The 121,896-nt window shown below is 42.2% G+C and overlaps 2 protein-coding genes across 12 annotated transcripts; one reads left to right on the plus strand and one right to left on the minus strand.

The window, feature by feature from the left end:
- Nucleotides 1-22,239: 22,239 nt before the first annotated feature.
- Nucleotides 22,240-41,120, plus strand: SGO1 (shugoshin 1). 6 transcript variants are annotated; one of them, XM_048838551.2, is made up of 11 exons: nt 22,240-22,395; nt 23,990-24,072; nt 25,851-25,999; nt 26,083-26,279; nt 29,072-29,176; nt 30,849-30,916; nt 31,994-32,160; nt 34,838-35,689; nt 37,414-37,593; nt 39,958-40,144; nt 40,362-41,120. In XM_048838551.2, the coding sequence occupies exons 3-11, from the start codon at nt 25,858-25,860 to the stop codon at nt 40,501-40,503; spliced, it is 2,040 nt and encodes a 679-aa protein (XP_048694508.2). In that variant the 5' UTR covers nt 22,240-22,395; nt 23,990-24,072; nt 25,851-25,857; the 3' UTR covers nt 40,504-41,120. The 6 variants fall into 6 exon arrangements, with proteins under 6 accessions (XP_048694508.2, XP_048694512.2, XP_048694511.2 ...); XM_048838555.2 differs by having other exon boundaries at nt 22,243-22,447; nt 39,961-40,144; XM_048838554.2 differs by having other exon boundaries at nt 22,243-22,447; nt 34,841-35,689.
- A 9,329-nt stretch (nt 41,121-50,449) lies between these two features.
- On the minus strand, nt 50,450-119,862 carry KAT2B (lysine acetyltransferase 2B). Of its 6 annotated transcripts, none has more exons than XM_075125756.1 (18): nt 119,732-119,862; nt 107,882-108,008; nt 97,487-97,632; nt 96,802-96,891; nt 92,169-92,350; nt 90,547-90,738; nt 81,123-81,229; nt 79,348-79,473; nt 75,941-76,077; nt 73,468-73,676; nt 72,270-72,396; nt 68,195-68,305; nt 66,356-66,499; nt 61,407-61,521; nt 60,651-60,687; nt 60,317-60,380; nt 60,135-60,219; nt 50,450-52,828 (listed from the first exon to the last, which is right to left on the minus strand). In XM_075125756.1, the coding sequence occupies exons 3-18, from the start codon at nt 97,589-97,591 to the stop codon at nt 52,635-52,637; spliced, it is 2,025 nt and encodes a 674-aa protein (XP_074981857.1). In that variant the 5' UTR covers nt 97,592-97,632; nt 107,882-108,008; nt 119,732-119,862; the 3' UTR covers nt 50,450-52,634. The 6 variants fall into 6 exon arrangements, with proteins under 6 accessions (XP_074981857.1, XP_048694506.2, XP_074981854.1 ...); XM_048838549.2 differs by lacking the exon at nt 119,732-119,862 and adding an exon at nt 119,197-119,686; XM_075125754.1 differs by lacking the exon at nt 119,732-119,862 and adding an exon at nt 119,197-119,686 and having other exon boundaries at nt 52,639-52,828; nt 60,317-60,375.
- Nucleotides 119,863-121,896: the final 2,034 nt, after the last annotated feature.

Consider the following 121,896-nt stretch of genomic DNA (forward strand, 5'->3'; position numbering starts at 1 on the left):
GGGGCAGAGAGCTGCAGGGTACCCCTGCCACCTCTGGCGGCCCCCAGAGCTTCAAGCCGCCACAGGCGGCAGGATACCCCAAAGCTCGTGGCAGCCAGGAGCTGTGGGGGCCCCTGGACCTGCTGGTGGCAGGATAATCCCATAGCTCCCAGCCACCATGGGCGGCAGAGAACCCCCAGAGATTCCGGGAGTGGGGTGGACCCCTGGAGCTGCAGATGGCAGGGGTACCCCACAGCTCCCAGCTGTTGCAGGTGGCTCCTAGCCCCTGTGCAGCTGTCCCGCTTCAGGAGGTGTGGGGATCTGCAGATCCCCATTTTGTAGCACAAATTTTTAGTAAAAGTCACAAACAGGTCATGGCTTCCATGAATTTTTCTTTTTTGCCCATGACCTACCCGTGACTTTTACTAAAAATATCCGTGAAAAAATCTTAGCCTTAATTATAAATTATTCCTTATGCCTTCTCCCCTTTTCTTCTTGTTGGATGGAAGTCATTAAAAAGTATTTGCAATGAACCCCTATTGTGAACAAAGAAAGGGTCAGTCCCTGTCAATTTCTCCTGACTTTGAATAGTGATGATTGAGATCAGCTATTTGAAAGTCCATCTTCTGTGCTCCAGACTGTCTGGTGCTGAGTACAGCAATACAACCACAGCATGAAAGAAAAATGCCATTCCTCACTACATTAAAATCTGATTGATCCAAACATTCTGGGCTAGCAGCAAATTTGAATAGCCTAGTCTTTTTTTCCTCACCTGATATCTATATGCACAACAGATGGCTGTTATTAATTCTTATTCTTTTTCCTTCTTTATTTATATTACAGGGCTTGAAGCCCTGACTGAGACTGGGGCCCACTGTGCTATGTACTATAAACACATAATAACAGACAATGTTGCCTCTACTACAGTACATATGTATGACGTATCCATGTTTGGAGAGCAAAATAAAATTAAAGAATTCAGTTCTGCTTCTGGCTTCATCTGTATAAATCTGGAGTAATTCCAGTGATGCCAAAATGTATGTACAGGAGATACACGAGAGCAGAAAACTGTTGGGATGTGTTTTTCTGATCCAAGATTTCCTTGTGTGTATTTATGTTCAATAGTCTGCTCACAGATCCTAATGACAGATCGTGACTATGATATTCTGCTCTCTGTACAAAAGAGCTTGTTTTTATCAAGTAGAATATCATAGTCAAGATCTTCCATGCAGATCTGAGAATAGCCTTTTGCCCAATAGATACCATTATTCTACTAGAGTCTTTAGGCTATTTGTTAATCAGAAAAAAATGGGAGAGAATTAGAGCATAGCCAGCAACACACTGGTATTTTTGTAATCAAATATACTGTGCAATAGTTATTACAGAAATTAATATTAATAACACCTCAGCTATTCCCTTGCTGCAAGCTGTTTTAGAAACTGAGAACAGTGGGAATTCGTTTCAGAAGTGTAGGGTTTTTGCTCCTGGCTTTATGCTTAACTGCTGGGGTCTAGTCATTTAACAGATGGTTTTATGAAGTTTAAGATACATACTCAATGGAAAAATTAACAAGATTAAGGTGAAGCGCTGATATACATTTTATTGATTTATGGTTCCCCCTTCACTCGTTTTATCTATACAATATCAAGATTACAGAGTAAGAGTTGTATTATTTTAGTGCCATGAGATTAAGATAGTCTTCTGGGATTCTAAATCTTGTGTGTGATTAAACTAAATGATTTTTGTAGTAGATTAGTCCAATATATGTTAAAGTGTTAATAACAAATTGTACCTGTGGTAAAAGGGATAGCAGTATTTGACCCATATGATCATTGCATGTTTTCTTATCTGGAATTTCTTCCTTATATATCTGGATATTTATTAATCCTTTGTCTACTTATTCATATAAATTAACAAATAATTGAAAATATATCAGAGATTATATATACACATACAAAAAAAATACTGACACAAATTCTGTAGCTCTGATGATTTATTGCATATTAATTAGGGCTATCAAGCTATTAAAATAATTAATCGTGCTATTAAACAATAACAGAATACCATTTATTTAAATATTTTTTGATGTTTTCTACATTTTCAAATATATTGATTTCAATTACAACACAGAATAAAACGGTACAGTGCTCACTTTATTGATTACAAATATTTGCACTGTAAAAAACAAAAGGTATAGTATTGTTCAATTCACCTAATACAAGTACTGTAGTGCAATTTATATATATACACACACACACACACACACACACACACACTAATATATTTGAAAATGTAGAAAAACCATCCAAAAATATTTTATAAATTTCAATTGGTAGTCTATTATTTAACAGGGTGATTAAAACTATGATTAATCGTGATTAATTTTTTTAATCAAGGTTAATTTTTTTAGTTAATCTCATGAGTTAACTGCGATTTATCAACAGCCCTAATATTAATTACATTTGAATGAGACATATGTTGTCTTATGTCTCACTTAACTCATGTCTGTTTTAATCTTACTGTATATTTGTTGTTTTAGTTGTAAATATAACAAAGTGGTTCTTTTTTTTAAAGTAAATAAATATCAAAAAGCCCACTGGAAGGCAGCTACAAAATCCTTGGAAAACCAGAAAAAATGCACTACCAACAACTTATTCCAATTCACAGGTTGTTTGAGTTATTATTGCAATTTAAGGGTCCAGTCTGGCAAAGCCCCACACTATATGAGAAAAATAGTATATATGGGAATACAGATCTTATATATACACAACCTCCATTATTTCTTAAACTGGCTCTAGTTTGAGAGAGTTTAAAGTAACTTTTCTCTATCAAGCTGAACTTTCAAAGATAAGCTGCTTGATTTAGGCCTAATTCCTAAATATAAAGATTACTAAATTGTCTTGCTTGTGCAAAGAATGATGACATCTGGTCATAAAATGTTCAAATTTATCTTTCATCTTGTTAATGGATGAGTGGCTGGTTGCCTCTAGGTCTTTTCAAACAGTTAGTTATTTTTTATAGGATTTTTGTTAAACTTTCCATAATGGTGATATAACGTCATCACAAGACCTTTTCACCCAGATAAGGCCGTGCCAGCTTCCTCAAAAAAGTATCTTGTGCTTTTTATATTTTGAGAATCACAAATTTACAGTCTGTGGTGTGCAAACACCAAATATGTTTTTAATTGCTGGCTTAAGCGAGACCCTCCAAGTTGACACTAGCTAAGGATGTTCTGATTTGAACTGAATTGGACCTGCATGGCTCCACAGCAGGCCTCACACACAAGTTGTCTGAAGGCTTTGCAAGATGGAGTAAATGAAGTTTGCAAATCATAAGAATCAAGAGTAAGGCCAAGAAGCCTTGTCCTCTGAATCCATGAGCCATCTGACATTTCAGAACTCCATGGCTCATCATCTCAAAGAGAGGAAGTTACGACATAAATGAATAAGATATGCCAGCTTCGGCCCAGTCTCTCTCTGCACCCAAAGGAAGTTTGGATTGTACACAGGAGCCTTTCTTGGTTATAGACTGGAATAAGAGTTAAAGAATGCTTTGCTACATAAATTATATTTTCTACCATTCAAAATAGCCACGTACTCCCTCCAAAAAAAAAAAAAAATAAACATTTTGGTGAGTTTTTCCCACTGTATGCTAAATTTGGAAGGCATATAGCTGGAGGGATAGATACCTTTCTAAAGACTATACAAAACCAGATGGTGCCATCTGGCTTTGAGACCAGTACAACCAGACTTTGACAGCTCTGCGGGACTCTTCAATGACCCCTAGTTCCAACGTTACATGGGCTTCATGCCTCAGGGGCTCCCGCATGATTTTGGGGCACAGCTGTGAGTTCTCCTGGACAAGTTGACCAGGTTCTGTTTGGACACGGTGTTGCATGAAGTGAGTCCACCTCAAGTGAGACAAAAACACCATCAAGAAGGCTTTTATTAGCTTCTCACCTGGTCCCTCTGTTCCAGGCAAAGATGTTCTCTCATCTGTGTAGGGTTTGGGTCTGGTGAGATGGGCACTTGGGGTCCCAGCTGTGGCTCAGGGGGAGAAGGAGCAATACATAAGCTCTCCCACTCCTTCCATAGCTTCAGAATGTTATGATAGACCTGTGTTAGCTTCCTCTTGTTGGGCTGCCTGATTTAATACTTTTCTGGCCTAACTTGGCGGCCTACTTTGTATGGTCCTTGCCATTTAGTGAGTCGCTTAGAAGTACCTGATTGCCTGATTTGAATATGCCCATATGTGCCCCTTTGTTATAGGCTCATCCCTGGGTCTGTTGAGCACTGAGGAGGTTTTCTTTGGCAAAGGACTCAGGGTTTCGAGCCTCTCCTGGAGCTTCAGTGCATACACCCTATAACAGTCTTCATCTTAGAAGCTTGCTATTCCCACATCTCATGGATGAGGTCAAGAATTCCCTGGGGTTGTCTCTCATATAAAAGAGTTCAAATGGGGAGAATCCAGTTGTTGACTAGAGAACTTCTCGAACAGTAAATAACAGGAGAGCGATCATCTCATCCCAATGATGGGCATCCTCAGCAATAACAGTTTTTAACATCCTTTTCTGGGTCAGGTTGAATTATTCAACCAGACCATCCATTTGCAGATGACAAACACACACAGAGTTTTTATTTTTATAAAATCACACACCTCCTTCACTAACTGACATAAAGTTGGTGCCTTGATCAGTGAGGATCTCCTTAGTTACCCTTAATCCAGCAAAGACTTTTAGAAGTACCGCTGCAACATCTTTGTATTGGTGGTATGCCGTGGGATTGCCTCAGGATAATAGATGGCATAATCAACAATCACTAATATGTTTTTATACACAGCTACACTTTTATCTAAGGGCACAATGAGGTCCGTCCTGATTCTTTCAAACGAGATGCCTACTACAGTGAATGGGACCAGAGGGGCTTTTTGTCACTCCTTTAGGTCCTACTGTTAGCCTGAGAATGGGCTAATCACAAGTCCTCCGCCCCCATCTGCATCTGTTCAACGATGTTTAAATTAGTGATATAAAACTTAACAAATGGATAGGGTGAAAACAAATAGGATTTACTGTACAGACAGGTAAGCAGATAATATACTAAGCAAGGACCCCAACCAAAATGTGAACAACAATGAAACCAAAACAGCTCAGTTGTTAACATATATAATGTGGGCATAAAGCCCAGAGCCCCAAAACCCTTTTACATTGTGACGAGGTTGGGACTCACCACCGCAGCACCTCCCGCTGGCACAGCTGGGAATTAGCTTTGTCCTCTGTGGGGCGCCCTCTGCCAGTGGTGTCCCGTTCGTCGTCTGCTCCCCGGTTGGTATCCGGACCCACGTTGCTCCCTGTTCGGCGATGTCCGCTTCTGGTCACTGCCCTCCGACAGTGCCCCTTAGTCCGTCCTCACCCCCTTCCGGGGTGTGGGGGTTAACAGCAGTCTTTCCAGTTTGCTCCTGCTGAAGTGACCAACCATAAGCCCCAAAAGGTCTAGCCCCTCTGCTCAAGGGCCAGTTGCAGTCTATCATGGCCACTCTTCCACGGCCAGGTGCCGTACAAGAGGGAAGGGGGAGACCCAGGCCCACCCACTACTCTGGGTCCCGACAGAGTAGTGGGTGGGCCTAGTGGCAGCTTCTCCACCCTCCTTCTCTCTCCTCGTCTATCTGTCCTCCCTGGGTCACTTCCCCTCTGACCTCTTGCAACCTCTAGGTCCTTCTAGTCAGGGCCTGCAGTCTGACAGGTATCAGGCTGGAGCTCTCCTCTGCTCCCCCAAGCCTGCCCTGCGCTGCGCTGTCCGAGGTGCTGGTCTCCTTAGCTCAGGAGACAGACCTTTCCCTCTGAAGGTCTTGGAGCGACTCACTGCTTCTCTCCTGGGCAGCCTTTTTATAGGGCCTAGCCTGGCCCTGATTAGCCGCCCTCAGCTCGGCACTGACTGGCTCCCTCACAGGCCCTCTCTGATTGGCTGCTGTTCTGCACAGCCACTCTGGCCTGTTGTAGCCCAATCTTGCCCAGGGGTGGGGCACCGCCTCACCACATACATACACTAGGGAAAATGACCAGAACAATAAAGGACTATTACAATACCATATCTCGTAGAACGAGAAGACACACAGACGCCGAAGGGAAGGCAGAGCAGAACCACAGGACACGGTATCAGGAACACAGGACACTGGAACTTACACAGGTAAGTGACCGGTCTTTGTATCTTCTTTCTTCGATACTTGACATGCTGTCCTGAGTGTAGTATATGGATTGATGGAATTATTGATGTGTGCAAGTAGGAACAGTTAGGGAACCAGATGGAATAAGATGGAATACCACGAGTCTGGGTCTGCTCTGGGGCTAGCAGCTGTGCATGTGGAAAACTGACTGTCACTCTGACAGATGGCACTGAGGAATGGGTAAACGCCCCTTAAGTAATCTTCTGTTTCCAGGCAGATTACTGGTCACCTGACCCTCTCCTTTCCTGCTCTTTTTTGGGGAAAAGGTGCCAAATGCTCCATGAAGGAGGGTACTCAATATGGAGGCCAACAACAACCTAGTGAAAACAAAATGGCCAAAGAGGAGATAACATGGTAAAATAAAAATCTCCCTAACACTACAAGTTGGCATTCGGGGCAGGAGCTGATGAAGTCTTTAACTTCTTGGTGAAACCCAGGCCATAAAAAGCAATCCAGATTCCTGGCCAACCTCTTCTGGTGACTGAAGTGAGCTGCAGATGGGATAGCGTGAGCAGTACAAGAGACTTCATGTTTTCCCCTACAGTCAACTGCATGCATACACTGGAATAAAATTCAATACCTCTCTGAATACACTGTAGAAACACAGTCTCCCCAGTGGCCTCAGGGTTTGGGACCAAGTTGTCATGGACCAGGGTCTACCCACATCTGGAATGCACCAGGCCATCACCTCTGTTCTGTTTATCTGACCAAGGACTGTCACTTTAGCTGGGTTCGCTTATGGGTGTGGCTGTCTATTATCCACACCTGTCCATAACCACACTCCATGTAGGGGCGCTCATGATACCGATGATCTGGGCACCCACATGAAAAGAAACCCCCCACTGCTCGCTGAGGGGGTATCAGCCCTGAGCCTAATGTTTGAGGTAGTCCTTTCCTCTGTGGCTTGTCAGCTCCCACCCCCTGGCTTTCCTGTGGAGGAGCCTGCAGGAATCCCAGGGTCTTTTGTCTGGGCTGGGGCCTGAGATGCTGGGGTTTCTCAACAAGGGCCAGTCCAGTCCAGGTTCCGCAGCCTGCTGGGCCCCTTAGAGGGCTTGCGCTTCTGAGACCACATTGTCTGATTGCCATTTCCCCCAGTTTGGTTCTCCCTTGAGTCTAGGAGCCTCCTTGGCCTCAGGCAGTTGCTCATGTGATGCTGCCACTGTCATTTCAGCAACTAATTTTCCATCAGCCAGACAGCATCAGCTAGGGATTCTGGCCGGTGTTTAAGCACCCAATCCATATCCCCAGCAGAAGTATGTGGGCAAACTGCTCCACCATGATGAGCTCAGCCATCTTGACTCAAGTCCAAATCTCCAACTTTAACCAACTCCGGCAGAGGTCTCTTAATTTCTGGGTGACCAGGTGGTGCTGGGTTCCCCGGGGATATTTCTCCCAATGGAGAATTTATTGGAAGGCCTCCTTTGTGATGCCAAAGTAGTTGAGCATAGCAGCTTTCACTTGGGCATAGTCTTGAGCAGACTATGCATCCAGCCCTCAGTATATAGCCTGTGTTGGCCCCATCAGGTAAGAAGTCAACAGGATGGCCCAGTGGTCAGGTTCCATCGCCACTCAGTTAAACGTTACCAGGAAAGCCTCTGGGCTCATCTTTTGAGTTTCCTGGCACAGGCTGGGTCACCAGGCCAGGTCTACAGTCCCTGGAAGAGAAACCCTGAGCCTTCATCAGAGCCTTTACTGGTGTTCCTGTTGTTGTGCCCTAAATCCCAGACTAGTAGTTGCTGTTGGACAGTTATTTTCCCCATCAGTTGCTGCTGCTGGGCTGCCTATTGCTGCTGGTGGTCCTTAGTAATCTACTTAAGAAGACACTCTTGACTGTTCTACCTTCCCCTGCCTTCTCGAGGGGTGTGAAGGATGCCTGCATTCTCCACTAGTTGTGAAGGGGTTGACTCACAGCTGGCGCCTCCTTGTGGCTGGGCATCACACAGTAGCTCTCTCCCCTATTAAGCTCCTCCTCCAGCCTGTGCATGCCTTGTAGTTGTGGTGGAGAAGAGCTGCCTGAGCCAAGAGCAGCCCCTTAACTCCTTGTTGTCCAGTGTGGAGTTTATATACCCTATCATGCCCTACTCAAAAGCAACACTTATGAGATCAGAAGGAAAATTTTAAAATTCCATCTGACTTCTCAAATTTAATCACTTCTTTAGAAAGGAAAAATAATAAATGTGTTGACGAATAAGTACTTTACTTGGACTGGGCTTAGAATTCCTTTGGCAGTAGCACTATACTAAACTTAAATTGGAATTCCGCTGAGAAGTATTTAGAACGTTTACAGGCTCATGGTTACGGTTACTGGCATTATCTTTTCTCATCTTTTTTTTCTTTTCATTTATGTAATGGTTTTGGTTGCCTCTAGTATTGAGTTTAAGTTAGTGAGAAATGAAACTATTAATATAATTGTGCTGTATGATACACTGTGAGCTATCATGCCCCTTTAAAATCTAATAAAAAGACTTTAAAAAATGCAAACAACCAGAAAATGTGCTCTGAGAAAGGCTTGATACTGCAAAAACTCTCCTCATTACTTTCCAAAAACCTATTAGAAGAGAATATCTAACTGGTCATAAAGGTATCACTTTTTAAACTCCAAGGTAAACCTCATTAAATTTTTTAAAAAGGCTATTATTTTACAAATCATTTAGGCCTAATCCAACTCTCATTAAAGTCAGTCTTTCTATGGTTTTTAACAGAAGTGGGCTCAAGCTCAGGTGAGGGTGTATATCTATTAGTGTCCTACCAACTCTGATGATTTCAACAACTGTTTTTTCATGTTAGTGCATGTAGTAGCAAAAAACTAATCCAGGTCACTCCAGACACATAAGATAGCATCAGTCACCATAGAGAAAAATATAAAATTGCTGACAGCAAAGAGTTATTTGAGCTAGAAAGATTCACTGCTTAAGGATCAAATGTTATAAATAGCACAAAATAATATAGCAGATGTAGCCTATAACAACCTAAACATGTAGTAACAAAAAAATATAAATGTCTCAAGATGATGAGTGATGAAGAAATGTGCACAACTTAGTCATCGTTAAAAGGAATAAAAGATTATCAGAACATAGCATTTAGATGTTTAAAAACAAAGTGAGATCTAGAATAGCTCCTCATACTCTTTACAGTTATGTCAGAAATGATTTGGTGGATACCATCAAAAGCAAAGTAAGTAGAAAGAGACAAGAAATTATTATGCCTTTGCAGTATTCTCTGAAAAAACAGAAAGTCACTGGTAGTGAAGCAGTTGGTTAGGAATGAGAAAAGATTTCCTTTTCAATTGAAGCACAACTTCAATGCCAGACTATGTTTTTCTATGACAGACTAGTAATAGACAGAATTCAGGAAGAACCCCCTGTGACGAGTCCCTCCCAGAGTGCCGCCTTGAACTGAGGTACAGCTGAGCCCTCTGTCTCACCAATCTGGGTTCCCTCTTGCACTGTGACATTGTGACAAGCTGCAAATCTCTCCAAGCAAGCACCCACCACACCAACATCCCTAGGCAGGAACCACACCCAGCTGTGTTCATGAATGCTCTGGCCAGCCACTCATGAACCCACAATAGAGAAACTACAGCCAAAATACTCCCAGCACCCCAGCCTAACACCCCAAAGCTTTTCCGTCCTGTCCTAGTCAAAACCCCTACCGGTATGAATTTATTACCCAGTCTGCCACTTCTACTAAGGAAAGTGAATGTGCACCAACTCTTGTTCATGAGCTGAGATTTATCTCCTTTGCACTTCCAACAACACAGAGTGTTTTAGGTAAAATGTAAAATAGACTTATTAACTACAGAAAGGTAGCTTTTAAGTGATTGTAAGTGGTGGCAAACTTATCAAAGTAGATTACCTAGTAAATAAACAAAACTGCAAACTAAGCCTAAATTACTAGGAAGATTAGTTATGAATTAGTAATTTCTCACCCTGGCTGATGATACAAGCAGTCCACCAAGTTTCCATATACATTCTAGAAATCAGTTTAGTGTGGGACCAGCACTCCCACCCCTGCCCATCCAGTTCAGTCTTTTTCCTCCAGTACTTTCAGGTGTGTTGTTGTAGAGAGAGTGAGATATAGTCATGATGTCATTTCTCCCTTTTATATCTTCTTCCAACTTGCTGAAAAGCTCTTTTGCTGTGATCTGGGTCAAACAACATTGTGTGGTGCTGTCTCTAAGAGGTTTCTATTGTACACAGTTCCTGGGGTAATCCTTGTGCTTGAGTGAATTCCCTCAAAAAGCCATTAACATTGTTTGACCTTTTTATTGTTGTACCTGAAAGGCTGCTTGTGGGTGTTCTCAACCTCACAACATGTTTCAGTAGAACATACATAGCCAAACTCCATAACTTCACATACAACAATAGCACATACAGTTCAATGAGATATTAAAGTCTAGCAGATCAAGAATTTTAGAATGATACCTCACAAGGCATACTTTGTACAAAACATATTATAACTATATGACAGTGGTGAATATAGGGGTGCCAGGGGCTCACATCCCCATTACCTTCATTGCTGGAAACCATGAACTGCTGATTGACCAAAAGCAAAATATTTGTGTCAGCCCTAAGTGGCAGAGTTCTAGAGATTTTAATCTTTACAGGAAGAACTTGTGTGGTACCATTAGAAAAGACAAAATACATGCATTTGGGACACTGAGAGTAGAAAATTGTAAATAAAGGGCCAGAGTTCTGCTGTTTTGGCCTTGTGTGAATTCACAAATTGAAAAAGAAGCACTAATTAGCATGTCCAATTGGCTTACAGTATTGCATGTCAAACTCTAAAAAGCTCATGATCCTTCATAATATGCCATCTCACATCTGAGGTCATTTTCATATTAGATCATAAAATCTATATGCACAAAGTGAGCTAGTCAATTTTTTACTGAAATCAGTGGTGTTACAATAGCAACAACCTGTGTAAACAATAGGAGAATCAGGCCCACTATTTTGAAATGGAGAGACTAAGAACCACAAAAACTTCCATGTAATAGGTAAACAATAATGGGTAATTGTCATAAATATAAAGGGAAGGGTAAACCCCTTTGAAATCCCTCCTGGCCAGGGGAAAGCTCCTCTCATCTCTAAAGGGTTAAGAAGCTAAAGGTAACCTCACTGGCACCTGACCAAAATGACCAATGAGGAGACAAGATACTTTCAAAAGCTGGGAGGAGGGAGAGAAACAAAGGGTCTGTGTGTCTGTCTATATTCTGTCTTTGTCGGGGATAGACCAGGAATGGAGTCTTAGAACTTTTAGTAAGTAATCTAGTTAGGTACGTGTGAGATAATGATTTCTTTAAATGGCTGAGAAAAGAACTGTGCTGAATAGAATAACTATTTCTGTCTGTGTATCTTTTTTGTAACTTAAGGTTTTGCCTAGAGGGGTTCTCTATGTTTTTGAATCTAATTACCCCGTAAGGTATCTACCATCCTGATTTTACAGGGGGGATTTCTTTATTTCTATTTACTTCTATTTTTATTAAAAGTCTTCTTGTAAGAAAACTGAATGCTTTGTCATTGTTCTCAGATCCAAGGGTTTGGGTCTCTGGTCACCTATGCAAATTGGTGAGGCTTTTTATCCAACATTTCCCAGGAAAGGGGGGGTGCAAGTGTTGGGAGGATTGTTCATTGTTCTTAAGATCCAAGGGTCTGGGTCTGTAGTCACCTAGGCAAATTGGTGAGGCTTTTTACCAAACCTTGTCCAGGAAGTGGGGTGCAAGGTTTTGGGAAGTATTTTGGGGGGAAAGACGCGTCCAAACAGCTCTTCCCCAGTAACCAGTATTAGTTTGGTGGTGGTAGCGGCCAATCCAAGGACAAAGGGTGGAATATTTTGTACCTTGGGGAATTTTTGACCTAAGCTGGTAAAGATAAGCTTAGGAGGTTTTTCATGCAGGTCCCCACATCTGTACCCTAGAGTTCAGAGTGGAGAAGGCAGCAGTGTGCCCTTGTTGCCAAGAAGGCCAATAGCATTTTGGGATGTATAAGTAGGGGCATAGCGAGCAGATCGAGGGACGTGATCGTTCCCCTCTATTCGACATTGGTGAGACCTCATCTGGAGGACTGTGTCCAGTTTTGGGCCCCACACTTCAAGAAGGATGTGGATAAATTGGAGAGAGTCCAGCGAAGGGCAACAAAAATGATTAGGGGTCTAGAACACATGACTTATGAGGAGAGGCTGAGGGAGCTGGGATTGTTTAGTCTGCAGAAGAGAAGAATGAGGGGGGATTTGATAGCTGCTTTCAACTACCTGAAAGGGGGTTCCAAAGAGGATGGCTCTAGACTGTTCTCAATGATAGCAGATGACAGAACGAGGAGTAATGGTCTCAAGTTGCAGTGGGGGAGGTTTAGATTGGATTTTAGGAAAAACTTTTTCACTATGAGGGTGGTGAAACACTGGAATGCGTTACCTAGGGAGGTGGTAGAATCTCCTTCCTTAGAGGTTTTTAAGGTCAGGCTTGACAAAGCCCTGGCTGGGATGATTTAACTGGGAATTGGTCCTGCTTCGAGTAGGGGGTTGGATTAGATGACATTCTGGGGTCCCTTCCAACCCTGATATTCTATGATTCTATGAAGGAACCTTGACATGGTAGCATAGTGGTGGGATTAACCTGAAATCATTTTGAGATCCAGTTGAGATTTTTTGAACTAGAAATACAGATTTTAAAAAGGAATTTTTTTTTCCTTTAAGCTGCTGGAAAAGCAGCTTGTTTTCTCTCTGCTTTGGAGCCAGAGCTGAGACAAAAGGGGATTATCTTTGTGAATTGCAGGTTTTCTTTGCTTGGAGGCAGGGTACTTAACTCCTGCAGGAGTACTTGTGGCACCTTAGAGACTAACCAATTTATTTGAGCATGAGCTTTCGTGAGCTACAGCTCACTTCATCGGATGCATACCGTGGAAACTGCAGCAGACTTTATATACACACAGAGATCATGAAACAATACCTCTTCCCACCCCACTGTCCTGCTGGTAATAGCTTATCTAAAGTGATCATCAAGTTGGGCCATTTCCAGCACAAATCCAGGTTTTCTCACCCTCCACCCCCCCACACACACAAACTCACTCTCCTGCTGGTAATAGCCCATCCAAAGTGACAACTCTATACACAATCTGCATGATAATCAAGGTGGGCCATATCCTGCACAAATCCAGGTTCTCTCACCCCCCCACCCCCATACACACACAAACTCACTCTCCTGCTGGTAATAGCTCATCCAAAGTGACCACTCTCCCTACAATGTGCATGGTAATCAAGGTGGGCCATGTCCAGCACAAATCCAGGCTTTCTCACCCCCCGCCCTTTTCCCGGGGACACACACACACACACAAACTCACTCTCCTGCTGGCAATAGCTCATCCAAACTGACCACTCTCCAAGTTTAAATCCAAGTTTAACCAGAACGTCTGTGGGGGTGGGGGGGTAGGAAAAAACAAGGGGAAATAGGCTACCTTGCATAATGACTTAGCCACTCCCAGTCTCTATTTAAGCCTAAATTAATAGTATCCAATTTGCAAATGAATTCCAATTCAGCAGTTTCTCGCTGGAGTCTGGATTTGAAGTTTTTTTGTTTTAAGATAGCGACCTTCATGTCTGTGTGATTGCGTGACCAGAGAGATTGAAGTGTTCTCCGACTGGTTTATGAATGTTATAATTCTTGACATCTGATTTGTGTCCATTTATACTTTTATGTAGAGACTGTCCAGTTTGACCAATGTAAATGGCAGAGGGGCATTGCTGGCACATGATGGCATATATCACATTGGTGGATGTGCAGGTGAACGAGCCTCTGATAGTGTGGCTGATGTTATTAGGCCTTGTGATGGTATCCCCTGAATAGATATGTGGGCACAGTTGGCAACGGGCTTTGTTGCAAGGATAAGTTCCTGGGTTAGTGGTTCTGTTGTGTGGTATGTGGTTGTTGGTGAGTATTTGCTTCAGGTTGCGGGGCTATCAGAGGCTCGTTACGGCTGTTACTCTGAAACCTAACTCCTGCAGGGAAATTCACAGTCTTCCAACCCAGAGGTTTTGTTTTGTTTTTTTTCCCTAAAAGTAAATAGGGAGGTGGGGTGTTCTACCCATTTGCCTGGAGACAAAAGTGGCAGGGTTTTTTTTTTAGGATTTTGATTTTTTTGTTTTACAAGGAGCACAGGTTTGAAAAGGAAATTTTTTTTTCCGTTGGGCTGCTGGTAAGCAGGTTTCCAAGTAGTTGGAGGTTTTTTGCTTTGATTTGGGCCCAGAGCAGAGACAAGGGAATTGTCTTTTTCTGTAGGCTGACAATCACTATCAGAGAATAGGTATTCTATTCCAGCACAGCAAAATTTTACAGCCAAGTTTTGTTTATTTCTAAACCTTGGGTGTAAAGTTAGTTAAAACAGAGAGGTTAGAATGACAAAATCCATGGCTCGACACAAGCTGGAATTAGCCAGATTTCAGGCGGTGGAAAGACAAAGGGAACATGAAAGACAGATAGAACTCATGTGGCTGAAGAAGGAACAAGCGAGAGAGGCAGAACAACACCAAGCGGCTGCTCACAGGAGAGCTATGGAAGCAAGGGACAAAGAACTGGAGGAGAAGGAAAAAGAGAGGAAGTATGTGGAGGAGATGGAGAAGATAAAGGCTCAGCAGAATATCCCAACAAACCCTAGTAATCCTTCTCCAAGTACCACTTCCCATCCCAGAAAGTTCCCCACCTACAAGGCAGGTGATGATACTGAGGCCTTCTTAGAAAACTTCGAAAGGGCCTGCCTTGGGTACAACATCTCTACTGACCAATACATGGTAGAGCTGAGGCCGCAGCTCAGTGGACCCTTAGCTGAGGTGGCAGCTGAAATGCCTAAAGAACACATGAACAAGTATGAACTGTTTAAATCCAAGGCGAGAGTCAGAATGGGGATAACACCCGAGCAGTCTCGTCGGAGGTTCAGAGCCCTAACGTGGAAACCAGACATGTCATTTACCCGACATGCCTACCACATTGTGAAACATTGGGATGCCTGGATATCAGGAGCAAGTGTTGAATCTCCAGTAAATTTGCCCTTCCTAATGCAAATGGAACAATTTTTAGAGGGTGTTCCTGAGGAAATAGAAAGATACATCCTAGATGGGAAGCCCAAAACTGTAATCGAGGCAGGAGAGATTGGAGCCAGATGGGTGGAGGTGGCAGAGAAGAAGAAAACTGGTCGCAGTTGGAGCGGAGACCAGAAGGGACCACCCCAGACCACACCCTATTACCGGGGGCCGCCCAAGGCCCCACTTACCTCCCAAAGAAACTTCCAGACCCCTTATCGTCCCACCACCCCATTCTCCAGCAACCCACCTCGCCCCAGTGACCCGTCAGCTGGACGATGTTTTAAATGTAACGAGCTGGGGCATGTAAAGGCCAACTGCCCCAAGAACCCCAACAGATTACAGTTCATTGCACCGGAATCACACCAGAGGTCCGCAGGCCCAGATACCTCCCAGATACCCTTGGAGCGGAGGGAAACTGTGAGTGTGGGCGGGAAGAAGGTCACCGCATGGAGGGACACCGGAGCACAAGTGTCAGCTATCCATGCTTCCTTAGTGGACTCCAATTTAATCAACCCAGAGATCCAAGTGACGATTCAACCCTTCAAGTCCAACTCTTTCAATTTGCCTACAGCCCAGTTGCCTGTCCAGTACAAGGGCTGGTCAGGAACGTGGACTTTTGCAGTCTATGATGATTATCCCATCCCCATGCTGTTGGGGGAAGACTTGGCCAATCATGTGAAGCAGGCCAAGAGGGTGGGAACGGTCACCCACAGCCAGGCTAAACAAGCCGTGAGGCCTAGCTCTGTTCCGGAAACTTCTATCAGGACCCGGTCAGAGGTGATGGACCCGGACCCCAGGCCAATGTCTGCAACAGCAGTAGTGGATCCCGTCCCAGAGACCCAGATGGAACCAGTCCCAGAACCGGAACCAGCCAAACAACCAACACCAGACCCAGTGTCAGCACTGAATCCAGTACTTGCAACCTCAACACCAGAGGGCCCCACCGAACCTGAACTGGCAGCAGCCAATAACCCTACACAAGAGGCTCAGCTGGAGCCTGAATCCCAACATAGTGCACCAGCGGAGAGCGGTTCACAGTCAACAGAAACAGCTCCATCCCCTATATCGCTTCCAGAGGGACCAAGCCTAGGTCCACAATCCCATGAGGAACTGATGTCTCCAACATCAAGGGAACAGTTCCAGACCGAACAGGAAGCAGATGAAAGCCTCCAGAGAGGTTGGACAGCGGCACGGAGCAACCCACCGCCTCTCAGCTCTTCTAATCGATCCAGATTTGTTGTAGAAAGAGGACTTTTATACAAGGAAACTCTTTCTGGGGGACACCAGGAAGACTGGCATCCTCAGAGACAGTTGGTAGTTCCAACTAAATACCGGGCCAAGCTCTTGAGCTTAGCCCATGATCACCCTAGTGGCCATGCTGGGGTGAACAGGACCAAAGACCGTTTGGGGGGGTCATTCCACTGGGAGGGAATGGGCAAGGATGTTTCTACCTATGTCCAGTCTTGTGAGGTGTGCCAAAGAGTGGGAAAACCCCAAGACCAGGTCAAAGCCCCTCTCCAGCCACTCCCCATCATTGAAGTTCCATTTCAGCGAGTAGCTGTAGATATTCTGGGTCCTTTTCCGGAAAAGACAGCCAGAGGAAAGCAGTAAATACTGACTTTCATGGATTTTGCCACCTGATGGCCGGAAGCAGTAGCTCTAAGCAACACCAGGGCTAAAAGTGTGTGCCAGGCATTAGCAGACATTTTTGCCAGGGTAGGTTGGCCCTCCGACATCCTCACAGATGCAGGGACTAATTTCCTGGCAGGAACTATGAAAAACCTTTGGGAAGCTCATGGGGTAAATCACTTGGTTGCCACTCCTTACCACCATCAAACAAATGGCATGGTGGAGAAGTTTAATGGAACTTTGGGGGCCATGATACGTAAATTCGTAAATGAGCACTCCAATGATTGGGACCTAGTGTTGCAGCAGTTGCTCTTTGCCTACAGAGCTGTACCACATCCCAGTTTAGGGTTTTCCCCATTTGAACTTGTATATGGCCGTGAGGTTAAGGGGCCATTGCAGTTGGTGAAGCAGCAATGGGAGGGATTTACACCTTCTCCAGGAACTAACATTCTGGACTTTGTAACCAACCTACAAAACACCCTCCGAACCTCTTTAGCCCTTTCTAGAGAAAACTTACAGGATGCTCAAAAAGAGCAAAAAGCCTGGTATGATAAACATGCCAGAGAGCGTTCCTTCAAAGTAGGAGACCAAGTCATGGTCTTAAAGGCGCTCCAGGCACATAAAATGGAAGCATCGTGGGAAGGGCCATTCACGGTCCAGGAGCACCTGGGAGCTGTTAATTATCTCATAGCATTCCCCACCTCCAACCGAAAGCCTAAGGTGTACCATATTAATTCTCTAAAGCCCTTTTATTCCAGAGAATTAAAGGTTTGTCAGTTTACAGCCCAGGGAGGAGACGACACTGAGTGGCCTGAAGGTGTCTACTACAAAGGGAAATGTGCTGGTGGTGTGGAAGAGGTGAATCTCTCCATGACCCTTGGGCGTATGCAGCGACAGCAGATCCAGGAGCTGTGCACTAGCTACGCGCCAACGTTCTCAGCCACCCCAGGACTGACTGAACGGGCATACCACTCCATTGACACAGGTAATGCTCACCCAATTAGGGTTCAACCTTACCGGGTGTCTCCTCAAGCTAAAACTGCTATAGAACGGGAGATCCAGGATATGTTACAGATGGGTGTAATCCACCCCCTCTGAAAGTGCATGGGCATCTCCAGTGGTTCTAGTTCCCAAACCAGATGGGGAAATAGTTTTTTGCGTGGACTACCGTAAGCTAAATGCTGTAACTCACCCAGACAACTTTCCAATGCCACGAACAGATGAACTATTAGAGAAACTGGGACGGGCCCAGTTCATCTCTACCTTGGACTTAACCAAGGGGTACTGGCAGGTACCGCTAGATGAATCTACCAAGGAAAGGTCAGCCTTCACCACACATCTCGGGCTGTATGAATTTAATGTACTCCCTTTCGGGCTGCGAAATGCACCCGCCACTTTCCAAAGACTTGTAGATGGTCTCCTAGCGGGATTAGGAGAATATGCAGTCGCCTACCTTGACGATGTGGCCATATTTTCGGATTCCTGGGCAGACCACCTGGAACATCTACAAAAAGTCCTTGAGCACATAAGGGAGGCAGGACTAACTGTTAAGGCTAAGGAGTGTCAAATAGGCCTAAACAGAGTGACTTACCTTGGACACCAGGTGGGTCAAGGAACTATCAGCCCCCTACAGGCCAAAGTGGATGCTATCCAAAAGTGGCCTGTCCCAAAGTCAAAGAAACAGGTTCAATCCTTCTTAGGCTTGGCGGGTTATTACAGACGATTTGTACCGCACTACAGCCAAATCGCCGCCCCACTGACAGACCTAACCAAAAAGAAACAGCCAAATGCTGTTCAGTGGACCGAAAAGTGTCAGAAGGCCTTTAACAAGCTTAAAGCGACCCTCATGTCTGACCCTGTACTAAGGGCCCCAGACTTTGACAAACCGTTCCTAGTAATCACAGATGCGTCCGAGCGTGGTGTGGGAGCAGTTTTAATGCAGAAAGGACCTGATCAAGAATTCTACCCTGTAGTGTTTCTCAGCAAAAAACTGTCTGAGAGGGAAAGCAACTGGTCAGTCACTGAAAAAGAATGTTACGCCATTGTCTACGCTCTGGAAAAGCTACGCCCATATGTTTGGGGATGGCGTTTCCACCTGCAAACCGACCATGCTGCACTGAAGTGGCTTCACACCGTCAAAGAAACTAACAAAAAACTTCTTCGGTGGAGTTTAGCTCTCCAAGATTTTGATTTCGACATCCAACACACCTCAGGAGCTTCTAACAAAGTGGCTGATGCACTCTCCCGTGAAAGTTTCCCAGAATCAACTGGTTAAAATCATCCTTGAGATGTAGAAAATATTGTTAGTCTTTATGTACTTGGTAGTATATTTAGAGATGCATGTGTCTTATTAACTCTGTTTTTCCTAGAGCTCCAGGAAGAAATCCCAGCCAGTGTTTCACCCTAGCTGAGATTTGGGGGGCGTGTCATAAATATAAAGGGAAGGGTAAACCCCTTTGAAATCCCTCCTGGCCAGGGGAAAGCTCCTCTCACCTGTAAAGGGTTAAGAAGCTAAAGGTAACCTCGTTGGCACCTGACCAAAATGACCAATGAGGAGACAAGATACTTTCAAAAGCTGGGAGGAGGGAGAGAAACAAAGAGTCTGTGTGTCTGTCTATATTCTGTCTTTGTCGGGGATAGACCAGGAATGGAGTCTTAGAACTTTTAGTAAGTAATCTAGCTAGGTACGTGTTAGATTATGATTTCTTTAAATGGCTGAGAAAAGAACTGTGCTGAATAGAATAACTATTTCTGTCTGTGTATCTTTTTTGTAACTTAAGGTTTTGCCTAGAGGGGTTCTCTATGTTTTTGAATCTAATTACCCTGTAAGGTATCTACCATCCTGATTTTACAGGGGGGATTTCTTTATTTCTATTTACTTCTATTTTTATTAAAAGTCTTCTTGTAAGAAAACTGAATGCTTTGTCATTGTTCTCAGATCCAAGGGTTTGGGTCTCTGGTCACCTATGCAAATTGGTGAGGCTTTTTATCCAACATTTCCCAGGAAAGGGGGGGTGCAAGTGTTGGGAGGATTGTTCATTGTTCTTAAGATCCAAGGGTCTGGGTCTGTAGTCACCTAGGCAAATTGGTGAGGCTTTTTACCAAACCTTGTCCAGGAAGTGGGGTGCAAGGTTTTGGGAAGTATTTTGGGGGGAAAGACGCGTCCAAACAGCTCTTCCCCAGTAACCAGTATTAGTTTGGTGGTGGTAGCGGCCAATCCAAGGACAAAGGGTGGAATATTTTGTACCTTGGGGAATTTTTGACCTAAGCTGGTAAAGATAAGCTTAGGAGGTTTTTCATGCAGGTCCCCACATCTGTACCCTAGAGTTCAGAGTGGGGGAGGAACCTTGACAGTAATTCAACCTGAATATATGAGAAGCTGATATCCAACAATACACAATTCACAAAAATTCCAACAGTTTGAATATAGTGGTGATTTTCTGTCACACAATTTATAGTCCCTGTACCTACAATCAAATGGGCAAACAGAAAAACACAGTCATTGTAAAATACCTTCTAGAAAAAAATCAAGTGGAACAGACTCAGACTTCTCTTTGGTTGTGTGCAACAATATACTTATTACCAGGATGGGAATTACCTGCTCCATTACTGATGTGTTATCATTCATTTGTATTCCATTTTGCATTTAATAGATCAGAAGTTACCAGCCCTCTACAGCTCAAGAAACAGCTTAAAGCTAAACAAGTCAGCAAGCCCAGATCTCACAAAAGGATGTAATCAAAGACATTATCTCATTTTGCAGGAATGGACTGTGGAGTGTGATGAAAGTTAAATAACAATGATTATTTCTTCCATTAGTCTTCATAACTGAAAATCTACCCTTCAGCAGGGGCTGACCCACAAAATTTTTATTCTTCAGATATATTCACTGAGAACTGCCCTCTTTCAAAATGGGTCCTATCTCCCATTTTTTCTCAAAGGCACTACTGTTATAGGCTATCCTTAGAAAATATGGCCACTTCCTCCCACTGTTCCCAGTAGGCTGCCCTCAGAGAAGTAGGTGGCCTCCTATGAAGCAAGGAGCAGAGGAGTACTGTGACAAGCAGTATATTTGTATAAGTATATATAGGGGGGTGGTAGATGATTACTGCACACGGTCAAAGGGAAGCTGGAGGTTGTTGGTGTGTGTGTGTACAGCCACAGGATGGGGAATATGGAAGGGGGGACAGGTGCAAGTCAGAGGGGAAAGATAGCAGTGTGGTTTAAAAGGTAAAAGGCAAGAGTATGTGTGCAGGGCAGAGAGGAACTGGAGGGGATCTGAGTGGGCAGGACACGGATGCATACTGGTGTGTGTGCAGGGCAAAATTGAATTGGAGCGGATGTGTGAATGTGCAGACGGGACAGGAAGGATCTGGAGGGCACATCTGTTTACAGTAGGGCAGGGAGATCTGGAGCTGGGGTGTGTGTGTAAGACAGGGTACTGGTGTGTGTGAGCTTTCAGGGAAGATAGGATCAGGAGAGTGTCTGAATACATAGGGCAGGGCGGATCTGCTGGGGGTGTGTAGGGCATGGCTGGCTACTGATGTTGGTGGGTAGGAGTGCGGGTACAGTGCAGGGAGGACCTGGAGGGGTGTGGGGGAGGGCTGGAGGCTGGGCAGGGAAGGTCTAGAGGGGTGCAGGGTAGGGCAGAAAGGATCTGGAGAAGTGCAGGGCAGGGAGGGGTACCGGCAGGGCGTAGAGGATGTGGAAGGGTGCAGGACTGGGGGCAGGGCAGGTCTGGAGGGGCACAGGGTAGGACTGGGGGCAGGGCAGAGAGGGTCTGGAATGGGGCAGAGCTGAGGGGGCAGGGCAGGGTGGATTTGGAGAGGGGGTAGGGAGGACAGGGAGGGTCTGGTGGGGTGCAGGGTTGGTTACTGGGGAGACAGGGCAGGGCAGGGAGGATTTGGAGAGAGCGTAGGGCAGGACCGGGAGGGTCTGGTGGGGTGCAGGGTTGGGTACTGGGGAGACAGGGCAGGGCAGGGCGGATTTGGAGAGAGCGTAGGGCAGGACCAGGAGGGTCTGGCGGGCTGCAGGGCTGGGTACTGAGGGGGCGTGGCAGCACCGGGAGGGTCTGGAGGGGTGCGGGGCTTGGTACTGAGGGGGCAGGAGCTACAGTGAGCCATGTGCGGGCTAGGCTCTGTCAGTAGCTGTTGGTGCCAGGCCTGTGGCGCAGGAGCAGCCACCTTGAAGCGCCGGCCGCCCCCGCGTGGGACTCCACCGTATAACGTACGTAGCTGTGGCCGCGAGGCTCTTAGGAGCACCGAGGAGGCCGTACTCAACCAAGGGGCGGGGCAGCAACAGGTGACAGCAGCGGAGCAGAAGAACCCGGATGATAACAGCAACATTGGCACTTTCGCCACACCCATTTGCGCGATGACGTCACGCATAGCTTGTCGCGGGACGTCCAGCCAATGGGCGGAGGAAGCGGAGAATTTCGAACTAGGAAGATTCCGGAAGCGAGGAAGGAGACCAACGGTCTAAGCGCCGGAGTCCGTTAAGGTCAGATTCGGAGATAAACGAGAGCGCGCGAGTGAGCAAGAAGCGGCGGCCGGTATGCGGGGCAATGGCAGGGGGATGGGGCCCGATGCGGGAGGGGCGGCGGCCTGGGGTTTCGCTTCCTGTATCCCCACGGGTAGGCCGTAGCTCTAGCCTCTGCCCGGGCCGCGTAGGGCCCGTGGGGGAAGCGAGTTGGCGGGGCGTGTAAAACTCGGCCCGCCGCGGAGACGTAGCCCGGTCGTTGCAGCGCGTCCCGTCCCGGCTCGTGGCCCGCCCTCACGCCTGGCCCCGGGAGCGCGTGGGGAGTCGCGGCGCAGCGGGGACAGGCTGTGATGGGCGCTTGCGGCGTGCGCCGCTGCCCAGGGCCCTTGGTCTCTTCCACAGCTGCCTCGGTGCCCTGAGAAGGAAGGGGTCATGCGCGCCGAGCCCCTCTTAGATACACGGGGGCTGCTTCCTGGGGACTCCAGGCTCCCCTCTAGCTTTGGGGGTGGTTACCCGGCGCCGCGCACTGAACCCGGCTCTGACTAGCCCAGGTCTCCTCCGTCCACACAAATCAAGCTGGCCTGAGGTCTGAGCACTCTCCTGGGGCAGAGCCCGGGTGCCCCTGTGTGACTCCGGTCCAAGCCCTGCCGTTTTGAAGTGTGTGGTTGCAGGTCAAGCTGCAGACCGGAGTCAAAAGGTCTGTGTAATGCAGGATGGATGCATTAGCATGGTTGTGAGACCCAGGTCCAGAAATTGTGAAGCCAGGTGTACACTGCAATGTGGACACTCAAGTGTGGGTTTGGAAACACAAACTCTGAAAGCCTGTGTCCCACAGATGGGGTTTACCATGCATTGTAGCTATACCCTTTGGAGAAAATTAACCAAAGCTGGCAGCTCCTCTGGCCTCCTGGCCCACTGCAGGTTTCTCTCTCATGCGTAAAGAGGCACTGTCAGTGCTTTTTAATTGACTAATTTTTGAAAAAAATCAATTTTCTGATCATGCACTTTAACTAGTATGCCCTCATTTTTTAAATGGGAGACGGGAGGAAAACCTTTACTCTCATAAGACCACCACCAACTATGCTCAGCTTCACTGATCATAAGCACACATAAGAACCATATGCTGCTTTTTCAGTTTTACTCTACCACTCTCTTTTAGGGTACATCTACAAGAGGAAAAAAAAAAATCACTGCCACCACAACAAAAAAACAAATAAAAAAAATCCCTCCTGCCATAGCAGTGAGCCTAGAGCCCCGGTCTACAGGCTTGGGTTTGTACTCTGGTGCTAAAAATAGCAATGTTGTTGTTCCAGCTCTGGCCTCAGACCCATTCACTTTGCTGGGTTTCGGAGGCCAAGCAGGAATGTCTACACTGCTATTTTTAGTGCCATAGCCTGAGCCGAAGACTGTAGACCCAAGCTCTGAAACTGACAGCCAGTGGTTTTTTTTCAATATAGATGTACTCCTGGGGTACCCGTGAGGGGGGAGGGTCCCAGAGCTTAGGCTGAACGTTACACTGCAATGAAACAACCCCTTAGCCCAATGGTCTCCAAACTTTTTACATTGCATTCTTCCCTTACCTGTAATGTGATTTGTCTGTATCCCCCACCCCCAGGAGCTGCAGTCAGGAGCCAGGGCTGACAGCAGGGCTGCATCCTGAGGCTGGGGCCGGGAGCGAAGCTGCACTCGGGGCTGGAGGTGAGGTTGCGGCTGTGGCTGGGAGCAGGGCCTAAGCCCGGAGACAGAGGCTGGGGGTGAGGCTGGGAGCGGAACCATGGCCAGGAGCTGGGGGCAGAGCAGAGCTGGGTGGTACCTCCTCCCCACCCCCTGTGAGGGCTGGCCTGAGCCCCCCAGGCCACCTCCCTCCCCCCCAATGTTCCTCTGTGCCCCCATAGTTTGGAGACCACTGCCTTAGCCTGAGCCCCATGAACCTGAATTTAGCTGACCTGGACTAGCTGCAGATGTTTAACTGCAGCGTAGACATACCTTTAGAGCCCAGGAAAGAGCACTCATGAGTAGAGCTGGGCAAAGCGTTTTGGACAAATAATTTATTTGGTTAAATATGCTGTTTCAGTTGCCCCAATACTATCCATGACTTTGATACTAATAATTTGGACCCCTCAATTTTTTTTATTGGTGGGGGGGCAGGGTTAGACTCACAAGAGGAGTCTGGTACCATTCACAAAACAGCCAGAGGAGGAAATGCTGTCTCCTATCACTTTTAGCCCTATGGTTAGGAAAACTCATCCAGTATGTGGGAGACCATGTTTTGTTCCCCCCTCCCTGAAGCAGGAACATGAAAATGGGTCTCACAACTTTCAGGTGAGTGTTCTAACCACCAGGCTATCGTCATACTCTAACTCAATGGTTATTCAAGTCATCACTGCTGCCTCCTCCTCCATTGTGAATCTAGCCTTTTAAAAATGTCCAGAAACAAAATGTTTAGTTCAATCAGGAAGTGACTTTGTCAATTTTACCAACAAGATTGGAATTCTTCAATTTTGGTTCAACCCAATCTGATTTTTTTTCAACTTTTCTGACCTGTCCTCTCAGTTAGTTGAATAATCAGTTATTTGAAAAGCTGTACTCTTGAGCTCCCCCAGAGCAGTTCATGAATAATGTAATTAACCATCAACAAAACAGTAAAGTTGACTTTACACAATTGAGAAAATAAAAAAGGAAGTGTTATTTACTACTTCCCATAAGACAAGAACTAGGAGTCACCAAATGAAATTAATAGGCAGCAGGTTTAAAACAAACAAAAGGAAGTATTTTTTCACACAACACACTGTCAAGCCGTGGAAATCCTTGCCAGAGGATGTTGTGAAAGCCAGGACTATAACAGGGTTCCAAAAAAAAGAGCTAGATAAATTCATGGAGGATAGGACGATCAATGGCTATTAGCCAGGATGGGCAGGGATAGTGTCCCTAGCCTCTGTTTGCCAGAAGCTGGGAATGGCTGACAGGGGATGGATCGCTTGATGATTACCTGTTCTGTTCATTCCCTCTGGGGCACTGGCATTGGCCACTGTTGGAAGACAGGATACTGGGCTAGATGGATCTTGGGTCTGACCCAGTATGGCTGTTCTTATTGCTGTCAAATGCAAACAAACACACACAAACAAAAACAAAAAAAACCTCTCTCTATTACTCTCAGGCATTATTTGTAACAATAGTAGGCACAACATTTTCAGGTGGAAAGTTCCAGTTCAATCAAGCAACATAGTGAAGCTATAAGTCACTGTTTTTCAAGTATCTCCTAAAGTGTGTTAACTATATTTAGCTCTTAAAACGGTGCTAAATCTCACATCTTATAAATATAGCTGTGTCTGTGATGAGGAATCTATTATCTGAACTCATTTGTAAAACTGATTCAGCTAGACTGGATTTTTTCATAGTGCAGTCCTGTAAACGGCTGCTTGCAAGTACATATTCTGAAATATTTTAAGCAGTTCTTTGCACTTACATTTCCTTAGGTAGAAGATGGGTGGAGAAAAGTGCTTGAAAAGGCCCTTTAAGGACAGTCTGGAAGACATAAAAGAACGAATGAAAGAGAAAAGAAATCAAAAATGGGCAAAGTTGGGTAAAACAAACCAGGTCTTGCCTATAAAATGCAAAATAGCAAGTAAGATGCTTTACTATTTTGTTTCACAATTTTTCCATAAGCTTGGTTTTTATCATTTCTAAGTATTGTTTATTTTCTTACAGCCAACAGTTCTGTGCAACTGAAAAGCTTGCAAGCAAACAATCGAGCACTAGCTCTAGCTTTGCAAGAGGAAAAAGCCAAAACAAAAGAAGCCCAAGATATCATTCTGCATTTAAAGAAAGAGTATCAGTCTCTGAAGTTTCAGATATTTGTTTTACAAAGAAATCTTAACTCACAGCAAGCGAAAGAACCTGTTGAGGTATTTTCATTGCAATTACATCTTTCTATTCTAGTAAGAAATAGATTGAACTCTGAAAGGCTTTAATACTGCAAAGTTTTACGTACTGAATAGCCCCATTCAAGGCAATAGGCCTACTTAAAATGGATAGAGGCAAGCATATGCCTGAATCTTTACAAGATCGGTGTCAAAATCCCTGATAATAGACCAGTGTTTCCCAAACTTGGGATGCTGCTTGTTCAGGGAAAGCCCCTCCCTTGGCCTGCGCTGCTTCCCGCAGCCCCCATTGGCCTGCAGCAGCAAACCGTGGCCAGTGGGAGCCGTGATCGGCCTAACCTGTGGACACGGCAGGTAAACAAACCGACTCGGCCTGCCAGGGGCTTTTCCTGAACAAGCGGCGTCCCAAGTTTGGGAAACACTGTAATAGACAATAACAGTTTTAGGGCCTGATTCTGAGAGGTGTGCAGCAGCCACAATTTTAGTAGAAATCCATCCGAGATGAGGGGTGCTCAGCAACTCTCAAAATCAACTGTTTAATCCAACTCTTACTGGGGGGATTTTCAGTAGGGAAAGATTTACTAGTAAATGTTTAAACTGAACCTTTCCCTTCCTTTTTTTCATCATTCTTCCCAGCCTGAAAGTCCTACCTGGGTTAAAACTTAGTTTAGAATTTGCTGAAGTTCTGCATGGCGAAAATTTCTTGTACATATGTTTCACAAAACCTTTTTGTTGATGGAACCAGAAACAGTGCTTTCCAACATCATGAGCTGAATCAGTGATTAACTTAAACACTTTCTTTGGAAGATATACTTGCGTGATCAATGTACTTCAGTTTCAGTCAAACTTAAACAACAATCAGTACTTCAGTTTTAATTAGAAATGTTGAAAATAAATCATCTGTGCATAAAAATCAAATGCAACACCAAGAGCTGAATTGTGCCCACTGTGAAGGGCTCCTGTTAAAATCAGTTGGAACCACATTTATTTATTAGATGGAATCTGGCTCCAAAGTGTATACATCTGTGAAAGGATTTCAAAAACTAAGGTCAGGATTTTCAAAAATAGGTGGCTGAAATTAGGCTCCTAAATCCTTATTTAGGCACCTATATAAATGGCCTGACTTTTCAGAAGTGCTTAGCACCCTGCAACTCCAATTAAAGGTAACCCGTCCTTGTGATATATCTCTCTCATCTCTTTCCACACTTCGATATTTTGTTTATCACCACCCATTTATGGTTACTTGGCTACCTTTCAATCCATGAGCTTTTTACACATCTAACTCAGTTTGAATGAATTATCAAAAACTATTGTTAAGATTAAGATTTTTGTCTCAGTTATTGTTAGTAAAAGTCATGAACCGGTTGCGGGCAATCAACAAAAATTCATGGAAGCCCATGACCTGTCCATGACTTTTATAAAAATAACCTATGGGGGCTGATAGCTCCAGCCACAGCAGCTGGCGGCCATAGCAGGGGCTGAAATCGAAGAAGTCACGGAGGTGAATCTGTGACCTCCGTGACTAAATCGTCTCCTTAGCCATTGTTAGAAAACTTCTGACAAAACAGTTCAATTGGAAAACACTGATTCCTTGAACACAAAAGGTTTGCAGATGGTACAATTTCAGTGAACTTTCATCAAATCACAGGCAGAGTTCCAATGAAACCCAGCTTATCGGGATGCTGGTAGCCCTAGCTTCCAGGGTCTGTGGCAGTCCTGTCATGTGGACTGCCCCTGGGTTTCTAAAGGATCCACAGCTCCAGGTCAGCCTTGCCATGCAGACTGTCCAAGAGTCATGGACCTAACGGCTTCCAGGATCTATGGCTCCAAGGGAGCCCCACCAGAGTGGGCTGCCCCATGGACGGGAACCTCAAGTTTCTAGGGTCCAAAGCTTCAGCGCAGCGTGCCATGTCAGTATTTCAATGCTACCTGTGACAGAGCCTTGAAGTCCTGGGAATAGCTTCCAGGGTCCACAGCTCTGGGACTGCTGTGGCATGTGGACTGCTCTGACCAGGCAACCTCACCACTTCCAAATTCTCTAGCTTGCCCAGGAATCTGGAAACCCTGGACTTCATGGTAGGGCTGCCCCAGAGCAGCAGACTCTGGAAGATGTTGACTGAAACTGTTCTTGTTAGTTTTACCAGCAAGGTGAAAATGACAAGAATCATGTCAATTTAAGGCAGCAGGCCCTGGGTTCCAGGAACATACTCTGTTTTAGAACCACCATATGTACTGGTGTTTCTAAAATTATTTATTTTTTTAAATTTCTAGTTTGTGGAAATTTCAAAAAGAAAATTTTATTCCAAAGAAAACCAGAAAAAAACAATTAAAAATGTCCACATTTCTCCCAAACCAGAAATTCACTTTCAGCCAGCTATAATTGTTATAATGGTTTCAGGTATTTCCTAGCTATCTAAATATCTTTTACTTTTCTGTTTTTCCCCTCCCCTTTTAATACTATTCAACTTCATACATATTTATAAAGGTACTTACCTAAGCACCAGCATTAATAGAGCAAGTCAGGATATTTTTTTCCTCCTGTTAAAAAAATTTTGATTTTGGGTTTTCAGTGAAAATATGAAAACCCCAAATATTGTGAAACTAATTTTTTTTTTTGAATGAAAAAAATGTACTTTTCTTCTGCAAGCTGTAACTGATTCTTTTCTGTTTGGTTATTGTCTCTTTTCTTTGTATAGCATAGTACACATGGTGCACTTAAAAAAGAGAGAAGTAACCCAAGAGTACGAGAGAGTGTTTTACATTGCTTATTTTGAATAGAATTGGAGTAAAATTGTTTGCTCTTCTCCTTCCATTAGACCAGATCATTGATCTTGAGCAAGATTATTTCTAAAGTTGTTCAAAACCTACTCGATACAGCTGATCTTCTTGGTCCAGCTCAGGATTTGTGTTCCACTGATCTTGTAAGTCCAGCCTATATTTTTCTTAGATTTGCATGTATTTTTGTGCATTGTGGGTTTTTTTGGTTCTTGGATAGGTTTTTCAAAAGTGACTTAGCATAAGTCCCATTAGCTTTCAGTGGGACCTGTGTTCCTAAGTCACTTTTGGTGTTTACAAAATATCCCCCCCGCCCCCTCAATTATTAATTCAGCACCCACAGAATGTTAGATGTTTTTTAGACAGATAAGCTAGACAGTCATTGCCCTGCGGCGCTTACAGTGTAATTGTAGATATGAGGCAGAACTTATCATCTACAAACAAAATAATAATTCTTAACTCTTTATCAGCACTTTTCACCTGTAGATCTCAAAATCCTTTGCAAAAAGAAACAGTGCAGAGGATAAGGTGATAAGGAAGTACAGTAATTAAAGATATGCAATTACTTAAGACTGTTACTTGCATATTTAATACATATTCAGTGTATGTTTTTCTTCCTTTATCCCATTTTAAGAGATATTTTTGCCAAATACTTAAATCCTATTATCCAAGAGGATATGAACAGTTATTAAAAATGGATGGCAATCTGTTATGACTATTTTTTTACAAGTTTATAGAACTACTAACTATTACAATAACATAGCAGTCAAGATCTTATTCCCACATTTTCAGTTTGACTTTTCTAAAATTGGTATCTGGAGGGATACTACATATCCCTTTGGATTCTAGGTTTTTCTAAATCTTCATTCTCAGAAAATTGTCACTTATTAGGTAAATTTTAAACTTTCAGCTAAATTTTCCAAGTAAGATACAGCATGTATGCTATAAAACCTTGGTTTTATACGTGTACGCACAGGTATTTATCAGATTTCCAGTTTCAGAAAAAGTATGTAGGCACAGACTATATGCACGCTATTTTTTTCCCCCCTCCCGGGTGCCTGTCTCCAACTTTGAAAACTTGCCCACCTGAATTCACATTTTTTGACAGTTTGCTTTATTTTTTGTGACAAATTCTTCATCACTTTCCCTCCACAATCATCCTAAAGGCATGATCTGTTTAAAAAAATCTAGTGCCACATTTGGCCTATCATGTTTGCAGCTTTCCTGTTGTCCAAAAGCTGAAAGGAAAAGCATTGAAATCAGTCATCATTTATTCTAATTACTTGATTACTAAAATACCTTTTAATATTAAACTATTTGTTGTTTAAAAATATACATTTCTAGGCTGACAACTTGTATAACAAGCTTTAACAAAAGGGGTTTGTAAAAGATGGCACAGTATTAAACTGAATTTATAACCAAGAAGAAAATTCTGTCTTAAAAGAACACACACAATTTTTTCAGAATTAATTTTGATATTCTAGTATCTTTAAATCGTGTATCCTATTTTTTTAAGTTATTATAAAAAAAATTAAAGGCTTCTCTGTTTGAAGTCTGAGGTTTTTTTCAATAAGAGAGAAACAGTGAAACTAACTATCCACAAGAAGCTGTCAAATGTGAAAGCAAACAAACTGAAAATTCTATGCTCATTTTTATCAATTATAGTAATGTGTGTTACATGTAATATAGGTACAAAATTTTCAGGCAGAAATGTGATTTTTCAAGGTCATGGTGTCCCTTTAACTCCTAACTCTGCTAGAGTTTTGTAACAATCTATATATTACCCCTTCATCACAGTACAATTTGTTCCTTTTACAGAACAAGAGGATGTGTCCCTCAGTTCTTGAAGATGATGACTCCAGTATTTTAAGGCAAGCTGGTTCTCTGTAAGTGCAGCTTTTTTTTTTATTCATTAATTTTTGTCTTTATAAAGCCTACTATAGTAACTTAATCAGCATCCTTCTGTTTGCTCATGAAATAATGATGAGGGATAAGCAGTGATGTTTGACAAAATGTATCTATACATTGCCATTAATGTCTGTTTTGAAGCAAAATCTTGGTTTTGGGAGTCCTGTTTATATGTTTAGCCAATGAAAATGTCACTTTTTTGTGGTGGTGGGGAGTCTTTCGAGGATGCTTAGTGGTTTTTCTCTCCAAAAACTATCTGCCCCAAATTTTCCCATTCCCACCCCCAAAAATCCAGATCTGAGGAACACTACTCCTGGAACATCTAGAAGTGTTTGCTCTGCTCAACACTTAGCTCTTGGGAGAAGGACTACTGCTTCTAAATGTACTCAATATTTGTTGTCCCAGGACATGACATGAGCTCAGAAACCCTACCTGAATTCCTACATAGCAACATAGCGTACTACTGCTAGACCAGTTCATAATTACATCTTTATTATATTTCAACACATCTCCTTTCTCCTTCATCCACAAAAAGTTTCAATTTAAGAAATTGTTCAGTAGACATAGTAGTGTGCAAAGATGCAGCAGTCAGATTTTCAAGAGCAAGCTGAAATGTTTACAAAAAGACATTAGAATGAAGTTACCACAATCCTGTACATATCACCAAGTTAGCACTCAAACTCCAGTCACCTCTTCCAGAAGCATTTTCTAGAGATAAAGATAAATTTTGCCAGTGTTAGTCATTGTAAGAAACTCATCACTTTTATAAGTAGATAAATTTTCATATTGGTGGTAGAATACGATGGTAGAAATGGACTTAAAACTTTCAAGTTAAAGAATGTTTAATTTTACATTCAAAGACATACCTCCTTGATGATGATCTCAAATGAGAGGGTTGGTGTTTTGTACAGAATTGCTGTGGGAAATACTTTTTCAGATTATTACAAAATGTCTTTATAGTAGGAATTAAGGGGAGGAAGCTGCTATAATAATCAAATAAAATGAATTATCTTAAAATGTATGACTGATACATAAACTCTAACTCTTGTTCCTAGGGGACTTCCTACACATGTTCGTGTTGCAGATACTAGCATAGAAGGCGAAATGCTTGGAAGTGAAGTAGAGAATAATACTGATACAAACAATGCATCTTATTCTATGTCAGATTCCTGGCAGACCTTTAAAAATGCCACTTCCATTAAAAAAATGGCAACAAACACAGGTAACTAAACCTAGGTTTAAACTAGCGATGGTTCTTCCTCCTAAAATTGAAGTAGCAGATGAAAGTAACTTTCAAAACATAATTAAGGATTTTGAAAGTGATTCCTTAAACCAGCATCTTTCTTTTCCTGCTTCTGATTTTCTCTTGCAAAATTCTGACCCTTGAAACGAGTCAGATCATACAGCTGATGGGTACAGTTAAACTAGTATGCTGCTCAGGTCATATACAGTAACTCCTCGCTTAGCATTGTAGTTATGTTCCTAAAAATGCTACTTTAAGCAAAACGATGTTAAGTGAATCCAATTTCCCCATAAGAATTAATGTAAATGGGGGGTTAAGTTCCAGGGAAACTTTTTTCACCAGACAAAAGACATTATATACATATACAGTATAGATTTTAAACAATTTTAAATAAACAGTTTAATGCTGTACACAGCAATGATGATCATGAAGCTTAGTTGAGGTGGTAGAGTAAGAGGGTGGGATATTTCCCAGGGAATGCTCACTGCTAAATGATGAACTAGCACTCGGCTGAGCCCTCAAGGGTTAACACGTTGTTGTTAATGTAGCCTCACACTCTACAAGGCAGCATGGACTGAGGCAGGAGGGAGGAAACATAATAGACGCCCGGCAATGGCTGCGAACACTTCCCTGCAGAAACTGAACGTGGTGATGAACCCACTCTATCCCGCTGGAGTGCACTCCCTCTTCCAGACAGCGCAAGCACAGCTCCACAGGAGCTGACTTTCCAAAGTGCTGTGTGTGTGTGAGTGACAGAGATGCGTGTTGCCCCTTTAAGTATGCTGCCCTTTTAAGTAGATCAGCAAGTTCAGACACAGCAGCAACTTCCAGCAAGCTCCCTCCATCTTGAGCCCTGTTGTGTGTTTCTCCCTAACCCCTGCCCCCTATGGAGATGGGGTACAAGAGCAAGGGGAGGAGGACACCCTGACATCAGCACCCCTCTCCCACCCCTGCACAGCAAGCAGGAGGCTCCTGGGAGCCAGGTCCAAGGCAGAGGGCAGGAGCAGCACATAGTGGGGGAGGGACACCTGAACTGTGGCAATTGATAGCCTGCTGGGCGGGAGCACAGCCACACACCTACTTACAGGGAACTTAGGGGGGGCTAATGGGGGGGCTGGCAGCTCACCCTGGTTCCAAGCCCCCATGAGGACGGGCTGCTCTTCCAGAGAATCCTGCAAGCCATGGACAAAGCAAGCAGCCGAATGACTTATAAGGGAGCATTGCGCAACTTTAAACGAGCCTGTTCTCTAATAGATTAGCAACGAAACGACGTTAACCAGGATGACGTTAAGTGAGGAGTTACTTTATGTGGCAGGTTGGCAATTTTAAATAAAGTAAGATCATTAGTTTTCAGTTGTCTGATCAACATTTTAAAATTCCTGCAACTAGACAGTAAAAAGCAGCAAATCACCAAAGGATTTTTCAAATTACCTTTTAAAAAATTCCTTGAGGTGGTGACCATCCCAATTTACAGCGTATGCCTCCATGGGAGGGTCTCGCCATACATGTTGAAGTAAGGGTTATAACTCTTCTGTATGTACTCAAAGTAGAGCTTCCTCTCTTCCTCCATCATAAAAGCATATGTTAGATCTACATAAATGCAGCATACTTTCTGAGGGTAAGAAGGGAAGCAACTACTGATTTAAATATCTTCAATGTAGAATTCTGACTTCTAAAAGATATGCAAAACTCCCCAACCCTAAAGGTTTTTTTCCGTTTGTACGAGCAGTGATAGTGTTTTGGAATATGAAACAACCTAGCCCAGCAGTAGTGGTTATGTGTCCTTGGACCTCTAACTACGAACCATTGAACATTCCAGTCAGTTCGTGGTTGGCTTAATTAACCCTGCCCAATCATCAAACATTTGATTGAAAAATATTATACTCAAAGGGGGCACCAAGAAACTTAACATGCAGATATAGTACCACAGGGAAAAAAATGAAAGGCCACCAAATTCCGAGGTTCTGTGATAATTTTACAAGATGTTCTGAGAGAAGCAGAATAGCAGGTTAAGTATTTTTCCTTCTTTCACGAGTACATATATATTCTCATTTCTGGAGAGTGTGTAGTATGAGGGATGTCCTGATGTAAAAACCTAGTGATAACTAGTGAAAAGGGCCTCAAAATGAAGGTAAATGCCAGGAAAGGACAATTCTTTTAAACAAAGGGGGAGGGATCAGAAGGCAGCATCTCTTAAACAACTGGCCTGTTCTGAGACACTAACTCTCACTACCTACTGAATGATTTGAAAGACTAAACTAACTTGGCATACAGGCTAAGGGTTTTTTTTGTTAGCATATAAACATAACTGTTAAAATGCAAACATTAAAAAAAAACACCTGATCTGACAAACAGGCATGAGCTGCTGCAAAAGCCCTTAGGAGGCAAAGTATTGAGTGTAAGCTATTAGTATCTTCCAAGACAAAACTAATCTTTCCCCATATGCTTGGAAAAAACCTCAGTAAGTCCAAGTCCAGCTATGAATTACTTTTTTGAGGCTGCGTTCAAGGGATAACTTTGGTTGTCCTTGTGTCATGGTTCATACTTGCCTGTAAAAAATTCTAAGATTGTTCATCTTTGTTAAAAGCCTAAAATTGCCAACAAATTAAACACCTCCAATAACAATTAATTTGACATGTATTATCTTCTTCTTCAGAAGGACAAAGATCTGATTTTCATCTGGACAACCTAGAGGCCAACCTGGAAAATATTCCTTTAGATGAAGAGGATGGGCAAGTTGGTAATATCTTACCAAAAACTGTATCTACCAGGCGTCACTGTTCAAACAGGAAAATTCATGTGCATAATCTAGACAATTCAGAAAGGGCTTATTTGACCAAAGAATTTCGTAAACAGGATGAAACTAGACTTGAGGGAAGTCTAGAGAAAGGTAATATAGAAAATATAGAGCCAAATCTTTCTCAACTGAATGAAAAGAAGAAGCCAATGTTGGATCACGCAGATACATTGACTGAATTGAACTGCTCAGTTGCAGAACATAAACTTAAACAAATTCAACTTAAAAGCAGAGAAGACTCTCAAACAAGAAGAGAGAAAGTACAAAAAGGACAATTGGAAGGAAGTAAAAAGACTTCCAGAACAAGATCAAAAAGAGAGAGAAGCCAGGCAGAACAAACTTCCAAAGCGAAACTGGATTTATCAGTTGGCTCCAATAAAGCTTATGATTTTCAGTTTGAGGAGAATGTCCATATCACACCTTTCCGACAAAACAAGATGAATGATTGTGATCATGACATGGATGAAAGAGAGGATACATCTGAACTGAAAACACAGAGCAGTGAAGCAAGTGATTCAGAAGAGAATTCTGATGACAGCCTGTATGTGCCTTACAGGAGTAAATCAAAATACAGGAAGAGTTCACAGTGCAAAAGTGATGGAAGTCCAGTCCATATGAGACCACGATCTAAAAGATCTGTGGTGTACCAGCAACAGAAAACCAGTAATGAAAGAGAGACTAGGAATACTACATCAAATGAAAAATCGATCAGTAAGCGACCTTTTTGGAAAGCATTTTGCATTTTTTTTTTTTCCTATTTAGTAGTGGTTTGTCGTTTTAGTCAATTAAACAAGCTAATTTTTTAAAAGCATTTAAAACTATTAAGTTATTGGAATAAATTTCCTATGATACATTTTTGTAAATTTTCCCCAAATCAGATGTATTTGAATGTGTTTTGGGGATGAGGGAAATCAGGAGACCAAAAAGATAAATCCAAAAGTACAAGTAGCATAAATTGTGCTATGATGTACTAGGCAATAATTTGTTTTTATAGAAAATTAAGACCTTAACAGGATGCCATCGGCTTAAAAAAAATCACACTACTTTCTTTACCTACTATTGTTACTATAATCGAGTAATTACAGGACAGCAGTAGCTCTGGTTAAATGTGCATGTTTTCTGTTTAAAAGAAAACTCTACTAAATACTAAAATCCACTTGCTTACTTGGATTCTCTTGAAATTTACCCTGCCTCATGTGGGTTCAGGGTAGGGTTAGTGGTCCAAATTTGAAGTCATTTGAGGAAGGGGTTCCTGAGATACAGGACCCGCCCCTCCCCTTTTTAAAATCACCCTGGTTCTAATATAGTTTGCTCCTCAAACTATGGCTCTAATCCTCCCCAAACTGAGTTTAGCCACTCAGGATTTATCTCAGTTAATGCATGGCACGCACTGTCCTTTGGGTGGGTTATACTGAATTTATTCAAAGTTAAGCTAGGAATTCTGAGTTGGAGTGTGATTAGCTCAAAACAAAGAGAATGAAACATGCATGTGCAGGAAGACTAAACCTTTACCACCAATCAAAAAACTTCAGGCAGATGATTGTCACAGTAATTGGGTGGCTCAAGGAGACATGCTGTGATCATTGAACCTCAGCTATACCCAAGCACTGAGAGCCCTACCCTTGGCAGCCTTTAGAGAATATGGGTTGTGTATGTTCCTTGCTCACTGCCTCTTTCTGCAGGGGCGCCTTTTGGAAATTTTGCCATGAGACCAAAATTTCTGGTTTGAGTGACATTTTAAAGTGCTCTGAAAGCTACATGTGGACTGTGATTTTACTTTAGAAGTATTGTCAAGGAAATTAACATTAATTAAATTGAGGTAATATGAAAGATTACAATAAGCAGTTAGAGTAATGTAATTATCCTAGCCAGTGGAACTGAGTGTGATCAAAGGAAAGCAGCTGCAGCGTTGCTTGGTAAAGAGGTTCATGATACACAGCTCCTCTAATATGAACAGCTCATAACATTTCCAGATTCTCATAACTTTTTTTGGAGCAGATCTAGGGACTATGGGGGGGTTGCTGGAGTAAGGAAGAACACATTGAAGGGGAAGTGAAGCAGTGTAGGGAGGAAGATGTATCAGGAGGAGGGGGGCTGTGGCATTAAGGGAAGATGGGATAAATGGGGATGGATGGTAGGGAAGGGGATTAAGAGGTTGGTCTTGGGATGGAGTGGGAACAAGGGGGATACAAAGGATTATGTTGTTGGCATATTGGGGCATCTCTCAGGGACAGCAGAGTTAGGGTTGTTTCAGAGGTGGCATTTACCTTAACTTTGTATTTCCTTGCTTTCAGAGGTTTGAGTGTAGATAACTTGAGGTTCGGGAAAGGCACAAGGCGCTACTAAGCTATCTTGACTCTGCATTAAGGAAATTTTGGGGCACTAATAAAGTGCACAAACCAGTGGTGGTTCTAAAAATCTGTTTAAAATTGCAGGCACTGTTGAAAATACTCCAGTGGATACTACCTCCTTGATCAGGAAAATCAACATTCAGGCAAGCACTGTGATGAAAGTAGATGAAGTAAAATCACATTCTCTTCTATGTGCTATGGATACAGTACCAAAAGTAGATGAGAATTCTTCCTCTGGAAATACATATTGCAGTTTTGTTAAAGGTACTTTTGTTTGTTTGTTGCTTGCTGCTTTCCATCTCTGACTAGTTTGTCACTGTAGCACCTATGAGCGCTGGTCACTGACTCCATTGTGTTAGGTGCTGTACAACCACAAAATAAAAATCTCTGAAGTTCCATTATTCTTTTTTAAAGGTAATGCTCTTGAACACCCCCACATCAGTTAGTAGTTGGTGTGGTATGATCAACTTCAACAGGATACTTGAGATCAAACTGAAGTTCTAAAACCCCTGATGTTGAATTTTAAAAAATTGTTGCTTACTGTGGAAGTTCCAGAAGACTGGAAACAAGCAAATGTGTCAATATTTCAAAAGAATTAATAGGATGACCTGAGTAGGTTAACCTGACATTGATCCTGGGCAAAGTCATGGAAAGGCTAATATGGAATGCAATCAGTAAAGAATGGTAACATAAATAATGCCAAGCAACATTGTGTGACAGGACCTGTTTTCCATAAAACAAACTTGATATTTTCAATGAGTTTACAAGCTTGTTGATAAATTAGAGTTCAATTTTTCATGTATTTAGATTATCTTTGACATAATATACTTAAGACTTCTTTAAGCCATTTGATGTAGTCCTGTGTGACATTCTGATTAAAAATTAGTACTATATACAAAATCAGGTAGTCTATATTGAATGAATTAAAAACTGGTTAACTGGTAGATCTCAAAATGTAATTGTAACTGGCGAATCATCATCTAAAGGGAGCATTGCTAATAGTTTTCCACAGCAATCAGTTATTGGTCCACTGTTGTTCAATGTCTGTGTGGATGATCTGAAAGAAGAAGAAGATAATTGGTGGTAAAATTTGCAGATGACACAGAGTGGTAAATAATGATGGGGAGGGGTCAATTATGCAGAGTGATCTGGATTGCTTGGTAAAGTGGGCTCATTTGAACATGTGTTAATACCACCAAATGCAAAGTTATCCATCTAGGAAAAAAGACTAGGTCACACTTATGATGGGAAACTATATCCTAGAATGCAGTGACTCTGATAAGTATTTAGGGGTCATGTGATAGCCAGAAGAACATGTGCTTCCAGTGCAATGTTGTAGTTAAGGCTACTGTGATCTTTCGATGTTCAAGCAGGGACATATCAAGTAGACTTAGAGAAAGGTAGTATTATTTCTGAATATGAAATTAATGAGACCAGCATTGGAAGGGGGTGGGTTCTGTTTTGGTGTCCAGACCTCCAAAATGTTTAAAAACTGGAAAGTATTGAAAAAAGAGCTAAAAATTATTAGCGGTCTGGAAAACATGACTTACCCTGAAAGACTTTAAGCTTAATCTATTAAATATATGCAACAGAAGGTTAAAGTGACTTGTTCACTGTCTACAAGTACCGACTTGGGGGAAGAAGTTTCAGATAGATGGTTCTTTAATCTAGCAGAAGAAGGTATAACAAGAGCCTATGGTTGGAAGCTGCAGCTAGACAAATTCAAACTAGAAATAAGGGGTGACGTTTTAATAGGATAACTGAATTGGAACAGTTTGACAAGGGGCATGGTGATAGTTAAGGCCCTACCAAATTAATGGCCATGAAAAACACATCACAGACCATGAAATCAGACCTCCCCCATGAAATCTAGCTATTAGAGGGGAGTCAGCCGGGAGCACCTACTGGTCACTGGGCTTCAGCTGCTAGTCCGCCAGGCTGGGGAGGGACAGGATGACTTCTTCCCCTGCACAGCCACTCTCTGTGGGGAGATCAGATCCACCTCCAGGTACCTCCCCCAGCTGCAAGAAGCTCTGTGGCTGCTGCCAGCTATGAAGGTTCCCAGCAGCACAGGAGAGATCAGACTCACCTACATCTCCAGAAATCTCCCGTGGCTGCAGGAAGCTCCATGGCTGCTGCCTTCAGAGCTGGACTCTGAAAGCAGCGCAGCCCCGGCATTTGTGCATTCAGGGGAGGTACCCAAATGGGGGTCCTTGGGTTGCTAAAATTTTGAGAACTGCTGGTTTAATGGATAGATGTCCCCAGAACTAGCATGGTTTACTAGCAGTTAAGGCTAAAGTTCGAACGGGTATGGAAATGAAATTGCCCTCTCTTCTTCTTTAGAGGTAGTTCAGCCTGGACAAGGTTTGAAGCACTTTGTGAAGTTGGCGAGTTGGAAGTTTGCTTTGCTTCTCTCAACAGAGTAGTTTTGCTTGAGAACATAGGAATTTGGTCTGCCCCATGCTCAATCTGATTTAGGGAATAAATTCCTTTATTAGACAAAACTACATTAAGCTTTGTTTCCCCCAGAGAAAACTTTTGATCCTTGTCTCAATAAGTACTGTGTAAATTAGTTTTAAACAAATAATGGGTAGCATAGCAATGCAAAAAAGTATCCAATTTTTTCAGCAGGGAAACCTGAGGCTTCTCAGACTTCTCGTCTTCATCTCTGTGATGTCACCAACATATCTTCATCTTCTGATAAAAAAAGTAGAATCTCTCATCCATTTTTAAGTATTGATGAAAAACCAGGAATTCCCAGCCACAAACGCAGGTGTACTATTAATGTGAATTACAAGGAACCAAGTATCAGCGGGTTAGTATCTTATTTTATTGTCCAGGTTAATGTACTAAAATTTTCTTACATTTAGAATTTAGGATTTTATTTGATTGGAAATAAAGGCTTTGGTGAGAAATTTAATAATTTTGAATTGCTCAAGTAAAATTGTTAAATGTAACTTTCTGGTTGAAAACTACATTTTGTTACATCTAAAGCTGTGCAAGAATAACTCTTTTCTAAATTATTTTGACAGGAAGCTCAGAAGAGGAGATCCATTTACGGATATGTGTTTTCTGAATTCTCCAATTTTCAAGCAGAAAAAAGATCCCAAACACAGTTCTGTAAAAAAGGAATCTCTGTCCAAATACAATGAGGCATTTGTTGGATGTTGTTGAGAAGCCCTTTTGCACCCCCTCGTGGAGTTCTGCGGCAAAGAACATTTGGCTAACAAATTTGCTATGTAATTGTATGCTTGTCAAAATTTCACATTACTGTTATGCCATAAGAATAATGTCTTGCTCAGCCTGTGTCCTGTGTACCAAGGAAATTTAACAGTATATTTGTGTAGGCAGTGATACTATAGACTATTCTGAATTCAGATTTCATGGGAATTTCAGTAGGGCTCAGATAAATACATCTAAATCACGTTAAGGTAACAGAGTAAGGAGTAACTGTTGTTGTGCTTGTTCGTTATAAAAGCAGTCTTGCTACCCAGCAGTAGTTTCTATTTAAACTCTTTGATTCCTGAACTCCATTGTGAAGTCCATTATCTGAAGGCATGTTGAGAATCTCTGGTGTAAAAAGATAAGCAATATGTGAATTATTTGACTGATTACTAGATTTGTCAGCCCCTGCTTATTGTAACCCCCTCAGTTGATATAGATGAATTATAGTAAATCTTGGGATTAGATCACAATTTTAAGTGAGCATGTTTGTACAGATGTCTTGTTACTTATACAAAGGTGTAGTCTACGAATATGAAATGCATAATAAAACTTTTAGATTTTATAAAGTCTTGTAGAGAAGTTACATTCTAACTGCAATGGTTTCAGTCTAAGGGCAGGTCTACACTACGGGGAAAAGTCCATCTATGCAATTTGAGTTACATTAGTAGCGTAACTCAGGTCAACGTAGCTTAGATTTACTTACCGGGGGTTTGAGGAGAGAAACTCTCCTGTCAACTCCCGTTACTCTTCTCGTTCCGCTGGAGAACCAGAGTCGATGGGAGAGTGATCAATGGTCGATTTAGCGGGTCTTCGCTAGACCTGCTAAATCGACCCCTGGTGGATTGATCGCCACAGCATTGATCCCACCGGTAGCAGAGACAAGCTATGTCTCCACTACAGCTTATGTCAGCATAATTTACATTGCTCAGGGGGGGTGAATAAATACCTCCCAGAATGACATAACTTACACTGACATAGCACTGTCCACATCGGCACGTGTTAGGGGGACAGCTTTTCCCACCGACATAGCTTCTGCTGCTCGTGGGGGCTGGAGAAGTTAAGCTGACAGGAGAGCTTTCTCCCGTTGGCTTAGAGCAGCTACATTAGAGAGCTTACCGAGGCACAGCTGCACTGCTGTAAACTCTCTACTGTAACCGTGCCCAGGCTCAGAGGTGGTAAAGAAAATGTTAAGCTTCTTGCCCTGACTCCAGCTGTTGGCATTTTAAGTTCCATGTGAAAGGCACAGTTTAGCTACATGCTAACTCTGCTTAAGTCAAACCAAAAATATCGGATAAGGTATATGAGTAACAATGTATCATGAAGCAGTCTTCAGATGCAATTGTTTCCCAATATTAAGCTCCATCTACATAGTCAAAACAACAGTAAGGCAATGGATTTGAAAGTTGATTGGTAACATGGTTTTTAACCAGACTTACACAGTTCAGCTCAACTTACACAGATGGACGTAAATTGTGGTAGTCTGCTTTGACAGCTGCCATTGGTTAATTCTGACTTGAGTCTATTGGTGGGAGCTAAAAGAAGGTTCCTTGTGTAGGAGAAACACTTTTTTTCCCTTAAATGAAGATGTAGAAAATGCAAAGCTTTTCTCACTATACAACTCCTAGGTTACCTATTTTTTTTTCCTGCAAAAGTTGTTTTCCTTTTCACGGGGTTTCACAGAAATCTAGCCAAACAGAAACTTACTTTCCTACCTGCTCATTTCACTATACTAAAAATTTGCAGCTGCCACTTTCTCCCACTATAGCTGTAGTTGCAAAGCTGCCACTAGCCAGGCAGAGGATGGTCCTCCTCATCCTGGAATTCTGATACCATAGGGGTGGGGTATTCACTTTTTAAAAGTTTGTCTGCCAAATCCATCAAGGATGGGGCTAGCAGAACTTGAGGAGTGTCACATTAAGTGGTCAAAGTTGAGCATGTAATAAAAAAAATTACACCAAGTATTAATTTTTTAATGCAGAACTATGTGAAAGCAATAGCTACTGAATTAAAACATCTATCCTAAGGTATCTTTTTTGATATAGGACCAGCTCTTGTAAATTTCCATTACTGGAGTAAGAAGCCCACTTCTGCCCACACCTAGGATTGCCACTGTTTCTCTGTAGGATTGTAGGGAATTAAACAGAATATGCTCTTAGCCCCTACAGACGGATTTTTTATTTGTAAAAGGGATACCTTTACTTGGAGAAGATACAGTAAATGTAGACTTAGTAACTAAACAGCCAGCTTTTGGAGAGGATTCTGGGTTCAATGGACGTTACAATTTATAATCTAGCATCTTAGTGAGAAGTTGCCCAAATAATGAAGAACTGTCACCCAGCATCTCTCACAATTCCTGACATAGCCATAAGATTTCCCATTTCTTAGAGGAATAGTTCTCATTGTCCACAGACAAGTCAGTCAAGGAAATAGTGAGCCAGGGATACTCCCTCAATCTGCCATCTCCACCCCATCTTTTTCATCAAGTCATCCAGTTCCAATAACACCATAAAACAATTTGATACAAACAGATCTCTCATCTTTTGGATAGGAGAGTGATAGCACTATCAGAAGAAAGAAAAGGAGTACTTGTGGCACCTTAGAGACTAACCAATTTATTTGAGCATGAGCTTTCGTGAGCTACAGCTCACTTCATCAGATGCATACCATGGAAACTGCAGCAGACTTTATATATACACAGAGAATATGAAACAATACCTCCTCCCACCCCACTGTCCTGCTGGTAATAGCTTATCTAAAGTGATCAACAGGTGGGCCATTTCCAGCACAAATCCAGGTTTTCTCACCCTCCACCCCCCCACACACAAATTCACTCTCCTGCTGGTGCTAGCCCATCCAAAGTGACAACTCTTTACATAATCAAGTCGGGCTATTTCCTGCATAAATCCAGGTTTTCTCACATCCCCCCCACCCCCATACACACACAAACTCACTCTCCTGCTGGTAATAGCTCATCTAAACTGACCACTCTCCAAGTTTAAATCCAAGTTAAACCAGAACATCTGGGGGGGGGGGGGTAAGAAAAAACAAGAGGAAACAGGCTACCTTGCATAATGACTTAGCCACTCCCAGTCTCTATTTAAGCCTAAATTAATAGTATCCAATTTGCAAATGAATTCCAATTCAGCAGTTTCTCGCTGGAGTCTGGATTTGAAGTTTTTTTGTTTTAAGATAGCGACCTTCATGTCTGTGATTGCGTGACCAGAGAGATTGAAGTGTTCTCCGACTGGTTTATGAATGTTATAATTCTTGACATCTGATTTGTGTCCATTTATTCTTTTACGTAGAGACTGTCCAGTTTGACCAATGTACATGGCAGAGGGGCATTGCTGGCACATGATGGCATATATCACATTGGTGGATGTGCAGGTGAACGAGCCTCTGATAGTGTGGCTGATGTTATTAGGCCCTGTGATGGTGACCTAGCAATATTGTTAACCTATCCAACTATACTCTCAGCCCAGCAGAAGCAGCTGTTCTATCTCGGGGCCTCTCCTTCTGCCCCTCCACCCCCACGAACATGATACAGTTCTGTGGTGACCTAGAATCCTATTTTCGACGTCTCCGACTCAAGGAATATTTCCAAAATACCTCTGAACAACATATTAATCCACAGAGGTCTCCCTACCAACACTACAGAAAGAGGGATTCTAGATGGACTCCTCCTGAAGGTCGAAACAGCAGACTGGACTTCTACATAGAGTGCTTCCGCCGACGTGCACGGGCTGAAATTGTGGAAAAGCAGCATCACTTGCCCCATAACCTCAGCCATGCGGAACGCAATGCCATCCACAGCCTCAGAAACAACTCTGACATCATAATCAAAAAGGCTGACAAAGGAGGTGCTGTTGTCATCATGAATAGGTCGGAATATGAACAAGAGGCTGCTCAGCAGCTCTCCAACACGAGTTTCTACAAGCCATTACCCTATGATCCCACTGAGAGTTACCAAAAGCAACTACAGCATTTGCTCAAGAAACTTCCTGAAAAAGCACAAGATCAAATCCGCACAGACACACCCCTGGAACCCCGACCTGGGATATTCTATCTACTACCCAAGATCCATAAACCTGGAAATCCTGGGCGCCCCATCATCTCAGGCATTGGCACCCTGACAGCAGGATTGTCTGGCTATGTAGACTCCCTCCTCAGGCCCTACGCTACCAGCACTCCCAGCTACCTTCGAGACACCACTGACTTCCTGAGGAAACTTCAATCCATCGGTGATCTTCCTGATAACACCATCCTGGCTACTATGGATGTAGAAGCCCTCTACACCAACATTCCACACAAAGATGGACTACAAGCCGTCAAGAACACTATCCCCGATAATGTCACGGCTAACCTGGTGGCTGAACTTTGTGACTTTGTCCTTACCCATAACTATTTCACATTTGGGGACAATTTATACCTTCAGATCAGCGGCACTGCTATGGGTACCCGCATGGCCCCACAGTATGCCAACATTTTTATGGCTGATTTAGAACAACGCTTCCTCAGCTCTCGTCCCCTAAAGCCCCTACTCTACTTGCGCTATATTGATGACATCTTCATCATCTGGACCCATGGAAAAGAAGCCCTTGAGGAATTCCACCATGATTTCAACAATTTCCATCCCACCACCAACCTCAGCCTGGTCCAGTCCACACAAGAGATCCACTTCCTGGACACTACAGTGCTAATAAACAATGGCCACATAAACACCACCCTATACCGGAAACCTACTGACCGCTATTCCTACCTGCATGCCTCCAGCTTTCACCCTGACCACACCACACGATCCATCGTCTACAGCCAAGCTCTGCGATACAACCGCATTTGCTCCAACCCCTCAGACAGAGACAAACACCTACAAGATCTCTGTCAAGCTTTCTTACAACTACAATACCCACCTGCAGAAGTAAAGAAACAGATTGATAGAGCCAGAAGAGTTCCCAGAAGTTACCTACTACAGGACAGGCCTAACAAAGAAAATAACAGAACGCCACTAGCGGTCACCTTCAGCCCCCAACTAAAACCCCTCCAACGCATTATTAAGGATCTACAACCTATCCTAAAGGATGACCCAACACTCTCACAAGTCTTGGGAGACAGGCCAGTCCTTGCCTACAGACAGCCCCGCAACCTGAAGCAAATACTCACCAACAACCACATACCACACAACAGAACCACTAACCCAGGAACTTATCCTTGCAACAAAGCCCGTTGCCAATTGTGCCCACATATCTATTCAGGGGACACCATCACAGGGCCTAATAACATCAGCCACACTATCAGAGGCTCGTTCACCTGCACATCCACCAATGTGATATATGCCATCATGTGCCAGCAATGCCCCTCTGCCATGTACATTGGTCAAACTGGACAGTCTCTACGTAAAAGAATAAATGGACACAAATCAGATGTCAAGAATTATAACATTCATAAACCAGTCGGAGAACACTTCAATCTCTCTGGTCACGCAATCACAGACATGAAGGTCGCTATCTTAAAACAAAAAAACTTCAAATCCAGACTCCAGCGAGAAACTGCTGAATTGGAATTCATTTGCAAATTGGATACTATTAATTTAGGCTTAAATAGAGACTGGGAGTGGCTAAGTCATTATGCAAGGTAGCCTGTTTCCTCTTGTTTTTTCCTACCCCCCCCCCCCCAGATGTTCTGGTTTAACTTGGATTTAAACTTGGAGAGTGGTCAGTTTAGATGAGCTATTACCAGCAGGAGAGTGAGTTTGTGTGTGTATGGGGGTGAGGGGGATGTGAGAAAACCTGGATTTATGCAGGAAATAGCCCGACTTGATTATGTAAAGAGTTGTCACTTTGGATGGGCTAGCACCAGCAGGAGAGTGAATTTGTGTGTGGGGGGGTGGAGGGTGAGAAAACCTGGATTTGTGCTGGAAATGGCCCACCTGTTGATCACTTTAGATAAGCTATTACCAGCAGGACAGTGGGGTGGGAGGAGGTATTGTTTCATATTCTCTGTGTATATATAAAGTCTGCTGCAGTTTCCACGGTATGCATCTGATGAAGTGAGCTGTAGCTCACGAAAGCTCATGCTCAAATAAATTGGTTAGTCTCTAAGGTGCCACAAGTACTCCTTTTCTTTTTGCGAATACAGACTAACACGGCTGTTCCTCTGAAACCTATCAGAAGAAAGGTTTTCAGGGCTCTCCTCCACCACCTTTGTACAGAAGTGCATGGGGGTTGGGGGTATCAGAGCCCTTTTCAACCCCAAAAGTCTCAATAAGTGGATGAAGAATATGAAGCATAGCTGGAGCCCCAACCTCTACCATGCGATCCCCTGCACTAGGACTTTGACTTCAGCGGATGCATATCCTCAGCCGACCGTACCACCTTAGACTTATGAGAATCACCTTCAGCAGAAAACTTTATCACTTCTGAACGCTCCCATTTAGCCTGTCCTTGGCCCCCAGGATTTTTACAGAGATGATGGTGGTGGTGGTAATAGCAAGACTTAGGTTGCAGGGAACTAACTTGAACCCCTTCCTGGATGACATCCTAATCAGAACTCAATCACAGTTAACGGCGCACAGGGCCACATATCAGATGTTGAATCTCCTCCAGGCTCAGCTTCATCATGAGTACCAAAAAAGTTCTCTGGTTCCATCCGGTAATGTATTTTCTTGCTCCAGAACTGTAGGAACCATACCATAGTCCTATGTCTACAACTGCTAGGACTCCTGGTGTCATGCACTGGGAACATTCATGAGAATAATCACACATCAGAAGTCTTCAAGGCTTCATACCAAAGGTGTGGGACCACTCTCTAGAACACATGAAAGATCAAGTACAAGTTCCAACACAGATGTTCAACTCCTTACAATGGCTGTAAGCCTATGACAACGTCACAAAGACATGTCCATCTGCCGTCAAGATTCTATAGTCCAATTCCTCGCAACAAACATCAGCCTGGAGGGAAGCAGAGACCCAAACAGCCCAGGGCTCAGGAACAAGGAAGAAAGGGTTCACAGCATAAACCTCCCAGAGCTCAGAGAGTTCAAACTAAGCATGCAAAGATTCCAGCCCACCTTAAGGGGAAAACCACATGCTGGTTCAAGCAAACAAGATAACTGCAGTCACATTTACACAGCCAAAGGGAACAAGAAGTCCAACATCACACGCAGAAGCAACGGCGATAATGAGGTGGGCAGAACAGTTCCACCTTTCCCCCTGCGCAATCCATATTATAGCAGAACTGAACCAAAAGCAGACTGGCTTAGCAGACACAGGGTCAACAACTCAGAGTGGTGCCTGAAGGAGGAGGTTTTCAATCTCATTGTTCAGACATTCGGTCTCCCTTCAACCGACCTATTTGCGAATCGTATGAACACTAAGAGGCCAAAATACTTCACAAGGGCAGCGGACTCCAGCTGCATGGAGACAGATGCTGTATTGCACAGTTGGCTGCAGAGCCTCCTTTACAAGTTTCCACCCTTTCCCGTACTGGCGAAGTCGGTTCAGAAAACAAAATGAGGATGGGCGACAGTGATACTGATAGCTCTCCATTGGTCGAGGAGACTGGCTCACAGAACAGATAGGGCTGATATTGGAGCCCCACTGGAAACAGGACATCCTCTTTGAAGGTCCTTTTCATCTGGACACAAAGCAGCTTCAGCTAAGCCTGAATACTGAGAGGGAACCACTAGTGACTAGAAGGTCTTAGTCTGTCCTTCATAGTCATTAAGACATTGCTTTCATCTAGGAGAATATATATACTAAAAGTGTATTCTTCTATCTGGTCCAGATTCAACAACTGGTGCCAGGAGCACGGTGCAAACCCCAAAAATCTGTAATTCCAAACATTCTGGACTTTCTCCAAGAAGGCATAGACAAATGCCTTCAGCCCAGTTATTTGTCAGGTGTCTGTTAGTAGCATGCAATTGCAGGATCCTCTGGCTCCCTGGCAAACAATCCAGATCTAGCCAGATTCCTTCAAGCAGTCCAAAGCTAGATCATCAAATCAAACCACTCTTCCCAAAATGGGACCCTCCGCTAGTTTTGAAGGTTCTGACAAGTCATCTCTTTGAGCCTCTGACTTCAGTGTTGGCCTATTTATCCATTAAGATTTGTTTCTTAGTAGCTGTCATGTCCACCAAGCAGGTGTCTGAGCTGGCAGCCTTATCTAGGAAGGAGCCTTACTGCAAGATCCATGAGGACAAGGTGGTGCTCAGGACACCAGAATCCTTTCTTCCCAAGGTAAATTCCTCCCTCCACACTTCTGAAGAGGATATATTTCCTTCGTCTGTCCAAAACCATAACATCCAACTGAAAAGGAGTGGCACACCTTAGAAGTCAGAAGTGTGTTGAAACTCTCTCTAAGGTGTACAGAATCCAGAAGATCAGGCTCCCTGGTCATATCCTTTTGCCTGAAATGCCAGGGAATCAGAACTTCCAAGTTCTCTGTTGCTAGGTGGACTATATATTGTGGAAGCTTACAGATCATTAGAGGCTCCTGTCCCAGAAGGGTCAAGGCATGCTCCAGGAGATCCTGAGCAACCTCATAAATGGAACAAGCAAGTGTGTCGCCATTGGAAATTTGCAAAGTGGCCACTTGGTCTACAGGTAACACTTTCTTTAAGCACAAGATTGATCTTCTGCAGAGGACCTGCAGGAAGGTGCTACAGTTGCTGGCCCAGAGATAAGCGAGCTCACAGAAAAAGGGGAGTGTTTCTTTTCTGACAAACTTTTCCTTCGTAACCTTCCCTATATCTGTTCGCTCACTTGTACTAGATACCCAGAATTGGGGGAGATGCTGGGCTGCAGAATAGGAAATTTCCTTTTTTATTTTTTTCCTGCTAGCAGTCTCTCCAACAATTCTATCCTCCCTGGATGGCTCATGAGTCAGGCGTCAGGTATTAAGTGGAATCATTATCATGTGACTGTCTTCCTTGGTCTAATGTGTATAGTCATCTTATCTCTGGAATATTTGTTCACGATGTTATGCAAATTTTACAGCTTGGTAACAACTGATCTGGCTAAAAGCAGGAGTGGGGGTGTGACTAGACCATGTCATGCCAAAACACTGCAGAGCTGCAGAGAGGGGAAAGCAACCCAGATGTCCAGAATTGAGGGCTATGCTGCTAGCAGAAAGGAAATTATGTATACGTTTTCCATTCCTATGCATGAAGCAGGTAGGACTCACCGCAGGCAAGAGTCTGAACCTGGCCCTACCCTCTGCTCTGTTGCATCATTTCCAAAATTACCCAGACGATTCGCTAGGCTGGTCCTGAAAGGCACCTGCTTGCTCACTGGCTTATCTACTAAGTTAAGTGCAGTGTAGATGTTTGGGTTTGGGCTGGAGCCTACACCACCACTAAACAGTCCCTTAACCCGAGCTCCCTGAGCCTGAGTCACCTGGCATGGGCCAACTGTGGGTTTTTAATAGCAGTATAGACATAACCCAAAGTGCTGACAGAGCTACAACTTACACACAGTGGCAGACCACGTGTCACATAGGGACAAGTCTAATTAGTTCCAACTCCCAACAGTGTGATGGTTTCGCTTTTACACTCTTTTGGAAGTTACGCCTGTGTTTGAGCTTGGACTAGTGCAGTGCTGCACTTTATCTAGGACTGCCTAAGAAAGTCAGCCATAATCTGCAGCTTGCACAGAGCCCAGCAGAAGGATTGTACCTACCACCATCTGCTTCTTCACAGGTGGTGTCCAAGTGGAAGAGAATTAAAATCCAAAAATTAGGTACTCTAGTATCTAGACAAGGGAATTCATGGCACACACATCAAAAGCCAGGAGCTAATGAAGATAGCAAATGGCTCTTTTGAGGGCAAAAACTATCATGAACCACACAAGAGCAGATACCCAAATAAAAATAATAAAGACTGTCAACTTTACTAAACAGCTAAAGCCAATAAAGATTTATTCAAACCATTACAGGCACTTGTAACATGAATGTTTCAGCTCGAATAGTGCATATACTGTATTTGCAGACTTATTTGGAATTTTCATTGCTCTTCGTGAAGAAGGGCCCAATTCTGCAGACTTTACACTTCAAATGAATTCATTGGCCTGCAGTGTTAACTTTAGAGCAGCTACCCACAGTGCAACTGGCAGATAAATGAATTGCATAGCTGGGCCTTGCAAATCTCTGTTCAATACAAGAAAATATAAATTGCTTCAGTGTGTTTTTTTAAATGTGAGAACTAATAAAATGTCTTCAGAGCAGTCATCTATTGAAATAAGAGACCAAAATAATTAGATTTTTATATATATATGTATATATATATATATAATTTAAAACTATTCTGTACCAGTACAATATATTAATTTTACAAATGTAAAATTTATCAACTGTTAAAGCATTTGCAAAACCACACATCCTACTGTAGCTTTATTGCACAATATCTATGAAAATATTAATTTTTAAATTAGAAAACAAACGCTTTCAATATAGAAGAGACAATCTGATTTAAAGACAGTAAGAAAATCTACTAAGAAAATAACAAACTTTCACAGGATACCAAGCTCAACAGGTGCATCTGTAGGCCCAGTTTACAATACAGTTTATAGTCAGTACTGGATGCTTTAATACAATTCTTGTATTGTACCTTTATAGTTATAAATCTAAATGTAATTCAGACTGGTTTCAGATATTAAGCATTGAGGCAATTCTAATGTTAACATTTTGAATACCTTTAGTACCACAATAACTACTTCCAACTAATTTCTGGCATCTACTTGTTGAATAGAATTGTGATTTAACACTGCACAGGTATTTTGCAAGAATATGTTTGTCACAACTCAGTTATTTTCAACTTGATAACTACTGCACTTTGCCATGTAACATCTGTACATATAAAAACACCAAGTTAAAGTTGAGCCTTCATAAAACCAGTTTATAAATTTCAATTATAAAATTAATGTCAAGTGACAATTTCTTTTTTGGACTGTATTAATTTCTCTCTCTATTAGAAAGGTAAGAGTACCTCCTATATGTAGTGTAAGCAGTAGTACACAGAAGTGCTTGATTTGATACTTATGATGTATTAACATGATCTGTGTAACTTTTTAAATATACTCCTGGGTCTAAATATTCTAAATATCATTTTAATTAATAAAATGTTTACAGCAGAACTTAGTAGAAAATCCAGTTTAGGCAAATACATAAACTAGAGGCTGTGATATGGTAACATTTTGGTATGTACTTAAGCAACAGTCTTCATGATCTGTGTTGGGAACTCTAAAGAATGTATCAATTAAAAGACCAGGAAATGGGATAGTTCACTGAAGTACATCCAAAACATATCCCTACTAAAGTAAAGTATGTGACTATAGTATATGCCTACCACAGTTTTTGAGTTATTTGGGGAACTTATGTCCTGCATAAGCAAAGTCAATATGATTTTTTTGTTTAAATAGTGGTTATGAAATCACAAGTTATTTGCAGGTAGATATTTATCAAAAACAAAATCCATAGAAAAGTTTGCATCTATATAGGATTTTTTCCTAAAGATTCAAAGCAATTCCTTTCCAGAATAAGTTGCTTTTCTCTCTCATGGTGTCTCAACTAGCTGACTGCTTCTTTTAAAAAATAATATAAAGGACTCTACAATGAAACGTAGAGACAAAACATATTTCAGTGCCTCTTAAATTGTAATTTTCCCTTAATGTTTTGTTTTTACTGGAAAAAAATAAAACTTCTTCAAATATATACTGCATTAGATAAGCTAAAACATTCATTGCATGGGAATTTCTGATTCCAAATCCCCAAACATGTGCAAATTCCCATATGAAAGTTTTGGGGATATCCAATAAAAAGCCTATTCTTGATCATACTGCAAATATGTATGCAAAAGAAATTTTAAAGTAATGTTAAATACATTATAAAGCTTCATTTTAATAAAATAAACATTTTCTGTAACTTCAGTATAATACATGTTTGCAAAACTAAAAGGGCTTTTAAAAGTGCTAGTTAAAATACACAGAGGTTTTTTGAACATACATGTGTTAAGTCCCAAATCTACATGAAGGTGAATAGCATACTGTGCCTATAAGTTAGGCACACTGATTGGTTGAAAGAAACAACTGTCACTTGTCAATTAATCCAGCTTCTTTAATTTTCGTGTAGAAGAATTTCTCCAATATATTGGCACATTTGTAGTATTCACTCTCAGGGGGGTTGTACTCTCTGCAATTTGTAAAGACCCGTTGCAAGTCTGCCATGAATAATTTCTTAGACACGTAGTACCTATTCTTGAGTCGTTCACTCATGGTTTTCAGATCTGTACAGGAAAAAAAACATTAGCAATCTGATTCCTATAATACTAAAGACACATACAGTGCTTGGGATACGCAATCTTTACCATCAGCTCATTTCTTCAATGGAAAATTACTAATTCTTAATTACTTTTATTCCCTTAGAGCCTGATCCTGCTCTCATTGAAGTCAATAGCAAAACTGAACAGGAGTGCAGGATCAAGCCCTGCGTCACATAAGCATCTTTTCCACTAACAATGAATGCAATTCTGCAGTGCCTAAAATGTCTCAATGTATAGGTTAAGGCATACTTGCTGTTCTCCTGATACTCTTCTTTGTCTCTGTAAGGCCCTGATCCTATAAGGCGTTGAGTCTCCTCAACCTCAGAAGTTGAGCTCACCACCTTGAAGGATGAGGCCCTACAGTATGTGAATAAAAAGTTCAAACTGTCATGTAATTTCTAGGTATCTGCATTAACAAAACCAGCATCAGGTTAATCAACATAAGCCATTCAGTTTGAATACAGCAAAGAATGCACCTCTCTCTATTACATATGGTAAGTAAAAGTGCATAGAAGTAATATACTGTGCCCAGAGCTAATCACTAATGCTATTTTATATTTTAGTGAAGAGGAAAATCAAGTAAAATATACAGTGTTTTTATGAAACAAGATTTCTGTTTTTCAGCAATCTAAGCAAGTGCATTTTACTGTCTACTGTTCAGCAGCTTTGAAACAAAGTGACGAAAGTCCTCCACTATTTTTGCTCACAAAACGTCAATCAACTCAACACACATCTAGACCTTACAATCCACAGTTCAACACTAAGGTCTTGTTAAAACCTCGTTTCTATTTTGGAGGTGCTAGTACTGGATATAAAAATTCGGAGGTAGTGACGTGCTTGCTGTGTGCATTGGTCTAACCATATAGCCAGAATGCTTTTCCAGTTCACAGCTATATCATAGCAGTGCTGGAGTGCAGGCTCTAGAAACATGAAAGAAAAAAAATTAATATTTTAATAAAATATCTAATCAGTGCACCAGAAAAATCTTACTTATTGCCAAGGACCATGCATAATCCACTGCTCGCAGTGGAGATGCTGGCACATTCCCTGTAAAGCCATGTGATCCCTAAAGAAGAATGCACAGCCTCAAAAATGGCATTCATGTCTCAGTTACAGTGGAGTGATAGTATCAGACCCTGCAGAAATAAAGATACTACGAGCTTTTTTCACCGGTCCTTCTGCCTTTGATCTGCAAAAAAGAGGACACTCCAGTCAAGAGACACGCCCTACGTGAATTATGACTAATGTGAAATTCTTTCAGAAAAGAAGAATGGGTATGCTGAGTACCCACAAATAGCCTGGAAATCTTAGCTGCATAATTCTGCCATTTGCTAGTCTTGTTGCACAGCATTCTACAAAAGCAACAGCTAACAGACACTCATGCTTCCACCTATGAATAGCAATGAAGCAAAAAAACCTCAGTAACAACTACTATAAAGGCAAAGGCTTATCCACTTCCTGTCATTTTGTACCTCCAACAACCTGGAACACTGCATTTATCTAACATCTAACAACTGTGAGCTTTCTGTCCTATTTACACCTGTGCTCTTTTTTGGGGCCAGGGCTTGAGATCCTGACAAAGTTTTCACAAAGGCAAGCTCCTACTGTCTTTAGCAGAATGTAACTCAACCATACATATAAGTAAACTATTTTATTGTCTCTCTGACAGTAATCCAGCGACACTTTAGTCTCCATTTTTACCAGTTTTTTTTCATTAAATGAGTAAATGTGATAAAAAATTATTAATTAATGGACATCTTCCATATATTAAAAATGGGTAAAGTCATTACAACACTGGTTCTTTATCTGAGTATACAGTCAACATTTTCATCCCATTCCTCAGAGGTTTTTTTCCTCCCAATTAGATATAACAATATTTGTACAGTCTGCATATAACACACACAAAGCAACCACTGAGCTATGACTTCATGTCTCTCTTTCTGGAGCAATCCACAAATAACTAAAGCACACATCAGTTTAGGGAGACATTTCAAATGTTGCTAAACTTGATTTGTAAACTCCTTGATTTGTATGTTTTATTTAGTTGAACATAATGAAATATCCACCCAAATAAAACATACAAATCAATGAGAGAGAGAGAGAGAGAGAGGAATAAAAATTGCTGACACAGACTGCCTGGCTGTGAAAGAATCTCCGCTGAATCTCTGTTTTAATTTTTATGAAACGCATTATTAAATCAATGGCATAAACGTCTTTAGATTGTAGAAAAAAATTAATGCAGACATATGTGAACAATACACACACACCTACACAAATTAGGTGTATCTTTCAGATTTCGGTCAAATTGCTATTTGGGCCACAGTTCTACCTATGTCAAAACAGAGCTGCATAGCATTTTTAAGTGCCAGCTAGATCCCCAAAGGCCCTTAAATCTAGTTTGTGAAGGAAGACTATGAATGTTATTGGCAGTGGGGAAAATTCCAGTAGGATGATGTCAGACCTCAGCTTTCTGCTACTGGAATCACTTTCTTAGTGGCAAATGTAGTGTAGGGAAAAAGAGAAAAACAGCCACTAGAATGTGTAAGTCACTGATTCTACAAGCCAAAGCCACTGCCAAAAGTAATAAAACATTTTATGTAAATCAATTCTACCAGTGACCCCAAATTTACAAGCAGATACAGCGCACAATAAGTAGGAATATGCAAAAATGTAACACGAAAGTATGCCAATATGTTCGTTACACCAAATTGAGGACATTTCAGCATGTAAACGGGTAAGTGACGGTGGGAAGAGAACTGAAGCGTGAAGGCAATGTGTTACCACTACAAGGGTTTGGAGCAGTGTTAGGGCTCCTTTCTGGGCCTTGAATGAGGTACACATCTTTGGAGAAATGAAGGGAACACCATGTTTCTTATATGGAATATTGGCAGCACTGAACCTTGAGTTCACAAAAACTAGGAATTGTGTAGTATATGCCAGCTGTATACAAGTCAAGCCCTTCCCACCCTGGACACTCAGACCTTGTCAGACAAAAGTTGAACAGATTTTTCAGTAAATGTGTTTAGAAACAGATTTAGTCAGATTAGTGCAATCCACCTTCTGAGGGCATTCTTAAATCAGATTAAGAGTACCTTGTATCGATTTAGCTAAAGTTGATTGCTTGCTGACATTAGCTTAGGTTATGTCTACGTTTAAACCATTACAGCAACACCTGCAGCACTGCTGTGTAGCCACTCACTACAGCAAACGGTGGGGTTCTCCTATCACTCTTGTTAATCCACTTCCCCAAGAGGCGGCAGCTGGGTGAAGGAAAGAATTCTTCGGTTGACCTAGCGCTGTCTATATTGGGAGTTAGGTAGGCTTAACTACATTGCTCAGGGGTGTGGGTTTTTCACACCTGAGTGAAGTAGTTGGGTCGACTTAACTTTTTAGTGTGGACCTGGCCTAAGACAACATCTAACCCATTTAAGCCAATTTAAGAGGGTCTAACACACGGCCTGCACTGATGTAGCTAAATCTGCTTAAACTTATTTCGTTAAATCAGCACAACTTGTGTGTGCAGGCCTGGCCACAGCACTGTGAAACATAGTCCTAAAGCTAATATCATGTTCAGCTCATGTGGGGATGATTGGTACCTTTAGGATTCAGACTGATTTGGGGAAAAACATAAATGGTATTAATTCTACAAAGGATGCACATAGAAAAAGATTAACAGGTTGTACTAGTTTAACCAGAACACTCTTTTGTCATGAAATCAAACAGTATAATCTAGCTCCAACAGTGGTGTAGAGTCTTCCCATTCATCTGACAGGGACGTTATCATCAAACTTAGCTATGACCAGCAAAACTAGAAGTGTCTTCCATTTAGTCATGCACCCTGAACTACCACAGGTGAACAGGAAAAATCACATGAAATAAGGCAGCACCATTTAGAAATGATGAAGTTTAGAAAAATAAGTATCTGCAAAAGCACTCGGAATAACAGTGGAAACCAGATAAACCCAGGCTAGTTATCTATCTTTGGGACTACGTTCAGAGAAAGATCTGCCTTTGGACGTAGTCAGAAAACCTACGTCCAAACCAGAAAACCAACCCATAGAATGTGTTGCAATTTAGCCGTCACAGGAACTTTTAAAAAAGAGAACATTATTGTGAGTGTTTTACGTTTGATAACGCAAGGATGTAGAAATCTGGCAAAACACATTCATCCCACACAAGAAAAACACAAAGCTGAGGGCTGTTTATCTTTTATCATTGTTGATATGTTCAATCACATGATGATTTTTTTAAAGTGTCAGTATATTGGCAGTCAGAAGGAGGACAGTACAATGTGCAGGCTCACAAATCAAAAACTCTGAGCTTTCAGTTGTTTGGTGTTGGGAAGCTAAACTTATCTTCGCCTTAAAATGAAGGCTGACAGAGTTTGTTTATTTTATCCACAGCATGGGACATTTTAAAAAATGAAGGCTAATATTTAGATTTTGGGCTTGCCAATCCAGGCAGTAAGTGTGCTTTACCATCATAAAACTGTTCCGAGTAAATGGTGGCCTAAACTCTGTGCACAAAGCAGGTTCATAATATTTAGCAATATGGCATTCATTTTCGTCACTGGTAGAGAAGAGAAAATGAAATACCTTTGCTTTAAGAGGATACTGGAAGGTGATTATTATTTTATACAAACACATATATTTCCTATATGGAAAGGATTAGTTCAGTACAATAATCATTAAGCCAGATTGGTGGGTATGTTCCTAGTAACTAATCGAGGACACCACAGAAAAGCTAGGTATTGCCATCTCTACTCTTTAGAATGACCACACCACACCTTAAGCCTGTGGTGGCAGGGGCGTTGTCTGGCTTGCTGGGGGAAGCACTACACCTCTTTAAGGGCAGAGGCATGGACGTTGCTGCAGATTCAGAGCAGGTTAGCCTGGGCACGCGGACTCATCCCCCACAGGTGACCAGAAGAGTGGGGCGTACATAGATGCAAGACAAGCAGGAAAAGCTCTCTTTTATCCGGACCAGGCAGAGCAGCACCCACCCTCCCAGCCATAAAAGTGGTGAAAGACCAAGTTTGGTCAGGATCTATTGTGGGCACTGCACTAAAGGCTCCTTTCTTGGGGTGTGGGTGTGGGAGATTGGAAAAGCAATTTTTCCTCACCACCAGATTGGCCAAGACAGAGTGTGTGTGGGGGGGAGGGGGGTCACCTTCCCCACAGCACATTTGGGGGGTGGGGGTGGGTGCTTAGTTGAAGTGAGCATAGAACAGGAGTTGGTTGTGATGTCGCAACTCATTCTGTAAGCCTGGGACGAATGCCCAGTGCATGTACTCTGCAGGGAGAGAACACAGTGATCAGATAAATGGTTTGGTAAAGGATTTGAAGGAGGTGTTTGTTAAAAGAGCAGAAACAGGAGTGGGGCAGAAGGGGAGGCGCCTATGATTGGCACGACAGGGAGCCAACCAGTCCCCCCCTTGATAGCCCACTTTTACCCTCTGTCTGGCCCAGCAGGGAGCAAACACTCCCACCCCTTATATAGCCCACTTTAACCCTCATTCGAGGTGGGAGGATCTTAAGGACCCAGCAGCCAGTTGGCTGGGGACCAGGATGAAAAGTGGCGGGGCTGATGGAAGCCCTCCCCCGACCCTATGCAGACACTGAAATGGTCATAGAGTTACCTGGACTGTACACTTTTATCTGCCGGGTGCACCCAGCCAGTTGTTAATAAAGTTGCGGCCTAAATGAAACCACATCCAGCGTCTCCTGTCCTTTCGGTATAGCCAAACAGAGGGCTTTCTTTGCCCTACAGACTGATTCACACAGATACCAACAGTGGTCTCAATGAAGCTGTGTTCTGTTCTCTGATCACAAGAGAAAATGCCGTGACTTGAAGCAGTAAGAGAGGGAGGAATGATATTGTAAGGCAATGAATGCATAGTTTGATTCAGTTTTAGTTCTGTAGTGCCACAAAGCAAATAAGCATTAGTTTAGAACAGGATGGAATCACTATCTAGGACTGTAAAGCATAGCAGCCAAAGGCAATGTAAACATTCAATTTTTTTCTCATTAGCACTTGTGTTGCAATAGAAGGGCCATAAAAAACACACACCCTGATTTTCAAGTTCTCAAAATAAAAATGTTGTAAGACTGGTTATGATAATTAGCACGTCTGCTGAGCTTAAACTGAAACAAGCACTTGATTTAAATTTAAATTACAAGTTAAATGAGTGAGGAGGAGGGACGGACAGGAGGGCAGGACATAATTGGGGCCAAGTCAAGAGACCATCACTCTGTTGCCCCTCCTGCTGACCAGAGTGGGGGAGGAGGTGTGTGTGTGTGGGGGGGGGGGATATTTATACCCAGCCAGTCACAGAGAGGCCCTTTTTTATGCTGTTTGTGGTTTTTTGCCTTCCCCACAGCAGGTCTGGGACACAGTGGGGCAGAGGGGATAGGTTATAATGTTGCAACTTGGTACACAAAACTTGCAGCAGATGTCCAGTGCAGGTAATCACTATGGAAGGGACATGGTTACTGGATAAAATGGACTGGAAAAGGATTTGAAGGAAAGCATCCCTTAAAGGAGCTGAGGAAGGGGGTTTGAGGCTCCTTCATCTTGCATAGTAGGGAGTTGACCTCCTTCCTTTCATAACTCCCTTTCACCTCAGGCGAGGGGAGAGGTCTCAGCAGCATGATGGCTGGGACCAGATTGGGTGTTATGTAGAAATGATTAAGGAAAGAATGAGGACTTGCGCTGTAGAATTTACTGCCAGCTACTCCCAGATATTTCAAATGAACAAAGTTTCGGCCTAATGGAACCACACCCATTGCCTCCTGTCTTTCTTCCAGCACAACTGGACAACAGGACCTAGGCTTCTAAGTCACTTAGGTGAGTCTGGAAATGTTGTCTCTGGGTTTTTTAAAAAGTTAGATAAAAATACACAACAAAATATGCAATGACAAATTACCCTTCGTGTAAGATCAAACCTCCAAAGGTTTCTTAACCCATACAGTCAGTTAAAAGGTGCTGGAACAGACCCAGTTTAAGAGGTTGCTGGGAGCCTCTCAGGTACTGTAATATTTTGTGCTTTCTTACAGGAGTACATAATATAGATGCTTCACTGAGGTTACGAACTATTCATACATTTCAACTGAAAGCAATATATTTTTGCAACTGCTGAGTTGCAAACTATCGCACTGCAAGCAATACATTAGAAAACGTTTGTAATAAATCTTGATGACTATACTTGTCTCACATGTCTCCAGCTAGAGAGATCTGTAAGTTTATACTTTAAAAATGTTAATGGCATTACCCATGGGAAACCTTATAACTTCATAATATCCAGGAGCTTCTGTTCTCTTCACAGGTTCCATGAAGGGCCAAGCGCTTTGATGGCTCTTTGGTAAAGAAAAAAGTAAGGTATCTAATATGGAAACTCCATATTGGAAATCATTTCAAAATCTTTAAAGTAGGTAAACTAAAACTAATACCCACCTTCACCTGCTGCAGGATGGTTTTTAATGTGCTGTAAAGCTGATCTGGATCTTTGGGTTCTTTACTTGAAAGAAAATATTAACAAAGAAGATAAGCTTTATCTCTTATGTTCATTTTCTACAATGCTATACATTTCATAAGAGCAACTCACAAATTTACAACATTTTATCACTAATGGAAAAATAAGACCCAAGAGCTATTCTACAGCAGCTTCCTTATCTCCGTTTTGTGATAGATGGAAAGAAATATTTCAAAGTTACTCAGTTTAGAGACGTTTGTTCTCAAAGGATTCCCAAACTGCTTCATCATTATCCTTTGTCCAAGCAGTACTTACCCTCTGTCTTTTCCACTTGGTTTCCAGCCAGTCTCTCCTGCACACCAACAAAATTAAACATTACATGAGAACTACTTCAGGTTGAAAGTTAATATGAATCTAAAAAGTTAATAAAATTACAGTACTCCCTCAATAAAACATTTTCTAAAGACTAATCCTAATAAAACTACAGCACTCTAGCTCCCACCCCATTTAATTTCCTACATACCACACATTCAAGTATACTGTAACATGCTCTACAAGGAATGCACTGGTTTTTAAAAATTCTTTACCATCTTTTATCATTGCATCTAGCCTCTTCTATGTAAAGAAAATAGAAGTAAAAATGATTCAACACAATAATTTCCTATGGACATAAAATATATTACACAGACAACTGAAAAAATAACTGGTTGTAGCTTTGTTGTGCCCTGATTCAAATCAGTATCTATTTAGCACAGGACTGTATTGTGGTCTAGAATTGTAGACATAAGATGGACTCAGAGGGAAAATGCCGATTGCACTGTGAAGCAAAACAAAGGGGGCAGAATTAAATAAATGTATGTAGAGAAGCACTACACTAGAATACCTTAGGGAAGTCTCTAAGCCAGAAGTGAACAATTGTACTAGAAACAGATCCAGCCTGTCTTATATCAGATTAATAAGATAATTGAATCCTGTTCAAAAGACAATACTTGGCAAATTCAAATTTCTCTAATCTTGGGCCTTGTCTGTTTTGATGTAGCTCCACATTAACAAAGGGAGGTTGATACATACTAATTCCAGGAATGCTTTCTATAGGAATCTGTCGTACTCCATCTTTGAAGCAGGAAAGGCCAGGATAGACTTTTCGAATCTGCGCTTGTTTCCTTTCAATCAGCTTTTTAATGATCTGTAATAATATTGCAGAGAAAAGGGGGGGACGACACAATTTTAGTTTTGAAAGTCAAGGAAAGTAGTTGACTGGCTCAAAGGCAAAGTGGTAGAACATTAAAGAAAACCATGGCAGTGAGAAACATAACAGGCCCCTGATCTCACAGAGTCCCACTGAAATCAGTGAGCATTTTGGGTGCACAAAGAATGCAGGATTGACCCCGTCAATAAATGTTTTACTAAATGAGAACACTGTTTATACTCCGATTTTAGAAAAACCTGTTCCATTTCAAAATCTTAAACTGTGGAAGGTGCTTCTACGTTAATGAGCTGCCATTTTACTCATGTTTCCCCCCCAAGGAAGTCTAGATTGTGTCTAGACACAAATTCAGTTCAAAATCTGATGCATAAAAAGGTCAAGAGACTGCCCCAATCGGAAGATAAATTCTATTCTATTTTTTCCCCTTTGGTTATCTCAGTTCTAAGTAATTTGGTTTTCTGCTCTTGATGTACATTAAAATGCTTAACTACACTTTCTCTCTCAAACATGTCATGGTCAAGATGACTGCTTCCTGTTTAATTGTTCTTTTATACATTTAAGACACTTAATATTGGTTATTTACTTACCTTTTTAATTAGTTAGTGATCACAATATCTTTTAAATTACAATAGTTTTCTTTAATAGTTAATCTGGACATTTAAGTCATGTTAATTAGACTTCAAAGACAACAGGTCATCAAGGTGATTTGGGATTTTTCATTCCTCCCAGAACTATTGTTTTCTGTTTATTTACAGACTATGCCAGACAGCAGTGTGTTGGTTCACATTCAGAACCTTCTTCTTTGCAGCCACAGGAGTACAACCCAATTCTTTAAATGGAAGCTTAAATTCTGTACAAGCTGATAGAACTAGAAAAATCTGGATATGGAGCATTTCAATCTATTTCAAACTGAGACACTTCAAACTTCCTTTGAAACATTTTAAACAAAGGTGAGTAGTGAAAACCACATAAAATAACTAAGCACCCAGACCTGTTGTAAAATTTTAAAAAGCACCTAAATGACTTAAGTGTTTAAGTCACCTTTGAAAATAGGCTTAAGGGTGATTAAGGGCTTGTGTACATACAAAAGTTGTATACTTTAATAATACTGGCATAGATAAAGTAGTACAATTCCTATAGTATGGCTGCAATTATGCCGGTATGAAGGTGCTTATACCGAAACACTTAATTCCCGTGTAGGAAGGGGAATAAGCTATACTGGCATAAGGCATCTTTATACCATTATAAATGTACCCACAACAGAGGTGTTCAAGCATAACTACTCTGGGGGGGAAAAAGATCACATCTCTAACAGAAATCGATACAAAATCTGTGTGCAGATCAGGTCGCTTTTGAAAATGTTATCCTTGGGCTGAATTTTTTGAGGTGGGAAAAAAGGATATAGCCTACAGATACCTAAATTGAGAAGAAATCTGAAATTTCATCTGGCTGCCTGATTAGCTCAAAAATATGTTTTGTAATACACAGCATATATGTCAAATTCAAGCTGCCCTGAGGTTCTGAAAGTTAGCTACTGTGCAGAAAAACTTTTTGCTCAAAAGGGCAAAATGTGAGAAAAATCTAAATAGATACAGGTAGTTCAATGTCACGAAATATACTACCATAATCAGATGGGATGACTATAGTTATCTACATCAGGGTGGATTTGATTTAAATCACTAGTCAGGAAGACTTGATTTAATCATGGATTTCTACATAAAAGTGCATTCTTGTTGATTGTTATAGCCTTAATACATATTCTTCACAGGTAGAGAAACTTCATTAAAATATTCCCAAACTGGGTCTCTTTTATGGCCTGCTGCCATTATAGGTGTCATAAATATAAAGGGAAGGGTAAACCCCTTTGAAATCCCTCCTGGCCAGGGGAAAGCTCCTCTCACCTGTAAAGGGTTAAGAAGCTAAAGGTAACCTCGCTGGCACCTGACCAAAATGACCAATGAGGAGACAGGATACTTTCAAAAGCTGGGAGGAGGGAGAGAAACAAAGGGTCTGTGTGTCTGTCTATAGTCTGTCTTTGCCGGGGATAGACCAGGAATGGAGTCTTAGAACTTTTAGTAAGTAATCTAGCTAGGTACGTGTTAGATTATGATTTCTTTAAATGGCTGAGAAAAGAACTGTGCTGAATAGAATAACTATTTCTGTCTGTGTATCTTTTTTGTAACTTAAGGTTTTGCCTAGAGGGGTTCTCTATGTTTTTGAATCTAATTACCCCGTAAGGTATCTACCATCCTGATTTTACAGGGGGGATTTCTTTATTTCTATTTACTTCTATTTTTATTAAAAGTCTTCTTGTAAGAAAACTGAATGCTTTGTCATTGTTCTCAGATCCAAGGGTTTGGGTCTCTGGTCACCTATGCAAATTGGTGAGGCTTTTTATCCAACATTTCCCAGGAAAGGGGGGGTGCAAGTGTTGGGAGGATTGTTCATTGTTCGTAAGATCCAAGGGTCTGGGTCTGTAGTCACCTAGGCAAATTGGTGAGGCTTTTTACCAAACCTTGTCCAAGAAGTGGGGTGCAAGGTTTTGGGAAGTATTTTGGGGGGAAAGACGCGTCCAAACAGCTCTTCCCCAGTAACCAGTATTAGTTTGGTGGTGGTAGCGGCCAATCCAAGGACAAAGGGTGGAATATTTTGTACCTTGGGGAATTTTTGACCTAAGCTGGTAAAGATAAGCTTAGGAGGTTTTTCATGCAGGTCCCCACATCTGTACCCTAGAGTTCAGCGTGGGGGAGGAACCTTGACAATAGGTTTTCCCTTCTGGTGAGAGAATGGTATGGTAGACCTCAAATCAGTGAAGGCTACAGTCAGAAAGACCTCAAGACTTCTAGAATATGCTGCTCAAACAGTTTCACTTTTGTTTCTACTTCCAGTCCCTCCCTTCCCACATTTATCTCCAGACTTCTTCTCCTTGTCCAGATCTGTTCCGCCTCCAACAATCTTCTATTCATTGAACTTTTTGAAACTTTGCACTTTTAGAGAGAGGTAAGGGATTGACTCAGTGGTTGAGGTCTTATTTCTCACCACTATATATTAATTAATTTATTTATTTTAAAACATTTTTGCTGTGAACAAGCATGTTATCTCTGGAGACACAAATCCACAGTTTGAGAACTGCAAAACTAAGGATCTCTGATGGTATCTTCTAGACTGAGCACGGAGTCCCACTGGGTAGATAGAAAGATTAACCTAAATAATCTATACAGAAGCCCCTGGAACCCCATAAGATTGGGTCCCTAGTCCATTAACTATTAGAACACATTTACAAAACTTTTCTTAAACATTACATGAATATATTGTCTCATACTATAGAATTAGAATTTATAATCCCTATTCCGTGATGAGATATCCTTGAGCTATAACGTATCTTAATTAAAACTATCTTTAGATAGGTTTTTTCCTCAAAAAGCATTTTATCAAAAAAATCCGATTTAAATTAAAAAAATCTGATTGTTTTGATTTTTTTTAAAAAATCATTGATTTTTATCCACCCTGATCTACGTTATCTTTCCTTATACTTAAATATACATAAAGGAAGAAACAATAGTAAGGAAAAATCTATGAAGTTTTCATGATTTAGATCTTAAATTTCCATTCATTTTGATCTATTATAGATACATTATAGATCTATTACAAGCTTTAGTACTTGAAGGATCCGCAAATTAGCTATTAAGTATACATGCAACTTTAGTCAACTTTAGGTTCCTGGACATCATTTAGAAACCAATGTGTTCAGAAAGACTGAATTTTTTACAAAAAGTTGTATTACTTGGCATCAACTGTAGAAAATAAAAGGGTGAGAGAGAATGTGTGTGAGATTTACACACAGGGGCATCAGGAGAGATTTTTTTAAAAATTAAGACCAGAATCAGTTGTTTTGACTCTCTGTTGTCTAAGAACAGACTGCATCTTCCATTCATCTTTTAAAATAATTCTGCCTTTGAGGTAATGCAATTAATAGCAACTGGAACTTAGAAGGCTAATATGGGAAACAGCTTCTGTCAAACAGAGCAGGCTGTTTTTCAGTCAGGATGTTCTCCTGTTAAAAAGAAATGGCTGCTTGACACAGACACCATTTTACAAAATAAAACTGAAATCACAAGATCTGACCCTGTCACAGAAGGACCCAGTAGCCTTGTGCTTTTTAAAGAAACATTTTTGTGAACATTTTTTGTTTTATCGGCTACCCAACTGAACCACATTTCAGAAAAGCACTTAAGTATGTGCTTACCGGTCACTTTAATGCCAAAATGTTTTGCTGGACCAGGATCTTTGTGTGAAAAAATGATGAACTAGTTAAAGGATATAAATAAGAACTTTCCACTCAAAATTACCATTAATGAATGCTGCAATAACGATTATGTAACTCAAATACTTAAAAAAACAAACACATTTGAAAAATAGATTAAAGCAACCTCACAAAATTTCACACATCTGCTCACCCAGAACGAGTAATTTTATTTTGTGACATCAGTAATATATCAATACTTTTTTCAATGTTATCATTATGTTAACTGCAGGAAAGGAGAATTTGTGCTTGAGAGATGGTAAATTTATGATAATTTTGAGGCCAGATTAAAATATAGGTTTTAATTAATTAAACAAATGCTTCTGTGATATTTTGAATATCAGACACGGGCATGAAAGGAGGTAGATATCTGAGTGCTGACCAAATAAATGTTTATATAAGCCAGCTAGAAATATAAGCCAGCTAGAAATATTTATATAAGCCATTTTAAATGTGTCATTTTTTTAAAAACAGTGTTAATATTAAACAATATCTTATTTCATTATTTACCTCTTTTTGCTTTTTAATGATGACAGAAAATTCAGTGTAGGGAATCCTTGGATTTAATTCACATCCCATTAGAGTGGCTCCTTCATAATCCTTGATATAGCCAACATATTTTGCTTTTGGTACTTTAATATCTTTGGAGAAACCCTAAGAAATGATAAACTCAAATTGATACAAGACAATTTTATGTTTACATTTATGAATTACAATCAGATTCATTACACTGTCAAAATGCCAAAAATATAAAGAGAGAGCTACAGACCATGGCCCCAGTTAGAGCATAAGTAGCTTTACACACAAATAGTCAGTTACTCACGTGCAGGTTCATGGCCCATATCAGGAGTAGAAACTAAACTCCAAAGCGTAACCAGTTATGTTCGGGGGTGGGGGGGGGGAGAATGGAAGCAGGGAGACACACAGTTTTTATTCAAAGTAAGATGTTTATAGATGAGTATGAAGGCAACTTTCAGCTCTATTTCAACATTACATTAAAGGGTCTCAATCCTGCAGTCACTAGTCAGGCAAGGCTTCTGCTGAAGTCAATGAAAGTTTTGCCTAAGTAAGGCTGCTGCATTGTGCCCCAAAAGAACGACCCCCCACCCCATAAAAATCAAGTGCAAAAAATAAAAAACAAAATATAAAACCAAAGAAAGTTCCAGAGATTACAGCATACAGATCTCATAAAATCTGCAGGTACTGGGGACAGAACACCCTACCCCGCCCCAATAATTCCCTGACAAAACAAGGAGGGGGAAGTTTTCCTCCCCTTTGGCCACTTCCTTATGGATTTTCTTAGACTAGCGGAATCTGACTTGTTTTGTTTTTGTTAAAATTTGCCAATATAGGTCCCCAATTCTGCATTTGGGTCTGTCATCACAGACCCCTACACTCACATGGATTCACACTGAAGTTAACAGCACTGTGTATGGGTCCATAGTAGCGGACCCAAAACAGGACTGGTGCTTCAGTGCTGAACTGTCTTTTTAGTTAGTATCTATTTTAAAGAAGGATCAAAGTAAGATTAAAACAGTCTCAGTCACCAAACACTAGACTAAAATTTTCTGCTGGCATAACTCACTGGTTTCAATATAATTTGTGAGCACAAGAGAGATACAAGATAAAGCTGTAAATCTATTTCTGTTCAGTGTGGTAAGAATACTGTATTCCCACATACATCTGTGCTACCTCAAACTCCTTCCAAAAACAGTGATTTATTAAGTGCATGGAGCTGGTAACAGCTTTTTAACATACAATTAGGAAATCAGAAAGTCTGAATTTATCTTAACGAAGTTCAGCTGTGACTTCTTTTTAAAAAAAACACTTAATTGAGAGTATTATGTAATCTGCAAATACAATCAAATTTTTCCTACAAAATACACTGTTCTATAAAGATAGTACCTTAACTTTGGCTAACACAGAACATATTTTGTACATTAAAATAAAAAGACACTACACATTTTACACAGCTGCTTAGATACCACAAGCTGCTAATACATTTTACGTAGGCAATGCCTATGCTAGCACTTATGTTGGCAAATTTTGTGTCACTCGGGGGTGCAAAAAAACCACGCCCGAATGCCACAAGTTTTGCTGGCATAAGTGCTCATGTGCACAGCGGTTACGTCGGGGGGAGACGCTCTCCCGCCAACACAGCTACCACCACTTGTTGAGCTGGTTTTATTATGTCAATAGGGTAGCTCTCTGCCATCAGCATAACGCAGCTACACAAATCCAGTTACAGCTGTGCCGCTGTAAGCTTGTAACTGTAGACCTGGCCCGGCCATAGGGTTTCTACATTTCCATGTCTTACATTGGCTGAAGACTTTTCTTAGGCTGACTTACTTGTTTCTTGAAGTAGCCAATTGCATATTCGTCTGCATACGTGAGAAAGTTGAGAATGTTATGCTTGATGTGATACTCTTTCAGATGATTCATTAGGTGAGTTCCATAACCCTATGTGGAAATAGTTAAGGAAATTCATCTCATGAGAAAAACCTTTTTGGTGTTACATGTATTAGAAGCTATGGCTGTTCTTTGAAGGGAGTATTTCTCCAGAGCTGAACTCAAGGACCTCAGTTATTAGCAAAGACTGAACTATTTACAATACTTGGAAGGTCACATATGTGACCCAATGGACGACACAGAACGTCATAGATTCTAATTATTGATTCACTTTTGATCTAAAAGAAACAACCTCAACTCCCTTGGGGAGTAGTGTGTTGATCTAGAGGTTATTTTTTCAGATAGTTGTAATTTAAGGTGAATATATCTCTATATAGTGTATTTAAGTTAAATATCAAGTGTATAGATTCACAACCTTGGGGACTAACAAAGCTAAAGGTGTTCGGATGCTACAATGATATATCTGAGAAACAGATTCTTCCTTAAGACATACTTTGGTCATGTCACTTACAAAACACTTTGTAATGGCTAGGCAGCTGATGTACTAAGAATGCTGGTTATTATGGTAATCATGACTGTTTCATTGTTACCTTGTCCTCTTACCCCTCTGCTTGTTCATTTTACCCACCTGTTGTTGTTCATCACATGCTAAGATTTTAGGCTTTTTTTTATTCAGGTGCCATCTTTTTATTATATGTGCAGAGCACCTAGCCCAGTGGAGACCTGATCTCTGATTGGGGTCTCTAGGCACTACCACAATATAAATGAATAAATAATGAATAAAGATGTCCTCTGATGCCAAATAAAACAATTCCCAGTCTCATTCAGAAACAGAAGAGAATTATGCAATAATGTAGCTAAAAGTGAATAATCCTACAGGAAAATAAATATGCTATTTATATTTCCAAGCTGTCCTATTCTTTTTCTCTTGCGATGAAAAAGAACTGATACAGACTAAACCCAGTAATCCTTCACTAATGAGACAGAGTATTTTATGCTAACTGGACACAATGTAACTGAATTAATCATTCCTGCTTATGCTGCAATTATTGAGGCAATGGATAAAAAACTGGAGTCTTTTAAAAATGTCTGGGAAACATATCTGGGGTCTCCTTATTTCACTGGAAGATTGGGAGACTTCTTATGCTTTGACATGAAATAGAACAATAAATTACAAAATGGAAAGTACAACATTACTCATGATTCACTATCTTTAATGGCCTCTGGAAAATGGCAACAAAATTATATCATAAATAAATAAATATTGGAAATTTAATACAGAATACTTAATAATGACACATGCTTGGAAAAGCCTGTCACTGTAGGGTATAATACCTTTGCACCAACTTATTTTCAGTGACTACCCTTTAAAAGTTTGGGGCCCTTTTACAGACTTCACATTTAAAATTACAACCCCAGATTATGTACTAAATTGCATATTTCTGAAATGTAAGTAAACTACTAAGATACTTGTTTCGCCCTTCAAAGAGTACAACTGGTATCAAATACGTGATTTGACAACTCATGGACCGTTGAGGGGTCCCAAAAGTTCTTTAGAAATTCTCAGAAGTGCACACGATATAAAGGGATTTTCAGTGTTCAAATTCTATATTCACAAGGGTTTAATTTAAATAGACGAAACCATGATCAAAATGTAATGAAAAATCATTTTTTACCTAAAAACTAGAGATGTGAATGCTAGTCAAGCTTATTTCTCTGTAGCAGAACAATCCAAACAGTAAGTTAGAGACTACGGGTATGTCTACACTGAAATTAGACACTCGTAGCTGGCCCATGCCAGTTGACTCCAGCTTGTAAGGCTCAGGCTAAGGGTTGTTTAACCAGTGTAGACATTCAGGCTCTGTCTGCAGCCTGAGCTCTGGGACCCTCCCACCTTGCTGGATTCTAGAGCCCAGGCTGAATCCTGAACCCAAACATCTACACCACAATTAAACAGCCCCTTCACCCAAGCCAGCTGGCATGGGCCAGCCATGCGTTTTTAAATGCAGCGTAGACATACACTATGACATTTTCAGTGCCCATCATTCTCTGGTCACAATTTAGTGACCCATTTCAAGAGTTCTAAATTATTTTGTCTGACTGCTAACCCTGAGTGTCACATCTGAGGCTTTACGGAATTTTTTTAAAGTAATTCTGAGAATGACATTGGCAATTACATATACCTGGAACATTTTGTCCTAGAGATGATTTTTAATTTAGCCATCTTATTTTATGTAAATTTATTTCTTCAAATTTTATTCATTCTCACAAAAACTTCTGCAGCTGAATATTCATACAGAGAAATTAAGACACACAAGCTAGAATGCACATTGTACATAGAAGTCTCATGCAGCTACTTCAAAACTGTTTCAACTTTCAAAAGCCAAATTTAAAAAAAATAGTCCTCCATCTTACTTAGTCCAGCTATCTGAAAGTTCATAAAGATAGGAAGTACTTTTCAGCAGGAAGAGACCAAGATCCATTTGTAAAGATTTTCTTAGTTAGCTACTGGTGGTGGCCACCTTCCACAGAAAGGAACACAGGAAGCCCAGCTTTCAGATGTAGTTATCTCAAATATATATGTATGTTAACAGGCACCCAGGAGTGTAAAATTGATAATTGTGCACCAAAGTGCTCATGCATATATTGTTTAAGCAGCTACTTTTGACAGTTGGCCTTTGTTAGTTTTATTTGGTTGGTTGTTTTTTAAACCCACCAGAACTGTTACACAAAGTGTGTCAGCACAACTTTGTACTGAATCAGCAAAAGCCATTACACAGTGAACACACATTTTTCTAATTATTTAGTCTTACAAATATACATGTCTGGACTGTTATATTTTATTGTTCAGATCTGCTGAAATGCTGGATGAATCCCCTTGTGACAGACCGCCAGCTAAGAGAGTGAGTGAATCTCTCTCTCTAAAACTGGAGTTTAGTGAATCCAAGACTGAGGGAACACATTTAAGGCTGTAAAAGCATTCAGTTCCCACTCTGCTATTCCTCCACCCTGGCTCTTTGTTTCCAAGAGCCTGAATGTAGCACATAACTTCTGCCAACTCTGTGATGTGAACTCCAAATTAGTTTCATTCTCATCTATAAACACAGTTGACTGAATATACAGCTACAGCACCATCTAAAGGCAAGAGGTTGAAATCAAACAGCAATAATTTTGATTCACCTGAAATCCTCTGTTAAAAGGAAATCTGGTACTGTACTTTTACACTCTTCATTCTTTAAGCAGAGAGGTTCATTCTTCAGGCAATTTAGATCAATATAGCTTTGGCGCTCGGGGGGCGTCAAAAATCCACACTCCTGAGCTCCATAGCTGTGCTGACCTAACCCCCAGTACAGACATAGCTAGGTTGACAGAAGAATGCTTCCATCAGTCTAGCTACCGTTGCTTGGGGAGGTGGAGTTTCTATGGCAATGGAAACTCCCCTTCTGTCGCTCTAGGGAGCATCTACACTATGGGTGACACAGCAGCATAGCTACGGCATCCTAGCTGTGCCACTATAGTGCCCATAGTGTAGACATGGCCTAACATTTAAATACCCTTCAAGTACACACTAGTAGAGTTATACAGCATGCTAGATGCAAGAATATACCCACTTTTTAAAAACTGTATTGTTAACTGAAGTAATTTAAGGTTGTGGTCGTAGCATTACTGTCTCACAAGCAGAATGCCCATTTTCGTTCAACTACGAATGTTACGATAAGCTGATATAAGGCCAGTCAGTGAAGACTGAAGACTAAAGAGCCCAATAATGGGAGCCAACAGATTAGTATGTTGATAGACGATGTTTTTCATTATTCTGAAGGGGGTGGTCCTCAGACCTATAACATTTTTAGGCAGTTGAATTGCTTTGTGTGTTAAATATATTGCCAAGTATTCTTGAACAGGAAAGGGAAGCGAGAAGACGGTGATTCCAAAATTATGACTATGATCCATTAGTGAGTTCTGGCCCCGCAGAACCCAAATAGACTTAATCAATCACTTCTAACATTGTCTTTACCTTGACTTGTTCATTAGAAGTCACAGCACAGAAAACAATCTCCGTAAATCCTTGAGATGGGAACATCCGGAAACAGATACCACCAATCACACGACCATCTTTTATTAATGCAAGGGTCTTGTGTTTTCTGAATGCATAAAATAATGACAGCCTTAGTTCATGGCCATAGCACAGGTGCCATCTTTCCCTCAGAAATTTATTCTTTGCTTTCCAAAAGCAATTATAAATGTCTTTGTTAAACCAAAGAAGTACTTGTGGCACCTTAGAGACTAACCAATTTATTTGAGCATAAGCTTTCGTGAGCTACAGCTCACTTCATCGGATCAATGAAGTGAGCTGTAGCTCACGAAAGCTTATGCTCAAATAAATTGGTTAGTCTCTAAGGTGCCACAAGTACTCCTTTTCTTTTTGCGAATACAGACTAACATGGCTGCTACTTTGAAATTTGTTAAATCAATTGCTTGTATCTATAGAACAGTTGCTGATTTAACTAACATCATGTTCCTCATCTACTGTAAAATGCCTTATAAAGAGTTTTCTTGCCTTTGTCACTATAAGTTATACAGTTATGTTGCATTTCTTATCACGACTGTACCCTGGCTAAATAAGAGATTAACAGAGCTTCAGGACATTCAGCCTTTACTACCAGATGCCTGATTCCCTGTGTGCATTCTACATAGCTTAAGTGATCAATTTCCAGCATAGGTGACCAGGCAGTCAATTATTATAGGTATTTCTAAGCACCTATTCTCAAAAGCATGCAAAAATCAGAAGAAATATCCATTTCAGCAGCACTTACACCATGTGCTAACCATTAAAAGAACAAGACTGCCATCGGTAAACCCTTCATAACTGTCTATGGCAAGGTTCAAGAATTTTATTGCAAACTTCAAGGTCTGGGAAAATTTGCACTGCATCCATTCTCTGCACTAGCCAATAACCAGCTATTAATCGTTAACTTTTATGACAGCAACAATGAAAATTATTTCCAGATTTCTCACACCTTCTGATTATATCTACATTCAGTAAATTTGGAAAGTAGCAACCTGATATATTTGCTAGGCTCAATCTCTGTTTGAAATAATAAAGCAAGCATAGAACAGACATGCTTTCTGTCCTTTTTGTCCTGTAAATTGATCCTTTCCTGTCTATCTACCGCACATTACAGACTCTCATACATCAGAAAGAAGATACTAACGGATCAAAGACCAGGCGTGTAATGTACTCCTTTGGCATTCTGGGAAGCTGATGGGAGAATACGTTCTGTAAGCCAACTAGCCACATCATAATCTTTTTGTTTGGCTTCTGGTTCAGGGAATTTCCAACTACATGAAATTCAATCACTCCCCGGCGCTCCTCTAGTCTTGCTGCTTCATCCCGGGCTGAATGTGCTGACAGAAAGTTAGTCTGTGTTGTGCAAGAGGGGAACAAAAATACATTTGAGAGAGTTTGAGGAGATACGGTCTTAATTTCACATCTATCAACAGGACAATCAAGAAATGTTCTAAGTCTCCCATTCATCCTTTTACAAACAGAGCTGCCTCTGGGTATTAAATAAAAAGTGATTCTGCCAAATAAGCCTGACAGAGTTTTGATTTTATTACTTTCCATAATTACACAATTACTTTAAGAATTTGAAAACAACATTTCATTTTCTTCTAATTTTGCTTCTAAAATCTGACAGTTGTGTGTCTATATCCGAATGGAGTGGAAACTAATACAGCCAATTTGTTTAGCAACTTCTACTTGTATAACACCTTACCATGCCGAAATATTTTTGCTTTTACATGGGTGTAGCGGGACAGTTACCCCACTCTGGTGGAAAAAAGCTAGGCTGATTCCTGTTATAAGGGCTCAGGGAGGAGATGGGTCAGAGTCTCCTCTAGCTGTGGAAAAAGAAGGACCTGGCTGCCTGGGAGCTCAGGGTACCAGGAGTAGAGGAGTGATGGGGAGCTTCAACCTGGCAAATCTCCCAGTTGCGGGCCTTACTAAAGGCCAAAGCAGGTACTGGGGTTGCAGAGGTGCAGCCTGGGGTTAGGCAGAGGCAGCTGGCCCAACGCCTTTGCCGATGATGAGTGGCCTTTACAGACTGCCGTTTGCCTCAGCGAGCGGGGTCTAACTGACAACTGCCAGTAGCCCCTGAGGCAAGGTGGGTGTAGAGGGTTGGGGGTTCCCCTGGGAGGGAAGACCCAGGGGAGGGGGTACTGCAGTAGGCAGAACCCCAGGGTAAGGGGCACCAGGGTCTGGGACGGACACGGGGGCCTGAGGCAGGTGAGACACCAGCCAGCAGAGGGCGTTCCAAAGCTGGAGTTGAGCTAATTCCCAAGACGACCAGCAGGAGGCGCCACGCTGGTGAGTCTTCAACCTCAGCATCAACTGCAATCAGCATCTACTGCGGAAGTCTGAAAATAGTATTTAATTGCTACTCTAGCAATACTGGAAAAAATACTTTTTGTAGGCCCTATTAAAATTGTGGCTATATTTTGTTTTTAAATTTTTAGCTTTATCATAGTGAATTAAATGAACAGGTAATGAAAGCTCATCACAGTTACTCACAGTGAACAAACCTGAGGTACTCCCAACCACCTATCCTTTAAAATGTGATTGAAAAGGTTAAAGATAGTTGTTGGATACTAAAATATTTCTAATGCTGTCTGGGAAACCCACATACTTATTTGCATAGTCAGTGCTCCTTGGAACTAACACACTACAGACATAGGACTGTCACCAATTACACAGTAATTGCCCACAGTAACGTTTATTTTGCACTAGACCAGACTTCCATGCACTGTTTGCTTTCCAGGGCAAAGTTTAGCTGCTGAGCAGCCAGTCACTGTCAGGCCCTGCGTCCTGATTGTCCCAACATTCACAATGAACATACCCATCAATCAGATTACAAAATTTGGGAAAGAACTTTGTAAAAGCTCCAAATCTTCTGCAGTCTCTGGCTGAAACTTGGCAAATATGAAAGACTGGCAAAACATAATCAAGAGGAGAGTGAGGAGAAGGAAGAGCTGGCAATGCAAACCAAAAAATGTGTGCAATGTTGTGGTGTGTATGCTAATGTAGAAAATAGGTAGAATGCAATTCAGTCTCCCATGTCCCGTTCCCTGCCCCCCTGTTAAGGAAAAAGCTATAGGAGAAAAAGCAAAGAAGTTGTTTCATTTTTGAGCCTCAGCACATCTACATATTCACTAAAGAAAAATCGACCCTGCTGTGATTGGGAGAAGTTTCAAATCTGAATCTAATATTCTGCTACAAGATTTGTACCAACTTCACCCATGTCTTAAAGTAACAAGAGAAAATATGAAACATCTGCAATTAACAATGAAGTATTATAGAACTGCTCTGTAGTAAAAGTACCTCGTAAAACAAGCTGTGAGCAATCTGAGTTGCTGAAGCATTTCTTTGCTACCACTGGTATCAAAGTGTCTTTGTAAATGGTACATATTATATAACAAAAGATTTTTTTTTACTCTCTATTTATTGTTCTGTCAAACAATGCATTTCATTTGAGAAACAGACCAAATATTTTCCTTCATTTTAAGTAAAGAGAAACAAGGCATGATAATTATAATGGATCCTTAAATTCTAGTAGTTTATATTATCCCATTTGTGTTGTAATGGTTACAAAAGTGAACCGTCAATATTGCCAGGTCTATATTTCTCACCTCTGGCCCCAGCATCGCAGCTGGATCTGTAATTGTTGACATCACTTCATTGATCAATTCAATAGGAATATCTCCTACAACTCTGGGCCTTTTTGAATCTTCCTGAGAATAAGGTTCAGTGTTCTTTCTCTTCTCTCCTACACAGCCAAATCAGAACAAAAAGAAAGGATAATTTAACGGCCAAACAGGTTGCCACAGACACAGAACATATTCATTCCATTTATAAGACAAAAGCAGCAAGAAATTAGCCTAGTGAATGCTGCAGTGGATCTGAGCAAGCACAAGCAGGCAGTCAATCACTTTCCTAATGCAACTGATTTCTGTAAATGAACTAAGATTTGAGGTGCTTTTTCAGCAATGCCAGAAGTCAATTTTACAATTCACGGTACTGACGTGATCAATCTTTATATTAATAAGTCTGTACTAGGCATGAATCCATTACTCAGAGCCCTAGGAAATCATTACAAGTCTTGCTAAGAAACCACACTATATGCTTAAGTTGCAACTGAGCTACCACTGAACTAATGCAGGCAGCTGGAATTTAACTGCCAGATTTGTGGATGGTACATGAGTGAGAACAGAATTCAGCTCTGTCTTAAATAGCTCTCCACAAACCTGTCCCATAATGATTAAATATCTTCCCACTGCTATTTAACGTGTAGTTATGGTATGAGGAGTGACTAAAAATGGCACCTTCTCTGACTCAACATATCTGCTCACTGCATGGCTTTACTGACCAAAACAAATTTTCACTCCAGTCTGCACTAAAGAGACAATATAGCTATTTATGACAGAGCTGGATTCTGTTCTCACTCATGTACCATCCACAAATCTGGCAGCTGAATTCCAGCTGCATAATCTATTACTTGTTGTGTAACAGACAGGAAGAAAAGAGCTTAGCTTTCAGGTCCCCTGCTGTATATGCTAGGCTGGCATTTAAAAAATAAACATGTTTTGATTTGCAGTATTAACTGCTTAAATATGAAAGTCCTTGAGAGGATACCCCAACGATGTCAGTTTAATAATTGCCTGTTTGCCTTTAGCTGCACTTTAATCTTCTCCTATTGTTGTTGGCAGCATGTTGTGTGTCTAAGCACTATGGGACTAGGCTATGAATCATCAATTTAGACCATGTTCTTGCTTTAGTTGGTTTGCATTCTAACATTAGTACTAGATTTTGTTGAGTGTTTTTAATTTCATTTCTTTTAAAAACCTGGAAATAGAAAGAAAGGTCACTGGTATGTTTGTTTATATCAAATTATCATATGTAAACATCACCAGTGCAACATTGTCTTTATGCTGGAACGTCAGCACTGACTTGAGGACATACATATGTTCGCTTGCACCACTTCTATTTCCATAAATTCACATTAAAGCCATTTTGCTTCTCATCATCACAATGGCCTCTTCAGAGATTTGTTTTGCCACCATCTTGAAATCACATCAACCACACAGACGTGCACTAGCATTGTTACGAGCATTTGGGGATGACAAGAAACCCCAGTAAAGTGAATAGTGGATTAGCACAATCACAGAAAAGTTCTGAAAAGCTTCTCACACTTAGGAGCCAATAGTTAGAGCCCTACCAAATTCTTGGCCACGAAAAATGCGTCATGGGCCGTGAAATCAGGTCTCCCCCCATGAAATCTGGTGTTTTGTGTACTTTTACCCTATACTATACAGCATTTCTCAAATTGGGGGTCCTGACCCAACAGGTGGTTGCATGGGGTCAAAAGGTTATTTTAGGAGGGGTCATAGTATTGCCACCCTTACTTCTGTGCTGCCTTCAGAGCTGAGCGGCCAGAGAGCGGCGGCTGCTGACTGAGGGCCCAGCTCTGCAGGCAGCAGCACAGAAGGGTGGCAACACAACATGCCGTCCTTAATTCTGCTCTGCTGCTGGCAGCGGCTCTGCCTTCACAGTTGGGCTCCTGGCCAGCAGCCGCCGCTCTCCAGCTGCCCAGCTCTGAAGGTAGCGCTGCCGCCAGCTGCAGTGCAGAAGCAAGGGTGGCGGCAACATAACCCTCCCTACAGTAACCTTGCGACCCCCCCACCCCACAACTCCTTTTCAGGTCAGGACCCCTACAATTACAACACCATGACATTTCACATTTAAATAGCTGAAATCATGAAATTTATGATTTTTAAAATCCTATGACCGTGAAATTGACCAAAATGGATCGTGACTTTGGTAGGGGCCCTACCAATAGTACATATTTTCGCCATTTTCTTCAAAACATCAGAAGTTTACTAAATCCACTTCCCTTTAAAAAATTAACTCAAGTAATTTTACCCAAAACTTGATATAACAGTGAAGCTAGTTATGTCTTACATGTTGTGATATCTTAGAACTAAATATCCACAATTGATGTTTTTTAACTCATTGTGGAAACAAAAGTGCAGCTGGTCTGATAGTATATATATATATATATCGTATTTCAAACATATGTAATTTTAAGAAACCAAGATATTAAAACCCCCAATCAAAACACAATAGAAACAACACTGGTGTTAATTATAGACTGAGATGTAATGTAGTAAAGGCAGACTGAAGACTGTTTTTAAAAATGAGTTAAATGCTGAATCTCCCAAATAGCAAGGGGCAGAGATTATCCACTATATGGCTAATTGTAAATTTATCTTTTATTTGTGTTAGGTCACAGTTCTCTGGCTTCCACTCTGCTATGATGTCCCAATAAGCATCATACTGAGATGTTACAGCTTTCAGGTAAACACACTGGTGCACAGAGACAACATATGAAGGGAAGGGGTCTGGGTTAAGATTTTTTTTGTATTGTGTTGCAAACATTTTTGGTTGTTGTTTTTTTAATTGTCTCACTTTGTAATCCAAATAGCATATGCTGATACATGCTGGAGCACAGCAGTGGAATGGAAGCCGGTAACATGACTTCAAAGGACTTTAAACTACAAGAAAAAAGCAAGTTCATAAACAGTTATCTGCTGATATCCCTCTGCTTCCTACTACTTGGAACATTATGCATCTGACCCTAAAAGTGCGTCATTTTTCAAAAAAAATGTTTGGGTCACCTTTGATTTTTTTCTTCTGGATTAACATGGGAGTTTTAAATCGTATCTGTAAACAAAACAATAGTCCAGTAAATAACTGAGAGTTTGAACTAAACTGGGCATCATTTTGCTTTCCGTTACAGTGGATATGTTCACCAGAGTTCGACATGTGGTGAATGCTATGTTGTAATTTGTCTACATCAGAAAGGACACCAATTCTTTAAAGTTGACTTGTTTTCTCTGGTCCAGCAAGGAACAAGGTCTGGATTTCAGCTATGCCACAGCTATTAAAAGCAAAGAAAACTATAGGTTTGACACAACATAAAGTCATGTTGTGATAATTAGGCTGAACAGAAGACAAGATCAACTTCCTTTCAAGTTACCTAGAGCTGGGTCATGGCAAGAAGAAACTTTGCAAGCAGGACTCATACTTCCACTGTTGGGTTGTTCTAGAGATGAAGGACTTGCATTATACGAAACAGACCTTGCCACAGGGGGAGGACTGATAACTGCAACAATATAAAAGAGAAAGAACGTTCAAGACATTAGAATTCACCACAACGTTGACTGGAAGAACAAACAACCAACTTCAAAGAGTTACACTGGTAGCAAGTATCCAATGGGTTTTCAACAGCACTCCATGCTATGTAGTGCCATCAAAAACCAGGGTACGGAATGCTATTTGTGTCTATTTTTAGAAGGGGTTTTTTATTCTGATTTCTTTTATTGTATTTTAAAATTTGATACTGCACAGCAAGCCACATTCCTTGATGCGCAGATGGGGATTTACGAACTATATCTTCTAAAAGCTTCCAGGTAACAAATACAGCTCTAACACTTTCCATTGTCTTACAGAGCTAATTTTACTCAACTGCCAATGTCAGGCTTTATTCCTCTGCAGTGTTGTGCAAATGCTAGTAAAAATGGGCTTCCTCAACATACCTACCTAGCTAGTTGGCATTCTGCCACGTCAAGAAACGATTTGCAGCCAGTTCTCAAGGGTCTTCTAGGAAAAGATGTAAGATTTCACTCAAGTGCACTCCACTTATACTACTTGGTCTTGCCTCAGCACACGGGGCTGGACTTGATGACTGTCTGACGTCTCTTCCAGTCCTACATTGCTATGATTCTATGAACGTGCGATCCAAACCGAATCCAATGAAAATGACTCTTATGGCACCACTTAAAGCTATACAATTATTTTTCAAAATAAAAACCGCACACTTCTCCACCCCTTCTCAAATAGATTTAATTCCACAGGCTCAGATTTGTTTAGTGCCATTAATCATTTTCTAACAAGGTGGTTCCTTGGAAACTGGACACATGCAGTCTCTCTCTTTGTAAACCCTTACTGTTATGGCCTCAAAAGCAGTAGGCCCCCTTTCAATTGTTTTCTGAAACATTCATGAGGGAAGAACCTGGCTACTTTGACACCGAAGGAGTACAGGTCAAAATTTGAAGTGTACTGAAGATTAGCTGGTGAAATGACCTTTATGACCAAGATACATTTAGAGCTATATTGGGCCTCTCTCTTAAACCATTCATAAACAGGATAAATTAGGTGGGGGTGGGGGGCATCTTAGTATAATTTCACTTGGCCCTTTAACAATTTAGCAATTTTTATAGATATATTTTTCAACAGGTGTCCTCCACCCCAACCTCGCAATGCCCATATATGATCAGATACTAGTCAGAAACTAGGAATTACTCAAAGTTACATGCTTGTCCCAATAGAAGGGTCCCTAATATGTGGTAAGAGCCCCATTATCAGAGACACCAGGCATGGTATGGGGCAGGATGTGTCAATGGACACCAGGCAACGCTTGAGGGAGCTCTGAAAAAACAAGACAGCTAAAATACATATGACAGCAACAAGATATAAAATGTTCTGAGGTAAGACACCATTTGTATGCCTTTGCGGAGTATTTCATCAGGAGAGTATTTCATCATTCCATGAGGAACCAGAGAGACTGCTTCCTGTGTACATCTGGCCATGGACTGATATTCAAGCTACCAGTTTTAACAGAAGCTTCCACATAAATCTGCAGTTCCAGTACTGCCTCTTACAATTATACCATTTTCTCTCAGTGGAAGATTTTGCAAATGTAGAGTGTTCTTTATATAGTCTCTCCCTGACCCTGTCCTAAATGCAGATTACCTGTTTGGATTCCTAGCTGGCCAGTTCGAGAAGAGGACACCATGAAATCCTGATCCCAAATTGGAGAATTCTGACTATACACCTCTTCCTCTAGCATGGATAGAAACCTAGATGCAGAAATACAGAGGCAATGTTAAACACCACAGAATTACTCCTACCCAAAGGAAGATAGGCCTTCCTTCAGAATAATCATTAAAATCTTTTGAATACAGAATGAAGAAACTGGTGATTCTACAACTGAACATTGCTGGACAGTTTTTTAAATTATTTTTTAATAAAATACCCATGATGAACGTGTAAAACCTGAGGTTATACACCTTAACTAGAAGTAAATGTTTCCTCTACTAAAACGTTTTTCGATCACAGATGGCATACTGCATTTACATAGCACAAGTGAGGGCAGCAATAGGAGAGCTGTGTGTTGACAAGCAAGAGTGTGTTGGTCTTATGCAACTGCAACACATGCTTTTCCGATTCATTCTGAAAAATCTAGTATTTAGCACAAGTTTGCATTCTTACTTTCATGTTGATGTACAAAAATCCCACTAGCACTAGCCATTTACATTGGCCTTATGAAAACACTTACATGTAAGTGCGTAATTACACCTAGTGCTTATATGACATTTTAAAAATTAGTCTGTACGTTTAGAAAAAATGAACGTACTTTACACTCTTTTATGGAATGTCTCACAAGCATAACACTCAAGTGTTACACATCAGAACACCCAGCATGCCTTCATAGGACCACGACAGCAATTCCCTTTCATAGCTCAGACAGCGGCACATCCTCTGGATAGGTCTACACTGAAGCTGGGCCATGTAATTCCTAGCTCTGTTACACATACACGCACAAGTTTTGACTGCACTAGCGTGCTAAAAATGGCAGTGAGACCACAATGGCACAGGCTAGACACTTGGTTATGCAGCAAGGATCTCAGACAGCACTGTCCTCAGGCGGCTGGCTTGAGCTGCCACCCATGCCTCCATGGCCACATTGTGACTTTTCGTGTGCTAGCTTGGTGTGTGTGTGTCTCCCCGAGCTGGGAACAACAACTCCCCCTGCAGTGCAGTCGTACCCTGTGGTACCCAGAAGGGTTTTTAGAGGCCAGAAGCTTAACAGCACACAATTTTACTCTCTAGAGGAGTCCTTATTTATGTGAATTGTCCAACTGAAATCAAATGTGATCATTTGAGTGAGAAATCAGTTAAACTGACTCAGGATCCAGGGGTGAATTTCCCTGAGGCTTTAAAGGTCAAACCAGTAACCTACGCAGTTTCAAAAGAAGATTTAAAGTCGTTGCAGGTGCTGCCCCAAGGTCCCCCTGCCACATTTTGTGGTTTTACCACCTCATTTCTTGTTTGTAAATGTTTTTCTCTGCCATATCCCCATGTGAGAGACCTCACAAAACAACTGGGAAACTGACTTTGTAGGAGATTCAGTGACACTATGTAAAGTGCTGCCAAGGGCACTAAGAAAAAAGGCTGAAGATGCAATTGTTACTCCATGTCTTTCCTTCTTCGACCTCAACTACTCTCATCTCCAGTGTCCCCTGTAACCACAGCAAGTACCAGATTTCAGAAGGACTTTGGGAGTAAATGCAGCTGGACTGTTAATAGGTTTTTAATGCTGGAAGACCATCTGATTGTATTAATTTAAAACCCAAACCACCTTCTCCATCCACACACACACGTAGATATGCACATGTACACAGTCCCAGACACTAGACAGTGGACACAGACACACATACACAGACACCACTCAGTTCCCAAGTGATATCTCACTGAAATAAGAACGTAGATCATCACGGCCAAGTCTTTGTTGGATCATATGACCTGGGATCAGGTCCCAGCTCTGCTTTCCCATATCTGTGGCTCAGTTTCCCCACTGTAAAATAGGCAGATAATGAGACTAACTACCTTTGTACAGTGCTTTGCAAGTTCCAGATCAATAGCTGCTACAGAAGCACTGAGTATTAAAGGCTACCCATACCTCCCAAGAGCTCAGTCCAGTTTTAACCCTTATTCTGTTCCTTCCTTTTTTCAGTATTAATAACAAACATTATTAATAATTATAATTTATAATTATTTGTATTACATTAGCATCTAGAGGCCCCAAGTGATATCAGGATCCACAACGCTAGGTGCTGCAATAATCACACAATAAGAGACAGTCCATGCTCCCAAGAGTTTATAAGCTAAATAGACAAGAGAGAGAAGGAGGGTGTGAGGGAACAGAGGCCCAGAGTGGGAAGGTGACTGGCCTAAGATCACACAGCAAGTCAGGGGCAGAGCCAGAAACAGAACCCAGGACTTCTGGGAAGAAGACTGAGAAGTGACTTGATCATGGTGTTTTAATGCCTGAATTGGGTTAAAATATCAGGTACATAGGGCTCTTTAGCACAACAAGAACCAATGGCTGGATGCTGAAGCCAGACAAATTCCCATTAGAAATAAGGCCCACATTTTTAACAATGTGGGTGAATAGCCATTGGAACAAAGTCCCAAGAGCTGTGATGGATTCACCATCTCTAGATGCCTTCGAATCCAGACTGGATGCCTTTCCGGACAATGTGCTTTGGTCAAACACAAATTATGGGGCTCAATCTAAGGATAACTGGAAGAAATGTAATGGCCTGTATTATACAGGAGGGCAGGGTAGATGATCTAATGAGCGCTTCTGGCTTAAAAAAACATACAAAAAAACCAAAGCTATGAATCTATGAGTAAGGACTACTCAGTAAGGCAGGGATGTGGTTCCCCGTTCCCAGCCAATGGGAGCTTTGGGGGAGGTACCCACTTTCTGCCCCCTCTCCCCCAGGGGCAGCAGGTACATGGTGCCCGCTGCTTCCCGGAGTGGGGCCCGCAGCGCCATGGGGGTAGCAATCGCGGGGGCTGGATGCAGCCCGCAAGCCGTAGTTTGCCCACCCCTGCAGTAAGGGGTTGCAGGACTGAGTCCCAGGATTGTATTTTAGACATAGTACATTTATACACATATATGACACCTGGGGAGTCAACTGATATCCACTATAATTGAAAATGGCTATATAATGTTTTAAGCGGTTGAAATCCACCCCCTAACCATTTTTCAGTCATACTGACCGTGAGCATCACAAGAAGTTAAAGTCTAGTCCAGGCTGTTTACAGGTGTCAGAAATATTGAATGTACATGCCCAGGACACAGTGGTCCTTGTACTCCCCTCATTGCCTAGACACCCACAGATATAACATGTGTATACTTACATTGTGTCATTGTGTCACCATAAACTGGTACCTGAGAAAATACTTCTGCATGAACCTTCCTAATTTTCTTTTTAAAATACTACATTATCTTGGTTAATAAAATAACCTCTGGGTACGTCTGCACTGCAAAAAGAAACCCACGGCGCTGCATCTCAGAGCCTAAGTCAGCAGACTCTTGCTTGTGGGGCTCAGGCTGCAGAGCTAAAAATAGCAGTATGGACGTTTGGGCCGCCTGTGGCCACGGTGGCAGCATTTGAGAAACACTGCCCTAGAACACTGGTGTTATAATTATAACTAAATCACTTTACAGCATAGACCCTCACGTGGTCTCAGAGCCTGGACTTCACCCACGCCTGAATGCCCACACTGCCATTTTATAGCCCACATCCCAAGCCCTGCAAGCCCACGTCAGCTGACCTGGGCCAGCAGCAGCAGCTGTGCCACAGGTCTTTTACTGCAGTCTAGACGTAGCCAGGGGTTCCCACAAGAAATTTTTTGGTGGCCTCAGAGTGCGGCCACCAACTATTGCTGGTGGCCGCTCTGACAATTTTTCCTAAAATACTTAATTAACAAATAAATATGCCCATATACATGTCCAAATCATTATAATTTATTTATGCAGGGTTTTTTGGCAGACTCGATAATAAAAATAATGTACAGTTTTCTCTGTTCTTTACTGGACCTAAACAGAATAGAAACAAATACTGTGTTTTTTAAGCCTTGCTAGCTAGTAAGTCTGTTTGTGTGAAAAGTGGTATTTGTATTTTGTTAATATCACTTTTCACAGCAGCAGATGTGCTAGCTAGCAGGGAGGCAGTGAAAAGTGATATTAACAAACATACAAATATCATTTTTCACAACAGACTTACTCAGCCCTGGCAAGCTGGGGGATAAATTAAGCCCTGGATGGGGAGGTGGGTAGGGAGGCAGCTTAGGGCCAGGGGTGATGAGGGGGGAACGAGTCCAGGGACCGGAGGCCTGCAGCTGCACAGCCCGATGAGTCTGGGGCCGGAGGACGCGGTGGGGGCCTTGGGCAATGTGCAGGGGTGTTGAGCTTGGGGCTGGCAGTCACTGCCACATGGCTGGGTCATGCCATGGGTCAAAGTCCAAAACCCTGCGGACCAAAACCCTGAGGCTGGGGGTCAGAGCACATGGCCAGAGCTCGGGGCCAGAGGAGGCAGCAGGTGGGGGGGCGGGGTGAGCATGGCGCCAGGGCTGGGGTCAGGGCTCAAAGCCTGTGGCCAGGGTATGGAGCTTGCCACCACATGGCTGGAGCCTGCCACCCCAGATCTGAAGCCCAAGCCCTGCCGCCTGCCTGCTCCTCCAGCATTTGTGGCTCCAGAGGGGGCAGGGCCCAATCCCTACTGGCTGCCATGGGAGGGGCCACTGCTTTGCCCCCCCAACCCATCATCACCCTGGAGGCTGCAGCCACACGAAAAGCCCCTGGTGGCTGCATGAGGCCATGGTGGCAGCATTTGAGAAACACTACCCTAGAACACTGATGTTATAAATTATAACTAAATAACAATACAAATCCCTCAAAGATCGCATTTAAGGCACACATGCTTACCCACCCATGTGGAGACATTGAACAAAGTACAAGTGACCACACAGGGTTTGACTGCTGAGAACATCACTTTGAAAATAAGAATTAGCTCAGTATTCTAAACTGTAGCTTGCAGAATGAACTAAGTCTAGGTAGCAGAGGGAGATAGAGTGGAAAAATAATTCAGAGCAGGAGTATAGTGTATAAAAGGTTTACTATTCCATTCATATTTCTCACACATCTTTTAAATATGCTTTTCTTAGAAAAATCAAGAAATTGCAGGGATAAAAGTGCTTTTCAAATTAAATTTCCACCAAGCCTAGTACAGTTTGGGTTAGAACCACAACTATGTAAACATGAAAAGAAAAGGAGTACTTGTGGCACCTTAGAGACTAACCAATTTATTTGAGCATGAGCTTTCGTGAGCCACAGCTCACTTCATCAGATGTGTACCGTGGAAACTGCAGCAGACTTTATATACACACAGAGAATATGAAACAATACCTCCTCCCACCCCACTGTCCTGCTGGTAATAGCTTATCTAAAGTGATCAGCAGGTGGGCCATTTCCAGCACAAATCCAGGTTTCCTGAGGAAACTTCAATCCATCGGTGATCTTCCTGATAACACCATCCTGGCTACTATGGATGTAGAAGCCCTCTACACCAACATTCCACACAAAGATGGACTACAGGCCGTCAGGAACACTATCCCCGATAATGTCATGAGAAAACCTGGATTTGTGCTGGAAATGGCCCACCTGCTGATCACTTTAGATAAGCTATTACCAGCAGGACAGTGGGGTGGGAGGAGGTATTGTTTCATATTCTCTGTGTGTATATAAAGTCTGCTGCAGTTTCCACGGTACACATCTGATGAAGTGAGCTGTGGCTCACGAAAGCTCATGCTCAAATAAATTGGTTAGTCTCTAAGGTGCCACAAGTACTCCTTTTCTTTTTGCGAATACAGACTAACACGGCTGTTCCTCTGAAACCTATGTAAACATGGCACCTTCTTGATCCAGAGATCTGCTCCCTATTTAATATAATACCATTTTACTTTAGGGGCCAGACTGTGATCCCCTTTCCCTTCCTGAGAAATTCCTTAACTCCACAAGCAGTTCCACTGACTTCAATGTAATGAAAGGTCATATGAGTAAGGGGTATCACAATCTGGCCCTTACTATCCAAGGTAGGTTTATATTGCTCTTTACTCCTGTTGGGGGTGTTAATCCATGCTAGCATTTGACAGCTCTTTGCTGAGAGACACAAGGTTGATGAGCTAATATCTTTTATTGGACCAACATCTGTCTGAGAGAGAGAGAGAGAGAGAGAGAGAGAGAAGCTTTCAAGCCACACAGGGTATTTCTACACTGCAATTAGATACCTATGGCTGGCCCATGGCAGCTGATTCTGGGGCTGCAGGGCTGTTTAACTGCAATGTAGACTTCTGGGGTAGGGCTACAGCCTGAGCTCTGGGACCCTCCCCCTCACAGGGTCCTAGAGCTCAGCAGCCCCGCAGCCTGAGCCCCAGGAGCCTGAGTCAGCCAGAGGTGTCTAACTGCAATGCAGACATTCCCAGGCCTGAAGAAGAGCTCTGTGGGTAAGGTACTCCCAGGGTCACAGGTAAATGCAAGGTGGAACAGACTGTTCAGAATAAGTAGGTAGCACATATTGTAAGGGACCATTCAACGTGGAGTGGCACATTAACATCTCTGCAGCCATTGGACAAAAAGGGGTTAGTAGGTTACAGATTGTTGTAATAAACCATAGATCCAGTGTCTCTGTTCAATCCATGATTTTTAGTGTCTAGCAGAGTTATGAATTTAAGCTCCCAGGCTCATCTTTTGAAAGCGTTGTGCAGGTTTCCTTTGAGGTTGGGGACTGATAGGTCAGATATAGAGTGACTGCTTTGTGAAAAGCGTTCACCCACAGCTGAGAAGGTGTTTTTGTCTTTTATCATTTTCCTGTGTGAGTTCAATGACTATCTGATTTCACACACATGATTCCTATTGGGGCATTTAGTGCACTGTATGAGGTACACCACATGTTGTGATAAGCACATATAGGATCCATGGATCTTGAAAGGTATGTTGTGGGGGGTGTTGATCATTGTACCAGTGGAGATATGTTTGCAGGTTTTGCATCTGTTGTTCTATCAGGGTCTGGTGCCACTCCAAATTGCTCTGTCCTTGTCTGTGGGGAGTTTGCTCCAGATGATGAGCTTGAAGAGATTTGGGGGAGGGGAGAGTTGCTTGAAGGCCAGAAGTGGGGGCTCCCCAGCCCAGGGTGGTGGGGCGTAGGTAGGCTCAGGCTTTGGTCCCCACTCCTGGGGTTGTGTAGTAATTTTTGTTGTCAGAAGGGGATCACAGTGCAATGAAGTTTGAGAACCCCTGTGCTAAACAATCTGTTCCACCTTTCATTTTGCTGTCATTCTGGGAGTATCTTTCCCACACCTGAAGAAGAGCTCAGTTTGGCTCGAAAGCTTGTCTCTCTCATAAGCAGAAGTTGGTCCAGTAAAAGATATTACCTCACCTGCCTTGTCTTTCTAATATCCTGGCACCAACATGGCTGCATAGCACTTTGCTTGGTCAGTTTCACTACTTTCCTTATATAGCCAGTTCCTTCCATGGAGAAGGAAGCTTTATAAATATCAATAGGAGAACAGAGTCACTTTTGCAAAAAATAAAATAAAAAAAAATTATTATTTTTTTAAATGTCTGTGCTATTTTGTGCAAACAAGTCCATTTTTAAAAAATAAAGTTCATTTGAAATTAAGACCAATTACCTCAACAAAGTTCTGAGACTAGACATATCTCCCACCCACTTCAAACTCAGCATATTATTGTTTTGTCAGTTCTGATAGGAGCTGCAACTAGTATTGAATACTGGAATACTAGTAGCTGAAAGCCTATGCACAGGGTGACCAGATAGCAAGTGTGAAAAATCAGGACAGGGCTGCGGGGCTATATAGGTGCCAATATTAGACAAAGCCTTGAATATCGGGACTGTCCCAAGAATCTTGGGACATCTGGTCACCCTACTTGTGCTGTCACATGGGTGTGCCAGTTGAGCGACTATCCACTACTAAGTAATCCACTATCTGTGCAGACTTCCTCACACAGCTAATGAAATTGTTATATGCAAATTAGCTGTAGAATTAGGGTAGTGATAGGCTGAGTTACCTCTGATATCACAATGGTCTAGGATTCTTGGCATAGCATAAATAAATGCCTTACTGTAGCCAAAAGCCTATGCTGTCACACAGGGGAAATTCATAAAGCCAAAAGGCCTAAGAATTTAAAAATTGGATAGTAACAGATCACGAATCCCAGTGATGATTGAACTTGGTGGAGTTCTGAACAAAAAGAGCTCTTTTGTAGCTGTTTCCATTGTTTCACACTGATTCAACAGACATTCTAGCCTTCAGAGTGACACACAGACAGAATGACAATCCTGGAATTTTATTATATAGATATGTTGAACTGGTTGTCATTAATATGGAGACTGTGGGGCTGGTAGCAGCATCTTCACCTCGATCAGTCTGTCTTTAAATAAATGATTGCAGTGTTGTTGTACTTGTGTTACTCCCAGGATATGAGAGAGATAAGGTAGGTGAGGCAGTATCTTTTACTGGACCAACTTCTGTTCGTGCAAGGTACAAGCTTCCAAGCTACACAGAGCCCTTCTTCAGATCAGACCCAAAGACAAGCTCTGCGTTTAAAAGCTTGTACCCTGCACCAACAGAAGTTGGTCCAATAAAAGATTTTGCCTCACCTACCTTATCTCTTTTAATAAACGATTCCATCTAGGTCTATTCCAAACAATCAACTTTATGTCCTGTTACTATATTTCAAATACATTAATGGAAAGCGAAGTAGGATCTGTGAATATTACTCCAATGAAAGTAGTACAATACATTAATTTTTTCTTTCCTACAGCAAAGGAGCATAGAAAGATGCAGAGCTAAACAAACTGATAGAGAACGAATGTAAGGTACTACTCAGGGCTGGTCTACGCTACCACATAAGTCAACGTAACTTACAACGCTCAGGGGTATGAAAACTACACCCCCTGAGAAACGCAAGTTACAGTCACTTAAAGCGCTGTCCACACCGTGCTATGTCAGTGGGAGATGCTCTCCCGCCAACATAGCTTCCGCCTCCAGCGGAGTAATTAAGCCAGCGAGGGAGCACTCTCCCGTCGTCATAGCACATCTTCACCAGACACGATACAGCTGCTCCAACGTAGCGCGGTAGTGTAGATCTGCCCTTAGGTACTTATGTGGTCTAAAGAAAAGGAAAAAGAAACAGAAACAGTGTCCAATCATAAATTCCAGTATAAAGTGAGATTAACCCCTCTGGCAAGAAAAACAGCCCTACTTACAAAACAAAACTCCATCTCAAAGAGATACAGCCACTGTATTAAATATAAATAGAAGGTATGAATGTACCAAATGACTATGTGTAGTGCAAGTGACAGCAGAGGGCTGGTGTATTTGTCACTGAACATTGGAGTAAATAGTCTTTCTGTTGCAGATGTAACCAGTTAGTTGTTCCAACAAGCATTTTTGCATCTCAAGACAAAATTGCATATTGCTAGTTAACCATCTTAAAGGAAGATGAGCAGTTACTCCTTACTTTGGAAAATGGGTGAGGATTAGTGTTCGTTTCTCTTGAGGAAGCTTGTCTTTTTCCTGTCTAGCCTGCTCCAGGAGTTGCCGTCTCATAACAGTAAAGACGGCGCGTAGCAGAGTTCTCCCAAAAACCTGTGTGGTTTCATATCGAGGTAGACTGTCACAGAACTGGGGAACATTGCAGTAACACAGCCACCTGCAGCAAAAAAGCCAGATAATTACCTCAACCTGTGAATAACCTGATGTGTCAAAACTACTAGCAACAAAAGAAGACAAAATGACTACACAAATCCATTTTAGGTCCCCTGCACATATAGCGAAGTAGCACTTGCATGGTCTGCCATTTCTCTGAAAATTGGGTAACTCCTTTCATGATCTTCCCAAACTCTCTCTAACATTCAGACCCTGTAAAACACTCTTGCTACTGAACGAGGGAGCATATCAGACAAACCTTATCATAGCATATGTGCAGGGGGAATTTCACTTTTTTTATTAGGACTGACCAAATTTATCTAAACTTTCCATCCCTCCCTTTCTCCAAGTCACTTTCTCTCACTAAATCTAATCCCAATACTCTCCTTAACTTACAAGTGACTCATTCCATAAAGGGTTCTGTATAGTCTATTAGCAGACCAATGTAAAAATACAGCATTTTGTGTTACATCTCTCCAGGGGATGGATTGTGGCACTGAAGGGGGTAAGCAGCAGTACAGTGGACTATGTAGAGTCAATTTTATAATCAAGATTTAAGTCTGAAGTGATATCATATCCCCTCATTTACGCACACTAATAATATGTGTCATCACTGTCACAAACAGATGGGGGAATAAAGACTACCAATACGGTGGTCTATTATGGAAGTCTATTACATTATAAATTATTCTTATTAACTTAGGAATATTAATTTTTTTATCTGAAAACTTTTGCCTTTCCTCTTTAATACAGCTGATGGAATTGAAGTTTTGTAAAAGTGATAAAATTAAGATGATCAGTGTAAAGACAGAGTGCTCTGTTGATCTTGAACTGCAGTCCTTTCTAACCCCCTCCTTGGAGCATTTGTTATTATAGAAGACTAAGTGGCATCTCTGCTGCTAATCCAAAAAGAAACTATACTACTTTTTAAGAAAAATAAGTTTACAGAAATTAAAATATATTAGTTTTTTCCAATTAATAAGTCATTCCTTAGAATTCTGATGGAAGTGGTGAAAATACACACATGAATTTTCATTTTAAGGAATCTAATAATGTCAGGTAACCAGTTGGCTCTCAAATATTTAAAGATGGTGTTAATTTGCACATTTCTCATACTTCAGTTTGAAACAGAGGCTTTGAAATGTCTACATTTTTTTAAAGGTTTTTAAACAACAAGCTTCATGAACGTATAGTGCATGAAATGAAGCCTGACATTCCACTAAGCATCCAATCAGATTAAGAGTAATTATTAAATACAGCCCCAATTCTGTAAATAGAAGTGACAGCATGGCCTCTTATGATAGCATGGAACTTCATTGAAGCCAGTAGGTCTACAGGTAAAGACAATGGTTGTAAGAAATCTGGGTTGGTGCATCTAGCTACGGAATCAGCGCCTATATTCTGAAAGGGAAAACTGAAGCGAAGCATAGTTACCTTGTATAGTTCACTTTATAGCCAGCAATGTCATCATTAGGTGATCTCAATTTTCGCTGCAAAGGTGTCTCCAGATGCCAGTAGTTGATGCGGTTTAGAAACATTTTAGCCAGTTCAACTATCGTTTGCCTTTCCTTTGATGGTAGGTGGCTAAATTTGTACTGTACAAAATTATTCACTCCCTTAAAACAGAGGGTGAAAGTGATGATTATTTAACAATTCAGGCATAACCTTTTTCCCTGTGAGCACTATTAGCTTTTTTTCTTATAACAGAACTTATATTACAACACAGAGAAAACACATATTGGGTCGTTTGAAATATTTGCTCCTGTCAGAGGTGTAACCAAAGTATTGGTTCTGCTAAATGGAAAGTTATGCCTGCTCAAGTGTGTTTGATTCCATTTCCCTCTGGGACTGACAAAAGCATGTAACATACTAGCTAAGGTGTTGCCATCTGAGAAAGACTAGGCAGATGACCAATTGTGATTACTGTTACTGACTGGCCAAAACTGCATGCAAACTTAGCAGAATGTTTTGGCACAATCTGTCTGCCACTGAGTTGTCCACACTCAGCCCACTTACTGTTTACTTCACCAACCTGTTATGTCTTGTACTTTAGATTGTACATTTTTTGAGGCAAGGGCTGTCATTAACTATATGTTTGTACAGCACCTAGCACAATGGAACCTTACCCTGGCTGAGGCCTCCAGGTGTTATCACAATAGAAATGTCTATCAACAGTAGTGTGTATGTGTAACACAGTTTTCTGCTGGAAGGAATTCAGATCTGATTAAATATTTGTGGCATTAGCCTGCAAAGAGTATATACATCAACATGTTAGCGGATGTGGTGGAAGTCTGCATTTCAGAAACAAAGTCTCTGGGTTGTATCCCCCAATACTGTATGTGTACCATGTAGTCGTGGATTCATTAAACTCACAGGGTCAGACCAACCGAATCATTGGTGAGTCATACCAACACTTTCCTGTTTCTGCAAAATATAAGTTTTCACTTAAGAAAAAGAGTTTCTATTCCTTATGATTGAAAAGGCACCCTTTCACGGAAATCCATTCCAATTCTGCATTCTGGTGTCAGCAGACAGACTAAAGCAATAGCTCTAGGAGAGGCATATGCTTCCTGCAATCATCCCCATGACAGAACAATGCCAAAATGGTTTCAGGAGGTCAGCAGAGGGCAGAAACAACCCTTTCTTCCTCCTCCCCATCTCTGCAGGAGGGAGCCAAACAAGGGGTCTGCCCTCATCCCAATCATCCAATGGCAGCAGGGAAGGGTGGGACAGGCTTAGAATTCAAACTCTGTTAGATCCAAGCCATGCCCTTTGCCCCCAAGAGGGAAGAGAGGCACCAGTGGGAGCCTAAGTTCCCCCCTTTCCCTCTTCCTCACCCACACGGAGGGGGAAAGGGTGGCATACATGTCCCCATCACTCCGAGACCCACCAATGACACATCTCACTAGCAGTGCAGATGAGCATTAGTGCTGAAGACTACAGATAAAGATTTAAGGAGAGATATTGTTAACAATATTTAATTCCGGATCATGTAAGCAAAAACTTCCAGCTACTTTTGAAGTGTGGGTGGAGCTCGGAGTACTTCTATCTTACTCCTGTTTATACAGTGTGTTATTTCTTCATGAATTGCCTGTACTGCGTATACACATCACTTCACTCTTTATATTACCCCTGTCATAAATATAAAGGGAAAGGTAACCACCTTTCTGTATACAGTGCTATAAAATCCCTCCTGGCCAGAGGCAAAATCCTTTCACCTGTAAAGGGTTAAGAAGTTAAGGTAACCCCACTGGCACCTGACCCAAAATGGACAAGATTCTTTCAAATCTGGAGGGGGCGGGGGAACAAAGGGTTTGGGCTGTCTATGTGATGCTTTTGCCGGGAACAGATCAGGAATGTAAGCCTTACAACTCCTGTACAGTTAGTAAGTAATCGAGCTAGAAAATGCGTTAGATTTTCTTTTGTTTAATGGATTGTAAAATAAGCTGTGCTAGAGGGAATATATATTCCTGTTTTTGTGTCTTTTTGTAACTTAAGGTTTTGCCTAGAGGGATTCTCTATGTTTTGAATCTGATTACCCTGTAAGGTATTTACCATCCTGATTTTACAAAGTGATTCTTTTACCTTTTCTTTCATTAAAATTCTTCTTTTAAGAACCTGATTGATTTTTCATTGTTCTTAAGATCCAAGGGTTTGGGTCTGTGTTCACCTGTACCAATTGGTGAGGATTATTATCAAGCCTTCCCCAGGAAAGGGGGTGTAGGGCTTGGGGGGATATTTGGGGGAAAGACTTCTCCAAGTGGTCTCTTTCCCTGTTCTTTGTTTACATCGCTTGGTGGTGGCAGCATACTGTTCAAAGACAAGGCAAAGTTTGTACCTTGGGGAAGTTTTTAACCTAAGCTGGTAAGAATAAGCTTAGGGGATCTTTCATGCAGGTCCCCACATCTGTACCCTAGAGTTCAGAGTGGTGAAGGAACCTTGACAACCCCTTTAATAAACACTCAAAGAGAATTAAAATGTGTCATTAAAATAAACTGCCACAATTCATACTCTTACAAACAAAAAAATAGCATTGCTGCCTTAGCAAATGTTTAATGTGTGACTTAGATTCTTTTATTTTATAACAATCCAGAATTTACCAGAAAATATTGTTCATTTGACATGAAATCCTTTCAGAATAAACTGTAAAGAGAATTACCCCTCGTATCAACCCAGAGAGATTTCTTAACCCAATTAACCAAAAGGAAAACTTAAAGTGCTTTACTGCTAAAAAAGAAGTTCTGTACAAAATGTATATTTTAGGGAGTAGGAGTATATAACATTATGTACACTCATTCTTTTTTGAAATAAGAAATTTAGTACATAACATTATGTACACTCTAATTAGTCCTAAAAAACAAGGAATTCCGTTATGAAGAGTGTTATTTTACTGAGTTATGATAAGCAAACTCAAAGAAACATTTACACAGTGTGCCAGTTTAAAATAGGCTATGTAATAAAAGAGTATACTTCCCATTAAGCCACAGATTGCTTGAAAGATATTCAGGCCCTGATTCAGCATAGTATTCAAGCACGTGAGCAGTCTCATTGAAGTTAACAGAACTGCTCGTGTGGTTGAAGATAAGCACATGCTTATGTATCTTGCTGAATCAAAATCTCAGTTTCTGTGTATGTTATCTATCTATCCATGTATTCATAAAGGCACCAACTAATGTTGGTTTTCTTTCAGTTGTTTCTGCTTTGTAATCCTGGGGTGAAATCCAGGCCCCACTGAATTCAATGGCAAAACTCCCACTGATCTCAATAGCACCAGATCTCATGCGCCCTCCCCCAAGGCCTCACCCTCACTCCACCTCTTGCCACTCCCGCTCCACCCCTTCCCTGAGGCCATGCCCTCACTCCTCCTCTTTTGCCCCTGCTCCGCCGCCTCCCCCAAGTGCCTCCCTCCCACCACCGAACAGCTGATCAGCAGGACTGGCTGAATAGCAGATGGGTGAAGGGTGGTTGAACAGCTGATCGGTGGGTTCTAAGCACCCACTATATTTTATCCATGGGTGCTCCAGCCCTAGATTACCCGAAGAGTCAGTGCCTGTGATTCAAACTGAGAAAAAACATTCTAGATTACATTAAAATGTAAGTTGAATTGTAAAAATAATTCTGCAAAAACAAAGAGGAGTCCGTGTGCCACCTTAGAGACTAAAAAATTTATTTGGGCATAAGCTTTCGTGGGCTAAAACCCACTTCATTGGATGCATGGAGTGAAAAAAATACAGTAAGCAGTGTATACATACAGCACATGAAAAGATGGGAGTTGCCTAACCAAGTGCGGGGTGGGTCAGTGCTAATGAGGCCAATTCAATCAGGGTGGATGTGGCCCATTCCCAAGAGTTGACAAGAAGGTGTGAGTATCAACAGAGGGAAAATTACTTTTTGTAGTGACCCAGCCACTCCCAGTCTTTATTCAGGCTTAATTTGATGGTGTCCAGTTTGCAAATTAATAAAGACTGAGAGTGGATGGGTCACCACAAAAAGTAATTTTCCCTCTGCTGATTCTCACACTTTCTTGTCAACTGTTGGAAATGACCGATGTCCACCTTGATTGCATTGGCCTCGTTAGCACTACAAAAGTAATTTTCCCTCTCTTGATAGTCACCCCTTCTTGTCAACTGTTGAGAATAGGCCACTTCCACCTTAATTGAATTGGCCTCATTAGCACTGATCCCCCACTTGGTAAGGCAACTCTCATCTTTTCATGTGCTGTATATATATACTGCTTACTGTGTGTTTCACTCCATGCATCTGATGCAGTGGGTTTTAGCCCACGAGAGCTTATGCCCAAATAAATTTGTTAGTCTCTAAGGTGGCACACGGACTCCTCTTTGTTTCTGCTGATGCAGACTAACACGGCTACCACTCTGAAAAATAATTCAATAATTGAACTGAAATGCCCTTCCCAGGGGCTGGAGGGGAAACCATCCTCATGCAAACCTCAGATTCACCTTTGTTCAAAATGATGCAGGGAACTAATATTCACACATTGCCCAAATCCATACATGTGGACTGCAGCAGGGTCATTGTTCACAGAAATTATCATATTCTGTTTTACCTGTTCAATACTGGGCTTCTCAAAGGGGGGGCTTTCCAAAGACCCTTCTACCACAGGTTTCCCCATCTGTAAGATGCACTTCCTCAAAAGCTATCAAAAAACAAATTTATTTTTAAATGGTTAACATCTTTATATAAACACTTGACAGTCAGTGAAATTTGTACTGGTACAACATATTATTATTGAAATATTTGCTAGTACATGTAATAAACTAAGTTTGCAGCTAAATTAACTTCAGAGTTAATTGCTTCGCCCTCTGAAATGCACCAAGAAAGGCTGTTCTGAGCCTGTGTATATAGTTAAAGTAGCTTCATTGTCAACTGGCTCTTCTTCTGACTTGTAATTAAGGAAGATGCTGCTGATGGTTGGAAAGAAAACACATACCAAACGGGTGCTGACTTTGGACCAGACTCTGAAATCACTGGGAAGACTTCAGAAGTCAGGTACTGTACAACATAAGGGTAGTAGAATCTAGTCCAAAATTAAAAACCTTATTACTACCTTGGAAAAAGGAGAGCTTACCCTACAAATTGTCTAAGTCAATACAAATATAATGGTCCATTAGGACAATAAAATTAATGTAAGTACAAATGAATGAAAAATATGACAAGATGCTACATGTGTATCTAAGGTTGCAGAAATACAATTGTATGATGTTGCATATTGAGAAAAATCTTCATCTTACCTTGAACAGGGAGAAGTAAACTTGTTTTGTATCTGCATCTTCTTCTTTGTGGACACAGGTGAAGAGATATTCCACATCCAACACGATCCCCAACAGCCTATTCATTTCTTCTTCAGACACATTCTCCAGGTGAGAAACATGAGCAGCTAAACAAAATAAAAATCCAAACATTGTGAAAAAAAAATAGCTGGTAGGATGGCATTCTATGGTCAATAAGACATAATTTCAAAGACAACACAAAGGACGACTCTTGCAACCACGACCACCATTACCACTTAAACAGCACCTTTCATCAGAAGAACCTGAAGGCACAGACTCCATATGGACACTTTTTATAACCGTTTACAGCTGAGACACTACAGCACAGAGATAAGTGACTTATACAAACTCACGCAAGTCCGTGGCCATGCTGAGAACAGAACCCACAAATCCTGTCTGCTACTGCCTTACTCTACCAGCAGATTGCGCTTCCACTATTTATGTAACTCACACTAACGCAGGTTAGTTCTCTTTCTCTCTTTAGTGTCTAGGTTATGTACAGAGATAATGAGTATGCTACTGCCTCCAACCTAATGGATCTGGTCCTAGAGCTACGTAGTAGCAGCTCATGATTTTTAACTCAGGGATCCCAAGTTCAATCCCCACAGTGGCAATTTACAAGTGGCAATTTAACCAGCAATGAGAGAAAAATTCCTGCTCACAAATGAAAATTTCTTGCTTTAAACTAGGCACCAGTAAGTATGTTTCTACTTATTAGTATCAAGTTCCAAGGATTCACAGTGTGGGTCATATTTACAATGCTCCTCCTGCTGCATGTTCTACATGCCCTTCCAAGCAGAAGCTTTAGGGAAGTGTTTTTCAAATACAGGGCCATATTTACAAAAGCCAGTCTTTCCTTTTAGCACCTGCAAAACGCAAGCATAATTTTGCACTTGCAATTTCTTTGAGGCTGCAGTTTTGTAAGTGCAAAGAGGGAAATCCACTGAAAGGTGGTCTCAAAACTTTGCCTCAAAAGTACCTGCAGGAAGACAGAGAAGTTAAACCTGAAAAAAAATATTTTTGGTTCACCAAAAATGGTAAGTGGTCTTAACTGGCTCTAAGGCAAGAGTCCCTCCTCATTCCTGCCCACAACTAGCACAGTGTCTTCTACAGGTCTCTCCTAGCTCCTAGAAACTGGCTAGGGTTTTCAGGGTTATATCCATGATAAGGATTCGAAAGATGCATTTTCAATTAACAAAGACAGAACAATGATAAGCATGATAAAAGCCAATAGCTTCCATTCCATTAGATTAGTAAAATTAATCCATAAAGACTGAAGAAATTAAATTACTTTAAATTACTAAAGTTTTAAGTGGCCTGTACCTCAAATCTTCTCACCTATTTCTAGACACATGATGAATAAAAGCTCAAAAACAGCTCAGTGACTTCTGGTCTGGCCTGGTCCCCCATTGTTTACGGATTCCCCTTCCCCTTTTATCAAGGATGATGTCTTTTGACGAAACATGAAGTGAACAGACTCCTGAAACATGCCAAACTGTCTCCATGACTACTACTGCCTTTGTAGTCATCTGGTCAAAGGAGACTGTTCACATATTATATACTTCTAAATATTCAGTTTGCCCTTCATCTGTAATCATAGAATCATAGAATATCAGGGTTGGAAGGGACCTCAGGAGGTCATCTACTCCAACCCCCTGCTCAAAGCAGGACCAATCCCCAATTAAATCATCCCAGCCAGGGCTTTGTCAAACCTGACCTTAAAAACTTCTAAGGAAGGAGATTCCACCACCTCCCTAGGTAACGCATTCCAGTGTTTCACCACCCTCCTACTGAAAAAGTTTTTCCTAATATCCAACCTAAACCTCCCCCACTGCAACTTGAGACCATTACTCCTTGTCCTGTCCTCTTCTACCACTGAGAAAAGTCTAGAACCATCCTCTCTGGAACCACCTCTCAGGTAGTTGAAAGCAGCTATCAAATCCCCCCTCATTCTTCTCTTCTGCAGACTAAACAATCCCAGTTCTCTCAGCCTCTCCTCATAAGTCATGTGTTCTAGACCCCTAATCATTTTTGTTGCCCTTCGCTGGACTCTCTCCAATTTATTCACATCCTTCTTGTAGTGTGGGGCCCAAAACTGGACACAGTACTCCAGATGAGACCTCACCAATGTCGAATAGAGGGGGACGATCACATCCCTCGATCTGCTCGCTATGCCCCTACTTATACATCCCAAAATGCCATTGGCCTTCTTGGCAACAAGGGCACACTGCTGACTCATATCCAGCTTCTCGTCCACTGTCACCCCAGGTCCTTTTCCCCCAGAACTGCTGCCTAGCCATTCGGTCCCTAGTCTGTAGCTGTACATTGGGTTCTTCCGTCCTAAGTGCAGAACCCTGCACTTACCCTTATTGAACCTCATCAGATTTCTTTTGGCCCAATCCTCCAATTTGTGTAGGGCCCTCTGTATCCTATTCCTACCCTCCAGCGTATTTACCTCTCCTCACAGTTTAGTGTCATCTGCAAACTTGCTGGGAGTGCAATCCACACCATCCTCCAGATAGTTTATGAAGATATTGAACAAAACCGGCCCCAGGACCGACCCTTGGGGCACTCCACTTGATACCGGCTGCCAACTAGACATGGAGCCATTGATCACTACCCATTGAGACCGACAATCTAGCCAAATTTCTATCCACCTTATAGTGCATTCATCCAGCCCATACTTCTTTAACTTGCTGACAAGAACACTGTGGGAGACCATGTCAAAAGCTTTGCTAAAGTCAAGGAACACATCCACTGCTTTCCCCTCATCCACAGAGCCAGTTATCTCGTCATAGAAGGCAATTAGATTAGTCAAGCATGACTTGCCCTTGGTGAATCCATGCTGACTGTTCCTGATCACTTTCCTCTCCTCTAACTGCTTCAGAATTGATTCCCTGAGGACCTGCTCCATGATTTTTCCAGGGACTGAGGTGAGCTGACTGGCCTGTAGTTCCCAGGATCCTCCTTCTTCTGTTTTTTGAAGAAGGGCACTACATTAGCGTTTTTCCAGTCGTCCGGGACTTCCCCCAATCGCCATGCGTTTTCAAAGATAATGGCCAATGGCTCTCCAATCACATCCGCCAACTCCTTTAGCACTCTTGGATGCAACGCATCCGGCCCCATGGACTTGTGCTCGTCCAGCTTTTCTAAATAGTCCTGAACCACTTCTTTCTCCACAGAGGGCTGGTCACCTCCTGCCCATGCTGTGCTGCCCAGTGCAGTAGTCTGGGAGCTGACCTTGTTCGTGAAGACAGAGGCAAAAAAAGCATTGAGTACATTAGCTTTTTCCACATCCTCTGTCACTAGGTTGCCTCCATCATTCATTAAGGGGCCCACACTTTCCTTGGCTTTCTTCTTGTTGCCAACATACCTGAAGAAACCCTTCTTGTTACTCTTGACATCTCTCGCTAGCTGCAGCTCCAGGTGTGAATTGGCCCTCCTGATTTCATTCCTACATGTTAATTCTGGACTTTTATTTTTGTGAAAAAAGGAAATTTACTATTTGTTAAGGCAGGACAATGTGACTGGCATTATACTAGTCAAAGGAAATTACAGTCGCTGCTCTGAGGAGCTCACAACTTAAGAGCCCAATACTGCAAAACTTAAGCACCTCAGTAATTCTACTCACTGAAGTAGTCCCACTGAACTCTATGGCATAACCCACTTGCTGTAAAATTATTCATGTTATCCTAGGAGTGAAATATGGTTAGTACTGCGAAGGCATTTCCATCATATGCTCCTGTTCTCAAGCACTTATGACTTCAAAGAAGGAAACGCCCTTTGAGTTGAAATTCCTTATTTTTTGTCAGCTCAGAGGTGATGTTTTGTTTTGGAAAGTTTAATCAGTTCTTGGAAATCCATTGACTTCAGTGGATTTTTTACAGATGCAACTGAAAGCAGACTTTGGTGCAAGATATTGGTGCAAAAGCAGTGTTTGCAATATGATCTCTTATGTCCCTAACATTCTCCAGCTGAAAGTGAGATAGTCATCAGAAGTTATCTTCTTTAATTTAAAAATATTTTGAGTTCCAGGCAGAGTAAAATGCTTCCAATTTTGTCTTCCAACAAGATATGAAAGTTTAATACTTCCAGCTGTCAGTTCTGATTTTGCTAATGTAATGAATTTTCACTTCAAGATCAGCAGCACGTTAAAAATTGATAGCATTGTAAAAAACACATACACACGCACACCTTGGAATCGACCAACAACTAGAGCATATCAGCATTACAAGCCAGCTACATCCACTTCCTGTACAACTGCTATCAGATATATTATCTTGACTTGTGTGTGGTCATATGTCAACACAAAGTCGAACTAACCGCTATGTGATGAACCCAACAGTAAATTGCTTCAAACATATTAACAGTTTGTGTTTACCACAGATTGCCATTTCTGTATTATTGGTGTGAACACTTTTTTAAATCATCATATCAGTCTAGTGGACTGTTTAAAATTATGTTTTGGTCACCCACCTCTAAAGGGCAAATACTAAAGCCCATCTATAAAGAAATGCTTCCTTCCCTCCACTGGTACCTAATACGGAGTAACTGACCCAGAGCTGTGTAATCCCCATCAGCTGCACTATCCAATCAGTACCAGCAAGAAGGCAATTCTCCACAAGTGTGTCACTGCTTACATCCTTCTGCAGCAGCCAGTGGTGACTAACCCACAAACATCAGTTGCCATAAAGGAGAGAGTCTACCAGCCAAACAAGGTGCATCAGGGAAATGTGGTTATCCCCACATAGTAAAAATATAAAACTCATGCACAATACAGTAACTTGGTTCACAAGTAGATAGATCAAAAGACTGAGTTGAAGACCCCAATGGAGAAATCCAGATTATTCCAGATTCAGTGTGTTCTTAATTAAAAACAACTGCAGCTGTTCTGATGCTGCAGAGAGTCTGTTTTGTACGGAATACACCATAGCAGAATTTAGAAGTGCCTAAGTGCATAACATAAGCACTTTTTATCTACAGCCTCGGAGAAGTTCTGAATGTTGTATTTAATAGAGGATTCAGTGTTATTAATTCATTAATTATTAGTATTACTGAGAAAACAGAACAAATTGTCTAACTAGGATCCCAATTTGTTACTCTCTACCCTTTTAATATACCCAATAATAAATCCCAGGAACTACCACACAATATACACAGTAGGGTTTAAGACATTGCAGATTCTTCCATGAAGTTTCCCACTTTAACCCTGTGTGTACTTGACAACTTGAAATCTAAGAATCTCATTCTCCTCTCACTTACAATTGGTTTCACTTGATTTCAATTGAATTATACCTGATTTACACTGGTATAAGTGAGAAGCGTCTTTTAAATGAAGAACAGCTTTAGCCATTATTTCCGGATCTATCACCCTAAAAAGAGCAATAAACTCAAGGTCCGACGCACGCATACGAACACGTCTACAGCAGCTTGACAGAAGCTGCAAATGCTTTCTTCAGCAATCTAACAGAAAACAAATATGCACCAATATCATAAGAATGCCTAGTAGTAAAACCAGCGGTGGTGATGAAAGCTACTCAGACTTTCCTTTGGTAGATGAGCAGAACTGTTATTTCTGTTTCAGAATGTCCACACAGGTGTTTGCACCGATTTAACTAAATCGGTTTAAAGTCAGGCCTTGTTATTCCAGTGTAAATCTGTATGTGGATTGTTGTATCAATTTACATGGAATAAATGGGCTAAAGCTGTTAACACAACCTACTCACTGTCCAACATAAAACAGCACTAAACAAGGTTCAGAGTTTGGCCTATAGAGACCTCTGCCTGCTTAGTATCATGGCAAACACATCATTAAGGATTATTTTAACCTTTTATTACAGATAAAGAAAGAAGAAAAACAGTTAAAGCATTTAAAATGTTAAAATTAAAGCCATATTTAATACTTCACAACATCCCTTGTTCCCTTTAGCTGGAAAGAGTCTTAAAAGGAAAAAAAAACATATTTGACACTCTCTGTTAGATGATTTAAAGATGGTGGTAACTGTCCTTTGGGGGAAAAAGAAGTAGTTAATTCAGATGAGTTGGAATCGTTGCTGCTGCTGTTAAAGTCCAATCCCATTTTATCTCAGGTGGCCTTTGGGATTCAGCTGGAGCTGATACGGGTAATGACGTCATCTTGATCCTTCTCTCTGGCCTGATCTGGTCAGGTCATTGCTTAGGATTAGGACAAAGAAGATCCAGGAGATGGTGGGGCGTGGCAGCCATGATAGTGAAGCTCACTCCTGTAGTCAATATCTGTTCTTCTCATTTTCCCCCCAAAGTCTCTTTCTTTAAGGATCCACAAAGAGAGAGATGGGTGAAATAACCCATCCCCTCTTTATTTTATCCACCAATTAGGCCTAATATCCGGCACACCAATCCTCTCCAGTTCTACATCTTCTGTTTTTACCAAGCATGATTTTAATACAGTCCTTGAACCATATCAGTAGGCCCTTTTATTTAGCCTAATTTAGTCTGTTTGGTTCTATTGCACCTGTTTATAAAACATTCACTGTCATAGGCAAAGACTTCTCCTCTGCCTCGTGGGTGCTCGACACCCCGCCCCCGCACCACCTCTTCTCGCCCCTGCACCGCCCTCACCCCACCCTGACTTTTTCCACCCCAGCCCCACCCCCTTCCTGCCCACAAAATAACCAGAAATAAGTCTAATTTAAGCAGATATAAGCATCCACAGTCTTTTGCATCTGATTAACTAAACCTTTAATTAAGCCAGTAAAACTGAATATAGACAAGTCCTGAGTGGGGAAGAGCCTACTGTGCATTGATGCCTGGGCTCCAGTGCTGAAAAAAATATAGGCACAAAAAGCCAACACTACATTTCCTAGAATAGTAGAGAAGTTTCTGCATAGTTATTTTTCAGAACTCACTTAGAAAGAGAGACAATAGTGCAGATGAAACACTTGAAATAGAGATATCTCATGACCTTTCAGGTTTTAAAAGAATTCAAGAGGGAAACATGCTGATCAGGGTGAGAGAAATAGGAAAAATGTCTTGAGAAGTATTTCTGAACAATGTTCACTTTTCCATGTTCGGTACAACTGAGTGGTAGGTGGCACTCGTTATTTATTTCCGTTATTCCGAACAAGGCATCATCCTCGTTAGGGATAGGACTTCATCTTTCTTCACTGTGGCAGTAATGAAAAAGAAACACCGCACCAGATATGGTCTGTAATGTTTATTCAAAAGTAACAACGTACTGCTTTTCCTGATTCTCAATGAGTGACCGAAGATTTTCATAGAAGAAGTCATATCCTCAGAAGCGCTGAGCTCTTCTGAAAGGAGGTGAGCATCTTCAAATCCTACAGAAGATGTGGCTTAATGGCTCAGCACCTAACAGGATTAGGCAGCAGTGAAGAAATGCCTTCAGTATCCCAGGGCACAGTGTGAAAGGGTTTCATAACATAAATGAATTGAACTGCATATCCCAGAGGAAACAAAAGTATGCTATACTTTGAGAAGTTAAATGAACTGCCTCGCTAAACATGCTGAACTCATGTGCTGCTATAAATTTGTTATTCCTCTCTTGCATGAAAGAAGAGATTTTGAACATAAATGAAAACAATGAATAAAGAAAAGCCCAGGAATAGGTTAAACAACAAAAGAACACACAAAAAGGAGAGCAGAGAGGTAAATAAATCCTCTACAGAAATTCTGCAGCGAATAACCCCTCAAAAGATACACTGGTTTACTTTTTTAAAAAATCACCTATTGTGATGATTTTACATAATTTAACAAAATTGCTGATTTTACTGATTTGTAATTTCAGGCCATATCTACACAACCAAAACAAGTTTCATTTTAAACAGTTCTGAAATTTGTTGTGTCCCAACTGTTATTAGCAGTGTTTCTTCTTGACTTCACGGTCAGAAAAACTATGCTACAACCATGTTAAGTAATCATGTTTTAGCTTAAGTAGCCACAAAGTTTCAAACTGTCCCTGATACATGGTGGTTTTTTTCTGGCCACACTGGTAAGGAATCATTATGTTGTAACCTGGTTGGGATACAACCATGTTTCACAATGGACTTAAACAGTCGTTTCTGTAGCACAGAGGTTGTTTATAACACAGCTTTAACCATAAAGGGAGACTGGTTCCAACACAGTTTCACACAATATGGTACAAGCATAGTTCCATTTGGTAGTGTACATGGACTTTTACCGTTAGCACTGTCCAGAGACAGTCACTGTCTCATCTGTACTACAAAAATGACCATGTTGTGAGACAACCATGCTGTAACTAGGTCACCTGACAGAGGTGAAATCGTAGCATAGACAGACCCCAAATGAGGCTGTAGTTTCAGAAGAATCACAACACAGATATCAGCCACAATATTGACAACAGGGGATGGAGGTGGCAGGGGCTAAATCTGTCTTTAAAAATCCGTTTAATCTAATCTAGGACTACAAACACTAAAATGCCTTAATCTTAGTCATATGATTATTGCATAGTCTCACTATAGGTCATCAGTGAAGGTAGACTATCGAAGATATGGTGCACCACAAAAGTCATTGGCCTCCTAAAGCCTGGAAAGGACCCAAGTCAAGCATCAAGCTATCGTCCCATATCATTATTGTCGGTGTGCTTCAAGGCACTGGAGCGCTTGGTCCTACAGCACATATTACCTGACGTGGAGAGAATTTTGAGCCCTGACCGAGCCGGCTTTCGCTGAGGCCGTAGCACGTGTGACCAAGTACTTGGGCTGACCACATTTGTTGAAAATGGCTTCCAGAGAAACTTGAAAACAGGCGCTATTTTCATTGATCTAACAGTGGCATGTGATACGGCATGGCACACTGGCCTGCTAGTGAAGGTATCACAGGTCCTGCTACCTGGGCTCATAGGCACCATTGAACTGTTCCTCCACGATAGGCAGTTCAGAGTCCACATGGGAGAGAAGACGAGTGCTTGGAGATGACAGAGCAATGGGTTACCCCAGGGCTCTGTGCTTTCTCCAACCCTGTTCAACCTTTACACCAGTGACCTGCCAACAATGGAGTCACAAAAGTTCATTTACGCAGATGACATTTGTTGTGGTACCCAGCCCTGGACGTTTCACGAGCTTGACGCCACCTTGAACTGGGACATTATACAGTTAGCTGACTACTGTAAGGCTTGGTGCCTTCAGTCAAGCGTCATAAAAACAGCCTCCAATTTGTTCCATCTTCATCACGCCAGCGCAACCTGAGAACTGAAAGTTTATCTCAATGGTCAGAAGGTGAAGCATGAAGTAGAACCGGTCTATCGAGGTGTAACCTTAGACCGCACACTGAGTTACCATGCCCACCTGAAGAAGACAGCAGCTAAAGTTAAGATGCACAACAATCTTCTTAGCAAACTGGCATGTTCGTCATGGGGTGCTCAAGCTCCAACTTTGCGGACGTCAGCTCTTGCTATCTCATATTCAGTGGCACAGTCCCGTGCACCAGTTTGATGTCAATCATCACACACCAAACTGGTAGATACTCAGTTACATGCCATGTGTATCATCTCTGACATCCTGTGTCCGACTCCATGGCTTCCAGTTCTGAGCAATATTGCTCCTCCTCATATCAGACAAGAGGTTGCCACTGGCAGGTTACTAGAGAAAGTATGCGCTAACTCAAGCCTGCCACTGCACAATGGCCTTTTTAAACCACCAGCTGCACGTTTGCCTTACATTGCCCATTATGGTCTCATCCGCCACACCAGGATGTTAGGGTGGAAACACTCTCGCAAGAGGAATGGATATCTGTTATAATCCCCAACCAGTCCCTCGTCACCAACTCCACAATCTGCCCACCTGGTTTTGACCTGCCCCGTCGCCAATGGTCCCTGTTGAACAGGTTTCGGACCGGGCAAAGTCTCTGTGCCACCAATCAGTATCGCTGGGGTTTTCGTGACAGCCCTTTGTGCAGCTGTGGCGCAACACAGATGATGACGCACACTGTCGATGAATGCCTGCTGACTAGGTTCAGCAGTGGCCCAGAAGAACTGCATCACGCCACTGAAGATGCCAACGCTTGGCTAGACGACTATGCACACGCTAAATAAATAACTATAGGGCAGAGTTAAAGTTGTTTGGTGAACTAACTTTGCGTTTTCATACCATAAAAATATCTGGATTTCTTTAACCTTAATTCTACCTTTAACCTTAATTCTGGATTTCGTGGTTTGTAGCACTTGTTTTTAAGATTATTTCCACATCTCTTCCATATTTTACTCTAAATTCCTGATGCATACACCCAACCATAACTCCATCTTAATATAGTTTTTGTCTGGGAATAACAGAACATGTAATATTATGACCTAGGGTCTAAGAACATGGATTGCAAATCCAGGAGAAGCTAAATACTTACCTAGTGCATGACTACAGCTGCGACATGGTTCAGTAAGACTGACAATTGTCTGCTGCAAATCTGCCCTGGGAGGAGTAGGAGGTGGGTTAGGGTTTTTCCAGCCATTACATTTGCAAGATTCCTCAGCCTGAAATAAAAATAGACAGTTAATATATCTACCACACAACTAATGTATTTCATGTTTTCTAGAAATACATAGATATAAAGTAGAACTCATTACTTAAAAGCAGAGAATTCACAGTGATCTGTGGTGGCCCATAACTGCTTCCAGCTGGTCAGAAGATACCAGCTGAGAAAAAAGACAAGCACTCCAAACCACAGGCTAACTCCTCTACAGCAGGTCCTCACTCCAACTTTTGTGCAAAAGCAGCATTCATCTATTTGATGTGCTGGCTCCTATTGCTATATCATCTAGACACTTTTACAATTAAAACAATAAAATAAATAGGTCACCCATCTGGTAGCATCCGCATCACTGCCCTGTCTTCTCTCCTGCCGACTAGGAACCATACAACACACCACCATACAACAGACATGTGAAGCAAAACAAAATAAACAATACATCACGCAATAGAGGCGTCAAAACCACAGGTCTGAGCAAACCACCAAAACGAGGGAATTCCAGAGGCACTGGTCTCTACTAAGGAAATGCTGCTGCTTATCCTGGAAGATTTAGATCCAAATATTGATGGCAAAAGATGCCCAAAAAGAACGAGAAGTACTTGTGGTACCATAGAGACTAATACATTTATTTGAGCATAAGCTTTCGTGGGATAAAGCCCACTTCATCAGATGCAAGCAGTGGAAAATACAGTAGAAAGATTATATTCATATATGTATATATATACACACACACACACACACACACAGAACATGAAAAAATGGGGGTTGCCATTGAACATTGTTCATGTTCTCTGTATATATATCTTTTCCTACTGTATTTTCTACTGCATGCATCTGATGAAGTGGGCTTTAGCCCACAAAAGCTTATGCTCAAATAAATGTGTTAGTCTCTAAGGTGCCACAAGTACTCCTCGTTCTTTTTGCTGATACAGACTAACACAGCTACCACTCTAAAAGATGCTCAGTAAATCTTAACTAACAGGACTGATAACATGATAAGGTAGGCAGTGGGGCCTCCGGTAGCCAAATTCCAGACATTCAGGGGTGAAGTGGCAATGTTCCACTGGAATGCTAGCACTTGAGAAGCAAAGTACTTGGTACAAGAGCAGCACTGAAGGTAATTTCTTTTCTGAGTACCAGCATCAAAGCAATTAAAGACTTTCTGGATTTTCCTAACTGAACTCATATTCCAATCTGAAGACCCACCTCCAAGAAAAGCATCTCCTCTCTGCTCTATATTTAGAAATATTTGTGTACTGCACTGTAACAAGATACACAATCATTTGCTGTTCCAGGTTCTTAGTAATGAAATTACTGCATAATACTTAACAGTAACTTAAAAATAAGTGTAGTACTTCAATTTGTGGTGTTAATGTCTATCTTGTGTGTTTCATTATGTTCAGAAAAGGTATGAAAAATAAATATTTCATGTAGCTTATTCCACAAAAACTTCATTGTCTTTTGTTTTGAATTGCCTTATACCTAAGATACCAGTGCCCAACAGAGGCTGCAGCTTTTTAAGTACCAGAACTGAAAATATTAGCCAACTGTGATTAAGTAGTTCTTCAACTCCACCATTTCAAATCATGCAACCTGTGCACTAAGCACTGCAATGCCAGATCTTTGCTGGACAACACATAACATGTTTTCTCTCCATAACGTTTGAACAATCAGCATTCACTGGATATATTTGGAAGGGCTCGTGGCACCACCAGTCTATCCCTGTGATACCATATGCACGCCAAATGATAGTTTGACTGCACCCAATGTAGTCAGGCACATTAGAAGGGATGCAGAAGGTCCATGCAGCAGCTGAAGTCAACAGGCTGACTTAGAATTACCCCTAGAGGTTCCCAGGAAGCACATAACAGCACACCACCCTTGGAAAGAGGAAGTGTGCTTCTCCCTCCCCTTCCACACATACATGCTACTGTCTGGGCATGAAATGGTTGGCAGAAACGTGAGCAGCTATCTGCAGCTGAGAGGTGTATCCAGGTAGGGGAGGGAACCACTAAGCTCCCAGGTAGGGTTGTCAGGAGTCCAGTCAAAAAGGGGATCTGGCAGGGGTGCCGGAACGGGGGGCCAACGGGCCATGGCCCCATCACTTAAAAGCATAGCCCTCCCACTTTTTACCAGCCATAAGGGCGAGCGACAGGGGGGAAGGGGTGGAGAGGAGCGAGTGGGTGGTGCAGCCTTGGGGGAAGAGGTGGCACCAGGATGCATCCTCGCAGGAAGAGGCAGCATGGGAGCCAGCCACAGTTTGGGCACCAGTGGCCCCTTCAATTTTAGGGAACTTCCACCACTCCTGGACCTGGCAGTGTCCAGTCAGTACTGCTGACCAGACACTAAAAGTCTGGTTATTGGGAGTAACCGCAATCTCCCTGCGGAGAGAGCAGGAACAGCAGCAGCTGCTGCCCGGAGGAGCTTCCCAGCTGCTGACAGAGAGAACGGGCTCTCGGACCCACAGCTCAAGCCTTCGGTGGAGAGGTAGATACTGGCACCGCTACCTGGGGGGATCCCATTCACCCCCCGAGCCTGTGCCCTGATTGCCCCTTCCTCATCCCCTTGCTCTGGGGACCAACCCCCCCTCTGCCCCACCCTAGCCCCTCGCTCCTTTTCTAAGCCAAAGCCTGACTGCTGTGCCCCAGTTGGGCGGGCGGGCAGGCAGGCTCCGCGTCAGCTTCTCCCAGCCTGGCTCTGTAAGTGGCAGGTGAGTCCCGGGGGAGGGAGAAGCAAGCAACTGAGGGAGAGTGGGAGAGGAGTGAGTGGGGGCGTGGTCTCGGGGAAGAGGAAGGGCAGGGCCTTAGAAGAAGAGGCAGGGCAGGGGATGGGGGCAGGGGTGTCCGGTTTTCAGCTATTGGAAAGTTGGCAACCCTACTCCCAGGAGATGAGTCTGTATGTGGCAAAAGGGAGGGTCAGTTCTGGAGGAGCTAGGGGCAGGACTTATAGGAACAATTTTTTCCAATAATTTTTTTTTTCCAAATAAGCTGAGGTCTGGAGGATTTATGTTAATTCTAGTGAATTTTAGGCTATACTTCTGTGCAGTTTTCTCTAGCATTCCAAGGCCTTGTCTACACTACGCAGGGGAGATCGATCTAAATTACACAGCTACATGAATAACGTAGCTGAAGTAGATGTACTTAGATCTACTTACCACGGGGTCCACACTATGTGATGTCGACTGGAGACGCTCTCCCGTCAACTTCCCTTGCGCTTCTCGTTCAGGTGGAGTACAGGAGTCAACAGGAGAGTGATCTGTGGTAGATTTAGTGGGGTCTTCACTAGACCCGCTAAATCAACCACTGCACATCGATTGCCGCACATTGAACCCCTGGTAAGTGTAGACGAGGCATAAGAAAAATACCTGAATATACACCAGTATCTGGAAGACCACAGATATCCAGCTTATCTGGAGAAGCACTCTTATTTTTCACATACTGACAAGCATGGGTCCTACTTTTGTTTTAGTCACCCAACGGCTGTGAAACCTGTTTATTTTTAGTTACTAGGATAAAAGGCAAAGGTTTGAGTGATGCCGGTGAGCCAAGGATACTCTCTGTTGTAAACCTTTCCAGGGTTTACAACAGAGTATCTTTTTGAATATGTCTACACTACAACATCAAGTCTCAGGGCCTGGATCAGGTGACTCAGGCTCTCTGAGATTGGGCTATGGGGTAATAAAATTGCAGTGCAGACATCTGGGCTCAGGCTGGGCCTTGGGCTCTGAGATCCTCCCCCCTTGCAGGGTCTCAGAGGCTGGGCCACAGCCTGAGCCCAAACGTCTACACTGCAACTGGACAGCCCTGCAGTCCAACTCAGCTGACCTGGGCCAGCCACGTCTGGGCCACAAGTCTTTTATTGCAGTGTAGACATACCCTTTGAGATTGTTTGATACCATATTTTTTCTTAGGTTGCAGAGCAAAACAAAACCTGATGCCGCCCAAATTTCCCATACATGCTCTGTGGGAAAGTCAGTGTTACCATGAAACTGCTAATTTTTGCAATTTCTAATTTATAACTGTAAATGTAGAACCTTAGCATTGCACTAATGCAAGTTATTTGTGAGAGAAAGAAAGAGCAGCCTGGACTATAACAAAGTATCATTAAGGAAAATTCAAAAGATAGTAATAAAGAAGCTCTGAAAAACAGAAACCAGAATATTTTTTAAAAGGGACTTGGATTTGATCCATCCATTTTCTCCCTATGTGTCTGTCAGAACTGGGTTTTTTTTCCACTCAGACCCAAATATGTCTCTAACAAAAGGCAATGTTTAATGCTATAAAAAAGCCACTCAAATATTAAGCTTGTAGCTGCGTCAATCATAGCTAATAAAAATAGTAAGAAAAGCTGGGCTAAAGAATTCTAAGACAATTTCTTATGAGCATCAGTCAACATTTCACATAAGCACACAACACAATGTTTACTCCAAATCCTTAAATCCATAAACAGCAAGTAACTACACAAACTTTAGCATCACACGATAATTAACACCAAAGATGCAAACAAACAGATGTATGAATAGTGATAACAGCTCAGTTAAACTGCCAGATTTAAATATCAACCCTCCCACAGAACATAAAATACGTTCAGTGGCAGATTTTTTCTGCCCTCAATTGTACTTCCTAACCTAGCCAGATCTTTTGAAACAGATGTTCAATTCTTTTGTTCCAATATTCCAGAGATCTCTGCCTCAAACAAACATTAACATTTAAAAACTCAGCATAAAGCACCAGATACAGCATAAAAGCTTGGTCAGCAACACAGCAGCACAACCTGAACAAGGTCCTCTTGATAACTAAGCCTTCATTATGGACCCTGACAGTGCAAATACATTGAATACTCAGTGTGCATTCCTTAGTGGCTTACATCCTGTTGAGTTGTTTTGAGTCTTCCGCCGTGTTTTCTTCACTCATTTCTTTCTCTGACCCTCTCATGATGGTTTTTCTTTTCACATGTCACTCACCTGCTTTTTGTTAGAAAGGAAAGTATGAAATTACCTCCTCAAATACTTAATTTAGCTTCAAAAGCAGTCTTGGGGGGAAGGTGTCTGGGAGGAGTATCTGACCTAGTACATCCAGTTCTTGTATTGATTTTCTAGGCCATCTGCAGGGCTTTAATAAAGGACACTTAAGATACTTTCATTTTCCCCTGCCTTACCACAGCCTTCAAGAACTTTGGTTTTGAGCTTCATCCTTCCAACACAGGGGACATTAACACTGTTCCTTAAATGGCCACAATAGGTAATTTTGTATGCTATCTCAGAAGCATCCTCAACCCATGCTGGAAAGATTTGGATTAGTACAAAACTTAGCAATTACAATGGGCTTTACTTGATAAAAGCAATGTAAAAAATATGAACATTTGAATCCTCATGATACCTCTATATTATGTCAGGTTTCAGAGTAGCAGCTGTGTTAGTCTGTATTCGCAAAAAGAAAAGGAGTACTTGTGGTACCTTAGAGACTAACAAATTTATTTGAGCATAAGCTTTCGTGAGCTACAGCTCACTCCGATGAAGTGAGCTGTAGCTCACGAAAGCTTATGCTCAAATAAATCTGTTAGTCTCTAAGGTGCCACAAGTACTCCTTCTCTATATTATATGTAATTAAAGTATTAAGACTAGGAAAGTATGTTGTCCAGGAACCAAGAATAACCAAAAACAACTTTTACATTTAATATTATTTGCTGTCCAACAGACAAACGGCTGACCTACACTTTAGAACCTTGTACACTGACACTATGTCCAAAATGAGTCTGAAAATAGCATGCTTCAGATACTCTATATTAATAGCTCCATGGTTGTTTGTTTTAATTGTGGAATTACAATGTTAAGATTATAAAATGAAGCATTCAAAAGTCAGGAAATGACAAACTTAAGGTTGCACATGCAACCTCTCATCTAAGGTTCTAAAAATGCTTAAAGAAGATTAAAGAGTGATGTTTCACAATACCTCACATGCTAAGAAATAGGATCCCCATTTTAAAGATGGGGAAATGAACATAGAAAGGTACAAATTCTGAGCTAGATTAGCTGCAAATTAAAGGACCCTATGACTCTGAGAATTAGCTCTTTGAGCTAGGCATTGTACTTGGCTCTTTGAAGGACTGACCTATTTAGTAATTAAAGGGGGAGTAGGATGTAATAGGTTAATTGCTGAATTACAGGGGGTGGAACAAAAACCTTACACAAGATTATCTTTCCTTCAGATTTAGAAAGAAAAGTTATACAAGTCTGTTTAGGGTGTCTAAATTTAGCAAAGTCATCTTTCCACAGCAAGCAGTAACCTCAAAACAATGATAAACTCTTACATGCTTCATGCAGACGAAAACAAAAACGTTGATAATTTTGCAAAAGTTATTCCTAATTGTTCCTACTCAAATTTTGAGTATCCTCCATGAAAATATATCACACTGAGAAGAATCACAGAGATATTAAGAGGGGAACAGATCCATTTGACTAAAGCATTCTGTAGAGCCCTTAGATTTCTGAGGACAAATTTTAGAATCTGATTTATTCCTATTTTGCTGTTACTTTTATAGTGGCTGTAGGCTAATATGGACCTGTTCCCCCATTCCCCAATGCACATGTAAGTCAGTGGCTGATTTTTTATTTACTTTAATGGAAGTTGGATTGGGCCCAAAACCCTCGTTAGACAGGTTTGCCCCAGCTTTTAAACTGATATTGAGAAAGCAGTAAACATCTGAGTCTATGGAACTATACATAGTCCAGAGAACAACTCTAACAACTCTTTTTCACACACTAATTTATCATTCAAAGACGCTTCCAAAAGTTATACTTCCAAAATACAAAGCTAAGCAAAAGGTAGGACAGTCAAGGGTCATCTCAGTCAGTCCTATAAAGCAGGTAACATTAACTAAGACAGAAATATTACACGAAATAGATATGTCATTAGCTCCTACTTTCACATGAAATGGGACTCCACCTGAGCACACAGGTCCACCCTCACCGAGCTCACCGCAGGATCTGAACATTACAGAAGTAGTGCACAACTAGAACCTGATGAGAAGCAATGTGGTCCAGCGGATAGATCGCTGAGCTGGGACTCAGGGGAGCTGGGTTCTACGCTGGCTCTAATTTTCTTCTGACACGCTTTCACCTCTTCATTTCCCTTCCAACATTTTGTCTGTCTCATTTATTTAGACTAAGCTCTTCAGGGCAGGGACTGTTTCCTACTATGGCCTGGTATGAGCTTAAAATTTAGGATAACATATCTAAGACACTCAGGGATGTGAAAAATCACACACCTGAGCCAATCCAATCCCCAGTGTAGACACAGCCAGGAAAAATGTTTTTGTCGACCTAGCTACTGTCACTTTAGAAGGTGGTGTTCTTACAGCAATGGAAAAACCCTTTCTGTCACTACAGGCTGCATTTACACTAACGTGCTGCTTTAATACCCACAGTGCATACATGGTCTAAGTGTTTGTACAATGCCAAACTCCATGGGGCTCCAGTCGCAGTTGTAACCTCTAGGAATTACTGTACTACATATAACTAAGAATAAAAAATAATCCTGTTTTAATATATAGAAAATGCAAGAGTACAAAAATAGTACATACTTAAAGACATTTATATAGCTCCCAATGAGACATGGTTTACATCACATGAAAGAACATGTATAAAAAGCCAATGATTTTTCCTCCTCCAATCTTCACTAAATGCATTTATGAGTATAAGTCACACAGTGCTATTTTCATACCAATGATTGCCAAGCTTGCATTCAAATGCTCAAATCGCATGCTGGGGAAAATAAATATTTATGAATTCATTCATATTTATAATAGTGTCCATTTCAATGCACTACAAAGCATACCAATAAAAAGGGGAGTTTTAATTCATTTTAATTGTATACTATTTTGCCTGTCTAAAGTAAATTGTGCACTTTAACTTGAGGTTTTAGAGAGCTTTTTTAAAAAGTATGTCACATAGAAAAGTATATTAAAATTAATGAAGACAGTTTTTGTAAAAACACTTGTAGTGCTGAATATATGGTTATTTTTATCATCTTGTTTTCTAGTAAAAGTGCTTTGTCTTTCCTATGCCCTGCCTCTCCTTTGTATCCTCCTTAAGGGATAGTCCTATAAGATCTTTCCTTTTTTCTCTCCACCAAAGGCTCTGTGCACAGCATCACAGACACACTCCCTGCAGAGTTTGCCAGTGCCTCTCAAAGATGAACCAGAGGGCATAATTAGAGAGCAATAGCTGTAAGGTATGAACAACCTACTTCCAGAGGAGCAAAGGGTGGAAGTAGAGCATTGTGGAAGTCTTATCTCTGGCATAGCAACATTTGCTACCAGATAGGCCAGCACTTTAGTCTTCCTCCATTCAGTGTTCTCACTTTCTCTGATCCTTCCTGTGTTGTCATGTCTCTTCAGACCTAATCAATGTTCTCTCTTCCTTTGCTACTTACAGCCCCTCAAAGGTTAAGATTCTAATAAATTCCATCTTGCTGACTGCTGTGATGCACACTGGAGTGGGGGAGGAGAAAAATACAAGGACTAGAGAATGCCAAACATGCTGAGTGACAAGCACATTCCCTGCGCTCTCTAAGGTGAACAACTATACATAGATTTACTCTTTTGTTACAGTATTCACATATGCTTACTGCATGAATGGGAACACTAATTACATACTTCAGTGATCTAAGAGCTTGTGAAATCAAACACAAAAATGAATCAAAGGTTGAGACATAAAGCATGAAAATTCAAAGTTAACCTCTTCACTATTGCAACCTCCTGCAAATACTATTTCTTTTATAGCCCCATCACTATGGTACCTGAACACCTGCCAAATATTTAGAAATAGCACCTCTCCCCTTTCTTCCTTCCCTCCCAGCCTAAAGGAGAAAAAAGTATGATTCCTTCATAGGAAAGGTATTTGTTTGCTTGCTTGCTTATGTTTGTGGGTAGGAGTGTTGCATCAACAAATTATTCAGGGAGAGCTAAATCAAAGAAATTCATTTCACTTTTAATTCTGAAAGTGTTCATTCTTATGGGATTGAGTTCCATCAATTTCAGCTCCCATGAAGGTTCCGTCTCTTGCGTTCAGAAGCCCCTGGCTCCTACTGCCAGTCAACACTTTCACTGTTCTGGTGAAACATAGGTGTTTTGAACGGCCACGGCTATAGAAGAATCAATCTCTCAGGTAACTAGAGCCAATCTCACTGAGGCTTTAACTAGACATGCTGCTCTTTTAAATTCTACTTGACCCTTGCAATCAGGCTATCTGCTTTATAACTGCTCTACAGTTTCTCAGTTTTCTTTTTCACCTCAATACTTCTAGTAATGCTTTTCAGTACTGAAAATAATTTACATGAGCTAACTGCTCATCAAAGGTGCTGGATTAATGACCCCAGAGACTAACATAGCCTATTTCCCCATAGAAGCAAAGGCAATGGCAACATCAACTTCCCCAATTTGCCTAAATCATGACCAGTAGGGATAAGCTTGTGGGAGTTAAGAGGCTGCACTCACTCCTGTGCTTCTCTGCCAAGACTGCAGAGGAGAGTGCCAATTCTAGCAGTGGCTTTTGTGATGCCAACAGCCCCCCACTGGGAACCAAGCTAAAACCATCAAACAGCCATCATTGCTCCCTGGTGTTTTAAAAAAAAATGTAAAGTGTTTTTAAAGATTAATAAAATCAAGAGCTTTAAGACCCAGTCTCTAATAGTGTTTGAATGAATGTGCATAGCCTGGACTCTTTTCTCTAGAAAGGGAGGAGAAGAAAGGAAAGAAACTTTAGGATGAGCCCTGGGAAAGCTCCTCCACCACTGGCTGCTGGGCTCTGACCTCGTCACATTACTGATAATCCAGTAATACAATGTTTTTGTCAGCCAGAGGCCGCAGAAGCAACAAGGCGAAGTCCCCGCCTCCTTCAGCTGTCATCCTGTCAAAACAAAGGCGCTGCTGCCAAGCTCTGGGCCCCGGCGGCCAGGAGTGCAGCTGCAGATCCCAACTCCCACCCTGGCCCTGCACCCGTCTCCCCCGTGCAGGGGCCACTGCAGGCACCGGGATCTGCCAGGCAGCGTCTTGCAAACATGGGGGGAGGACAACGGGGGCGGGGGGGGGTTAAAATAACAAGGCAACAGCGTTCAAAGCTGGGGCTTGTCCCGCTGCCAAATCCTGTGTTTACAAGGCAAGCAGCTGCAGCAGGATTTCACCAAACAAATAATACAGTAATGACAGGGGCTGGTGTGTGCTGCTGGCCTAAATCGCCTTCCCGACAGATATGTGCACCGTCTTCCGCACACATACCTTTAGACACCCCTGCCCCATCAGCCACTATATCTGCAGAAACGGGCAATATTCTCCGATGTCCCGCCCCCACCTTCCTACAGCCAAGTTCCCTCTTCCTGCTGTTCAGGAGAAAAGGAGGGGCTCTCCCCTCGGTCTGATCTTCCATGCAGATGTCACAACAACAACCCACAAAGTGCAGGGGGCACGGGGGTCTGCAAAGGGGGGGTCGCATGGGGGCTCTTCCAGGGGGTGAAGGTGGCAGAGAGGGGGGTGCACGGGATTGTTGCAGGGGATGAAGGTGGCCAAGAGGTGGAGGGGGAGGGGTGTGGTGGCAGGAAAGAGATTGCACAGAGGCAAAAGGGGCTCGTTGCAAAAGGGGTGCAGTGGCAGGGAGGGGTTTGCGGGGGGAAGTGGACAGGAGGGGGTTGCTACAGGGGAGTGGCAGGCGGGGGTGTATCTGTGCCCGGGGTTGTTGCAGGGGGGTGAAGGTGGCAGGGAGGGGTTTGCAAAAGGGAGAAGAGGGCGGGTTGGTCCGAGGTTAATGCAGGGGGTGAAGGTGACCGTGGCTGGGGGTGGGGGGGTTTGCAGGGCGAAGGCTGCCCAGAGGCAAAAGGTGGCAGGACGGGTTGGTTACTGCGGAGGGTGCACAGGGGAGAAGGCAGCTGGGCGGTGCGTGCTGGAGGGGGTGACAAGCTGGGGGATGGGGGCCCGGGAGCACTGCGGGGGGGGGGGGCGCGGGTTGCTCCCACATACACCATTCCCCAATTCCCCAACTCCATTTTAGGGGCCTCCCTTTTTGCGCCTGGTTTCAAACCAAAGACAAACAACCAAGGCGCAGCCGCTTCCGCGCTCCCCAGGCGGCAGGGGCCGGAGCCCGGCCCCGCCCCCAGGCCAGGGACTGGACCTGCCCAGCCCCCCGCCGCTCGGCTCGGTACCTTGCAGGCGGAGTAGACGCCCAGCTTCTCCAGCTTCTTGGCCCGCGGAGCGGAGCGCAGCTGCGCCTTCTTCCCCGCGCTGCGGGCCGAGCCGGGCTCCCCGCCGCCCCCGGGGCTCTCGGCGGCGGCGGCGGCGGCAGCAGCACGGGCCGGCCCGCCGGCAGCCAGCCCCCCCGCGGCCGGGGAGCCCTGCTGCAGCCCCCCGGCCCCGCCGCCTCCTGCCGCTCCCGCCCCGGCCCCGCCAGCCTCGGCCATGCCGCCGCCGTCTCCGGCCCGGAACCCGGCAGGAGCCGCCCGTCCGGCAGCTCCCTCCGTGCCCGGCTCGGTGCGCCGAGCGCTAGACCCTCCCCTTCCCCGCTCCGCCGCCGGCTGCTCCCCGGGGGGAGGGACTGGCCGCGCCGCGGGCGGCCCCTCTGGAGCCGGGAGGCGGGGAGCAGCGGCAGCCCGGTATTGCCGGGAGGGCCGCCCCTTGTGCTCCCGGCGCCGGACCTCCCAGCCCACGGGGCTCCCCCAGCTCAAGGAGGGAGGCACCGACCTGTTCGCGGGGAGGGACCTTGCCCAGCCCGCCGGGAGCATCGCCAGCCGCTCAGTCCAGCTGTCTGCGGCAGCCCAGCGCTCCCAGCCTCCGTCCTCCAGGCACAAGCAGGGTGCGTGCAATATCGGCTTTGTTGTGTTCCCTCCCCATAGAAAAAACAATACAGCCCAAACCTGGGCTGAGCGGAGACTTAAGATTGCTGCTGCAGTGTATTCCTTGCATCGCAAAAAAGTATAAAGGAAGGGTAGCGTCCGTGTCGTCGTCGTCGCCCCCCCCGCCATGACCTGCTAGCGGCCACCCTCCTGGTCTCACACGCACCCTTTCAGTTCACCAACACCCTACCCTAACGGAGCAGTCCGCTGCCTCAAACTCCACTCTCACCCCAACTCCCAAAGCGACACTTAATTTACACAGTTAGCATGTAAACTGAAACTTACACCCTCCAGAGAAAGAAGGCAATATTTATTAGAGTCAACGTTTCTTACCCTGCCACAGAGGTTTTCAAGCTGGGATCCGCAGACTATGTCTCAGGTAGGTACTGAAAGGTAGTCCTTACCATAGAACAGTGTTTTTCAACCTGTGGTCCGCAGACCATCGGCATCTGCACGCTACGTCTAAGATTTCCAAAGGGGTTTGCACCTCCATCTGAAATGATTTAGGGGTCTGCAAAAGCAAAAAGGTTGAAAATCACTGCCCCACCAAAAACATTAAGTTCTACTATATGTCTACTTTATGGCTTTCCAATAACAAGATCAGCTATAGTCAATACATACTACTAAACCTCCCACACAAATAGACTTAATCAATACATGTATATATGCTATTCCAAAACCAGACAAAACCTATATTAAAATAAAGTTAAGATTGAGTGCATATCTGTAAAATAACAGTAAACAACATCAGAAGCATAATATTGTGATTATCCCCACAACAAGCATCACAAACCCAGGAAATGGAGGGTTAAGGTTAAATTTAAAAGAAATGCAAATATTTTAAGGGTTGGAACTACCTAAGCACCCCATGACCTTAACTCTATTAGCTTAACTCTAGCTAATGACACCATGCAATAGCCACATAATTGTGACTGGTACGTAAGTGTTTGTACTCCTAGGCTAAATTAAACTAATATTTAGAAAGGCTTGCAAGGCCTTGTGCTCAACTGAGTAGCATTTCTGTCTATAACATGATACCTTTTGAACACCACATGGACCAATTCCAAGATTTCAGGGAATGTTCTAGGCATGAGTAGGTACTACCTTACTGATCTGGGGGAAAACAAGAAAGGTGAAACATGGGGGACACATGGACATTCTGTCATCTGTATAGCAGTCACAGCCTCAGGCACCTCTGCAAGTGTCTGTAGATCAAAGAGCTGGTTAACGACAGCCATTAATATCTTCCAGCATAACCATACCCCTAACTCATCCTTGCCCATTCTCAATAGAATCTAATGTTATGAGTAAGGCTATGAATATGTCACAGAGGTTGAAGTCATGGAATCCGACTTTCAGAGACCTCCCTGACATAGGGGCCCCACAGCAGCCCAGCCGCCACCGGCAGCAGGGCACCCCCTAGCTCCCAGCAGCGGGGAATCCCCGGCAACTCCCCAGCCCCCATAGGCAGTGGCCCCCCCAGCTCCTGTCACCACTGGGGGAATCCTGCTCAGTGGTTTGAGCATTGGCCTGCTAAACCCAGGGTTGTGAGTTCAATCCTTGAGGGGGCCATTTAGGGATCTGGGGCAACTATGGGGGATTAGTCCTGCTTTGAGCAGGGGTTGGACTAGATGACCTTCTGAGGTCCCTTCCAACCCTGATATTCTATGATTCTCCAGGCCCCTTGGGCAGCAGGGGAATTCCCCGGAGTGCCCCAGCCACCAGCAAGGTATCCCCTGAATGCCACAGCCTCCATGGGTGGTGAGGGATGCCCTGGAGGGCCCAAGCCCCCGCCAGTGGACCCTGCAGATCCCAGCCCAGCAGTCAAGAGTCCCTCCAAGCTCCCAGCCAGTGCAGTGGTGCAGGGTGCTTGACTCTCCTCTCCCCTTGCCCCCATTTTGTCAGGGATATTATTAGTAAAAGTCAGGGACAAGCTTCCATGAATTTTTATTCATTGCCTGTGACCTGTCCATGACTTTTACTAAAAATATCCATGACAAAATCAGCCTTATT

The sequence above is a fragment of the Caretta caretta genome, chromosome 2 (assembly GCF_965140235.1).
Source record: "Caretta caretta isolate rCarCar2 chromosome 2, rCarCar1.hap1, whole genome shotgun sequence".
NCBI lineage: Eukaryota > Metazoa > Chordata > Testudines > Cheloniidae > Caretta > Caretta caretta.

Bases quoted from the DNA above. Each gene is read 5' to 3' on its own strand.
- KAT2B (XM_048838549.2), bottom strand. From the start codon at position 119,451: ATGGCCGAGGCTGGCGGGGCCGGGGCGGGAGCGGCAGGAGGCGGCGGG. The intron at 97,633-107,881 runs GTAAGTATTTAG...TATTTTGTTTAG, and splicing joins CAGCTGTAGTCATGCACTAG to CTGCTCATGTTTCTCACCTG. The intron at 68,306-72,269 runs GTAAAGACAATG...ATTTCCACATAG, and splicing joins CTTCTAATGAACAAGTCAAG to GGTTATGGAACTCACCTAAT.
- SGO1 (XM_048838551.2), top strand. From the start codon at position 25,858: ATGGGTGGAGAAAAGTGCTTGAAAAGGCCCTTTAAGGACAGTCTGGAA. The intron at 26,280-29,071 runs GTATTTTCATTG...TCCTTCCATTAG, and splicing joins AAGCGAAAGAACCTGTTGAG to ACCAGATCATTGATCTTGAG. The intron at 35,690-37,413 runs GTAAGCGACCTT...TTAAAATTGCAG, and splicing joins ATCAAATGAAAAATCGATCA to GCACTGTTGAAAATACTCCA.